The sequence below is a fragment of the Amborella trichopoda genome, chromosome 8, assembly GCF_054954075.1.
Source record: "Amborella trichopoda isolate Santa Cruz 75 chromosome 8, AtrichopodaSantaCruz75HAP2 v2.0, whole genome shotgun sequence".
NCBI lineage: Eukaryota > Viridiplantae > Streptophyta > Magnoliopsida > Amborellales > Amborellaceae > Amborella > Amborella trichopoda.
In genome coordinates, this window is record NC_142343.1 from 44,787,010 (window position 1) to 44,904,790 (window position 117,781).

Genomic DNA, 117,781 nt, shown 5'->3' on the forward strand with positions numbered 1-117,781 from the left:
ACTTTGATAATCGGTCCATCACGACCATGATGGATACTAGCTCCCCCATCTTTAACAAGCTAATTATTCAGTCCTATGCTCTCCCAAGGCCTACTTGGGACAGGTAGGGGCCCGAGTAGCCCCACTTGCTTGGCTCTCTCTACCTTGTCTTGTTGGCAAACGAGACAAGTCCTCACATATTCTTCCATGTCATCCGCCATGTATGGCCAGCAATAGTCCCTTTCTAGTAGGGCCAAAGTGCACTGCATGCCAGAGTGTCTAGCCCACTGTGTGTCATGGCACTCTTTAAGGCATTCCTTCCGTATTTCTTCGTACTTAGAAGATGAAATGACCTTCAGTGATCAAGAGGCCCTCCTTGATGCAAAACTGCCGAGTCTTTGCGTCTTACTTTTAGAAGCATTAAAATGAATGATTAAAAAACAACTTAAAAACAAAGTTTCAAATCATTTATCTTTAAATTTTGTTTTTTTTCATGTCAATGATCTTGGTGGTCAATATTATAGATCATTAAAATTTTAGATTCATGAACTTTGAAAGGGGCCATACTTGAATAGAGTATGTCGGCTGGTGTACCATAACCCGTCCATAACCATAACCTTACAAAAAAAAATCCGCACTAATTGCAACATTACGAAACCTCCTCTGCCCAAAAGGAAAGTATTTTGCAATACCTAAGTTTTATATAGCCTCTCCTCGAATCAGGTTGAAAAAAGATTAAAATAAAGTTGTGTTGGAACTCGCAAACTATTTATCTTTACATCGACGGTCATGGATCTTGAAGATAAAAGCGGACTTCTTATGTAGAGATGGTTTATTTTGTAATACTTTTTCTTTTGACCTTTCATATTAATTATTCACAAATCTACAGTATCTGCATAATATCTAGAGTTTTAAATTCCACATTTAGGAGCAAAAACCAATATGCCGACTACACAAGGTTTTCCAATAGGGAAATGGTTTGATAGGACTGCAATCCTATCAAAATAAGTAAAGCATCACCTCGTAATTCACAAAATTTACGATTCAAGTATTGGAAAACCTCTACATCGATTACTCGGCTTGAACATATTAAGCTCTAAAAATCATGTATATTTTAACAAATTATCTAGACCGTCCAGTTCCTAGATCTGCAAGATCTATACAGATTCTTTAGTTTGAAATTTAATTGTCGGTGTTGGAAATTGATTGAGATCCTTCATGGAGATTTTCGTTGCCGAAAGTATTTTCTAGACAAGAATTTGAAGTGAGGTTTTATTTTGTTTTCATAAAGCCTAGGCTTTATAGAAACTTCTATCCACGTAGGGTTTAGGGTGAAGCCTTATCTAATCTAATATGACTGCACCCGTACCAAAACCTCATCTATACAATTCAATTTCAAATGATTCACACTGTAGAAAGGTCTACAAGTGCTGCATTTATTGTTTCATTGGGCCCTAAGGCTCCATAACATTTACTTTATGTGATGCCTTTATGGTGAAAAGGCATTGGGTCTGCACTTTTCCTTGCAAGAAGGGTACCAAGACTAGAAAATTTGCAGTTTCATTAATCCGATTTCAATATTTCAGCTGAATCCAAATTGCACCCAATTTGGTTTAAAATATGGTTTTTTGTACTTCTTTTTTTTTATAGAAAACCTAAAGAATGTGGGAAAAAGTTTTGCAAGCTAAGTGGATTAGAGCAATATATGGGATTGTATATAATGAGACTATTTATTTTTGATACATAGAGGTCGCAATCATTCGTAGTCATTATATATGATATTTAATGGATTGAAGTGTATCACAACATTTGAGAAATTTTATTTTAGACATTGTATCCAATTACTAACACATTCTCAACCACCCGAATTCGCATCTAACTGTCAATAATAGTCGTGATCTCATTGTACCAAAAGTAAATGGTCTCATTATATACGTTTCCACAATATATAGTTGGAGGATAAGCTTAGAAATAACAATTTTTTTAAATCAATAGTTTAAAATATGGAACCAGGTTTTGGATCATCCGCTTATTTTACAAATATGGATCATCCTAATCCAAATCACGAATAATGAAAATCACCTAGAACTTGGTAAAAAAGTTGATAACATAATAGTATGTTTGATTCTAATTCAGGCTATGTTATGTCTTCTCAATTACAGGGTTTAGCTGGCATAAATATTCAATTAAATGTTGAAGCATTGAATAAAAGTATAGATCCACCATCCACCAAATGGAAGGTTTGTGTCCCCCCGAAGTAGATGGCTCATGTTTCCATCTCTTTATGTAAATTCCCTTTTATTTGTAGCATAAGAAACATTATGAAGACGATAAGCAAATCTGACACTTACTACTGCCATGTAACATTTTATTTTGAACAAGGGAATTTATCAAAATAAACTTAAGTTATTTGCACTAAATATTTTACTGCTTTTCAACTATTCCAACTCATGAACATGTGTATGAGATGGGCTTATCATAATTAAATAAACAAATGTATCATGCTAAATAGTTCATTGCGCATTTAGAAAAAATTTAAAAGAAAAAATTACATGTCAAGAAAATAAGAATATTACGTTATTGGAAAAAAGTAGTATTTTCAAGTAAAAATTGATAAATAGTTAACATATAAACAAAACAAAACAAAAAAAACCTGATAAGTATTTGACCAAAAAAAACTTTGACCACCATCTTAAAAAAAGAAAGATGAAATATCCTCAACGTATCCGTCACGGAGAGAAAATAATACACAAGGGACCAACGTCTAATTCATTTTTGAATCATTTATTAATGAATTGAATTAAAAAAAGGGGTTCTTACAAAGTCTACCTCCTACGCCACCCAAATCGAAAGAGGATCGGCCGAAAGACAACAACCACCAAGGTTGGTTGGTTTGGAAGAGCGCGGAGCCCAAATGAGTTTTGCAGTTCAACAATCAAATCAATTTAGTAGTTGATCAGATGGAACAATTGGAGAGAGACTGTTATGCGCGTTGGACATTGAGCACATGATGCATTTTAAAACTATGGTGTGAAAGGAGCCATTGTTGGTGGGTAGGTGTAGTGTGAATCCAGGAAGGAATATTACTGCCAAAACTGGCCAAAATCTTTTTGTTTTGCTCTATTATGAAGATTCTAGAATAATGGATTTCATAGTTCATGCCATTGTAGGAAAATTTGGTGAAATTTAGTGACACTTACTACAAGTAAACAATTTTAGATGAATATAGGATGGATTTGGGGTCTCCCAAAAGGCTAGTTTCCAAGAATAAATATTTTAGATGAATATAGGATGGATTTGAGGTGGCCAATTTCTAAGAAGAAATGCTGAGCCCCCTTTTATGCCTCTCTTGTAGTTAGTAAGTGGCCTAGAGGTAATAAATTTGTGGAAAACAAAATCTGATCAATTCGATTTTGGGTCAGGAAAACTGTGTGGTAAAAGGAGCAAAACATTATGGAATGTCGAAAAATTAAGAAAAATACTGGAGTAACTTGGATTTGTCTAAAAAACATACTTAAAATAAAAATGGGTATATATGAATTGGTATAGAGTCATTAGTAAAATAATGAATTACAATTAAAACAATGAAATGTAAGACAGAGGTTGGGTCGTGGTGGTTACACCCCCATATCTAGTTATCATGTTGTAGTTTCAATCTTGTGGACAACCCTCACTCAAAAAAAGCTAACTCCTTAATCTATCTGAAAAAACGGGTAGAAGCCCGTATTCCACACTGAATTACCCACAAAAAAAAAACAATGAACCATAGGTTTATAATCTAAGTAATCAAATACTATAACATCATCAAATTATTAAGATCCTATCATTTTTTAACAAGTAAAATTCATCTCACAAACTGAAACTGAACGAGGACAATCAGATGAGAAGCATGATATTCGGGTTGTGGAAGATGAAGGACAAGAGTAGAGAAAAATGGTGAGAGATGAATAGGAATTTGGTCTGATGGGCCAAGAGAGAAACAAATAAAGAACTTTAATTTGATTTATAATAACAGTTTTAGAGATCATCTGAATAATAATTTAATATTTATATATTTCATCTTCTTGTTTAAAAGAAAAAAAAAACATTTTTTTAAGGTATTTTAAGAAGGGGTGTGGTTTGTATTAAGCTGAGGCCCTAAACAATCAAAGTAAAGTGCACGTTCAAATAGTGCCGAAAGATGTTGTTTCATTACTGAAAATCTCTATGATGCTATGAATTTTTTTTTCATATCTAATTATAAAATTTAAAGCTTAAAATATAGTTCAGATCGAGCATACTTATGAACAGTTAAAAATCTTGAAAATTGACCATCCAAAAAATGAATTACAAGATGACTTATTTCTAAGACCTGAAATCCATTTTTTCTCATATATATATACATATGGAAGTCGAGATTATCAATTTGAAGATTTTTTAATATCAAAATAACCTCTTCTAGTGAAATTATGGCCTATACCGATTGTTTAGGGCCTCACCCCTATATAAACCATTTCCTTTGAGAATGGGCACACTTTTAAAATGTTTCTTAAATAGTACTTCAAATAAGTCGTATTTAAAGTAAACCACGGGATTAAACCAAAACCATCCCAAAGCTTCATAATTTTTTTAAAAAATTAGCCATATTTCTCCAAAACCTAAAACTACTTCATGTGATGCATCACCTACTATATTTTATTTCAATTACAATATTTTTAATGGTTACTTTGTTTAACGAAATAATTGCATTGCATGGCATGGAAATCTATGCTATATCTAATTATAAAATTTAACGTTAAAAAAAACAGGGTAGATCGAACATATTTATGAATACTTGAAAATATTGAAAATTGACAACCCATATAATGCATTATAGGATGCATTGACAGTCTAGATAATATATTACAAGATGGTCGAATGGAAATCTATTTTTTCTCATATCCATATATTTAGAGGTTGAGATAATGAAATTGAAGATTTTTCAAGATCGAAATAGCCTTTCTAGTGAATTTTTACGGTAGGCCTTAATTTGATTGTTTAGGGCCTCACCTTTATTATATAAGCTTTTTCTTTGTTTAAAGCTCCAACCTCATGTAAACTTCTCAAACTTAGGGATTTAGCGAAAGAAAATTGTTTCGAGTGGATTGTATTTCTACAATATGAGGTCCAGAGGTATAAAGCATGCATCTTTGTAAATAGGTGGTCTATCCAAAAACAAGTGTAACTAACACTTCAAATGTTTTATTAATATAGTTATTATATTTATTTTTTATTTTTTATTTTTTTCATATTCATGACCTCCTTATACATTCTTTAAAGATGAAGATTAAATTATATTTTTTTTTAAAAAATATTGTCAAGCGTATATTTCTACAATACGCGGGCTGGCCACATAGAACCCTTGTCTTTTAGGGAAACTTTTGAGGGTTTTTTAAGACATTTTCAGTAAAGATGAAGGGCAATTTTGGGAACAGCCACAAAAAATCCTGTAATGTATTTGACTGAAACTGTCGAAAGTGGAACAATTAGCTCATCACTGTCTGTTACACACTGTCGATACTATTGCTTTATTAATAGCTATACATATGGTACTACCCCCTCTCTCTCTCTCTAAACTTTAGCCAATGCATACTACCCTCTCTCTCTCTCTCTCTCTCTCTCTCTAAACTTTAGCCATTGCATACAAGCCTCTCTCTCTCTCTCTAAACGTTAGCCATTGCATACTAGCCTCTCTCTCTCTCTAAACTTTAGCCATTGCATACTAGCCTCTCTCTCTAGACTTTAACCAATGCAAATGAGCCTCTCACTCTCTAAACTTTAGCCATTACATATTAGCCTCTCTCTCTAAACTTTAGCCAATGCATATTAGCCTCTCTCTAAACTTTTGCTAATGCATATTAGCCTCTCTCTCTCTAGACTAGCCAATGCATATTAGCCCTTCTCTCTCTCTAAGCTTTAGCAAATGCATATTAGCCTCTCTCTCTCTCAAAACTTTAGCAAATGCATATTAGCCTCTCTCTCTCTAAACTTTAGCAAATGCATATTAGCGCCTCTTTCTAAACTTTAGCCATTGCATATTGCCCTCTTTCTCTCTCTACACTTTAGCCAATGCATATTGGTCTCTCTCTATCTAGACTTTAGCGAAAGCATATTAGCCTCTCTCTCTAAACTTTAGCCAATGCATATTAGCCTCTCTCTCTAAACTTTAGCCAATGCATATTAGCCTTTCTCTAAACTTTAGCCATTGCATATTAGCCTCTCTCTCTAGACTTTAGCCAACGCATATTATTAGCCTCTCTCTCTATACTTTAGCCAATGCATATTAGCCTCTCTCTCTACACTTTAGCTAATGCATATTAGCCTCTCTCTCTAAACTTTAGCAAATGCATATTGGCCTCTCTCTCTCTAAACTTTAGCCATTGCATATTAGCCTCGTTCTCTCTCTAGACTTTAGCCAATGCATATTGGCCTCTCTCTCTAGACTTTAGCTAATGCATATTAGCCTCTATCTCTCCCTCTAAACTTCAGCAAATGCATATTAGCCTCTTTCTCTCTCTAGACTTGAGGCAATGCATATTAGCCCCTCTCTCACTATAAATTAAGGGCTATATTTATGGGACTCACCCTCTCTAGATCTGTAAAACTCTCGCTGTTTGTCCAAGAAGAGCACCAGCCCCCAGATTCTCTCTTTACCCTCATCCCCTGCTTGGCTTGGATTTGGCAGATTTTTGCAGAGATTTTTGCAGTTTCTTTCTGTAAAAAAAGTGTAACCCACTTAGGGTTCTGACTCCCATGTGAAAGCGACCCCCCCTTCTGCATGGGAGCTTCATGTGCACCTCTCTCTATCTCTTTCTCTCTCTATCTATCTATCTATCTATCTATCTTCTTTCTCTCTCTCTTGCTTCCATCCATGGAAAGCTCTATCTCTCTCTGGTTTTCCTTTCTATCACATTTGTGTATCTCTTTCCTTTTCTCTTCTCTTCAATCTCTCTACTTTATCATCCCTACTCTTTATCTCTACCTCATCTGTACTCTCTCTCTAGAGTTTTACTAATCTGTTTTTCTCTCTCATCTCCAATCCCTCTCTCAATCGTTTTCTATCTTTAATCGCTTGTTTCTATTTCATATCCTTATGTTTCCTTTAGAGAGAGAAACGGAGTATTGTCTCTTATCCCTATTCTCTCTCTAAATCTTTCAGTACAGTATCTCTATACACACTCAATGTCTTTCTATTCTATTGTTAAATTTATTTTACATATATATTTTTTTTCCCATTTGTGTGTATGAGCGGTCCACTTTTTGCTGATTTATTTGGCTGCTTGCAGTGTAATACAGGATTAGGGTTTCCATTAATGGAAACCTTTAACATGGGTTTTTGTGCAATGGGTGTCCAGGTCCGGTCATGGATGCTGTTTTTCCTTGTTGGTTTTCATTTTAATGGAGGATTCAAAGTGAGTTCTCTCTCACCAGGTTTGTCTGGTTTAGGGTTTTTTAATAAAATGGTTATTTATTTTAGCTTGTTGAATTTATAGGAATATGAGAGCTCTCCAATATCTTCTTCTTGGTTCTCTCTATTTAATAAAATGTTTTTTCTTTGTTTTTGTACTGTTTGATTCTTGTAATTTGGCAATGGCCAGATTAGGGTTTTGAATGCGAAGAAGAGAGGCCAAGAAGGGAATATTTATACATATACTTTTTTTTTTTTTTTGTTTTCCTTTTCTGTTGATGGATCTTGAGCTATAGAGTTTACTTTTCTCTCCACAGCCTCCTGATTTTTTTTTTTTATAGTTTTGTGCTTTTGAAGTTTGTCTTTTGTGCTTTTGAAGATTGGCCTAAACTAGGGTTTCTAGAGTTTTCAGATTTGATTCATGGATTCAGAGAGATTAGGGATGTTTAATCTTGTAAAAGTGCAGGTTCTAGAGATTGTAGGTGTTGATATTTTTATTTTGTGTTTCTTAGAATAATGGGGTTAAGGTACAGTGAGATAAGATATGGGGACTTATGGGGTCTATGACCCTCGGATAGAGCAGAATGACATACTGGGATTTGTGTAGTTAAGAAAAAACTTTGTTGATTATGACATGATGTCTAACTGTTGCTCCTTATGATGTTAGAGAGAGAGAGAGAGAAGAGAAGAGAGAGAGGATTATCTCACAAGTGTCTTAGATGCTCCTTTTGGTTATCTTGATGAATCCTCTGTTTAATTCTTCTCCTTTGCTTCTCTTCATAGTTAAGTTTGAGCATCAATCAATCTCCTTTATGAATGCTCATTCTGACAGTAAATAGTTACCCCCTATCTTCATCTGAATCATTCTCTCTCTCTCACTTAATATATGTCTCAGTTTAAGTTTTCAATACATGATGCAAAAGATCTCTCACTGTAATTTGCCATGATCTCTCCCTCTCTCACTGCTTGTTGTGTTTAATAACTCATCCTCTATTAGTTTTCTTGTATTGCTCATTCCCTCTCTCCCTCTCTCTTTCTCTCTCTCTCTCTCTCTCTCTCTCTCTCTCTCTCTTGTATTTCTGTGCTTACAGGTTGCACCATGCATATTCATGGCTTTTCAGTTTTCTGTACTTTAATAATGTCTTCTGATATGGTCTTTTTGATTTGGTGTGCTAACTATTCATCTTAAGGTTTTCTATAGAAGTGTAGAATGGGGTGTATTTTCTCTTACTCTACAACTTTAATGGCTTTAGTATTAGTTACATGCAAAATTTTCCCAAGATTTTCTGTAGAACTGTAATATGAATTGTATTTTTTCTTTCTCACCCTAATTACATGCACACTTATTCTAATTCTTTCTGTAAATTGTAGAATGAAGTGTGTTATTTCTTTCTCAATCCAGAATTTTCATAGCTTCCATATTTGGTTACATGCAAAATTGGGACTTGCGGAGGGAGCTCTCTTTAGTCCACCTATGGTTGGTGTCTAGGGGTCGAATTATCTGCCGACTCATTCATTCAAATAATTGGTAGAAAGGCCGTGATTTTTCTCTCTACTCTTTAAATTTGTGAATGATGCGGGAGATAAATTTCACCCTTGCCTCACCATTCTTGGACTGAAGGGAGCTCCCTCTCTCTCTCTCATCTCTCACTCTCATCTCTCTCTCTCTCTCTCCTCTGTTTATGAGTTATGTTTGGGGAGCTTTTAGCTGGAGAGAGAGACATTACAATATATTCAAATGCCCAACTCAATTGATTTTGCTTTTATTGGGCTTCTAGTTCTCTATTCAAATGAACTGATTTCTCTTCATATTTGCAGTTTTTTTCAAAAAGTTTGATACGGTAAGGTCTCACTCTCTTAACTGGTAAATCCAGTTTCCCTCTCTTGGTATATCTCATTACAATATCAGAATTGAGGATTTACATTTATCTTTGGAAGTATTAACCTTACTTCTTATATGAATAACTAGTATGAAGTTCTAGAGAGAGAAACTACAGTCTTTTGTTGCTTCAGCTCCTTGGGATTATTAAGTTGAGTACGCTATTAGTTTTCCCCGTTGTAACTCTTTTGTGGTTTTCTCCCCCTCTTATTTTCTCGTGATATTGCTCTCTTAATTTCTGATGATTTTCTCTCTTAATTTCTAATGATCTCTCTCTCCCCCAAAAAAAAAAAAAAACATATCTGATACTATCTTTCTCACACAGTTGTGGTGCAGGTGCAATGAAGCCTAGATTTTCCTCTCATGTTTTGAAGTGCAATCTCTCTCTAGCGTGTAGTTCAAGTGCATTCTCTCTCTTGTGCCCCTCTCTTCGTGTAGTTCTTACTGCAAACTCATGGTGTGAAACTGGAGTTTCTCTCTCTAGGGCTCTATCTGATGCACACTCTCCCTCTACATGTGCATTCTCTCTCTAGTTCAAGTGCTTTCTGCATTCCCCCCCCCCCCCTCACACATGTTTAAGTGCAATCTCTTTCTCTCTCTTAATGTTCAGGTGCAATTTGGTTTCTCTTCAATGGCGGTTTATAAATTTGGCCTAATAATGTGTTTCCTCTCTTTCTCTCTCTAAAATCTGTCGTACAATTTTGTTACACTAAAAAGAGAGAGAGAGAGAGAGAGCGGTGCGCCTTGGAAGGATGGATGATATGATGTTTGAGCAGCTGGCGGACACCGCCCCTCATTTAATCAAATGGATTGTTGACACTCGTCACTTCGGCCTCGATGCTCGAGTGTAAGTACAGTGATCCCATTTTAATATTTTTGGAGCCTGCCGTCTTTCTCTCTCTAACATTCTCCTCTCTCTCTCCTCTCTATTTTCAATAAGCTTTTTCTTTATTGGAATGCCTGTAAACTCTCTTTCTCTCTCCTGTAATCTCCCTCTCTCTCCCTCCTGTAATCTGTAATCTCTCTCTCTCTCTGAATGCTTGTAATCTCTCTCTAGGAATTCCTGTGACCTCTCTCTCTTTTCAATAAGCTTTGTCTCTTGGAATGCCTGTAACCTCTCTCTTTTCAATAAGCTGTCTCTCTCTGGGAGCGCCTATGTAAGTACAGGGGTTCTGTTAAGAGTTATTAGAACTTGGTTTCTCTCTTTCTTTATAATAAAATGTCTCTCTCTGGGAATGCCTGTAAGTACAGGGGATTTATTTAAAAATATTACAACTTGCCGTCGTCTTTCTCTCTCTAACATGCACTCTCACTCTCTCTCTCTCTCTCTCTTCCAGAGGCTTTCTGTTAGGAAATGCCCCTGTTCTTCTCTCCTGATGAATCTGAATGTGTTCTCGTATCTCTCTGAACTTTTTTTTTTTTTTATCATTTATCTATCATTGAAGCCATCTTTCTGTCCTAACATGCACTCTCTCTCTCTCGCTTCAAGAAGCTTTCTCTCTCCTGATGAATCTGAATGTGTCTCTCTAACATGCACAATCTCTCTTGAAGAAGCTCTTTCTTTGGGAATGCCCAATCTCTCATTGATGAATCTGAATGTCTTAGTGGTTCTCCTATGTTTCTTTGAACTCTTTCTCTCTTACATGCACTCTCTCTCCTCAAGAAGCTCTATTTGGGAATGCTCCATCTCTCTCTCTACTGAATCTGAATCTATCTGAACTTTCCTCTTTCAAAAATGTCATCCCTCTAACACAGTTCTCTCTCTCTCTCTAACACAGTTCTCTCTTTCTCTCTCTAACAGCCTATCTAATCCAAAAAGTACTCCCCCTCTGTACTTGAAATGTTACAGTACCTGGGGGTGTTCCCCCACAATGTTGAATATTTATTGCCACTCTTACTCTTTTTTAATTAACTTTTATATAGGACTATTCCCTCCTTTTTGGTCCATTAAGTATTTAATAAACCAGTTTGGTCTTGTTTTTTCTCAACACATATGTTGTATATCTATATTTTTATGTTCATTTTAAACATACTTTATATATATATTTATTTACAGTTTAAGATGAATGTCATATCTATTTCGCATAGCTCAATAAAAAAAAGAACCGCATATTATATTCTGAATGCAAGCTTTGAAACTCTAGGGTTTATAGTTTTGAAGCTTTTGGGTTATGGAATTTACCAATTATGGAAGAGTGGTTTTGGCAGGCATGTGCCTTTTGTGGAAATCACACTTTGTATTTTGTTAAGGAGTTTCACTTTTTGCAGGTGGGTACTCTTTAGGGAACATGACCAACAAGTTGTAATGGGCTTGAAGAAATTCCATCACAATTAATAATATCTTGATCAATTATTAAGTATAGAAAATATTTTTTAAGTAACTAGAAATAAGACATTTATTGTAAAGTATATTGCAAAACATTTGGAATTGGTAGCATCTTAAATAATTGAAAAGTAGCAGAAGAGTAGTAAGTTCTGGTTGACATGAGCAAAACATTCAATTAAATTTGGGATAACATATGTTAGAAATGTACTTTACTTTTTATTTATGTGGACATAAGGTAAATTTGGTGATACCTTAAGCATGACACTAATAATGAAATGTTGTTTTTTAAAGTAATTATCAAGTATTAAAAAGAAGTCTTGTTTCTTGTTTTTGTTGGAATTAGATAATTATTGTAACAAAGACAAGCAGAAAGTACTAACAGTTTCTTAATTAGTGGGTAGTACAATAATGTGTTTCTCATTAATATGAAATTATAATAATATTGTAAAAAATTAACAAAATGGAATTGCTATTCTTAAATAATTGAAAAGATGAGCAAAACACTCAATTAAATTTGGGATAACATATATTAGAAATGTACTTTACTTTTTATTTATATGGACATAAGATAAATTTGGTGATACATAAAGCATGACACTAATAATGAAATGTTGTTTTTTAAAGTAATTATCAAGTATTAAAAAGGGGTCTTGTTTCTTGTTTTTGTTGGAATTAGATAATTATTGTAAAAAAAGAAAAGACGAAAGTACTAACAGTTTCTTAATTAATAGGTGGAAATATAATAATATTGTGAAAAATAAACAAAATGGAATTGCTAGCATCTTAAATAATTGAAAAGTTGCAAAAGAGTAGTAAGTTCTAGTTGACATGAGCAAAACACTCATTTAAATTTGGGATAACATATATTAGAAATGTACTTTACTTTTTATTTATGTGGACATAAGATAAATTTGGTGATACATACAGCATGACACTAATAATGAAATGTTGTTTTTTAAAGTAATTATCAAGTATTAAAAAGGGGTCTTGTTTCTTGTTTTTGTTGGAATTAGATAATTATTGTCAAAAAAGAAAAGAAGAAAGTACTAACAGTTCTTAATTAATAGGTAGTACAATAATGTGCTTCTCATTAATATGAAAATATAATAGTATTGTGAAAAATAAACAAAATGGAATTGCGAGCATCTTAAATAATTGAAAAGTTGCAAAAGAGTAGTAAGTTCTACTTGACATGAGCAAAACACTCAATTAAATTTGGGATAACATATATTAGAAATGTACTTTACTTTGTATTTATATGGACATAAGATAAATTTGGTGATACATATAGCATGACACTAATAATGAAATGTTGTTTTTTAAAGTAATTCTCGAGTATTAAAAATGGAGTCTTGTTTCTTGTTTTTGTTGGAATTAGATAATTATTGTGAAAAAGAAAAGCAGAAAGTGCTAACAATTTCTTAATTAATAAGAAGTACAATAATGTGTTTCTCATTAATATGAAAATATAATAATATTGTGAAAAATAAACAAAAATACTAATAACCATGTCTTAGTAAAAGAGTTTATACAAGATGCCAACTTTATACTCGGGAAATAAAGTGCTCATTTAAAATCCATTCGACAAGGTTGTTTAAATGCTGGAAAGCCCTAATCTGGAACTTGCGGCGATCTTTATATTTGATGGTTTATCTTCATGATTTTTATTTATTCATAAATTTATTTGGTTTAAATATTTTTGAAGTTTTGGATATTATAATATTGCATTTTATGACATCATTTGAGTGTGCGATTGTTTGAGGTTGAAACCTTATGTAAACCACACCCATATCTTAAAAAGTTAAAATAAATATGGTATATGATAGGTAGTTTAATTTTTGTATACTTGGGTAATTGGTATGTAAAAGTACTATTATTCATATTTACGTGGTTATAAGCCAAATAATGTGAAAAATAATGTAAAAGACCAATTAGGAAATAATGGCATTTTAAGTTATTTATAAGTTCTGTAGCGGATAACACTAATAATGGAATAACAATATTGTAAATAGATTATAAGAGAATTGGAAGGGTAGTGTGTTTCTTTTTTGTTTAAAAAAAAAAAATAATCATTGTTGTAAAAACGAATTCAGAACACTAACAACGAAATTGGCATTGTGTTTCTTCAGTTGAGTTGAAATGAAACCAGAATTTTAAAGTATAATATTAGAGACTAATAATGGAATATTTGAATTTTAAACAATAAATAAGTCTGTGTAGGATTGTTTCTTCCTTATTTTCATAGAAACAATGCATTTAAAATTTAGTATATTTTTATCTAAATAGAAAGAAGACAAATTATTGCAAAATGCTAGTAACCAAGGATGTCTTTTTTAAGTTGTGTTAGAACAATAATAGGTTTTCTCGCAACATAGAAATAATATATCATTTTGTGTAAAAAAAAAAAAAGAAAAGAAAGAAGTGTTAAGACACTAATAATGTTACGAGGGGTAAGCATTTTAATTTGGCTTTTACTTTTTGTAATTTGTAAATTTTGGCACTTTAGATATAGCAACTCTAAAAAATTTTGGGCTATTTGCATAAGGTTTTTTTGGAAAATTATAGATAACCTCATAATGAATCTTGTAGACATCCTCCCCTTGATATTGTTAGTATGACAATACACTAGTTTTTTTTTCTTATACTTACCACCTGTCAAAAGTAAAAAAATATTAAGATTAAAATATCGTTCTCTTCTTTCCTTCTCTTTGTTCAGCCTCATACTCTTTTTACTTGTTGTTTTTTTTTTTTTTTTCTTTTTCTCTCAATCCACTCGTCTCCCCTCTCTCTAGAGAGGGGAAAATGGGCTTGGAGAGTGGAAAATGGGCTGAGAGAGATATCGGGAGTGAGTAGAAAACAATGGGTTTAGAGATTGGGAGAGAGATTGGTTTCTTAATTTTATTTTTCTTCCATTTTTTTTCCGTTCTCTCTCGAAATCTCTCTTCCAATTTCATGCAACGTTCAATTTTGGGTTATCGATAATTTTTTATTGTAAAATGTTGGACAATTTTATTAAACCGAACGACAATTTCATGTCCTCAAACTATGATTTTCTCTATGTTTTGCTAAAAATAAGGCGTTGGTTGTTTTATACCTTTTTCCTTTCTTACAAGGTATCTTGTTTCTGGTATTTTTCTCCTTTATAATTGCTATTCATCTTTTTATAAGTTTATGTAGAGATGGATGTTTCTTTGTCTACAAATTTTAGGCATATATACTGTAATTTTTGGGTAGGTGTATCTATACTGTCCTTTCTCTATCATATTGGCGTCGGTTTGATGGTCTCTTGCAAATGGTATTAAAATTACTACATACTTATCTCTCTCTCTCTCTCTTTCTCTCTCTCTCTCTCACTGTGCAAAATGGATCTTCTCATTCCTCGCTTTCGAACTTGATGTTTAGTAGGTGAGTTCGCGTTGTTGTTTTGCATATTTTTAATTCTCTCACCTCTGTATTCTATTAGGGGAGATTCTTGCTCATAGTTCGTTCTCATACTGAGTAGCAAATTGGAGATACTTCATGGATTGAATATGGATATTTCCAGTTCTTGTTAATGCCTCGATCTCGCCTTCCCTTGACACTGCTGAAGTTGGAGCTCAACTTTTTTGTAATTTTGAATTGTGATTTGTTGCCACACTGCATCTTGAAATTTTCGGATCCGCGCTGAACTTTTTCATGTCCCCAGTTTGGTCTGTCTCTCTATACAATTTGCTTGCTTAATCTAAAGAAAGCAGTGATTTTTGGACTGAATCCAAGTCTCTCATTCTGGGTGTTCCATGAGGATGCTTCCTCTTTTTACTAAATATGTGGTTAATGTTCTTTTAATGATCAAATGCCAAATGATTATATAGTGCATTTACTCCATCTGGTAAGCCTCATATTGGAATAATTGTTGGACTTCAGCTTTTGGAGATGTGATCTCTTCGACAATTGGAAAATTGTCGCGTTAAATTTTTCTGTACTTAAAAAGAATGCATTTTGAAATTTTATTTTTATGGGCTAGAAAAGGATAGTGCTTTGAATTTGATCTTTTTATGTCGGTTGTGGTTTCCATAAGGTTGCAACCCCAAACAATCCAATTTTATCGTAACATATATTATTGATGTAAAGTATTCTTAGGATTCCCTCAAAATCTCGTTTCATATCTTACTAAAAAATTTTAAACTGCACAAATGATTAAAAGCAAGGTCTATAAATATATAAAAATCTTGAAAATAGATGGTTTAGAAAATGTGTTGTGAAGATGTATTATTTGCGGTACTCAAAATACTTCTTTTTTTTTTCCATTGTCATACATATCTATGTTGAGATGATCAATTAGAGGATATTTCAACATTAAAATTACCTTTTCCAATGGATTTTATAGGTGCATCCGTAGTGTTGCAGTTTATGGTTCCGACCTTATATAAACTATTTTGCTTTGATGTAATAGAAACGAATAATGTTTCGAAATTGAGCTTTTTATGTAATGAAAAGGAAGAATTTTCAAAATTTGTTAGATATACTCTTGTTATGGGGAGCCGAGATATTTGTATTGAATTACTTAACTCGTGATTTTTTTTTATCAAATTACTCCACTTTTGATTGTTTTTTCTCTTGTGAGAATTATCGTTGAGTCGATCTTTGTTTGTTGTTGAACTTCCACAGGTAAAATCCACTCAAGTAGAGATGGGGTGGCAATGGACCTGACCTGTCCCTGGGTTGGTTGGGTAGACCTGACCATGGGTTTGGGTATGGGTTCCAATTTTGGACCTAAATACTATTTGGCTCTGAGTCAGGCTGGACTCGACTCGAAGCTATAGTTATAGGGTATATTATGGTAATAATGTCTTGTGGCTCGCACTAGGTGTTCATATTAATATTATTGGCAAAAGAAAAGGACCCTCAACCATTGGCTATGTGATGGTAAAATAATGAAAAAAAAATATGAAAAAGATTTCAGTTATTGGGTGGCAATGGATTCGACCAGACTTGGGACCCAAGGGGATTGAGTATGGATAAAAAATTTGGATCCGAGTACTATTTGGTTCTAGGATCGGTGGGATTGGAACCATACCTGGCTCGTTGCCACCCCTAGTTTGGAGAGAGCGTCTATGTTGCTCCGATGTGTGAGTAACATACGTATTCTGTTGCTAACTTGCATGTCTTACCGCCTTTAAAATTTTGTCTAATACGTCAGTTTGTAAATATTGTGGACTAGGGTTTCTCTTGCATGTCTTTATTGTAGCTTAGAGGTACCAAATGTATGTCGTATAATCTTGTTTTGGGTTGGGATTGAAAGTCTCGTATAATATGTTATATTCGAAAATATGTCATAAAAGTAATATTTTTCTGTAGGATACAATGAGGCCATTTACTTTTTAAACAAGGTGGTTACAATTACTTTTATCCATCCAATGCGAACTCTTATAGCTCTGATGTATCACAAAGTTCGATACATTTTATTTTGAACTTTGAGTTTGGTCCTAAAGTCACCCATTTTCATATCTAATGGTCAAGGGTGGTTATATTGTTCAATAAGCCTGGCCTGAGCCTCTAGGCTGACATGTACCCCCTGGCAAAGCTTGCTCCCATGCGTTGACACTTAAGTATGTGCATGCAAGTATGAAGTATGGTGAAAAGCAATATGTTGAGTTTTGGCCATTTTCGCTTCTCAATTTGCTAATTTCGTCCCGTAGCAATGTCAATACGAGGGATGATTTGAAATTTAATGATTTTGAAATTAATCAAATTGGGGTAGAGTATTTGGAATGCAAGTTTAGTGGCAATAGGAGTAGAGTGGAGGGTGTAGTTATGATTGGCGATCAAGAGACTTTCAATATTTTTGGGTCCATAGAAATATGATGAGATTAAGGAAGATGTTGTATATGGAATTAGAGTTGACAGGCAAACAAGAGAAGTGCAACCAGAGATTTATATGATCGTCGCATATCAATAAAGTTGAAAATTAAGTTTTGTAGGACAATTGTGAGATTGGTTTTGTGAGATTGACATTTGTGAGTGGTGGGCCAAAAAGGGTAAGAGGTTGGCGGAATAGCGCATGGTTTGTAAGAGTGAGAAAAGATTTTGGTACTTATGTTCTCATTGTAGTATAAGCTTTGGTAAGAGTAAAACGACATACCAGGATGCGTGTAGGCAATTTTAAATTGTTGAAAAAAGGTTATGATGATGATGATTCTGCTAATCTTCTTGAGGCCATAAAACATTCGCAACAAAATGGGTCTTTGTTCAATATTATTCCGTAATATTTGTCACAGAAATCGCCAAAGATTATAGTGTTGTGACATAGCTTTCAAAAGTAGTATTGTAAGAAAATGACATGTATACTTTCATGTTTGTTTGTTTATGGAGGGTTTGTAGGAATTAATGCTTTCAAAACCTGGCGATTCTCAATTTGGATTGCTAATTTGGTTGATAAACGATCAAACAGAACCAATTTCGGGATGGTTTCAATACCAGCCTGCCCAACCTTCAACGCCCCTTTGTGATAGCCTTTTCCCTGTTCTTTGGAAAACTTATCTAGTGTTTTTGTATCTCCCTCCTCGTCCTGCACTTGAAATCCCGCATATAAACCCTTGTGGATTTTGATGCAGCGTGGAATATTGCTCGTGTATCGAAACAAGTGAGATAAGCTTAAAGTTTATGAGAAGAACCACGAAAGGGCAAGTTAGTCGTTGAGTCATTGATTTTTTTGTCTTTTATTTATTTGTCGAGTTTTGTTATTTATCTGAGGGCATAAGTAGTAATTTTTAGAATCTTTGATGTCTTTTTATTCGTTTAGAATCCTTCATAAGAATGGTTCATATCTAGATTTGATGGGTGGCATGTATTTTGTCTTGTTTAAGATTTTTCTATATAAAGGATGTACTCAAGCATAATGGACAATATTGTTACGAACTTAAATACAAAACCCTAGAGTAACAAGTGGTCCACCTTTTCTCTCTAGTTTTTGCATATTTCTCTTGTTTTGGATCTTGCATATCTCCTTCTTTGCTAGCCCTAGCCCAAGCTATTGGCTCTGCGCTAAGATAATATGCAAGCACAACGATTAGTACGGTAGCATGTTACTATAGCACAATACAGTAGTATCGATTTTGCTGCTTTAGATCAACAAACATGCTTCCGGAGGAAAAGCTACTGTTGTGGAAGCCTTTGATGCTAGTTCGTGAGATGGACCTCAAATATGAGGTGGGTGGTCGAAACCCTAGCTTTGCCTTTCATTGTGTGATCCTAGTCAAGAGTTCGATGCACAATGTCATTAAATTGATGATGATTTGAGCTGGTGTAACATAGTTTTTGTACTGAAAGTGCACGAACACCTCAACTCCTCTGATGTAATGCCAAATGGCAGCATATTATCTAAGGAGGCTTTTGTTGGGTTGCAGAAGCAATTATCGTTGTGCCCCGAGTTGCTTGATTTCATATCCGATGGCTTGGGATGGCTCTGTCCTTTTTACTGAGGGGCTTCTTGTATTTACCTCTAAGGAAGCATTTCTTTTGTGGAAAAAATTTACATGATTGAAGTTGTGGAAATATTAGAGACATGTATGATAATGTGCATGTCTCCAGTATGTCTCTATCTTCAATATATATATGATTGGAACTTATACAAGTGATGTTGCAGTTACATATATCATTTATTTTATTTTAATGGTGAAAATTTCGTATTATTTTAAAATATTTGTCATTTTTTTATATTATTTTAAAAAAACGTGTCAAATCTACATTGTTTAACTTGAAGTCAATAGTACAGCTCAATACAACCCTATTTCTTTGCATTATGATATAAGCCACACCCCAATATAAGGGACCCACATATATAAGGGACCCACATAGGAACAGTGTTGCATCAATCTTTGGCACATGGGGTGTCTTGGGCACCTAATGAATTTAAACTGTCACCAAGTTCAACACCAAGTGTGGTGGTCTAAGAGGCTTCATAGATGCTAAGAAATCTGAGAGTGTGCTTTTAGAGGAATTCTGGATTTTCTTCTTGTAGAGGAATCTTGTCATTCACTTGAAGACATAAGTTATATGCCTATAATGTGGCCAAGATGGCTAGTTCTTCACTAAATTGTGTCGTTTATTAGACTTGTGGAGATTCAAAGGGTGCTATAAGTTGTAGTGGTGGCCACGGGCCGGGTTTGGTCTAGGTCCAGCCAAATCCAGACCTGAACCCAAATAATGATATGGGACTAGGACTTAGACCCAACTCAAAAATTAAAATATCTATGTATTTAACAGTTTTAAATATATTCCATATATTGGGACCCAAGAGATATTATCGGATCTAGATCTGATTGGTATCCAATTGAACCTGAACCCCAACCCAAATGGTGTTTGGGTCCAGGATTAAGAACCCGGACCTGACTTGCTGGGACCAATTGTTGGACCTATACCCGGACCAGATGGGATCTATCCCTCGAGCCTGGGTCGATTGCCACCCCATTAGGTTGGAACTGTTTAATTTTTTGGCATAAGTGATAAGCCAATAATTCGGTCAATAGGATTATTTGTACATATGGGATTGGGCTTTTTAATTTTGGTATGTGGATTGAGTCATGGGGATGTGTGATTAGCTGTTTTATTTGCTCAGATTGCATTGTTGTTGGACTTTGTGCAGAGAACTGAAACAGTCTGATGATTAAAATGTTATTGGACTTTGTGCAGAAGCAAAGTATGTCCAACTGTCTGATTTCAATTTCAACGATTGGGGACGATTATGAGCTTCTTGTAGTAAATGTAGATGGTCTTATAGATAGGTGAGAAAAGGGTTGGGTGCATTCATAAACCTGACCCAATTGGGGTGTAAGTTTGGGCCTGGATGTTTGGATTTGACTAATTGAGTAGGGGAGGCAATAGGGCAGGGTCGACCCGGTATGGTTCCGGTTTTTGGAGCTGCCAGTTTGGTTATGAGACCAAATGAATTGGACCCGACCTTGGGTTGGAGTCTACTCGTCTCAAATCAATCCAGTATAAAGCATATTAAATCTAAATAAGACAATAGATTTTTTTATTTATTTCTAAACCCGAGTTTGGGTCAAATAACTTAGACCAAACCTAGGTTAAGGTCTAAACTAGGTCCAAATGACTTGCAGCTTGGGTCGGGTTCATGTCCAAATCACATTGGACCCGACCTTGGGTCTAGGTTCAACCTAGTCAGGTCGGGTCCAAGTCTCAGTAGACCAGACCTATTGCCACCCTTGTAAATGAATTTGGTCCACTTGACTTGGTCTCAACCTGGGTTGGCCCTGGATCTGGGTCAAGCCTAATAACCTGGGGTCTACCTAACACATACACACACATAAAATAAATTAGCTAATATCTTTTTATGTCTAGATCCGAAGCTCAACCTGGTAGGGTTTTGAAGGAGGCCAAGTAAGTCTGTGTCAAAATTTGTCCCAATCTAATCGGATCCAGATTAGACGGACCCGAACCTGAACCATCCCGTTATGCTCTACAATTCCTATGTTGAAGTTATAGCGTGCAGATGGGATTTCCACCCTTTGTGGTCCTTTCAAAGACCTCAAGGCCATAAGAATTTGTTAGCGAAATAATGGGCCACAAAAGATTAATTTTTTGTGTCAGATTGGATAATTTTTATTTTTTTTTGCATAAACGTATACAACGAAAATGTATGGAAAAGTAGAAAATGAGGGTATTTACCTTTGATATAAGGTGGTGACAATTAATATTGATCATTGGACGTGCAATTGAGTGGCCGCATTTATTCCATTGATCAAGTTTAAAGCTCAAAATAAATTTTCTTGAACTTTGTGACACACACAAGTTATCATATTTTACATGTGATGGGTATAAACAATTGTGACATTCTTATACCAAAAATAAACGGTTTCATTATACTCAAAATGTATGCACCTCACGAGACAATTAACGACGACTCACAAAATGGTTGATACTACTCATTTCATATTGTTTTCAATCGTCTCTTGTAATAGTAAACCAATTTAAATGGAATTAGATGGTCATGGGACTGTGGAAACCAACCAAAATGGTTACGATGTTTGGTTCCGCAACTCCATAAGGAGAGAGGGAGAGATAGAACCTTCTTGTTCGTGCACACACACAGTGCAAGAGAGAGATTTCTTGTTCCTGCATACACTGTCACACATACAAACACGCACACACACACGCGCACGTGACACATAGAGATTGAGAGAGAGAAGCCTAGTCATCTCACATACTCACTCTCACGTGGACTCTATCACATAGACAGTCACACGAGGCGAAGCAATCTCCGGTATCGTCTGCAACGACGGTCTCCAAGTTGGCGACCTGTGAAGCTCTGAGGCCTCAAACAAAAAGTGCTGCCCCATAACCACTTGACCGGAAATTATGTCGGGCTCCCGAGATTTCCCAGGATAATTCCCCTTCTTTGACACTCTAGACCTTATCAGTCCCTTAACCTCAGCTGTTTTCCTAAACTCTTCATAAGCCTCATTGCACCCAGCCAATTTTTCTGGCACTAAGAAATACAGCCGGCCCACTTCAAGCTCGCCGGAGTCTGGCATGATCGATTGATCTGAGCCATAGAGCACTAGTTTGTAGCTTTGATAGGAGGCTAGAACTTCTTTCACCGAGATCCTCTTCTTGAACTCGATCAATTTTCCATTCTCTTTCATAACCCAGATTTTGTTTTCTGAGAAATTTGTGCACATACATGTCATATAATTTCCCATATTCACGAAAAGGGCGCGTTTGGCAATGAGGATTGATTATGTTTAGAGACAAGCTTAGTGTGTCTTGTGCCTAGAAATTATCTCAGCTTAGGGATGTATTTATTTGAAAACATTAGTTATTCCAAACAAGTGGAGGTTTCTATAAGGACAAATTCGAGATCACAATCAAATTTAGCCCTTGATTTGGAGGTATCGGTAACAATCTTTATGGGAGGATCTTGAAAGATGCTTGAAATTAGGAAGAATGAAGAATTGGAATTAGAGTAGTTTGGAATTATGTGGAATTGAAGAGTTGAATTTGACTATTGTGAAGCCTAGATTAGATAGAAGTACACAAAAAGATCTAACTATTGAGAAAGAGTTGTTGAGTTGGGGCATGCTACTCCATGGGAGTGTGAATTTTGTTTCTCTCTGTATTGACTTATATTTACTTTCACTTTTTTTTAGAATCTCTCTTTGAAATGAAAGTAATTTCTAAATCTTTATTTTAGTACATCGAATAAGTTTAGAGAAATGTTTCTATACTTTTTTTAATGTATAGAAGATATATACTTCCCCCCATCCAGCTGTCCAGTTTAGATCAAGTGAGCCACTTATCATTTGATTTAGATCTGGCATCTCAGAGTATTTTATTTTTAATAGATTTTTATGAATTATATGAAAATGAAATTTGGTATGTGCCATTATCTCAATGGGGAACACCTAAAAAAAATATTGAAATAAAATATTTTCAATAAAATACAATAACTAAAATACCCCTGAAAATTTTAGGGGCATTTTAGTCATTTTATGTTTTTTTTTTTATATTTAAGTGCGAGGTTCTAAACAATCAAATTAGGGTGCACCTGAAAATTTTCAGTAGAAGAGGTTGTTTTGATGTCGAAATAGCCTCAAATTTATCATCTCGACCGCAAGATGCATGGACATAAGAAAAAAATGGATTTCAAGTTATGGAAATAGTGGATCTTTTAATGCATTTTTTGACCGTTAATTTTCAAGCTTTCAGAGATATGATCGATATACACTATTCTTCAAACTTTAAATTTTATAATTATATATGAAAATATATTTTAAGGCTATCACAAATATTTCCAATATTGAAACCATATTTCTTGATACTATCTGAAGGTGCCCCTTTATTTTGATTGTTTAGAGCCTCAACTCTATAGAATCCAAACGCATATATTTGTTTTATATTTTTCACAGGTGGCTGTTTAAGAGAGGATCAGACACCCGAAATTTGGTGTCAAAATGTTTTGGGAAAATATAATACTGTAGAGGCATCACATTGTGATTGGGACCATCTCTACCGTCCATTTAACGGTTGGATAGGGAAAATATATAAGTTTTATATTCTAGCCCGTAAGTTTGTCTCTCCCTAATTCCAACCCATTCCTAGACTCCAAGAAAAGTGGAAAGGAAACACAATTCTACGTCCATATCTCAAGTCCTTCCTAAATTTTTATCTCTCTTATTTTAAATTGGCATTGATTATTTTAAAATAAAATTTATTATAGTTTAAAACCTAAAACAGCTGTATATACTATAATAGTTTGTCTTCAACAATCATACTTCCTTGTTATTTTGTTGTTAAAATAACCATTAAACATACGAACCATCTTATAAAATCATCCGGATTTTAAAGAACATCCCTGATATTATAAAATCATCCGGATTTTAAAGAACAATTTGTACATATCTTGCATAAATTATCCCATACTATTTTTCTTACCGAAGGCAAGAGTAAATCTCATCTTTACCCTCCTAATATTAAATGGGAATATTTCACCATCTTGGTGTTACAATTTTATTGTTATTTTCTCAATTTCATCTTAGCATTATTAAACATCCCATGTAGTTTTCCTTTTTGAAAACCTAGGAGCAGCAATTGGGTCGGGTTGACGACAAGTCGACTGGACTTGGGTTCGGCTGGGTCCAACTTCTAGAACCGGCAAGTCAGGTTTGGGTCCAGAACTGTGGACCGAATAATCAAATTGAGTTAGGTTTGGCTGAGTCAAGGGCTAGGCTTTGTAATGGGCCATGCAGCTTGGTCCAGCCCGGCGCTCTCAAAAAGTAGGACGTGGGCCAGATTGGGTTAGGGTCAGGCCTGCCTCCGTTCGGCACGGCATAACCCTTTTTGCTTAAGTTTTTTTTGTTCTCTTTTTCATAAGGTTTGATTTGGCCTGGTCTGTCCTGTCCCTAACAAGGCTGGGGTTGGTCTTAGTCAGGGTAGGGGTGGGCTAGGCTAGCCCTATGGGGATTAGGGCCGGGCTAGGGCCAAAACTGATCCGACCCATTGCTAGCCCTTGACAAGGACGTAGTGAGTTGGTCTGAGCCAAAGTCGGACAAATCCTGACCCGATAAATCATATATATTTCAATATTAATAAGCCCGACCAGTTCCATGTCAGGTCCAGTTCTACCCACCCACCTTATCAATGTCGTATCCAGGCCGGGTCCGATCCTGCTCTGCCCATTTAGAAAATGATGAAAAGGGCCAGGGTAATACTCATAATTTATATTAGACTTGCTTACCGAATAAACAAACAGATAATGGGTGCGGTTTGTTTGTGACACCCACCTTGCTGCAACTCCAAATCATATCGAAAGATGTAATTTTTTTTTTTGTCAGGAAACTGGCAAAGGCTTAAAAATCCAATCTTAGTCATAGTTGTGAAATTTAATGCTTTATAATTGGTACATTTTATAGTCGGTACATATCAAGTAGATTTATAAACACTTGAAAATCTTGAAAATGGATGGAATATATGATACAATATAAGTTGCACTATTTTTATGATATGAGATCCTTTTATTCTCATATCCATATATCTCAATATCAAGATTTTCCAATATCAAAAAGATCTTTTCCCATGGTTTTTGAGTTTCGCCTTGTTTATATAGTATAAGGTTGGTGCCTTGTATAAATTGTTTCCTTAAACTTTTCCATAAATAATGAATCCGGTATCTATAAGGCCTAGGCTTCAAGTAACTTTGAGCATCATAAATCTCCATGATAGCTCTAAAATCAATTTTGAACACTGGCTATCAATTTTGAAGCTAAAAAAAAAACTGCCAATCTTGCAGATCTCAGAACAGCTATTTCTAGGGTGAAATAGAAAGTCTAATTAATGTGTTATAGTATACATTATTTTTTGGGCTTGAAATCCCCTTCTTTTTTTTTACATCCATAATAGTAAAGGGTAGCTAAGATGATCCAATTTAAAAGTCTTTCAACTCCGTAATTACATTTTTCATTAAGTTTTTAGATGAAGCTTTATTTACATCCTCTCATAATAATAAAAGGGAAAAGTTTAGACAGAGACAAGGTTCTAAACAGTCAAATTCGAGCCTACCTCAAAATTTTCATTAAAAGAGGTGGTTTTGATGCTTAAATATCCTCAAATTGATCATTTTGACGTCAAGATGCATGGACATGAGAAAAAAATGGATTTAAGTTTTGAAAATAGTGTATTTTGTAACACATTTTTGAAACGTCAATTTTATAGATTTTCAAGTTTTTATAGATCTCTCGATCTATAATATTTTTGAAGCTTTAAACTTTATAAATAAATATAAAAATATATTTTAAGGCCATTAAAAAGATTTTCAGTATTGAAAACACATTCCTCGATACAATTTGAAGGTAGGCTGTAATTAGATCGTTTAGAGCTTACGCTCTATACAAACCGCACCCATAATAAAAACAATTGTTTCATGGAGGCTATACCGCATTTCTAAAATATCCGATCCAGAGGTATAAAGTATCCATCTTAAAGATGGATGCAATTAGGTGGTCCATTTAAAAACAATTGTAACAGACGGTCCAAATGTTTTCTTGATATAATTATTATTTTGAATTTTAAAATTTTTTTTTTTTTTTATATTCATGATCTCCATGATTATATATACTCTAAAAATTAGGATTAAATTATAATTAAAAGTATATATTTCTAAGCCCGCATTTCTACATGTGCGGACTTGGCCGCAAGCTAACCGCGTTCTAATATTAACGTAAGATTTTTAATCGATCAACTCACGGCCGTGCCATGGGGGAAGCCATCGATATGAACAAATAATGACAGGGAAACAAGAGAGAGAGAGAGAGAGAGAGAGAGAGAGTTGAGTTTTAGGGGCAGAGGTGAGTTTCGGCGAGAGGAAGACGAGAGAGAGAGAGAGGAGACGTATTCCACCTTCGGTAGAATTATTCCTGCGTGAAAAGAGCTTCATTGCCCTAGAGACATCCTGGTACTCAAATTTGTTCCGCTTTTCTATGAGAATATTGATTATTTGATCGACTTTTTACTATTTTTTTGGGGTGATAATGGTTGATTTTGATGTATTCGTGACCGAATTACGAGATCTGTGGGTTTGATCGCTTGATTATGTGTTTATAGTTTGATATGAAAAATTTAGGGTTAGTGATTGTTCTTTTGTCCAATCCCTGAGTAAAGTGCTTTGCAAGTTTGTGATTGTGTTAAATCGGTATTCAAGATGGATTCTCTGTGTTCACTTTCTCGCTTACATTAACTTTTGGTAGAAATATATGAAATTTAATGTTTACTCATCTGAAGGGATAGAAGTATGGAATTTCTATTGCTTTTTATATATTGAGTTAAGCAACCAGGTAATCTGTTACTTGTTGCCACAGCGATATAATTTTTTATGTATTTGTTAACTATTGTTGAAATTAACTCAGGATTTGTTATTTTGTGATGCAACTATGGAATCTCAGTTATTTATTTATTTATATTAATTATTTGCATGAAATAATTTATATGAATTATTTGCATGAAATAATTAGGGTTTTTACGCGAAGTTTTTTTAGGGTATGAGATCGAGGCTCTGTTGTTTGATACTTATGCAATGACTAAATTTTCTCCGAATCCGGCTCGTTTTACCTTATGTAAACACCAGTTGAAGAAAATTTTTGTTTTCACACTTTGATCTTTGGGATGTTGGCCTACTTCTCGAATTCCTTTGCTTAAACCTATTCCCCACTCCTCATCCCCTCTATCTAGACTGGTAAATTGACTGTCCTCGTTCTCACTTTGATACCTGTCTCTCTCTCTCTATCTTTCTCTCTCTCTCTCTCTATCTTTCTCTCTCTCTCTCTCTCTCTATCTTTCTCTCTCTCTCTCTCTCTCTCACACACACACACACAGAGTAATATAATTAATGCATGTACATTACACTTGTAAATTAATGCATGTACATTACACTAGTAATGCATGTACATTACACTTGTAAATTAATGCATGTACATTACAATGCATAGTGATTTATATTGTATAATTTCTGTTTCAATGTGTTTGTTTGTCATTAGTCATGTTTCTATACATTGTTTAATTACTTGTGTGTACTCATGGTCACCCGTGGTTGATACATCATGATGTTTTTTTATAATCATTATGTTATTACATTTGTTGAGATCAATTCGACCCTATGTTGCATGTGGTGAACAGAAATAGGTGTCGATATAACCTCAAGTCGGGTCTTGTTTTCTATGGAAGTTGATTTCTTTAGGATTTGATGGCCACTGTTTCACCACCCATGAGCACGACTGTCTCTGCATCTAGGGGAATCCACCCTCCCAACCGACTCGGCTCATACGAACATTCATCAGGTTTAAGTGTCACTCCCAATCAATCTGAACCAGAGTCTAGCAACAATGAGGATGTGGAATTGTTATCGGTGTCTTGGAATCAGGACTATGGATGCTTTTCAGCTGGGACAAACCGAGGTTTCAGGATATATAATTGTGACCCTTTCAAGGAGACTTTTAGGAGGGATTTGAAAAATGGAGGTTTTGGCATTGTAGAGATGCTTTTCCGATGCAACATCTTGGCCCTTGTAGGAGGTGGGGAAAACCCACAGTACCCACCTAACAAAGTTATGATATGGGATGATCATCAAAGCCGGTGTATTTGTGAGCTCTCATTTAGATCAGAGGTTCGAGCTGTGAAATTGAGAAGAGACCGCATTGTTGTGGTTCTAGAGCACAAGATCTATGTGTATAACTTTGCGGATTTGAAGCTTCTTCACCAGATAGAGACTCTTGCGAATCCAAGGGGGCTGTGCAATTTATCTTATCAGTCAAATACCTTTGTATTGGCTTGTCCTGGTTTGCATCGAGGGGAGGTTCGGGTGGAACACTTTGGCTTGAAGAGAACAAAGACTATTAATGCTCATGATGCTCATATTGCATGCTTCACTTTAACATTGGACGGGCTTTTGCTTGCAACTGCTAGCACAAAGGGCACATTGATCAGAATTTTCAACACCATGGATGGAACTCGCCTACAAGAGGTATCATGTCTTTTTTTTTTTTCTTTTTTTTTTTTTTTAATTTGTTCTTTATTTGTTTATGTTGCTGATGTTCAATCTATGATTTTATAATGTATTTTTTATCATTGAGTGGTTTATATTCATGTTAGCTTAAGCCTCATACGACCGCACACGATTTTAGGTATAGCATTATTTTTTTGTTACACTGGTTAAAGAGTGACAAGTGCCAGCGTGGCACACAACTATTCATGGGGGAGCTTACCTTTTGGACCACTTGTCACCAGGCCCCTAAGGTAAATTTCATGGGCCACTTCATATTAAAAATCCCGACATTTGATTTGTACCGGCTTCACAAGCTTTTTTCTCCCTGAAACCCCTTCAAGTAATTTCCCACCATGAAGGGGCCCATGTAATTTGTGATAATAATTGAATTTAGACTGGATTTAGGCTGTAATTTTCACAATAATATGTGACAGTGATTCTGAACAGTCATTCGATTTTTAATGGTTTCACAAGGTTTTTTCTCCCTGATAAATTGCTAACTATCACAGTAACAGTAATCTCCTCAGGTCCTGATTTCCTACTAGTGAAAACCCATGATTCTATTTCTGGTTAAAAGCTTAGACTTTGAATCAATTTTCCTGCTGCAATCAATTGCTACACTCGCTCTAATTGTTTTGAATGAGAGAGGAATTTTTTGAATAAGAGAGGGTTGAAGTGATCTGGAGAGAGACAGAGAGAGACAGAGAGAGAGAGAGAAAGAGACTGTATAATTTGGGTCTGTCATGTTTATATAATTCACTTAAAGGGTATTGTTGTTATAAATTGGGTAATCCCTCTTTAGCTCTACAGAGGGGGTTCTATTTTCTTGTGTCCTATCATGAGAATAACAAGAATGTAATTTTCCTTTATTTCCCCTCAAAAAAGGAACTTCTTTAATATGATTGTGACCGCTTCTGACTGCAATTTTTCCTGAGAAGAACAAGAATGTAATTTTCCTCTATTTCCCCCCAAAAAAGGAACTTCTTTAATATGATTATGAACGCTTGTGACTATAATTTTTCTCTATATACTTAGTGTCTAAGGTGTATGGACTCCATAAAGTACAGTTCCTACACTTGTACCCACAATTTTGATCAATGAAATCTTTTTAATATTCATAAAAAAACTGACTCTAGCTTTTCAGGATTAATAAAGTAAATAGGACTATTTCTTTGATATGACTACTGACATCTGAGCAGGGCCTTATTCTTCTTTGAATTATTCTTACAGTAGTTTGAACGTGAAGCATCTAGTGAATATTTGTAGTTTGTCTGAAGTTCTGCATAATGGGTACCTTAACTACCTGTTTTGAATAATCAAGAAGGGAATTGTAGTTTGTGCTTTTGGTTAGGTTGCTATGTTATGTATGCATATACTTGTCAGTTCTCAGTCCCATCAATAACCTTCAGGAAATATTCCGGAAGTAGTTCGATGAATTCTCTTTTGTGCTTTTTTATGTTTTTGAACTGTTTTTAATTATTCGATATCAATGAAGACTTTCAGCATGTATGTGCGTTGTTGCTATTTATGCATCATGATTCTGCTTTTTTTTTGTGTGTTTTTTGGTGTTTTGTTTTGATTTGTTACCTTTCTGAGATCAGAAGGAGATGCTTTTACTTCAGTTTAGTGTGCAAACCTAATACCTCAAGCCAATTTGCCATAGAAAATTGTGAGTTCTTTAAAAATCTTGGTTCTTGTTTAATAAGGAGCTACAGTAAGCAAAGGAAATGTATACAATGAGACCGTTTACTTTTGATATAAGAAGGTTACAATTATTAGTGACTGTTGGACGTGAAATCCGGTGGTTGGGAATGTGTTATTGACTAGGCAAAAAGTCCAAAATAACATTCTCGAATGTTGGGACACCCTTCAATTCGTTAGATTTCACATCCAATGGCTAAAAATGATTGTGACTTCCTTGTACCAAAAGTAAATGGTCTCATACTATACAATATTTTTAGCAAAACTGTCAACTACTTATATTGCATACATTCCTCCTTTGTTTCTGTTTTTTTTAAGCTCAAATAACATTCCACTATCGTCATATTTTGGGAAATTCGAATGGACTTTTCATGTGCTCTTCCAATATATTTTATGCCATGCTTCGTGAGAAAAAATTTGTACTCTTTACACAGTTCTGTGGGCAATGCAATTTTTTTGGGTGTCATTCTGTGAAGTCATGTTCATCTCCCTTACTTCTGTTTTCAGATATGACGTTACCTTCATCTACAACTACCTTGAAATATACATTTTTTTTTTTCTGAAATAAACCGCAGACTAGAGAGGTGGAATTTGAAATAGTCTGATTGGCGATCTTCCTCGTAGGCAACGAAGTTAACAACAAATTCAATTGTACTTTAAGGCCCTCAGATGTCTCATATTTGTGGGAATGTGGCCCATAGGAGAACTTGGATGACTTTCTTTCCTTCAAATACTATAGAATCAGAAAAAGAAAGAAAAAAGGAATACAATTCATTTCCGTTAAATAAAGCAAGGTCTGTTCTAGGGCCAAAGGCCAACTTGTCCTTTCTGCTGAATACTTGAGGACACCTCTTTTTTCTTCGTTCTTTTTGTTTGTCATGAAAAACATTAAGTTTAGCGGCCTTTTTTTTTTCTCCCTTTGCTATTTGAGTACAGGAAGAAAAATATACTAACAGGTCCATATAAACTGTGCATATATAAAGCCACAATTGGTGCTAGGTCCGTGTCACTCTATGGGAGTTGGAGTCTTAGTATGAGAGAGAGCTTAGAATGGGTTACCAAGAGAGAGAAGGATTTCAGAGTAAGGCAGTTTGAAAGTTTAGGATTTGTCGTGATAGAGCATGATGTTACGTCTCCCTCTTCTGCAGTGAAATCTATCTCTTCCTATATATTTTCTGTTGTTAAGAAACTTAAAACCTCCTTTCAAATCAAATCTGTCTTTACCTCTATTTTCTATCTATTTGAATAAGAAAGTAAATGTCTTCCATTTGAAATCAGAAATGGAGATGGTGTAAGACAGATTTCCGAAAGAGATGCAAAATACTTAGTGATATGAACTTCTAATCAGATATGTGGACATATCTCCAAGAGAAACTTCCAAAATTTAAAGAAAATTTAGGGGATGAAAATGGATTCTAGAGAGTGAGAGAGAGTGGCCCACCTTCTGTACATGAACCTATATTTATTTTGGAAAAATATACAATGAGGCCATTTACCTTCGATACAAGGTGGTCACAATTGATTTCGACCATTGACCAAGCTCAATGTTTAAAATAAATTTTCTTGAACTTTGTGAGATATTCAAGCTTTCAAATTTTACATCGGATGGTTATAAGTAATTATGACCCCTTTGTACCAAAAGTAAATGGTCTCATTGTATGCAATCTCATTTATTTTATATTTATATTACCAAATTTCATGTAAAGCACATGCAGAACACATTAATTGTATGGTTGTGACAAGGACAATTAACATTTGGTTTGCCACCATCCATTCAATGGGTGGAGCAGCTATGTAAGGGACCCCAGTCTCACCAAGCATGTCAGTAATTTAATTCTACATCCCCACTCTCCCGCCATCACCATCCAAGTATAGAATGGATGGTGATAAACCAAATGGTTTGATTCTTTTGGGTTATAAATAAACCTAATGTACTGTTGTTATGATGACCATAGGGATCATAGTATCTTTTTTTTTCCTGATATTAATGCCAACTTTTATTTGATTCAGGTGCGCCGGGGCGTGGATAGGGCTGAAATTTATAGCATCGCTCTCTCTGCAAAAGTGCAATGGTTGGCAGTGTCTAGTGATAAAGGGACCGTCCATATATTCAGTCTCAGAGTTAGGGTGGCTGGAGAGGATTCTTCCTCAGATTCTTCAAATAATGGTCAGGGTCCAGCTTTAACTCACCAGAGCTCTTCGACTTCAGTTGATGCTCTTATTTCTCCAAACACTGGGGCGAACCAGAGTTCTTCTTTGGCCTTCATGAAAGGTAAGTCTCTGTCTCTGTCTCTCTACAGTGATATCAACTATTTGCTTGTTAAAAAATGATTTCCATTCGCACATTATGGGTTTATGATCTTAAAAAGTAATTAATATGCTCTTCTTTTCTTCATATCGGTATTTTCTTCAGTTGAACCAATATAACGAGTTTAATTTCTTTCAGCTCTCATAGAAAAGCAAATTAGAGGTTGCTAGATGGTTTTTGTTTGGGTAGGTTTTGCAAATTTTTCTTAATGGTTCTGCTAACATTGTGTGTGTGAGAGAGAGAGAGAGAGAGAGAGAGGAAAGGGGGGCGGGGGACAGGCAGACAAATTGTTAGATTGTTTGCTTTCATCTAACTGGTTTAAAAAATGCACAGGGGTTCTACCGAAATACTTCAGCTCTGAGTGGTCATTTGCTCAGTTCCATTTACCAGTTGACACCCGCTTTCTGGTGGCTTTTGGGGCCCAAAGCACAGTCTTAATTGTCGGCATGGACGGGAGGTAAAGCTTCTCTATACAATTTCTCTCTCATAATATATATTTTTTGCATTTGTTGAATAGTATTCTTAATTAATTTTTTCTCCCTTTTATTTCCAGCTTTTACAGGTGCTCATTTGATGCACTGTTGGGAGGGCAGATGACGCAACAAGAGTATTTCCGGTTCCTGAATACTGATAGTAAGGCAAAGCCTGGGGCATAATTGTGGGGATGGAAAGAGAAAGAGGAAACTTAAAGGAAGTTTTCAAATCTCCAGCTTCAGATGAATTCTCTCTCTTGGGTTGGTTTGTGACTGTAAATATCATAAATTCTCTCTGTAAATACTTCATCATTCTGTGTCTTCCTGCAGCTGTATTATTGCCTCTCTCTCTCTATTATTGCTAATTTTAGCTATTGGTTCTGTTTTAACTGTAATGAAACACTGGACTATATAAATGAAGATTTTAAGCAAAGTATATTGGTTACCGTTTGAATGTGAATGCATGTAGGACATCTTTATTGAAACCCCCATAAATTTAGAGGAACAAGATCGTCTAAAACTTTTTTTTAGTAATTTTCAGACAGTTCTGAAAATTTACTGCATTTAAATTTGGAAAAAGACCTTGTACTTTTGATACAGGGAGGTCACAACACTCTTGTCCATCATATTTCAGATTAAAAGAATTTTGTTAAGTTTGTTTCCCAATTGAAAGCACTTCGAGTGTTCGTTTGCTCCCTCCCCTCCCCCTCGTTTCTATTAATGCTACTTGAAATGGACTAGACATTAATATGGATAGGGGCTTGGTCATATTAAAACTAGTCGAACTACTGTTTGAATTGATTGGATCATATTTAAAAAAATAATAATAAGAAAAATAATACTTTAAAAATATAAAATATATTAAAAAAATTCACCAATTTGTCCACCAATTAAAACTGGCCAGTTTGATAAGTCACAATTGGTCAAATATTAATTTTATCCGATTTACGATTAAAGTCAGTTTTTGTTTTAGATTAGATAAGCCAAGACATTGGTTGATGGTGCAATAGGTCGAATAGGGTAGTTTGGTGCAGTCTCGTTTTATAAGTATCCTTCTCTAATGAACCTTGCATCACTGGAGCGTACCACTTTAGTCTCTGTATGCTGGGGCATGCCCCTTATACGCAAAGGGCACTTTAGTATGGAACTATGTATTATGGAAGGGTGTTTTTAATCGTTGGTTTTCCTTCTTTAACCGATGCGGATATAATAGTCATCAGTATAGGAACTGTATTCTTTTTAGCATAAAGAGGTCTCAAATTATTTATAGGTGACAAATGTGAGATTCAATAGTTGGGTTTGTTACGAAGTATGAAAATTTTTCTTTTGATCTTAAGTCAAATGGGATAGCTACCCAATTTATATTTGCCAGCTAAAATTGATTTCGACTTATTTGCACTAAAAAATTATTGAAATATAAAATAGGGAATACAAGGTGGTCACAAATAATCTAGACCATTGGATGTAAACTTAGGTGGCTGTATTTATTTCATTGACCAAGCTCAAAGTTCAATTTTTTTTTTTCGAACTTTGTGACGTTTAAGTTATTAGATTCCACATCAAAATTGTGACCTCTTTGTACAAAAGGTAAATGTATATTCTTTATGAAATATGAGTATGTAAATGGACATTCCCTATGGAATATGAGTACTTTGGATATTTTTGCAACGAACAATTTAGGAACCCTGTAGAGTGGCAACCGGCCGAATGGTATTTGGGCTCAGGTTTTGGACCCGGATCCGACCTCTCAGGTCCAAAAGTTGGACCCATACTTGGACCCGAGGTCGGGTCTACCTGTCGGGTCCCAGATGGTCGTGTCTATTGCCACCCTATGACTATGAGTTTTTCATTTTTTTGAAAAAAAATTATATAGAGCTGAGGCTCTAAACAATCAAATTTGAACCCACCTCAAAATTTTCACTAGAAGACGTTGTTTTGATGCTCAAATATCCTCAAATTGACCACCTCGACATCAAGATGTGTGGACAAGAGAAAAAAATGGATTTCATGTTTTGGAAATAATGCATGATGTAACGAATTTTTGGAGTGTCAATTTTCAAAATTTTCAAGTTTTTATAGATCTGCTCGATTTACACTATTTTTTAAGCTTTAAAATTTATAATTAAAGATAAAAATATATTTTAAGGCTATCACAAAAACTTCCAGTATTGAAACCACAGCTAGGCTCTAATTTGATTGTTTAGAGATCGGCTCTATACAAATCGCACTTTTTTTTACCATCATATATCACTATTATTGGTAACATTTATAATACTGTACAATATTTATGAATGCCCATGTATACCCACATTCTTTACTAGTTTACCTAGTAAGTGGAAATTCCTAAAAACACAAATGTATTGGCAATATTTTTATGAATACCCACATTATTTGGGTATGGGTCTGGGTCAAGTTTGACTAGACCTAGATCTAAACCTGAATAGTATTCAAGCCTATTTTGAACCCCAGACCCGATCTTTTGGATCCAAAATTTCAAGCCCCAAGACGAGGTGTGGCCTACCGTGGGGTCCCTTGGGATCCATTGCCACCCATAGAATATCTATTTAGTCAAAATTTTGAAATGCTGGTCGATGTTGTGCTCTTGCAAGCGTAGATTGTATATTGACTCCTTGGCTTTATCCACCGTTCATAAGTTGAATGATGGATAGTGCTTCATTTCAAAATGGGAAAACCTGGCTCTTCTAAAATTAATTTAAAAAATCAAGATGCATATCCGTACGGCTGTATTTGCTGCCTCCTTTTATTCTTATTCGTTTTTTTAGTAATTCAGTGGGGATGTTGAGCCCCCTACTTGTTTTTCGAAATCATGAAGGGTTTTTTAATGTGTTAGAGGATAATGGAAGTTAGATTTTAGTTGGGGCACAAGTGGTGCTACCACTACAACCCAACTCTATTCTCAAAAGTGGTAAGTCAATGGGGATTTGGGCTTCTACATTTTGGTAAGAATGAAGTCATAGACCTCATCATGGGACTCGATAATACTACCGTCGAGGCTTCATACTATTCTCAAAATATTTGGTAAGTTAGTGGGGATTTGAGCACCAATCATTTGGTGAGAATGGAGTAAGAGACCTCATCATGAAGCTAGGCAACACTGCTGCCAAAAGCCCCATGTCATTCTCTTTTACTGCTTCTTTTTTGCATTTCTCGTTCTGCATTTTTTAATTTTAGGACCTGAAATTTTTTGAATGTAGCATCTTCAACTCGTCAAATAACCTCAACAAAATTTTATCTAGATGACACTTTATATGCTTGAGAAAAATAATAACTTAAGATTGAATAGAGGCCGTTCAATACTTGAAGGGTAAGACCCATGTGTTACGTATCTCCAAATCCAAAATTTTTCTTTTGGAAATAGTCATCTACTAATTATTAGGTTGTTACAAACAGTCATCTACTAATTATTAGGTGGTTACCAAAATTTGAGATAAAAAAAAATCCTCCAAAGTGTTTTGCTCGAGGAATAAATGTATAGTATGCGCCCATAGGAGCGCAATTCACTAATAGAATAACACTATCCACTTGTTGATTTGATTGATTTGTATTAGATAGAGCTGAGGGAGTAGATTTACAATGTATTCCAGCGGGAGCACACCATGCACTGTCGTTTTGAATTGCAAAGCCGTTGGGTGAAAGTGCCCGTTTATAGAAGGTGCATATTGGCTTACCACTCTTCAACGTCGCCAAATGAGCTTTGTTTTCTCTCTCTCTAAAGTAGCCGCAAGGAATTACCATCTTCCTGCATTTTCTCTCTCTTCCAAAACCTCCCATTTTTTTCCCTCAGAACCAAAGAACTACTATCTTCCTGCGTTTTCTCTCTCTTCCAAAACCCACCAAATTTTTTCCACAAATTCTCTCTCTTCAACCAGTGTTCTCACAAATAATGAGAGAAGTTTCATCTCTCTTCTCCAAGCCTGTGCCAAAGGAAAGAATCTCTCTAGAGGCAAACAAATCCATTCATTAGTCTTGATCCATGGCTTCCAAAAGATCCCTTCAATTACTACTAGTCTTATTAATATGTATTCCAAGTGTGATTGCTTGAATGAAGCATGCCTCGTCTTCGATCAAACCCAAGATCGAAACGTTTTCGCGTACAATGCAATTATGGCTGGCCTCTCGGCTCATGAGTTCTTCTCAGAAACCATCGAAGCCTATGCAGAATTGTGGAAATCGGGCTTAATTCCTGACAAATTCACTTTCCCCTGCACCCTCAAGGCCTTCTCCAACTCATCCGAATTGGGTCGAGGACGAAATGTCCACGCCATTTTGATTCACTTGGGTTTGGATTCAGATGTATATATTGGTAGTTCTTTGATCAATTTCTACTTGAAATTTGATGTCTGCGACGATGCTCGTCAAGTATTCGATGGAATGACTCATAGAGATATTGTTTTGTGGAATGCCATGGTCACTGGTTATGCCCAAATTGGGAGGTTTGATGAAGCTTTGGAGGTGTTCGAGCTCATGGAGAGAGAAGGGATGGAACCCAGTAAGTTTACGCTCTCTGGGATCTTGTCAGTTTTTGCAGCAACAGGGGACTTGGATAAAGGAAAAGAGATTCACGACTGTGTTCGCAAGCTTGGTTTCGAATCCGATATGGTCGTGTGTAATGCTTTGATCGACATGTATGGAAAGTGCAAGAGCATGGATGATTCGCGAAAACTTTTCGAAGAAATGCCTGAGAGAGACTTATTTTCCTGGAATTCGATCATTTTGGGCTATGTGAATGCGGGCAAACACGAGGAAGCATTGCACATGTTTGATCGCATGAGGGCCGGCGATATAAGCCCTGACTCCATCACGTTGTCCACAGTGTTGCCCTCCTGTTCGAGCCTCGCAGCCATCATGCATGGCAAAGAGATCCATGCATACATGATAGCGACCGGATTGAAGAAAGATGATGTCTATGCTAACAATGCAGTCATGGACATGTACGCCAAGTGCGGGAGCTTGGACGAGGCTCGGAAGGTCTTCAAGACCATGGCTCACGGGGATGTGGTGTCATGGAACATCATGATCATGGGGTATGGGATGAATGGCAACGGTGAAGAGGCCCTCGATTTGTTCAGGCGTATGAGGAGCATTGGCGTGAGGCCCGACGAGGTCACCCTAGTTGGGGTCCTCTCGGCGTGTAGTCGAGCGGGGCTCATGGGGCCCGGTATGGACCACTTCTCTCAAATGAAAGTGGACTATGGGGTCAACCCGACGATAGAGCACTATTCTTGTGTAGTCGATATGTTAGGTCGAGCCGGGGACCTACACGGGGCCCACAAGCTCCTCCTAGAGATGCCATTGGAGCCAAATCCCGTTGTATGGCGTGCCCTACTCAGTGCATGTAGGGTCCACAACGACGTCACCCTGGGTCAAGAGGTGGCCCTTAAGCTCCTAGAGCTTGAGCCTAGCCATTGTGGCACCTATGTGCTATTATCAAACATGTATATGGCGCAAGGGCGCCATCAAGATGTCTCGGAGGTGCGTCGAGCCATGAGGCGTAACGGGGTGGCCAAGACGCCGGGGTGTAGCTGGATCGAGCTTCGAAGCGGGGTCCACGTGTTCTTGATGGCAGACCGGAGCCATCCGGAGTGCGATAGGATTTACGAAGAGCTCGATGTATTGGTCGGGATGATGAGAGAGAATGGATATGTGCCTAAGGTGAACCTAGAGTTGCATGATGGAGAAGGCGAGCAAATAGCTCGTCTCTTGGAGTCCAATGGTTGAGTTTTGAATGATACAGAAGAGGATCATTTAGAACTACATCGGATGACACCAAGATCGTGTAGAAAGAGAGAGAGAGGGGTTGATTAGGACCAACATTGTAACAGAGGGGCTTGTGCTCTTGTCGGGCTTAAAAATGAAGACTAATTCCTAAAATTTACAATTAATAAAACAAGTTTTCCTTGTCTATGGCCCAAATAAGTGACTTAAGAAAGTTCCTCTCAGAGAAAGAGAGAGAGGTGATAGATTATAACCATTTCGACTATTGTAAGATGGAAAAAGCTTATATAAGTGTGAGGCCCTAAACAACCAAATTAAGGCACACCTCAAAAATTCATCAGAAGAAGTTATTTTGATGTTTAAAAACCCTCAATTCAATCATCGCGACCTCAAGATGTATGAACATGAGAAAAACAGCTTTCGAGTCTTGAACATGGTGCATGTCAGAATGGTTATCTAGACTGTAAATTTTCAAGACTTCAAGTATTCATAAATCTACTCGATCTACTCTATTTTTTACTTTCAATTTTATAATTAGAGATGAAAATAAAATTTCAAGCTATTATTAAGGATTTCTATACTGAAACAACATATTTGAGCACCATTTGAATGTGCGCCACTTTGATTGTTGGGGGCCTCGGCCTTAGCCAAACCACACCGTTATAAGAAAGAGGCTTGTGCTCATGTGAGGGTTATTAGAGAAAGGATATATGTATTATATTTATTATCTTTGAAGCAATACCATATCATGGGCGTTTGGTCTAGTGGTATGATTCTCGCTTTGGGTGCGAGAGGTCGCGAGTTCGATTCTCGCAACGCCCCCTGTAAATAACTGTGTTACTCTTCAATTTTTGGAGAAATTGGACGAAACACCTTCACCCTCTTCCCATTTTTTTTTTGTAAGCTCCAACTTCAAAATAAGAGTACCTTAATATAATTTTTTTCATTAATAATTTAAAAATATGACATATATTATAAAACAATTCTCAAACTTCATTTAGTCAGTTAACTAGTAAAAAATGATGATACGACAAATCAAAACCAACTAAACATCGTTTTTGAGCTTTTAACCAACTACGACTTTTGCTTTAGACCAAATCAACAAGGCACTGGTTAATCCTACCAATCAAACCTGCAAGTTCAATCTAATTCAGAAGAGTCCCAAGTCTTCCTAGTGGGCTCGGATCAATGACCCCTGGTGAGCCCTAAGACAGAATTTGAGGACTTGCCCGTATCCTTTATATGGACCGGGTCACTCGGTCTCAGGACCCTAACAAGTCCAATCCCAAATCCATGGTTCTAATAAGTAGTTTAGGCCATGGTTAAAGATTATTACCAATAAAGAAGCACGCGCAATGCAAGTCCTAATATTTTGATTGCAGTGACAAGATGTACAAATGCTTAAAATTTGTTTTCCAAAAAGAATTTTAAATTTCAAAAATAAAATATTCAATGTCCAATAATAATTTAGCAATCTTCAAATTAAAAAGATTTATTTTTCCATAAAGACAAATTACATTTGAGATAATATTTTTAAATTTTTCTATCAATCAGGTACATCCTCAATATATATATATATTGAAAATTTCTAGGTTACCCAGATTAAGTGTTGATCCTCAATATATATATATATATTGAAAATTTCTAGGTTACCCAGATTAAGTGTTGAGAAGCGAGAACAATTAGAGGTACTTTGACCTGTGGATAAACAGGTAAACAGAAACCAACTTTGACCATTGTGAATAAACAGGTAAATAGAAGCCATTTGGAACTTTATTTATGCATACCAAGACGGAACAATATCCTCACATGAGAGAGAGAGAGAGAGAGAGAGAGAGAGAGAGAGAGAGAGTACCCATGTTCCTGAAATAATTTATAAATCTTTTATTTCTTTAAAAGATGAGGTTTTGGAGAAGTTTCAAGGAAATTCACAAATTCATGCCTCAAAACCCCACCCAAAAAGCATATTCAGTACTGGAAAAGTCAGTAAATCCATTTCGCCATAGTTGTAGAATTTGAAGCACCATAAGCATAAATTTGGTGGATTAAGGCTTGAAATAAATGGTCCAGAAAATGTGTTGTGAGATAGCACCATCTTTTCAGGCTTGAGATTTACTTGTTTCCTAGAACCTGAATTGTCAAGGTGAGGACAATCGGCTCGCAGGTTTATCAGTGTCGCAATATTGTGTTCCAATGACATTCAGTTGCCATTGTATAAACCTGCGGCTCCCCTTTTTAAGATAAATTAATGTTCTTGGTCCATCACTTTATTAAGAGAAACCATGCTGCATCCTGTGATCATCCCGACTGCCCCTTACAACATCCAAGGGTCCAAACACACGAGCTCCAGAGCACAAAATTGCATCGGAACCAACCATTATATGCACGCAGCAGGATGTGATTGTCACTTTGAAGATGGTCTCATAGGCGAGATCTTGTTTCTCTGTTATCTCCAAAAGTGATCATCACCTTCCCAATAGCTTTTCTTTCCTTTATGGCAGAGAATGCAAGATTGGCCTGTAAACCACACAGTAAATAATTGTACTTAAATTTTTAAATAAAAAAGGAATGGTGGATTTGCAAAGATGACCAAACAGAATAAGGCATTTGGGGAGTGACCAACCTCAGAGAGAGTATAGGAATGAGAAATATTGATGGTGATCAAACCCTTTGCTAGCCACGACAGAAGTTCTGCAACAGAGTCTTCAAGAACTTTCGGTTGATGTATTTTGTAGCTCCCCCAAAAGAGCCCATGGATTGTCCAATTCTGGGGATTCAACAAGTGGGGAGTGGTTAATTATAATCAAGATGTTAACAGGATGATATAACAAATTGTGCAAGATTAAATGGGTGAAACAGTAGAGAATCTCCACAAAAGTTGTTAGCCTCTATCGAATCTGGTAAGTGATCATCGAACCAACCTTAATAAATTATTCCCCCGAAAAAACAGAAGCAATTAAAGGAAACCACCTTCACAAATTATGACTTGGGGAAAAATGGACAGCTGATTATTGATAAAAAGACAAAGGGAAACCACCTTAGATTCTTCAAAAGAGAAAACCCAGGGGAGCCTAGCGTAACCAATTGTGTGTGTGTGTGTGTGTGAGAGAGAGAGAGAGAGAGAGAGAGAACCTTAACAAGTGCAATATTTGCCGGTATCACTGGGACTTCTCCACTTGCAAAACCTATGACCAAAATGTTTGCCGCCCAATTAAGCAGCTTTAGACTTTCCTTTGCAAGCTTCCCCCCTACAGGATCATAGAGAACATCCACCCCCTTGAGCTTTCTTGCCCTGAGGAACTTTTTCACACTCTCTATAATGCTGCCTTCACTTGAATCAACAACAAGATCGACGCCTAAGGATTTGAGAAAATTTACTTTTTCAGTCCCCCTGAAATCCGAAACTGTTCTCCAGTAAGATTTACATTATATCTCTCGGTCACCTATCTTGAGTCCTAAACAGGGTTCTCTCTCCTACAAACGAAAAAATAAAAGAAAGCTAGACGTTTGTATATATTAAATAAATATGGGTTTCGGGTTTTGAAATAAATTTATAGTTGTTATATAAAACATTTGCAGAAGAAACTAGTGATTATAATATACAAAACAAAGAAGGAAGAAAGATACATATATGCATTGAGATTACATGCTACATATGAAAGTTGTTCTTTGGACTGAGGAACCTACATCCAATTAGAAGAGAATACAAAGGAAGGTGGGATCATATAAGGTAGTTTCATGGTTCAGTAGGAAGAAATGCACGTGGACATTAGCAAACAAAATTCAAGAGACTTTTGAGCTTCTTAGCAATCTCACAGTGCACATTGCCCATACATGAAGAGATGCTAATGAACTTGCTAATAGACTAGCAAGCAAGGAAGTCACTACGACCTCTCATATAGTCTCTATTTTGTAAAGAAACAATGGCCAGTAACTTAAACTCCAGTTTTTTAAAGAGAAAATATTGCTGTCAATTTTGGTTATATGAATGAAGTAAAGTTATCCTTCATAAAGAGAAAATATTATATGCTAATAGGCTAAATACGAGTTCATTTGGCATTAGTCTCATAATCAATCACAAACTGCAGAAAACAATGATGAAATTCACCTTTTGCTGAGGTAAAAAAAAGGGAAATCAGGTGAAAATAATAAACAACAGTTACTAAGATTAACAGGATACCTTGCTACAGCAATGACAATGGCTCCACAAACCTTTCCTATCTGCACAGCAGAAAGACCAACACCCCCGGCTGCACCGAGAACAAGAAGCACCTGTATGATCTTAATCAGTAAAAAGAAAAATAGCCAAAAAGCTAACTTAACATAAATGAACATTTATAACAAACATGGGCTCAGACTAGTAATGAACTCTCTTTCCAAGTTTGATGTCCTTATAAAGTCTTCTGATTCTAAATTTGAGTAAAATTAATGTCAGAACATACTACAAATAAACTCTTTCCAGTTTTCAAATTTCAACTAGGAAAAACTTGTTGAGTTAGCTGCAGTCACCCACTTACCTTGTTATAAAAATGAAAAAATTGAATTGGCCCAATTTTTCCAGTGTATATTTTTTTGTGAGATATTTTGACACATAGGCTGCATTTGGTGAATTCGTAGGAGTGTAACTATGCTGCATTGAGAAATCAAGTTCAGAACTTGTTTCAAATTTTAGCGTTTTATAATGTTTGAAAATGAACCCAAGTTTTTGTGAGTTCAACCATTTGTCTAAGCAAGTCAACTCGGTTTATACTGTGAGCAACATGAGCAAGTTTTTCGGTATTTTAAACATTGATCAAAACAAACAAATTCAAGTTACAAAAGCACCCATAATCACATATATGCCCTAAGAGAGAGAAATTTACATGTATCTTTCAACAACCCTCTCAAACTAGCGCATCAATAGAATAAGTGACAGTTTTTTCACTATGGTAGATTTCTTGTCCTTGCCTCCTTGGTAAAGGCTCAGTATCTGAGACTAAATAATGCACAATTTAGATTGCATGAAGAGAAATTAGAATTCCAAGGCCATATTACCTGGGTCTGGATACTATACTTAAGTATAGTAATGGGTACTCATACCAAACATCCTCGTGGATTCTATTGCACGGACAGTGGAGATAAGCAACTGCTGCAACTTAAAACAAAGGCTACTTTAGAACTGGAAAACAACTCATTTCCCACCTGTTGACATAGATAGAATGTGGATGTTTGATCTGAGTCCCCAAAACTGCACTCACATAAAGGACAGTATATTTTCCACTTATCTCGCTAATTGTACATGAAATGATCCTATTCTTTGCCACGTCTCTAGACTTGGACCTATATCCCAATGATATACAACAAATAACAATGATTATATGTATATATGTATGTATATACGTGTGTTGTGAGTAGAGAGAGAGAGTAGGAACTAATAGCAATATGCAGATTTACATCCACTGCATGTAAATTATATTTTTGATAAATCAACACAATTTCATAGAACGGAACTAGCACTGCAGCTTTAGTAGAACGGTAAGAGAGACAAATAATAAGACAACCACACTAGGTCTTGGGATTATAGAAAAAAGTGAAGTCCTAGATAAAAAGAGATTGGAAAGTAGGTGTTTTTTTCTTTTTAATGAAGTGAATTAAGTGACGTTGTTACCCAATCTAAAAAAAGAGGCAACTTTATGTGTAGAAGATATTCATTTTCTGGGGCCTGGAACGCCATGTAAAGAGCGCACGGGTAGAGAGGGCTTCTAATACAGGTGAACCTATCAGAGACTACATTCACTACAGTCTTATATGCACAGAAAAAAAAAATTCGTTTTCACAGTACTTCTAATCATTACATGCACACAGAAGAGGGTAGCATAGGCCAGATGGTCTAGATTCAAGGAGAGGAGGCAATCTTGACAGCCAATAAGTGTGACGTATTTTTCCATACAAATTTTACATGTATCCATTATTTTATCGTATTTGAAGTGCCTAGATGAGGCACGTGTGAAATTTGGGATCTGTCGGACACCTACAGTTTTCAGGAAAAATATTTCTAACACATAACACTGGCCCACATTTCTGGATCCTTCAATCAGCGCTGTGGGGTTTATACTACTCCTAGGCTGGTGGATCTCTCTCTCTCTCACACACACAAAATAATGCCAATGGAATTTAAAGGGACAAGATATCAACAATTTCAAACAATCATCCTGGAGACAGCCAACTAAATAACATACAATTGATCATTCTATATGGTCAAATGCAACTAAAATTTGTAGAGTATATCTAGAAAAGGGTTTTTATTCAAAATAAAAAACCATGTGCATTTTCATTTCCACCACAAGTTCTCTACAAATGCAATTGACAATAAATTATAGGAGTCTCATTTCACTATCAAAAGAAAGTAAACCAATAATGCATACTTGACCGGCGCTTAATCGAGCTCTATGGACAAGCCCAACATGTGAAGTTCCATAAGCAATTGGAAGAGCACCAGCAGCAACTAGATCGCACCCATCAGGCACACAAAAACTTCGATTCCCAGCAATTAAAAAGAAACAGTAAGTATAAGCAATTATTTTTATAGCATCTAGAAAACCCATCTCCATTAATAAAGATTCTCTAGGTTATACTCGGTGTATCATAGCAAAGCAAAAGATTTTTGCAGATGTTTGAGAATACGGTATTTAATATCACATATACAAAATGTTTTTCTTTTCTGTATTTGACCCAGTATAACTTACAAATTCTTCATAAATGAAGAGGGGGCTTTCAAATGGAAATTCATTCCAGATTTTTGTGATTACAGGTGCCGAATCAGCTTAATTCAGCTTTAAAGAATCAAGATTCAAATAAAACCCCAACTTCAGTTAATCAAATTTAAATTTTCACCTTAATGAGTCCATCCGTTTCACCAAAATCCAATTTTCAGGCCCTTTCTTTTCTTGATAAATTTCAGGTCATTTTCTGTTTTATGTTTTCATTGTTGAGGCCAAAATTCAGTCCATTTTTACTTAGAAAATAGCAGCCAGTCTACCTCTAATCATCAAAACCAAATAAAATACTGCATAATTTTTTATCACATTTTTTCTATATAGTCCACAAATTTGCAAAATTCACCGCAAAAGACACAAACCCAACAACAACAACAAAAAGAAAATTTAAAGTTCTTTTTTCTCACTGCTCAGTGCTCACCAAACCAGGCAATTTTCCCTATTACTTCTTCAGAAAAAAATAGAAAAAAACCAATGAAATAATAGCCCAGTTTTTCAGATACCAGCATCGATTAACTCACAGGTCCTTTTCCTCAGCCACAATTTTTCCGGCAAATGAGCCGAGCGCCGTGAAAGAGCACACAAAATCACCAATTTTGAACTTTGTGACGCCGGTTCCGACCGCCTCGACCACGCCCGAGTAATCGGAGCCTGGAATAAAAGGGAGGGGTGGTTTTTCCTGGTATTTTCCGAGAATCTGGAGAAAATTGGCGTAGTTTAAGCTCGTGGCCTTGATCTGTACCCGTACGGACGTGGGCGAGGTGAGATTCGGGATTGGGTGGTCGTTTGATACGAAAATCGGGGACGAATCGGAGAGAGGAAGGGTTGGGTCGCCGAGTTTTTTGCAGACCAGGGCTTCCATGGCCGTTAGGAGAGAGAGAGGATATGGAAGAAAGAGGTCTTTTTAGAGAGAGGAGAACGGGGGGAAGAAAGGATGAAAATGTGTACCACTTTCTTATTTTATATCATCCGGGATACGCCCAAATGAACAAGGCTTCAAGTAGAGTATTTTATTGTTTGCAGGTGCGGGTGTGTCCTTCTACACTCGGATCTAGACCCGACCCATCGGGTCCAAATAGTGGATGGATACTTGGACCCGAAGTCGAATCTACCGAGTCTTGGGTCTAATCGGGTCCATTGACACCTTTAGTTGAATTTAAGAAACGGGATTGGCTAATACCCATTTTTAGAAAATTTGGTTTAGATCGCGCTTAATGCTCAAATGTGAGAATTGGTCCAGCAAAATTAATAATAATTTTAAAAACAAAAAAAACTTATTTTTAAAAGTGGGAGGAAACCAATTGATCAACCAGCTCTCTAACAAACTTGTACAATTCTCTAATGGGATTGTATATTACGAGACTGTTTATTTTTTGTACAAGGAGGTCACAATCAAATTAGCCATCGAATGTAAAATCCAATATATAAAAGTACCACAACATTCGAAAACTTTTGTTTTGAATATTGAGTATAAACAAGGACACATTCTCAAGGACTTGATTTCAAATCTAAGGGTCAATGATAATTGTGACCTCCTTATATAAAAATAACTAGTATCATTATATACATTTCATTCTCTAATGTAATTGACAAGCAATTATAAAGCTTAATTTCAAAACAACTTTAATCCTTCAAGATCCAAAAATAATCCAATGTTCTAACTAGGCCTTGAAGGTATGAAATTTCTCAAATGTTTGCCTTTTCTTGGCATCCAATAACTTAATTCCACATAATCCTTAAAAGCAAGGTGAGTTGCAATAATATCATAACCCTATATTGTCCATGGAGCCAGAACCAAGACATGGATTTACTTGATCCAGTTTTGGCAAGAATTTAGAACCTTGCTTTTGAATCTTTGGCCTTTCCCAATCCCCTTTTAAACCCTTTAGAAGGAGGTGAAAAGGGACTGCAAAATAACATTGCTTTGAAAAGAAAATTTACTTAATGTTGCTTGAGGCATTGGAGTCACAAAGATTGTGCCCATGGAGAAGAAGAGGATGATGATATCCATCAAATATTAATTATTCATAAAGTACTAGCTTTCACAATGTCATGCCAAAATAATGTACAAAGCTTTTTTTAGTAAAATTTGAGGCGTCCCATCTTTTTATCGGGACACACCTAAATAATTAAAAATAAAATATTGTGAAAATAAATTACCACAAAATTAAGTGGTATTTTAATAAAATTCCATCAAAGGAAATATTTTTTTTTTTTTTGTATCATGTGTGCCCTATTGGATGTATACATGCCCAATTTTCTTTGCAAAATAATTTATAAAATAAATATTAAAAATTAAACACTCTGAGCTATCGGATCAATATTAAATACTCGAGAGCAACTTGTGACATTGTGACCCAAGCCATCGCAACCATTTACTCGATCTTACAGTTGAGAGCACGGATCACATATGTAGATGGTTTCGCATGGAAAGCTTTCCCCATAAATATTATTTGTTGCATCAAATTCTTAATGTGTATTTCATGAACAAACATCTAATAACTTGAAACTTTCAAGGTTCGTCGTTGAGGTTTGAAGACTAGAACATCTTCCAAACAAATCTAAAGTAAAGGTTTGAAACAACTCTAGGATTTTGAGGTGTGGGATTTTTTATGAGAAGAATCTCTTGGATTTTGAGATATGGAACTGGACTATTTAGTATAAAAATCAAACTTTGAAGGTTCAAAGTATAGGCAATTTGGGGGGAAAATATACGAGATTTTGAAAAAAAAAATGGATACAGTACAAAACAAATTTTAGGGGGACATACGAACTTTTTGTTTAGGGATTGTTTAAAAAGATTTATGGATATTACAATCATTCTCACTCATTAGATGTCAAATTGGATGGCTTGGGGTGGGTCGTGAAATTGGATAATTTTTTTTTGAACTTTGTATCTATCCAATAACCCTCTTACAACCACCCATTTTGAAAATTAAAGGGCAATAATGATGGTGACCTCCATGTACTAAAGATAAAATGATCTTTTTGTAGACAATCCCTTTTGTTTAATATGAGCATAAATTTTTCTAAATATCAAGATGAATCCCATTTTTTTAAAGTGAATGATTAGTTGGATCAATAAGATTTAACATAGTCTTGATTAAAACTATGTTATTACGAATTTGTCGTTGAGTGAAGGATCAATGAACCCCGGAGAAGGAAAACTATGTTATTACGATTTTTTTTCTTTTTTTTTCAAAATAACATGGTTTCATCTATCCTTCCATATCTACAAAGAATCAAAGCCGTCCAAAATTATAAATTTTGATTGCTTTGATTCATTAGAATGAGTGGTTCAGAGATCATTAGTTATGGATGACATAATCTAATGAGTCAAAACTCATAGTTCTGAACTTGGTCCAAAATTATATCTCCAAACTAAGGGTGGCGATGGGCCGGGTCCGCCCAACCTAAGAAAAAATAAATGAAGAAAAAATAAAAGAACAATTAAGATACAAAGAGGCCCGCCCCAAACTAGGGCGGCATTGTCTAGCCTGGCCCCGGACCGCCATTCATGGCCTAGACCCTACATTTTTAGGGCCTGCCGCACGGCGCATTGCCAGCCCTACTCCAAAGTCCAAACTGCTTTGGTTCCTCGCAATGGCAAACTAATCGTTGCATATCACTTTTATTCCTTAAAAATAACAATTTAGGATTAATAATCCCAAATATGGTATTTTATACATAAAATATAAAATTTGCAAAAAATGTAAAATATGGAGACCATTTCTTACTAAAATAATATAGGGATGTCACAATTACTCACAACCATCCGATGTGAAATTTGATAGCTTAGGTGTATCACAAAGTTCGAAAAATTTTACTTTGAATTTTGAGCTTGATCAATAAACTAAATATAGCCACCTAATTTCACATCTAATGGTCATGATAAATTGTGACTACCTTGTTTCAAAAGTAAATGGTCTTATTATATACTTTTTCATTTTTTAAATATAATTTGATCTTAATTTTTAAAGGATATAATCTCATCATGAATATAAAAAAAAAATTTGAAAACTAAAAATCATAGTTATACTAATAAAACATTTGGACTGTTGGTTACAATTGTTTTTAGATGGATCACCTATTTACATCCATCTTTAAGTATGCTTTATACTTATTGACTGTATATTGTAAAAATGCGATCCGGCCTGCATGAAACAATTGTTCCTCACTAAATTACAGGGGCTTAAATTCCCCCCCCCCCCCCCCCCCCCACCCTTATCTTAAAGGTGCAGTTGGCATAAGAATGCCTCCTTAGGTGTAGAGGTACGGTGCCCTTCAAAATTTATCATGGTATATAATTTTGATGTAAAATATTATTAGGATTATCTCAAAATCTATTTTTATATCTAATTATAAAATTTTAAATTTAAAAAATGGTTAAAATCAAATAGATCTATAAACATATAAAAATCTTAAAAATGGACGTTGTAGATAATATGTTGTAAAATGCACTATTTTTAAGACTTAAAATCTTTTTATTTTTCATGGTCATACATCTCGATGTTCAGATGATCAATCAAAAGGTTTTTCAATATTAAAACTACATTTTCCGATAGATTTTTGAGGGGGTATCCCTAGTTCTACATTATAAAGTAGCATCCTTATATAAACTTTTTCTTTTATCTTAAAAGAAAAAGTTGATATAAGTTGCAACTTTAAAATGTAGAATTACAGATGCACCCCAAGAATCCATTGGAAAAATTTGTTTTAATGTTAAAAAACCCTCTAATTGATCATCTCGACAACTTATGGATATGAAAAGAAAAAAAATAAAATTTTGAGTCCTAAAAATAATGCAACTTACAACACGTTATGTAGGCCGTTTATTTTCAAGATTTTCATATGTTTATAGATCAACTTGATTTTAACCATTTTTTAAAATTTAAAATTTTATAATTAGATATGAAAATAGATTTTGAGATATTCTTAATAAATTTTAACATCAAAATTACATGGTATGATAAATTTCGGATGTAGTAGAAACCACACCCTATCTTAAATCTAAGGGTAATATCTGTAGAACTTTCCCCTATAAACACCCCAAATCAGGGCACTTGACATGCTCCCTCCATTTTTGCACTACCAATTGGCCTCTCTTTATCTTCCATTATGTCAGGAACCTTAAAATTGATCTCCGTAGACACATGTTTTCCGGTCATCCATCGCCGGAAAATCGCGTTTTCGACTAAATTTCCCGGTCTGTTCGGCGGTAATTCAGTGTGTTGTAAGAGGCCGGGGCTTGTTTCAGTGACATGTGGGCTCAATTCCATGGAAGAGGGGAGAAATGGAGGGGGCTTCTCTGGTGATTTCAGTGTTGTTTTGTGGGGTTTAAGGGTTTTGAACTCTCTCCATGAACGCCGGAAAACTTGCCGAAAAGCTGCTGAACTCAGTGGATCCGGTGGCGGATTTGCAGGTGAGTGGTTTTTGCTTGCTCTCTCTCTCTCTCCTTGTCTATCTAATTATGCTCGCATTTGTCTCTTTGTATGCGTATCGCCACTGTAAATTGAGCTTTTGAAATCTGATAGTGTGAGAAAGGAATCAGCGTTTCGAGGGGATCGATTTTAGGTTCAGTATGTGTCATGTTAGTGTGAACAAGGAGAGAGAAACAGTGTATTTGTTGTTCTAAGCCATTTTTTTACTGCTGTTACTACTTCTGCATCTCTCTCTAATGCATCTTGTGCTACTTCATTGCATCATTTCATCGCGATTTCTCTCTTTCTCTCTCTAAGGTTTCCTTTGCTACTTCTCTCCTTGTATCATTGTCATTTTCATCTTTCTCTCTCTATCTCTCTCTCCTCTCCCTGTAGTGCTACCTTTGCCACTCCCCTCCCTGTATCATTCTCTCTCTCTCGTCCTGGTTTAAGACTCAAACGAAGTAGGCCATATTTGTACTGTCGTGAGAGAAGTTCTGGTTTAAGACGTGTCAAACAAAGTAGGCCAGATTTCTACTTTCATGATCCTCATCCAATTTCAGCCAGGTTGGTCAAAATACTGAAAATATGGGGGGAAAATAATAGCAGGAAACTTTTTTTTTTAATCTTCTGGTGTGAAATTTTGCTTTTCAGTCCAAATGTAGCGGATACCGTAGCTGAAATTTTTGATGGTCAGTACAGTTAGTATTCAAAGCTCAATTATCTCATGACAATGGATGTGCTTCTATAGTTTCCTCCCATGATGTGTTTGATACTCTCAGAAAGAAATTCATGTCAAAGGGAAAATAAAATGTTAGATAGTTTGGGCTTTTGTTTTTCAGTGTTTTGTTTTTTAACTATAATTTTCATCATAAATGCCTAGTAGAATTACAGAAATCTCGAAATTTTACAGGGGAATATACAGATATGGAAATGAAGCCTAAGAAAAGGACAGTAGCAGGCATTGATCAAGATGAACTTCTTGACCCATCAATGTTAGCTGATCCAGACAGTTGCTTTTGCGAGTTTAAAGGGGTAAAAATACACCACAAAGTGTGTGATAACGAGGAAGTAAATAACCCCTCTCTTAGTAGCAACACTTTAACATTCGACAGCGCAAGTAGCGCAGGAAAGCCTGGGTGTCCAATGATTTTATTGCATGGTTTTGGGGCCTCTGTGTTTTCATGGGACCTGGTTATGAGGCCCCTTGCCAGAGTTGCTGGCTCAAAAGTTCTTGCATTTGATAGACCAGCTTTTGGGTTGACTTCTAGGATGGAGGTGGGTAGAAGTGGGGATGCAACTCCTTTGAATCCATATTCGATGGCTTTCTCTGTGCTTGCAACTCTGTCCTTCATAGACACTCTGAAGACTGGAAAGGCGATTCTGATGGGGTAAGCAGCTATTTTGTGTGCATAAACTGGTTTTTGTTTTGCGATAAGTGTTGAACATCTCTCTCTCTACAGATTTCAGGGCAGGGAGTTTTTTCCTGATTTGCTCTTTATTTTTTTCATCAGTACTCCTTTGAATGTCTTTTGTTAATTTTTTTTATTTTTTAAGTTGTTTAGTTTTTTAGTAATTGTGGCTTGTGTTTCTTGTCTTCTGGGACTTAATATTTATGGATCAGCCTTGCGTTTGCTACCTTGCAGAGCTAGAGACTCTAGTCATCTTTAAGTTTTTATGGAGTAGGTGAAGTACTCAATTGTCACTAGCTGAATGTGAATGAAATTTCCCTTTTTTAAAAATTTCGATCATATAGAAATACCTCTTATTTTGCCATAACGGATAGAATTCTTGTAAAAACTTATGGGGAACTCATCGAACAACTTTTACGAATATTGTGTGAGGCATGTAGAAAATTGCCCCATAAAAACAAAGCCTTTTATTAGTCGACAAACAAACAAAGCTTTTTATATTTTCCGAAAAGATCTGACCCTTTTAAGGTAGCCAACTGTGTCCAAGGCTGAAAGGATGATATCCCAGGCACTCTGCTGGTTGTCTTGTAGCAGTTAACACATACTTTGAAGCTCCTGAGCGCATTGCTGCCCTCATCCTTGTCGCCCCTGCAATTTTGGCCCCTTTGCTACCACAAAAGGTTGTGAGAAAAGATCAAGTGGGGGAAGAGATTCAAATGGTAGATGATGGCTTCCCTTCGAATAATCAAGAGAACTTATTCTCGTGGATTGGGAAGATTTTATCCAAGCTTTGTAGTTATGTTGCAAATACACTCATGCGTTTGTTACGAGGAATGATGGACATGGTCAGTGGTCTTTTCAGGAATGTTCTATGTGCAATTCTTCGATCAAGATTTGCTTTAGCGTTGGTGAGTTTTCTTTGTGGGTGAATGGTGCCATTTCTCATTGGCTAAACACTCTCTCTCTCTCTCTCATTCTCTCTCTCACTTTGTGTTTTGTGTGTGTAATGTTTGTGAATGTGAGTGTTTATTCATAGAATTCAAGCATATACACATTAATGGTTCCACAAGGTTAAACAACTTAAATGAGTGCCTCTTTTTATCGTTTAAGAGCAAACACAGTGGAATCAATTGTTTTTATTCCTATAATTTATTTGTTTAATATTTGAATTATTTGTGTGTATTTTTGATGATGGGTCTTGAAGGTAAGGATCATCATAGATAAGTTTGGGATAGCAGCTGTTCGAAATGCTTGGTACGATGTTAACAGGGTCACAGATGAAGTACTACGAGGTTACATAAAGGTAAGAAAAGCTTATCATTTTCCTATGTGGGGTTTCTATACTCAAAATGTTACCTGAAGTTATGCATGGGCACCTAGATGAGCCATTGGTCTAGCTATTCTGTCTGAACTGCATGAAACTGCCAAAAGTAACCGTTCTAGAATATGCAGAGGCTTTTATTTATGTCTTTCTGGTTTTTCGGTGCTGGAATTTGAAGGCATAGGTTGTATATCTTTAGAGATATTAAAGAAGGGGAACCTTTCTATATGCCACTAGGCATAGAGAAGTTCATTTGCCACCCCTGCCAGAGCCGTCTAATCTGATTGGACGGCTGTGATGGCCTTAATCACAAAGTCACACCTAAACACTATTTTATTTTCAATTTTTTTTCTACAAATAATATTGACACCAAATTTGGGGTGTCCCCTCTTCTCACAGGGGCACAACTAATAAAATAAAAAACAAAATATTCCTGACAAAATAAAAAGACTACACTGCCCCTAAAACTTTCAGGAGTAGTTTGGTCATTTTATTTTGTTAGGAGCATTTTCTTTTCATAATTTTTTAAGTGGGCTTATGAGAGGATGACACAGCCCAAATTTCAGGTTCATATGATTTACAGAAAAAAAAATAGAAATAAAATAATCTAAGCCGTTAGATCAAGATAAAATGGTCAAAGGCCCCTAGTCATTCAAATCCAACAGGTGGCAGAGGGTGGCACATATGATTTCCTTATACCTAGTGGCATATAGAAAGGTCCCCATTAAAGAAAACCCTTTGCTGCATGGTGGATAAATGAATTTGATTACTTTAAGAACTGAGAACCTTCTGGCCAATGTAAATGATTCTCCTACATGCAGCCACTCAGGACAAGGTCTTGGGACAGGGCTTTGCTAGAGTACATGATTTCCATGCTGATGGACTCCACATCTGGATCAAAGCCACCGCTCCAAAAACGTCTAGCAGAGATCACATGCCCAGGTAATTACTTGTATGAAAGAGTAAGCTACAGATGTACGCATGCCCCTAATTTATTTCGTTTTATTTTCTTATCCTTTTGAATTGGATGGTGCTACTTTTTTCCCCAAAATACCCCTGTTTTAGATTGCATATAAAACTAGTTGTGGTCTCGAAAACAATGATAATTTACTCATTATAGTCTACACTATGCTTGAGATTTCATGTGTTTTGGTGATTTGCGAGATTATGACTCACAAAAATTCAGAGCATTACCATGGATTAAAAAGCAGAGGTTGTCTTGTTAAGCCAATATGTTATGTACTTGTGGTACTTGCACCATCGTTCCGAAAAAAATCAGGCCATGAGTACTGGTCAGTTTAGGTGATGTTCTTGGTAATTTGGCAACTTTGGAAGTTATCAATAGCTTTTGGACCTTTTGAAAATAAGAAATATAAAAGTTGTTTCTAATACAACGAATGAGCCATTATATGTTTTTCTCCGTAGAACTGGTAAAGGTAATTCTTGTAATTCTAGCTAAGATGATTAGAATTAGAATTTCTAAATGTCTGGTGACATTTGCCAGTTTTAATGCAGTTCTGATCATCACTGGAGACTCTGACAGGCTCGTCCCTGCAAAGAATGCAAAGCGTTTGTCCATAGCCATACCTGGTTCCCAGTTTGAAGTGATCAAGAATTGTGGGCATTTGCCTCATGAAGAGAGACCTGAAGAGTTTCTCTGCATTGTTGAGAAATTCTTGCAACGAATCTTTGGTATTCCTGAGGAGCAGTTTATCCAAGCCATGGCCTAAGGATTCAACTATAAATGTTCGTAAATTTCAACTTATTCAAATTTGTTTTTTCTCAGGCATTGCAGCCTCTGCACAGGTATGACAATAGTGTCATTTTCTTCTAAATTGGTGATATTTTCTGTCTTTGCAATAGGATTCGAATCTCATACTGAACAAAAATCATGTGTAGAATTATGTATATTAGACTTTTAGCTGTTAAAGGCAAAACCTTCACTCTGTTTTGCTCTTAGGATGAATATTTGACATTCATTTGTGGCAGTCATTATCTTAATGTCTGAATTATAATTTGGGGAATAATAGATGATTTGTAGGGTTTAAGCCCCACAATTCTTTTTCTGGCACTCATGGACTTGTGTTAGTTCAAAAGCAAGGCCATCATGGACTTCTTTCTCAGTGAAGAAAAATGGCTAAAAATTAGGCTTAGATGAAAATGCATTGGGAATGTGAGCTTAGATTGCAACAAATACTAGTCTTCTTGAAACAAAAGGAGTGTTCTACAATATGTTGCTGTTTGTGAGAGTATTATGATTCTAGTTCTTCATGAGGGACATTCCTAGGAGTTTAAGAGTCCTGAAACTATGGTGTTTGAGTTTTTCAGATCTAAATTTGGTACTATATGGAATTTATTTGAGTGCAAGGAATAATGAACGCAATCTTGACATATTTAGTCAATACCTACGAGACCTCAAGTACTCTTCAATTTTTTATTATAAAGAAGCCACGAGGACTCGGAGAAAGAGACTTACTCAATGGATGAACTTTGGAGTTGTTGCTGTGCTAACCTTAGACCCTTTTCTCTATCAGCTGACTAACCTATCCTGCATGCTGAACCTTAGGAGGGTGAAAGGTATATTTGCAGTTTCATTGAGCAATATCCAATAAAAACTAGAGTACCAGATGGATGGCTAACACAAAAATCTAGAAATGGTCTAAATTTTACTGATAAAAAAGAAGCAAGAATTTAAATCTATGCAAAATGCTGCACACAAAATTCCAAATGCTGGCTTTGCATTTGATTGCGCAAGATGGATATTGTTATTGCTAGGAGTCACTTTCTGTCTGTCATATCTCATTCTCATTATTAGCGTGCAAAATATAGTCAACAGTTTAGAAACTTGTTTGAATATCCCTCATATTAGAAGAGAAACAGGAACATAAATTGAGAAAAAAGAGAATTACAAGCCAGCCCCATGTACCCCCATGATCAAAGGCATCACCTCCATTTTCCCTTACACTTAACACATCACTAGAGCATAAGGTCTGACCCCATAAACTGAATGCACATTTAGTTGATAATGCAGCCTTCAAGAACTGCAAAAGTTCACGGCCAGGAACACAGCCATGATCATGACTGTTACACCATGACCATGATCACAACCATGACCACAACCATGACAAATGATGACTGACCACCTTCTTGACCTTGACCACGGCCATGACTATGCCCATGTAGGCGTGCACCATGATCATGACCACGTTCTTGATGACAATCCCCGATCTCAGTATAAAATGAGCATATGCATCCACTTCTCATGATGACCATGACTCCATCCACCTCCTCAATGATTCCCAATTGTGGATTGCATCACATTGGAATACCAATTCTTTCTCTATTTCTCCTTTTCTTGGGAATTTCTTGTTTTTTTCAAAAATTCTCATTTTCAAATAAAATAAAGAGAACAAAAAAAAGAGTGGGAAAAAGGAATCAGATGCCCGAGATTAATAGACCAGGCCTGACATGGATACCGCTGTCTAAATCCTCATTGACCTGGTCATGTTGACATCCGACGGGCTCAAGTGGATCTTTGAGGTGACATTCTTCTTCCTTGGGTTCAACCCGCAAAAGATTGAGCATTCACACCCTGCCTGAAGGTCGTCATCCATCCCTTTAAAGCACCCTAAGGGGCCCCCACGTCCATTGTCCCTCCTCGTTGGGTTCCTCCCTATTGATGCAAAACCCGGAGGGTCATATATAGGGGGTAGCTCCATTCGCCACCTCTCGAGCTTTAACTTTAGTTCTTCTTTCCCACCGCTGCTTGCTACGCTCCAATCCTCGAGCACTGAGCTCCCAACTTCGGCAGGATAAAACTCCTCACCAATAGGTGTGAGCTCAGTCCTTGGTGTTGTCATGGGCTTGATTGGTGGGCTTGATGGATTGGATTGAGGCTTGAGCTTATTAGGCTCGCCAACACTGAGTTCTGATGGGCCAGGTGAATTGGTCCATATAGTCGACGAAGCTGGCTCCGAAGGATAGGCGCTTTTACTCCGTCGAAGTATTCTTGTCTGGCCCATGAGATCTTGGTACCCCAAAGCTGAGGTGGCTTGCACATAAAGGGGCATGGAGCGCAGAGCTGGGTCGAGGAGGGTGATTCCGAGGTTCAATATGCCTTGGGGGCGACCGCTGGGGCGCCTGACCTGGAGTGCAGTGAACCGCATTCCACTGTAGCCTGGAGCATGACTCTGTGCGCTGAGGAGATTACCAACCAATACACGTACGGTGCCTATGAGGGGGTCAGGGAATACGCAGCACGGGCGGTGTGTAAAAATTTGGATGGTGACTGCTGCAGTGTCAGAGCGTAGGAAGGTTTCGGTGACACGAAAGATGAATTTATCGTTCCATGTGGGTTCGGTGTGGCCTTGAGGGTCAGTGCGCGTTGAGAGTTTGTGGTCACGATGCACCCATGCGACTGCATAAGGATGCATTGCTTGGGTTGCGGGGTGGATATCTTGGGCCGAGATGATGTTGAGTTCGAGGAGGTGGAGAGAGGGGTCAGGGGCCCTGGGGTCAGGCGCCCTGGGGGCTGGCCTCTGTGGAGCCATGAGAGAGAGGGAGAGGGAGAGGGAGAGGATGGCTGCTAGGTTCGAGATAGAGAGAGAAGCAGCAAGGAACGGGGTGAGGAAGGGGAGGGGTTATAACATAGGAGAGAGAGAAAGAGGTGGCTTCTTTGGTGTAGAGATAGAGAGAGAAAGGGATGGAGGAAGAGGAGGCCCTATAAAAGGGGTTTTGACTGGGGCGTGGTAATTGGAGGAGGGGTGAACTGGCGGGGGTTGAGGCTACAGCTGGGTCTTGGTTGGGGGGGTTGTCATCTCAAAGATGGAAACTGTCCCACTCACTCACTCCCTCTCTAGGAAAACAAGCACTGTCATTTTTTTCCAACTTAGTTTTAGTTTGGGCAGTATAGGAATCTCTCTCTTTCTCTCTCTAACTTTCCGATTTAAATGGGCGAGTTTTGGAAAACCATCTCTCTGACTTTTCATGCGGTTGGGTACTTTTGGAAAATCAATTTCTCCCTCTAATGCTCCATTTGAATTGGTAGTATTGGATTTTTTCTAATGAGGCCCTATAGCTCTCTCTCTCCTATCTTGCCCTTTTCCATTTTTCATATTGAGGTTTGGAAACCCTTCTCACTAATTTTGCATATCGGTGGTTAATTTTAAAAGGATTATTTTTCCCTCTAATTAATTGATTTCAAATAATTGAAAAAATACTATGATGACGCTGATTTTCCGGACTAATGCTCCATATGAATGGTAGTATAGGAGTCTCCCTCTCATTGGTACTATGAAAATCTCCTTACTTGAGGTAGTACAGGAAACACCATCTCCCTCATCATCTCTTTTTTCCACTCTATTTTAGATATATTTCGGATCCAAAATCTTGGTGGTGAATCCAAAAAATTAAATGAATGTCCAGCGTTAAAAATGGTCTATTTTGTACTTTTATTTGACCTTCTATTGTAATTCTTCATTTTTAGGTCTCAATTCTCCTAATCCATATGTGATACTGGTGCAGAAATGATTTACACTCAGTGATTTGGTATGTGTTTTCGGTCCTTACACCTCTGTAAACCAGCTCGAATTCAACGATCTGACTTATAAAATATATTTATTCATATTACTTAGTTCATTTTAGATTCTAAATTTTAGGGGTTTTGACTTGTTAAGAGTGGGAATGCCGTGGGCTTATGCGTATGCCGTTAGGGACCAGTTTTCTTGGTACAATTAGGGTGTCTTATTCTCTCTCTAAATTTATACTATCTAATGCTAGTTTTGGCTATTATGGTTCTGGACCATCTCTATTTTAGGGAGACATGCAGCGTTGTGTTGACAATTTTGGTGATACCAGAAATACTTTGTATTCCCATTGACACCACCCCACTGACATCTTTAAAAAAATAAAAAATAATAACTCCTAAACTATTTGAATGCGCGGGAAGGCACCTGTCTTCTCCATTGAATTACCTAAAAAAAAACTTTATATTTAATCTATTATCTGAGCATTATAAACAAACAATTTAATGATGCAAACAGAAATAATTCTTTTAAGTTAGCAAAAAATACTAACCAAGAGATCCTAATATTTGAGATGAACGAAAATGTACCTCTTTGGTAAACAATGTATAGGAGTACAAAGTGCTTATTTTATCATATTGAATATAAGGGAGCATATTGTAAACAATGTATAGGAGAGTGCAAAGTGCTTATTTTATCATAATGAATATAAGGGAGCATATGAGGTTAGCCTGCTAGCTTATGGTTACAGTTCAGATTGAATTTGGGTTTATTTACAGTTCAGATTGAATTTGGGTTTATTTAATGGCCATAATTGCATTTTATTTTTGAATTTTAATTTTTTTTTACAAATCTAATTCATTTGAAATTTTGACCGTTTACTTTTGAAAGATAGGTGCACATTATCAAAATATTCAAAAAAATAATTCGTAAAAAATAAATTGATCAAAATACCTGTTAAAGTTATAAAGGTATTTTGGTCAATTATTTTTATGAATAGTTTTTTAAATATTTTTATTAGGTGCATTTTGATGAGAAAAGTAGACGATCCAAATTTAAAGTGATTGGATTTGTAAAACAAACATTCAAATTGAAATATGAAATATAATCATTATCAAGATCTATCCATATTCAATCTAGGCTGTTGACTTTACTTTATTTCATCAGCCAGCAGGCTAATATTATATTTTCCCTTAATATAAATACACCTTTTCTTTAGCAAAAAAGTTTATATGAGAGGTGTGGAATTTATAGTATAAAATGTATTTCAAAACCCAAGAAGGTTGTTTTGATGTTGGGGAGCCTCCAATTAATCATCTCGATCTCGAGATATATGGATATAACAATAAAAGTGATTTTGAGTTCTACAAATGGTGCATCGTGTACCATATTATCTAGATCGTCTATTTTTAAGATTTTTAAATATTTATTTCTTTTTTTAGAATATTAAATTTTATAATTTATTGTGGATTTAATTTTGAGAAAGTATATAATGAGACTATTTACTTTTGGTACAAGAGGGTCACAATTAATTTTGACCATTGAATGTGAAATTACGTGGCTGTATTTATTTCATTGACCAAACACAAAGGTCAAAATAAATTTTATCGAACTTTGTAAAATACTCAAGTTATTAGATTTCACATCGGATGTATGATCGATGGTTGTAATTGTGAGTCACTTTGTATACAATCCCTTTAATTTTTCGTTACACGGTCATAAAGTTTTTGGAAACTATATCTTATTGTAAACAATCTCTCTCTCCGGAGGGGAAAAAAAACAAAAGGGGTGAAATTTAGTCAAAGAAGGGCTCATTTTTTTCTCTCTCTAGAGCTTATATACTAGACAAGCTTAGAGAAAATAAACAGGACCAATCTCTCTCTAAGCCAAAGGGCTCAATTTCCTCTATCTGCATTTCATATACTTACAAACTAGGAGTAACAAAATAAAATTAAATTTATTAAAGGAAAAAAGGCATGTCTCATAAATCCATAAAAAAACGGTTGTTTCGATGCTAAAAAAACCTGCTAATTGATCATTTAAGCTTCGAGATATATTGATTAGACGAAAAATATTTTAAAGTTTTAAAAATGGTACATCTTGCAATATATTATTTAAATAATCTGTTTTCAGGTGTTTGTAGACCAATTTTATAATTAAATGTAATGTATTATGTCAAGTCGTCATTAAAATTTTTGACACCAAAACTATATTTTTCGAAGAGCATTTGGAGGTGCGCGTTATTTAGATGGTTTAAGGTTCACACCTTATACAAATGGCACCCTTTATAAAAATCCATCTAATTTTTCAATAATTTAATAATTTACTCTTCTTTTACAATTCCAACGCATGGCATGTGTATTTTGACAATCGGTGTTTTAAAATTAAATCAATAGATATGAGTAAAATATTAGTACTTATGTATGTTTTGATAAATCTATTAAAGATGGCTTATCTCATCTCTCTCTGGTCCTCATGTGCTTAAGGGCCTATCTCTCCAAGCCAATGTTTCAAAACCCAAATCGGTAGGGTAGATTATTCACTTTATCCATGCATGCTGGATCGTCGGATCAACGATTTGTGTTGGGTTTAGATTGGTTCGATTTGGTTATCCAAAAAATAATTTTTAAAAATAAAATAAAATAAATTTTTTGAAAGGGTTTATGTAGTGGAAAATACAAAATGGGGTTTAGGGAAATGAACGAATACGGGACCGGTTTGGTCCCAATCGATTTCCATCATGCCGAAAATCTGCCAATTTTAAAACCACTACTATATGCCAAGAGAGAAAATTAGCTATTATTTTCCTCTCTCTAGAGCTCATAACAAAGGCATAATGTTAGAGAAGGCATAATAGGGCTCATTTTTTCTAAAGGGTGTGGTTTGTATAGAGCTTAAGCATTAAATATTCAAATTAGAGCCTACCTTCAAATAGTATTGAGAAATATGGTTTCAATCTTTGAAACTTTTATAATAGCCTTAAAATGTATTTTTATTTTTATTTATAAAGTTTAAAATTTAAAAAATAGTATAGATAGACAGATTTATAAAAATTGGAAAATTTTGAAAATCCATTGTCAAAAAATGCATTACGAAATACACTATTTCCGAAACTTGAAATCCATTTTTTTCTCATGTCGATGCATCTCGATGTCGAGATGATCAATTTGAGGATATTTGGGCATCAAAACAACCTCTTCTAGTGAAATTTTTGAGGTAGGTTTTCATTTGATTGTTTAGAGCTTCGGCTTTATATAAACTTTTCTCCTTTTTAAATTCTCTCTAGAGCCCATATACTCGAGGATCTAAAAAGACAAGAATCTATAATAAGGGCCCATTAGTCTCCTTGGTGAGGTCCTATACTTGCCTGGGGTTGGCAATGGACCCGGAGCCGACCTGACACTCGAAGGGCAGACTTGACCAAGGTTGGTGTATGGGTTTAAAAATTAGACTCGACGGATCGGGTTTAAGTCCCAAATCTTGGACCCAAGCACTATTTAGATCCGGGTCCAATTAGGTCAGGTAGGGTTTGATTTTGGGCCCCACATTTATTTTTGAGTTCTAATTTTTTAAAAATAGTTAAATATATTTAAATGCATATGTATATTTCCATATTACTTTTTTGGGTCCGGGTTTAGGTTTAATCGGACCCGGACCTGTCCTTATCCTGCATAAGGTGTTATTCACTTTAATACAATAAGTTACTTTTTTATAAAAAAGGAATAGAAATTTACAATTAAATTATTATTTATTTGATATTTAAAGTAGTCTTAAATATTTCATACTTTCATAGTCTAATTTCTTATAACATAAAATGTATTTTAATTTTATTTCTTTTTTTATATATCAAGTTGAGTTTAAGTTGATATGTCTATATTACTCACCTTCATATATTTATAAATAATATAAAAATAATTTAAAATAAATAATTTTTTCAAAAAATAATATAGATTAGTTTGATAATTTTATTTATTTTCAATTAATTTTAAAATATATTTATAGATATGTAATAGTAAAAATATAAAAAAATTAAATTTAAACTTAATATGATGTATAACAAAACAGATAAAATTATATACATGTGTTTTTAAAAAAATGACTTAATTGTAAAACATAAAAGACATAATACTATTGTCTAAATATATAAAAAATAAAACAAACAGAATTTGATATATAAATTTTCTAAAAATAAATAAGGCATAATTCACAAGTATCTTTCTGGAAAATTCTCTCTCTCGCTAAGGAGAAAAAGGTATGAAAAAAAGGTTTGTAAAAGTATGAAAAAAGGTCCCGAGTCTCTCTGTAGGAAGGGTTTGTATGTCTTTCTCTCTCTAAGAAGAGCTCCTCATTAAGCCGCGAAACCCTCCCTAAACCCCCCAGCACGGTCGAACTCCCAAACCAAAAGGCCCAGACGCACGCAGTCTCTCTCTCTCTCTCTCTGCAACTTTGTAGAGAGAGAAAGGAGAACCTTAATCGAGACCAAATGTGGGTTCACCGGCCATTAATCCGCAGATTCATTGGAGGTTTCAGGCCCTTCTCTCGGACTTCATCATCAGCTGTAGCGTTGCAGGAACCAGATGAGCCTCTCTCTTACCTCGAGGGTTTACCAAGACCCGACCCCAAATACGCAGAGACGATAATGGCGATTCCCAGAGAGAAGTCGGGGAGGATCACCTCTGCAAAAGAGAGGAAGGCAGGCAGAGTTCCGAGCATTGTTTTCGAGCAAGAGAATGGCCAAGAGGGGGGGAACAAAAGGATCATCTCTGTGCAGACCAAGCAGATCAGGAAGCTTTCGGGCCAGATGGGCGTCTCCTTCTTCTTGTCCACGCTCTTCGATTTGGAGGTGAGGCCTAGCTTTGATTCAGAGGAGGTGATCGAGAAAGTTCGGGTTCTGCCTCGTAAGGTATGGATTCTCTCTCCCTATCTCTTTTCTCTCTCTCTGTCTCTCCATTTCTATCGCTCTATGTGTGTCTCTCTCTAGACGAACTGGTAGCCCTTGTTTGACGGTTTTCCATAATCCCTCTATCTCTCAATACAAACTGGTAGCGCTTATTCTTTCATTTCTCTTTCTTGAAGAACAGGTTGTCCTGATCCTCATTTTTTACTAATAAGTCTCTTGCTTCTGGCGAACAAGTTGCCCTTATTCCCATTTCTTCTCTCTCTCTCTCTCTCTCTCTCTCTCTCTGTCTAATTCTCTAGAAAATTTAGTCTTTATTCCCTTTGCTGCTTACTCTCTCTCTCTCCCTATATATTTCAAGTGAAGGAATAAGTAAAACTACTACTCTTTCTCTTTCTCTATCTCCCTCCCTCCATTTTTTGCACTTCTTTTGGTGGTTGATATTGAGCTCCGACCAAGTGTCAACACAAACTGATCGAAGAAAGCTAGTGTTTTAATTCGAAAGTACTAATCAGAAAGTTCGTGTTTTGATTAATTATTCAATATTTTTTGGGTAAGTCAGCGGGGGAGAAGGCCCCTTACCCATTTTTCATTAATAAAAATAAAGAAATACAGCTGAAATTTTGACAACCTTATTGTAGGCATTTGTGCCAAATCATGAAGTAAAGAGAGAGAAATAAAATCCGGCGGTCTAGAACTCCAAACTATAGCATTAGAGAAGGCCGAGGCTGTCTTGGCAAGTGTATGAGCCACCTTGTTAGCCTCTTGATATATGTGGGAATGGACCAGGTGCGATTTGCAAGTCTATGTCTGCTGTACCACGTACGATCTACAAGTCTATGTCTGCAATTGACTGCTATTGTGTGGAAGCGCCCATGGGGCTCTACAATGACCTTGAATAACATTGACTAGCAAAGAAGAGTCGCTTTCAATATTTGCAATGGGAACAATCGAACTTAATGGCCAGGTCAATGCCCTCTTTAAGAGCAAAAAATTCCACATGGTTGTTGGATGCAATACCAAAAGATGCGGCAAAAGCAGCAATACAGGCACCATCCCCATTTCTGATGACACTACCACTTTCTGATGACACTACCACGGGCTGCTAGCTGTAAATTGCCAATTATTGCTTTTTCCGATATATGGAAGGCCAGGCTTTGGCATTTGCTAACCCTCAACTATGAGAGGTGATCCTTGTTAGCCATTGTTCTCTACTTGATACCTTCATCTGAAAAATTCTGCAATTGCGCTCCTCCCATAAAAACCATATTGTAGTGAAAAAAGGAACATCAAGATATTTTGAGAAGACCATCTGATTTGAGCTTGAAAGCAATCCAACTTCTAAGAATGGTTGCAATGGATGTGGCCGGAAAGAATCGTTTACCATACCTCCATGCAGCCAATCTCTAGATACCCTGTGAGAAAACACAGTGAAGCAATAGATGAGAAGTGTTGTCATCATCATTTCTACAAAAAGGGTACAAATGCCAAGGTGATCCCACACTGCTGAAATGGGAGGTAGTGGGAAGTCTATTATGAAGGGCCAGCCAAGAAAACCACTTTGCTCGGGGGTGGCACTTAGAGGACCATAATGCTCTAAAAATTGGCTTAGAAGCCCTTATAAAATCCCACGCCTCCTTAACCAAAAAAATCCCATTGGAAGAATGGATCCACACTGCTGCAGCAGAATGGTAAAGGCCTCCACCTCCTTCCATATTCTGATTAATTGACCAAATGTCTGGGACGTAGCTTCCAGATCTGGGGGGAACCTTCCATATAGTATGATATCTTGGGTTTGGCAAAGACTCCAAGATCATTATGAACATTAGCACTATGAGATTCCCTAATAGATTGCCTAGAAATCCATTGTCCGACCATCTCCAATGATCCATCCAACATTATTCCTCAAATGAGACAATCCCATCTGAATACCCTTCCAAGCATATAACTCTTCTTCTCAACCCCCCATATAGATGAATTTTTGAAGTATCTGTGCTTAAAAAAGTGCCAATAAAAATGAAGGATTTTCAAGAATCCTCCATGCCAATTTCATCATACCTGCAATATTAAAATCATTCCGAATCCCAAGGTGGGGTTCTTTAAAGGGGAGGCAAACCGTTTTCCACTTTAAAATGTGAACTCCTTTCTTCTTAGTTGTGCCCGCCCATGAGAAATTGCAGTGCAACGTTTCTAACATGTTACATGTACGCTTGGGGAAGATGGAGGAGAAATCTAGAAAATAGCCGATTAGTTATTAAAATTAATTAAATAGTTTGTGTTTTCTTCAAACGAAAATCAGATAGTATGTATTCTCTCTTACTTGTCTCTAAAATGGATTGCATTGTTTAGTTTATATCTGCCAATCTATGTATCCATCTAAGTTGGTCATATTTTAGATGAGTGTAGGAGAACAGGGACTCGAGTTGGAACTAGGAAGGGTCCCGGGCTCGAGTCATGTCTGAAAGACTTGCTGAGTCTCACCAAAAAATAATAAAATAATGGTAACCGTTCGTATTCAGTGTATATGGTTCTGGGTTTGGCTGAGTGCTGAGCCTTAGTGACTTGGGCAAGTCCGAGTCTACTTGCCTGAGCAATTAAGAGCAAATAACAACTCTTTAGATAATTTTTTCATCTCCCCAAACATTAGGAAATTCAGGAGACAACTTCTTTAAAGCTATATTCCATCTCTCTCCTTCTACCCTGTTCATATGAATTATAAAAAAAGTTCATATTAATTATCGAAAATCCTTTTTATTATGAATTATCAAAAAAAAAAGAAAAGAATCATTTCATATGTATGCGTGGTCTTCTTGTAACAAATGTGTCATTTGTACAAGATGATTTGGATCTTGGTTACTAATAAATATGACTTGTCCAAACACATATTGATTTGTTTGTCATTCTAATGACTTATACGCTCTCGATTCTTTATTTATTCATTATTCCTTCTAATTTGATGGCAATATTCCATCCATTTTAGAGGAAGATCTTATTTAAGTCTAGAATTGCATAAATGCTATTGAAAACGTTTTTGGGCATTGGCCGTGTTGCATCTTTTAGTTCCATGGTATTGAACTAAGGGTTAGTTATGACTTCATCTCAGAATGATTCCACTTTTCAGAAGAAAAAAAAAAAGAAAACTTGAATTTTGGAATGCATGAATTTTGTTTAAATTTAAATTAAATGTTATAGAAAAGTTGAGGTTCTCCATCAAAACTTGTTAATGGATGATCTTGGATTTGTGATTTCATGCTTATAGTTGTCAACATTTCAAGTTTGTGGAAAATAAGAAGTGAAAAAGGGGGCTATTAATCATAATGCATCTGAGCTTAGTGGCAGACATATCGTTTTGGTTGAGGGAGGTCAATGGTTCAACCTTCATATGGTTCAAACTTCAAACCCTTGAAGTTTGTCCGAGAAGTTCAAACAAGCTAGCCTATCCTTTTGTCCTTTAATCTTCTGCTGTCCTTTAATGTTCACCTTAGTGGTAGAACATCAGTTTGGGTGAGGGATGTCAAGGGTTCCAACTTGTGAAGTTTGTCCCAGAAAAACTGAACCAGCTGTCCTAGCTGAACTAGCCTTTTTATTTTTTTAACCACAAAGTGCCTCAAATGGTGTCTTATGGTGGATGTGTGATGCTCTACCACCACTCAATTACTAGAAAGCATCATTGTCATTGCTTAGGTTGATTAGTGACAATTAATGGGGAATATGCGGGGAAACCTATGTTAGGTGTTTAAATCCAATGCTTGTCTAAGTGTCTAGTACTTCATCGAGGAAAGCCAATACTAGATATGTTTGCACAAAATAATTTCACGAAAGACTTTTAACGTATACCTAATAAGTAGTTCATATTTATTACACTTATATGTGGTTGGTGCATCCGAAAACAACATGACCCTGGAACAAGAGTTCTTAGATGTGTGCCATACATTTTTTTAGATATCACTATCTGCAAGTGTATACATGGTGTCCAAGTGACAACATGCAATACGTCAGCAAGAATGAAGGGTCTGGGTCATAGTCTCAGGAACAAGATCGACAAGAGCTCCGGGATCGGGATCGGGAGCATGGAGCGAGGTAGGCTTGAAGATCCGTGGTTGGGGGAATGAGGTCCGTGCATGGTCAGGAAAAGGGATCAAGATTGACTTTTAGGGAGCACGTTCGATATTTTCATAGAAGCCAACTCTTTACTAAATGGGATCACTTTCCTCCATGATACGGATCGAGGTTCCCGAAGTTCACTTATCAACTATATTGTAACTGGGAGCGAATTCCATTGAACAATATTGTTAACGTTTTTCAAATTCACAAACCTAATATCAATTTAACAAAATTCATGTCCTTGAAATTTTCTATAACATTTTGTTGTCATTAGAGTATGATCTTACACATAGCAATAATAGAAATCCAATATGGTGATGTGATACCTAAGTAAGAAAGAGGGAAGATATTGCCATATTAATTCCCAATAGCTCTCCTCTGTCAAATATTATTAAGGGTTCAAAAATATACATGAGAGAGACCTCACATTTACACGCATACGTGTTATTCCGTCATTCATAAAGCAATCTCATAAGTGGCTCGATTTGGTTGACAAACACTCAAGTGATAGAAGTCCTTCAGGAGGTAGACAAGACCTAGTGAATTAGCAATGAACCAGCTCCAAGGAAGTTGAGCATATTGACATTCTTCAATTGAACCATAATGCGACTGTTTTTGTATATCCTTCCATCTTCTTCCTTCCCTCCTTGCCCTCTCTTTTGTTGCCTTTCTTTAACGCTTTACATAAATCACGATTCACAAGTTGTGTAAAGTTGTGAATTGTAAAATATGTTGGAAATCATGGAGTTAAAAAAGTTTCTAGGTCATAAAAGTTTGGAGGTCCACACTCAATTGTATATGAATCAAAAAAATTTGTCGGTGAAACTGCTCCTAAATTAGAGGGCATTCGATTCCAAGTAGGTGGAATCGCGGTTCCGCGTACTCATGGAACCATGATCTTTGGCAAAGGGATCTAGATCCCATTCGATGGGATTGAGTTCCCCAATTTCCCGAATCGAGATCCCAAATATCAAGGAATCGTCCGGAATCGAGATCATCTATCTCGGAGCGTGGGATCGAGCTTCCGGAGTGAAAGTGACCCTCTCCTTAGAATATCCTGGTAACTATGGTCTGGATACATGGATTGAAACGCATGGTGATTGCTTTAGTTTGCTTAATGATTGCTGGTGTGGACCTTTGCATTCCATCCAATGGTGAACCCGAGATATTCTTTAATGCTTTATATGCTTCATGGACTCATAAGTGTTGGGCTTAATGCGATGTTATAGGTGTTTGTTGGTCCCTTGTTTTTCATGAAGACTTAATTGCTCCTAAATTTTTAATATTGACCATGTCCCCCATGAGTGAAGCTCTTGGATGACCTAGAGGGGCCTGTGAGCTGGCGACAGCCAGTTCCCCAGGAGAAAAGCTTGAAGGGGTGGATGGCTGGCCTGGCCTGCACCACGGTGACAAATAATTCGGTGCCAAACTCATGGCGCCAAGTAAGAGGAATTCCTGGCATCCACCTCTGGAGTACTAAAGAGCTTTAGCTCGTAGGGTTCTCGGAGGAGGAAGGACAGCCAGCAGATTTCATCCCAATGTTTTTTCCCCCTTAACAAATTAGAGGAATCTCATTGTTCTCTTCTGGGTAAAATGCGATGGTTTGAGACCATAATTATTGATAGGTGTCATAGTCTTATGAAGAATTAAGTTCAGTGTCCATTTGTACTTTTTGTAGACCTTGTGAATAATTTGCTAACACTGCCTTCTCATAAGTGGATGAGCCTAGGTGTTGTTCTGGTGGAATTTCATCCCTAAGAAGCAAGAACAAAGATCAATCTACTGATCATTTTTGCAAGAACATAATGCCAATTCTGTTAGCAGAAATATCACTTTTGATGGTAAACGATAATAAGGGGACACTAATTGAATTTTTTTTTATGATATTATGGTATTTTGTATATTTTATTTAAGGCAATCACTTGTGAGATTAGGCAATCACCAAGCCTATTCTCCTAAGGCAAACACCATTTGTAACATTGTTTTGATGCATAGGCTTGGAAACTGACATAGGGGTGCCTTATTCATTTAGTTTTAACATTGGGTTTTGACTATAAAATGAATTTCCTGATGTTTATTTGTTCCGAAGGAAGCATTCTATCAGTGTTCATATAATTCTGAGATTTCTTGCTATGTGTCCTCCGCATGCCAGACTCTAGATAGTTATTAATCATATGAAAATGACTCCAATCATCCCTTTTAAGAACTGTAATAATTAAAATAAACCAGTTTATCACACAACTTATCTTTGTGCACCAATTTAGTTGGGTTTTCCCCTGACAGTGCCTCTTACATTATTTCTGTAGCTGTCATACAAAAGTAGCCAAGGTAACTTAGAATTCTTTCCTGTGAGTTATTGATTGAGTAGGATCACCTGGTATCTTTGTTTGCCAACTTTTAAAACAGAATCTTCATAAAAAATCACATTTTTACCCTTTGACATTACACCCTTCCCTTCAATTTGTGAGTTGCAGAGTAGGCTGTCAAGATTCTCCTTGAAATATGTGCCTACTGAGCATGCTATGTCTTATATCTATCAAGCGGTCGTATGACTAGTGTATACACCATTATTTTGTCCCCCGCCATGTTGAATTATTCTATTTTGAACCTCAAGGCTGGTTAGGAAATATGACAAGTATATTTGGGATTCCCTAAGCAAAGTGTGCAATTTGTCAAGTATTCTCAACTTGGAATTGTTTTTGTGGAATAACTATCAAAAAATAGAAAATTTACCATTTCAACAGTGATGTTGTTGTACAAGATTTTACCCGTTTTATTTGATTTTCAACACTTTGGGTGACTTTACAAGCAACTGCATTGTGGTCTTAAGTCATTGTGGCATTCAGTCCTAGGATTTTTTATGCTATATGCATTTCCCCTTGCCCATAGCTTCATGATGATGTTGTACGAGATTGGGCCATGTTGATGAGCATATTACATCAAGAACTATAGAAAGGACATTTATCAAGAAAGAGAAAAAACGAACTCATACAAAATACCAAAGTAGCGCTTTTAATTTGAGAGGTGTTGAGTGATTCGTTGGAAAATAGCAGCAAATTGTAATGATCTAGATGGCAGTACGTGGCTCTGGAGAAAGTGCAGTTGGTTAACCATTAAGCCATTTGACAACCAAGTGATCACTTTAGTTTGCACATGACAACTGGAAGAGTCAGTTGTAGGAAGGGAATTATGATATGGACTTAATCTAAAGATCCTAGGCTGGCCTGGTTGAAAATAATACTTAGCACACGAAAAACATTGGGAAAAGATAGTGACAAAAATAAAAAGGTTGCAAACTTGCAATAATGGCAGAAAAAGTTATTAGTTGCGATGCCTTTCCAAAATATCTTGGAACAATTTCTACAGGAACAGGAACTTGAAAACCTAACACAAGCACTAATCAAAAGAGACGCCTTTTGAATATTAATGACTTGAAGCCTTTGTCCTCAGAGTCGTTCCTTGATCTTTATGTATCTCTTTTCTTTTTCTTCTTTGAACATGTCTTGAATTGTTTACCCTTTGTTGTAACTTGATATTTACTTTTGAATATTATATTTCTTTGGTTAAATACTTTTGAGTATTAATCCAAGTATTAAAAAAATTGTGTCACATGTAATGACATCCTCTCGGCTAAATTTAGGGTTTAAGAAGGTTAAAAAATGTAGTATCAGCTAATTTGGGTTTTGGAATATTTGTAAGCTCTCAGCTGCTGCAGGATTTGATGCATGAGTCAAGGCCCCCTAGGTCCTTGCCTGCTCTAGCATCATGACATATTTTAGATTGAAAAGTGGATTTCACTTGGGGTATATCAAGGACTTACGAAACTGAATGGAGCAAAAAACGACTGAATTCCTGTTCAGAACAGATATGATTGATAAATAGGACCTGCCCAACAACACAAGTGAAAAAGTGCCCTTGGGAGATATAACTAAGACACAAGTTTCAATTTAATAATTTATATTTTTTAAGTGTTTCTTCACAATTGCTGATTTGATTTGGATGCATAAAATGTCCCAGTCTTTATATCACACTTTTTAGTGTTTTGGACTTCTTGGGAAATTGTGTTTGCTATTACTTGTCAACTCTCTCTTCGTAAAGTATTGGGTCATTCACTAATTTGGTTTCTCATTTGAGTGTGACAGCTACATCTGCATTCAGGAACTGACGCTCCTATGAACGTTACTTTTTTGAGAGCCCCTTCATCAGCTATACTTAAGGTAGAAGTTCCCCTCATGTTTAGAGGAGAGGATGCAAGCCCTGGATTAAGGAAAGGTTAGCCTGCAACAGCATTTCTCTCTCTAAATCGCATCCTATCATGCATTTCTCCCTCTACTTGGAATCTATAGGGAACTGGAACCTCTTATTTAGAATTGACCTTAAGTACAAACCAGAGAAGCACGGTCACCCTGGCTAAGTATTCTTGCGGACATTCCCAGGTTTGTAAAGAAAGTCCCCGTATCCCTAACAGACGATAACATTGTCTGATGCTCTTACTTTCCTCTCCGTTCTATCTTCTGATTATAAACCGCTTTCTACCTTCTTAGCCATTGCTCTCTCTCTCTCTGCTCTTACTTTCCTTTCCGTTCTATTGGGCTTTGTTTTCTTTATTTTTCTTGGGGGGGGTGGGGGGTAAGACTGAGAATGAAGAGAGGGAATATCTATTTGGACTTTTGTGCGGGCTTATTTGCATACCACGAGAGAGCAGTCAATTTCCTCTCATCTGCACTGGATTTAATCTCCATCCCACTATCTTTTTGCACTCTGATTATAAGCCGCCTAGATTCTCAGACATTTACATTGCTCCCTCTCTCTCCGACTCCCTAGACTGACTGGGGGCCTCTTCTAACATTGTCAGGCATTCTATTGTCTATGTTATTCTACTGTCTTAGTGGACATGTTTGCATGCATATGTGTGGTTTTGAATTGTATGTCTCTGTCAATTTGTTCATCAACACTAAGTCCTTAAGTTTGAATCTAACCATTGGACTACAGAGAGAGAGAGAGAGAGAGAGAGAGAGAGAGAGAGAGAGAGAGAGAGAGAGAGAGAGAGAGAGAGAGAGAAGACTTATGATCTTTCTTTTGCAGGGGGCTATTTAAATACCATAAAGAGAGTGGTCAAGTTTCTCTGTCCAGCTGACATAATCCCTCCATACATAGATGTGGATTTGAGTGAGTTAGATGTTGGGCAGAAGCTGTTGCTCAAAGACCTCAAAGTTCACCCTGCATTGCAGCTTTATCAACAAGACCCCGAAAACCCCGTGTGCAAAATCATGGGATCTAGGGCTTCTCAAGAACAGAAGAAGAAGTGAGTGCTCCTCTATTTTTCAGGAACAGTTCCGCCTCCTTTTTTGCTTTTTTCTTTTTTGAAGTTTTGTATCTCTCAAATAGTCTTTAATTCTAGCTTCTCTGGCCTAGTAGCTGGCTAAAAAAAAAAAGTGTCATTTTCTTGGATAGTAGATCTTTAACTATTTATTAGGGATTTATGTATGTATGTAAAATAGGCTGCTGTTGGACTTCTTCTTATCAAAGAAAGAATCATGAAACTGCTTAATCCGACATGTCGATGCCTTTTATGAAAGCTAATCTTATTATTATTATTATTATTAAGGGAAAGGTTTATATGCTTCTCCTACGGTATAGAAGTTCTATCTTCCTCCTACCATCCAGCTCTTCAATTTTGATCAAGAGAGCCAGGCACCGTTTGATCTTAGATCCGAAGTTTCGAAGTATTTTATTTTTAGTTTTTTTTATACAAATTGTATGAATATAAAATTTGGTACGTACCATCTTCTCATTGGCGTGCACCTATAAAAAGTATTAAAAATAATTTTCAATAAAATATAATGACCAAAATAGCCTTTGAAACTTTTAGGGGTATTTTGGTCATTTTATTTTACTGAAAATATTGTTTTTATATTTTCTTGCTAGTGTGAGTTTAATAGGGGAATGGATGTCCAAAATTTAGTATCAAAATAGTTTATAAAAAAAAAAATAGTGTAGAGATGTGACATTGTGATTGGGGTAATCTTAGCCTTCCATTCAGAATAGACGGTCGGATGAGGAAGACGATGGAACTTTTATGCTGTAGAGGAAACATAGAAAGCTTGTCCAAATGATATAAGTAGTTTAGAAATCACGTAATACACCTTGCACAGCAAAAGAACAGAACAGAAATTGTACTCTTTACATTTTCCCTTCCAATATCAGCGACCATCTTATAAACTTGCTACATCATCAAAAACTCAGAAACTCCAGCAAAGCCAAACACATTTTAACTGGAACTCTCTCTCTCTCTCTCTCCAACTTTGCTATAAGACAACATGGATCAGAAGAAAGAATTGCCAGAAATGGTGAGACTCCCACCATGCAAATTTGTCGGAAAATTCATATCCGGCAATAGGTCATTGCTGGAAATCACTCCTCCAGCCAAAGCCCCTGCCCCAATTCCCATGCCAAAGCCGGGTCGCAGCCCTCCTTGCGTATGAGAAGGAAGGGGTATGTAATTTTCAGGCAAGCCATTTGGGTTAGGATAGTACTCTAAATTTGGTGGTGGCGGCCTTGGAGGCAAACCATTTGAGTTAGGAAAATACCCTAAATTTGGAGGTGGTGGTCTTGGATTTGTAAAGCTTTGAGGCAAGTTTGGTGGGGGATTATAGGGGAAATTGGAGGGTGGATAATTTATTGGCTGGTTTACTGGAGCTGGATAGGCTGCCATGGGTTCATCTTCACCTGCAGTAAATGAGCAAAGAGAAATTAATTATGTCGTTTCATTCTCCATTTTTTCTCTCTCTCTCTCTAACTTGGTACTACTATCATAGTTGTCAAGACTGAACTGGGCCAGCTAGTCCGACTACTAATCGGTGCTTCAAGGCTTCAGTTGGTCTCATTCAAATAAAAAACTGAGCTTAATTGAAAATCAATTAAATTAATATTTGATCAGTTTTAACTGGTTAGACATGTCAGTTTTGTCTAGTAAATACAAGGTCGGGCAAGTTTTTCAGCACATTTTATATTTTTAATTCTTAAGGTCCAACTAGTTCAATTTTTGATTGGATATGTTTTAACTAGATTAAACCCCATCATTTATGTAATTAGACTATAAAGAGTATTGTTATAGTAATATAATGCCTTTTTTTTATAGTCTCTCTCTACCTCTTGGTAGCGCTACTATTGCGAAAACTTTCATAATTGAACCCGCAAACTCACATAGAGAAGAGGTGTCATCTGTATGGGGTTGGAAAATAGGTGGTTAGGGGGGCAATATAACGTACACCCTTATTAACTTACGAGAGATTGTGAAGTGTCTTTAATAGAATAGAATAAAAAACCAAGATTAATGTAACCGACTCTAATTGATTGAAAAAAAAAACGTAAAATAATGATAATGATGAGAGATATTAATAAGAAAAAGCATTTGATCTTTACCAAAACTACACATTTTCCTATCATGAGCAAGATTCATCCATTGTCTTTCTCCATAAACAAACTAGAAAACAATGCACAAGGACAACCCTAGTTTGAGTCTTTGAGAAACTATTTAAAGTTGCAGGCTTTTGTTGGGTTCATTGTTCACAAACTCGGCCGGTCCAACTCGAAACCGGCCGGTCAAATTGGAATTGGGCACTGACCGATCGGTTTTGGCTAGTTTAGGCCATTTGGCAAAGTATTTAAAAAAAAATCGAAATAATTTATATAAAATCCAAAAAACATAGAATTCATGTGTAATGTGTTTTGGTCACGAATATTTATTTTTACACTTTTTCATATTTTTAAAATTTTAAAAATACCCTTAAGCATAGATCGAATTTTTAAAATCCATTTTTTCACTAATTTTTTATTTCATTTGGATGTGATTTATTTAATTATACTATAAATATGCTTTTCATTTTCTTTAGATTTTTTATATTTTATTTATTTATTTAATATTTTTTGGACTGCCCGAGACCTGCCCAATTAGACCGGTTGAACCGGCTGGTTTATCGGTTACTTGGAGCCGACCCTTGGCCAGTTCGGTTTTTCAAACACGGGTCAGGTTCTCACAATCTCAAACAATAGAAGACCTAGAAAACTCTTAACTTTTTTCATGAGTAATGTATTTGCAAATAAACTCAATCAAAGAAGATTACCTCTATCACCAAACCCCTGATCTTTCTCATCAGAAATCCTTATCGAAACATCGATGAAGCCCTTTGGCTTATCCGACCCTCGTTTCCGAAGCTGAAAACTCCCGACCTCGAAAACCTCGAAGCCAATATTCTCATGATCCTCATTAATTTTTGCTAAGTATTTGGCAAAGAATTCTTTGAGTGGCACACTAGCAGAACCATGCAACTTCTCAGTGAGGAAAAAAGGGTCCCTAGTGTAAACTTCAACGTTGAGCATCAAAGCATTTGGGTCGGATTCTGACGAGTCGATCAGAGCCGTAAACTTGGTGTTCCAAACCGGGTGCGTGTCGCCGATGCCATCGATCTTGGTGATGTATTTACGGTCGGAGTGGATCCATCCTACTGCAAAAGATTGGAGCTTAAACAAAGGCACAACTCGACGAAGGCCCCGGGCCGAGATGAGGGTGATTTCTAGCCAGAATTTGGTCATTTTTTCAGGTTTTCCGGTGAGAGTTCTTGATGCTTTGGTTTTTTTGGGGGGAGGGGGAGGGGGAGGGGGAGGGGGAGGGGGGGGGGGGAATAGCTTTTGGTGGTTTAGTAAAGGTGCGGGAAAGTAAAAGATGCCAAGGATACTTTTGATAGAAAGGTATATTGAGAGAAGGGTGCATTTGGCATACGGATGCATCCATAGCTCTAGAGGTGAGGTGCACCTTTAAATTTTACCATGGTATATAATTTTGATGTAAAATATTCTTAAGATTATCTCAAAATTTATTTTTATATCTAATTATAAAATTTTAAATTTTAAAAATGGTTAAAATCAAATAGATCTATAAATATATGAAACATCTTAAAAATAAACAATGTAGATAATATATTGTAAAATGCACTATTTCAGAGACTTAAAATCTTTATATTTTTCATGGTCGTACATCTGGATCAAGATGATCAATCAAAGGGTTTTTCAATATTAAAACTACCTTTTTCGATTGATTTTTTAGGTGCATTATAAGGTTGCATCCTTATATAAACTTTTTCCTTGGGGGAATGACAAAGAAAGGCTCCAACAGTACTAAATTACAAATATACCAAGAGATACGTTACCCCCATGGGAGTAAACTGTCCATTTGCTACCTCAGGTAAATCTCAAGTTATAAATAATTTTAGGCCCGGGGATATAATGTCTTGAGCGCAGCAATCAACATCAAAAAAGAATTTTTTTAGATAGCATGTTCTATGTGCTGGAAAAAAAATATCTCAAGAATGAACAAGGAATGTCCAATTTTCAGGAGGTAATACTTGGGTTTTGAAGAACTCGAAATTTATTTATTTTTGTTTGAAAATAATCATCTAGTTATTCTTAAGTTCCAAAAACATAAATTAAAAAGTTCATCCAAAATATGTCTTTTGCCCGAGGGAGTTAATATATAATGTGCTCCTATGGAAGCATGTTATACATGCGACAGATATATCCGATATTTAGCCTCTCAATTGCAGGGTGGGAAATAGGTCGGGTCGACACTGAGATAATGGACTTGACCGATTGGGTCTGGATTTGGGTCAAACTTGAACCCTATTAGGTTCAAACCCTAACCCAATATTTAAATCAATATTTAAATATGTAAGGTACATATAAATAACTATGTATTTTTAAATATAATATATTTTTTATTTCTTGACCTACATCTAACCTTAACCTAGTCAGGTATGGTTGGGGTCTTATACAATGACTAAATATACTAAAACCTAAAATTTTTATCCCCAATTTCATTTTCTGATAGCATTAAATATGTAAAATAAAGTACAACATAAAAAGCATTGCATACTATGATATATTTATCTGCGGTATAAAGAGGTAATAATCATTCTAAGCTATCAAATGTCATATCATATAGCTCAAGATGTATAACATAAACATGGTTAATGACACATCTCCTACTGCATAATTTTCAAGTGGTAATTGTAACCTCATTGTACCAAAGATTAACAGACTTCTATGTTGTAATGCTTTATATAGCAAACTATGGCAATGTAGCATGAAAAACTTGCAAATTAGTCATCTCCATCTTGACAATTACGGGTATGAAAAAAAAAATTGAAAATTTCAACTCTAAAAGTAATCTATCTTGTAAAACACTTTTTTTTTAAACCGTCCATTTGAAGAGTTCACAAATTCCCTTGAATTTGCACCTTTTTTTTCATGGATTAAAAAAATAAAATTCAAGTCTAAAAATAGTTCATTTTGTAAAACATTTTTTTGTACAGTCAATTTTAAGTGTTTATAGATTTCTACACAATTTTTAGATCTTAAAATTATGTAGTAGGAGCAAAAATAGATTTGATGGCCACTGAAAGGCTTTGTGGTGCCAAAACTGCATTTGTTCAGCTAGGTTTTAAGGAGCAGGTTCTACCAAATATCGTAAACCCACGGCTCTACAAAAACGGCACATTTTTTAAGACCTTCAAATTTACAAAATAAAATTTATAAACAAAATCAGCCCCAACTTTTAGTTAATTATAAGGGCACTTGAAAGTACATAATTAAAACCTTTTTCCAACTATTTGCTATGTATTGCTGTTTAAATACATAAAAAAAAATGAACAATAGTGAAAATGGAACACCTAAAAATATTCAAGTGGGATTTTACTTTTTCTTCAAATGGGATTATCAAATGGTAACTGATCTCTTGATCATAGTTATGAGAGGAGGGTTGATCCTTTGAGAGAGAGGCGTTTAAGCAATGGAGGAACCAAGAGGACCTTCTTTCCACCTCTTTTAACCTCACCTTCCTCTTCCTCTTCATTGCCAGTCCTGCAATAAATCATTGTTGTTGACTCCAACACATCCTTACCAAATCCACATGATTCAAAGAATAACCTGCAAATACCATACAAAAAAAAAACCATTTTCCTCTAAGCCTTGAAAAATAAATAAATAAATAAAAGAGAGAGAGAGAACAATAATGAGAAAAAGAAGACATTTTCTTCCTTCAAGTCTTTTTTCAAATAAAATAACTTTTCTTCTTTCAAGCCCTTTCAAAAAAAAAAAAAACCCATTTTTCTTCCTATGAGCCTCTTTTTTTTATGTTTTAAATAAGCATGAAATATGAACCCCATTACACCCTTGTTCTTCTCAAAAAAATCCGCATTACATCCATTATTTCTTAAAAAGGTATCAATAAAAAATTGGCATTGTCTTTACATTTATTATAAAATCAGTTACGCAGGATATTTTCCGAAGGATGCAGTTTGTATAAGGATGCAACATTATTTGTAGAAACAAGGTTAAGATAAAAAAAAAGAAGAAGAGGATAAAGAGTAGCACATTTTTTGAGATTATATCAAATATACACCATTCAACTAAAATGTAAAGTGTATCTTAAATAAGGTTGCATCTTTATATAAACTTTTTCCTCACCCAAATATTATGCTTTAAACCATTATATTTTAAATCATTATCATTACTATGTTTTCCCATTTTAAACCCCGATATATCAGCCGATGTTATATAGTTCAGGACCCAACTGCTCTAAACTCTATAATATACATATCTTTGACATTGCTCTACGCACGACCATCTCTCAATTAAACAATAGTCATAACATGCGAGATCATAAGATCATTCATTATTGGTACAAGGAGATTACAAAGGATTTGAAATTTGATAAATCAAAAGTGTATTACGACATTCGAAAATTCTATTTTAGACTGTGTTCAGTCAATTACAGATCTCCAACGAATCTTAGAAAATACGTCCTGGCAACGGAACCCGGCCATGGGCTAGGTCTGAGTAACTTGGAACCGGTTCGGGCAAGGCAACTATCCCCAACCAAGCAGGTCGCAACCGAGCTAAAAAGGGTTTAAAAAATTTAAAAACAATCTCAAAAAGTCCCAAAAATATGAATAGTACAATTAAAGTATAACTAAATAAAATATATATTAAAAAATAATGAAAAAATGGATTTCTATTTTGTGCCTGAGGGTATTTTAGAAACAATTTAAAAATTAAAAAAAATATAAAATAAGTATTTATGGCCAAATTACTTCCCAACATTTTCTAAAACATTAAAAAAACTATTACAAACAATTATTTTACTTTTTTGAATTTTTTATTTTTTAAAGTTCCTGGCATGACCAGCTTAACTTGCCAAAACACTACCACCACAACTCGTTCTGTGTAACTGGGCAGGCCAAAGTCGACCGGGCCAATTTTCTGAACATTGTATCCAACTATTTAATTTTATACGTAACGGACTGTGACCTCTTTCTACCAAAAGTAAACAGTCCTAGACATTTCCATAAAATAACACAGAGTTGTCGTTGTAAAGGTGATCCGTGTAGCTTTTGAATCATGATTCCAATTTAAACACTTAAAACACAGACAATAACGGCCGTTATTCCTATATAACAGGAAATTTCGTTATTTTAAAGGTCCGAATATTTTAGAATTAAAAAAATATTTAATATAAAGAATTTCAAAGTTTATACATAAGAATGGGGCCATGCATTTGATATCAAAGGCACCAGTGGTCTAGTGGTAGAATAGTACCCTGCCACGGTACAGACCCGGGTTCGATTCCCGGCTGGTGCATGTTGCATTGCCCTTTTTTGTTATTATTTTTTCCCATTGTTATGCTCCCAAGGGAGTATACTATCCATTTACACCCTTGGGCAAAACCGATTTTAGTAGTTTTAGGACCACAACTTTTGCTGATGTAACCTCTTCAACCATGTGGGTGAGATCTAAATGTTAGAAGGCTCAAAATGTATTTATTTTTCTATTTAAATATATTCATCTAATGATTTTTAGGTGGTTCCCAAACTTTCAAATAAGAAATCTTCCAAATTTGCTTGAGGGAATAAGTATACAGTATGCTCTCGCAAAAGCATAGTATACGTGCTTTTTTTCTTATCGATGGACTCCCATCGACGACTCATCAAATTCACTACGGAGTCATTTTCGGTTTGAAAAGAAAAAAATGAAGCAATTTAGTGATTAGGTTGATTGGGGGCAAGACTTCATACTTTTCTTTTAATCTATAATAAAACTAATTTATATATAAAAATAATAAAAAGTTAAAAATAAAACTTTTAAAATAAAAAATAAAATAATACTTTTATATAAATATTTTTTACTTTAGGCCGAAGAGCTCCGAATCTAAAGCAGCAACACCTTCGCTTTAGTCTAGGCCTAATATCCGAAGGCTTTGGCTTCTTCAGCTGAAACAAAGTAAATTTGACAACACTGCAATCCATGACTTCAATTAATTGGAGCTGGGTCTCTCTCAATAAATCTTTTTTCATTTGTCTTTTTTATCTATTTTTTTTAACTTAAATGAACTTCAATCCTTAAATTGATTTCAAACTAGGCCTTTCACTCGGAAAAAAAAAAAAGTTCTCTCTTGTCTTTTTCATTATATTTTTTAAATCATTTAAATTCATTTAAAGCTAGGCCTTTCTCTCTCTTCCAGTTAGAGCCTCCTACATGTTTTGGATGTTTAGGCCAGTAGGTTAGTGATGCTTCGGCAGATAAATTTTGGAATCACTTAAGAGTTCTTATATATATATATATATATATATATATGAAAAAGCTCCAGCTAGTCCATGGGCCCATGGAAAGCCCAATAAAATCCAATGATAGAATTGTATTTTGTAATTGAATTTTAATTTTTTTTTTACAAATTTAAATTACTTGAAATTTGTAGCATCTATTCTTCAAAAATCTTAATATTGTAACCAGGACTCAAGAATCGCATGTTAGACAGGGGGAAATGGAATCGAATTGTATTGATTCGGATTCAAATTCCGAATTTTGATACCGAAGAAGGTGGTTTTTTTTTTAACGTTAAACAGAAGAAGGTGCTTACCTCTCTTTCTCTGAGCAAAGGGTAGATATATCGTATATGTCTCTACTAGTAAGCACCCTGTTCAAATAAAAGCTTCAAAAATGTTAGAGAGAGAGAGATATTTATCTTATAAATGGGACTCATATTCATGTTCTATAATCCACATCAATTTATGAAATTTAATGTTCTTTAAGTTTATTTAGGAAAATATCATTAAAATGGTCAAATCATCTCAAAACAATCATACAGGACATTAAATCCAACAAATTTATGAATAAAGTGATTACATTTAAAACATTTAAGTATCTCCTCACATATTTTTTGGTAAAAAGTTACCAAAATGCTGTTCAAGGATGAATAATATAAATAGTCGTAATTGTTCCCAGTTAAAAACCCATAAAACATTTTCTTCAAATGGAATTTCTTATTTCAAGTTTGGAACCTAACACTCTAATAATTTCCTCATTTACAGAATTTGCCGAAGTTTTCGTGCCTTTTCATGATTCAAAATGTGAAGTAGAACTCGAAGCATTTTGGGTAATTTTTTAATAATAAGATTGAAAATGTTACTCAAATAAAACGATCTTATTAAACTAACCACTTCGTCGATAAATAAATTCGTTGATTACTCTTAATTTTTTAGGTGATTTGATCATTTTAATGGCATTTTTTGTTTATTTTATAATAGGTCGACATTTATGTTGCGATTACCGGTTCAGGCCACAGTCAACGTAGGATGAGCTTCAAAAATAAATAAATAAACAATATTTACCTTAATTTAGTTAAAGAAAAACGGAAAAAAAAAAAAAAAAATCAAAAGGCACAATCACCTGATGATTCTATTTATAATCATTCTTCCAATTCCCAACCCCTGCAGTGAAGGGAAGACCTGAAATGTACTGAACAATAACACTGTAAATATATAATACCCCACAATTCCCCCATCCAAAACAACAATATAAGAACCATCAAATTCAAAGCTCGCGCCCAAAAAAAAAAGAAAAAAAGTAATTAAACCCAAACCCAATAAAATATTACCGCAACATCGTGAATCGAGGCCGTTAATCCAACATCTGAAACTGCTCTCCCAAAGCCCACCAGCCGTCCATTCCAGCCCCAAAATGGAAACCCACCTCCAAACCAAAACCTCTCTGAAAAATTAGGGTTTTCAATTTCATCCAAAAAGTTGCTATTTTTGACAAAAACTGATACAAGAACAGAGCTGTGCTTTACAGCGAGCCCCAATTTCTTGATATCAACTGGTTTTACAGAGCCATCCTCCATGAATTGGGGAAAGAGATCGCAGGCTTGGCCTGTGGAGGTCAATAGGTCTCTCAAATGAAGAAGGTTTATGTGTGATGGGTTTGTCGATATGGACAGTGGGGGACGTTTCTTTCTCGAGAGAGAGGGGGAAAGTTGCAGAGATTTGATGGAGAGGGTGGAGAGATAAGCCATTGCAATGATTCCAGTTTTGAGTTTTGAGAGAGAGAGAGAGAGAGGATAGATATTTGTACCATTCCAATTTTTGTTTCATTGATTCATGCTGAACATAAATACTACAATGGGCGCTCTCTCTCTCTCTCCAAAGGCTCTATCTTGTGGTACATCTATCTCTCTCAAGGGTACATTTTCTAGCCCAACCTACCCCTCTCTCTCTCTCTCTCTCTCTCTCTAAGTTACATTTTCTAGTGTACCTCTCTCTAGGGCACATCTCTCTCTCTCTCTAAGGTTGATTTGTACCATTGCAATTTTTACTTCATTGATTTATATTGAGCATGAATACTACTGTACTAGCAAGTCTAGTATAGCTCTCACTCTCACTTTCTCTCTCTCTCTCTAAGTTACATTTTCTAGTGCACTTCCCTTTCTCTCTCTAGGGCACATCTCTCTCTCTCTCTCTAAGTTACATTTTCTAGGGCACTTCCCTTCCTCTCTCTAGGACACATCTCTCTCTCTCTCTAAGTTACATTTTCTAGTGCACTTCTCTTCCTCTCTCTAGGGCACATCTCTCTCTCTAGGGGAATGTTTGGTGTGTGAGTAAAAGAAGACTACCGCATTCATTAACAAAGAGCCAAAATTTGTATGGTCAAAATTTTATCGTTAGTCGTTATTGACCAAACCACTCTCTCTCTCTCTCTTTAAATAAAAGATGAAGTTTTTATGAGGCCCAGCGTTTATGAAAACAAAATAAAACCCCATCTCAGATACTCATTCACCAACGGAATCTCTATAAAACAAAGCCCCATCTCACGTCCTCATTCACCAACGGAATCGGCTCTAAAATCAATTTTCAACATAGATAATAAAATTTGAACTTTAAAAAACATATAGATCGTACGGATCTATGAATACTTATTTTGGGGTGAAATGGACAGCCTAGATAATTTGTTATAACATACATTACTTTTAGAGCTTGAAATGTTAGTTTTTTTTTTCGTAACCACAATGTTCAAGCTGAGATGATCAAAATAAAGGTTTTTCAATGCTTGAATTACAATTTTCAATCAGTTATTAAGCGAGGCTTTACTTATTTTGATAGAATTGCCGCTCTATCTAACCATTTTCCTAAATAAATTTATATATTCCAAATGAGTAATTGTCGGGACACAACTCTCTCTCTCTCTCTCAACAACAAATATGTTCAGCTCTCTGTCTCTATTTCCATGTGTTCAGCTCTTCCTCTCTTCCTCCCATATGTTCATCCCTCTCTGTCGAGCGCCCCCCCCCCCATACGTTCATCTCTCGCTCTCCCCTTATGTTCACTTCTCTCCCTTTCTTCCATATATTCAGCTGTCTCTCTCTTGCCCCATGTGTTCAGCATGGGTTTTTGTGTCCTTGCACATAATGGAAATCCAAATGCCCAAGACAAGAGTAAGGCTCAGTGAGGATATCTTTTCAAAAATGGCAACTTCTCTTTTCTTACATTTCAGACAACGTGGTTTGTATTGAATTTTAAGAATGAAGGCTCGTTACAAGAGGCCTCAAGAATGGACAAAGATATATTATATACATGACCAAAAATGGAGAAGAAAACCAGAGAGAGAGAAATAGAGTACAATGCAGAGATAGCGAGTCCATCCAAGTCACGGGCGCCAATCCACTCACAGCTGCAAATCCAAATCCGGCTGCTGGTCATCAGGCGACGAAGGAGGCCTTTGCGTCGTTGATGAGGATGAAACATGAAAGCCAGAGCCCCCCACCCTCCCAAAACCATCAATTTGCATTGATGACAACCCCCACTCTCTACCCCTCTTCTGCCCACGTCTCAACCCCTCGTTCTCTGTTGGTTGGCTCGCGCATGGCCCCACATCAGTCAACCCGAACCCCCGGCTAGAGCCCATCATAGACCCCCAGCTCGAGCTTGCCCCACCAATGGCCCGATCAGCTCCCCCTTCTCCGACCATGCACAGATCGGTGTAAGGCAGGCCTGTGGAGTATGCTTGGCCTCTGGGATTTTGGGGTGCGTTCAACGTCTCAGAGGTGTTGGTTCGAGACATGATCTCGAGAAGCTGAGATTGAGAAACTACGGAGGTTAAGGAGCTCAACGTTTCTCTGGATGCGTCGAGATAGGGAATGCTGAGCTCCCGAAATGGAGGATGGTCACGTTGGAGAGAGAGTTGGTTTGAGAGGGCCTGGGTGGACGGAAATTGGCAGGGAAGTTGATTGGAGAGGGGTTGGGTAGCTGGGAAATGACTGGAAGGTTTTTCAGTCAAGGACTGAGGGACCAGAGAAAGGCTGGAAAGTTGGTCAGAGAGGGGTTGCGTGGCCGAGCAATGGTCGGAACGTTGATCTGAAAGGGCTTGCGTGGGTAGAAAATGGCCGGGAAGTTCATTATGAAAGGGTTGAGGGGGTGCGAAATGGCTGGGAAATTGAACGCGAAGGGCTTGGGTATCTAGGGAAAGGCCAGAAATTTTACCAGTAAGGGGTTGGTTGGGATGGGGCTGAGGGGGTTCATTGGCCGGAAAATGGGCAAAAAATTGATTGGAGAGGGGCTGGTTGGCATCCAAATGGCCAGCAAATTGGTCATTGAGGGGTTGTGTGGCTGGCAAACGCTCAGAAAGTTGATTGAAGAGGGGTTGCATAGCCGGAAAGTAGCCATAGACTTGATCGTTGAGGGGCTCAGTGGCTGGAAACTGGCGAGAAATTTGACTGGGAACGGGTACAGTTGCCGGAATACCTCCGAGGCCTGCTGCATTTTGTCCTAGAGCAGCGGCTCGGTCTAGGTATTCTTTGATCTTTCTTTGGGCCACCCTTTTGGCAGTTGGCCCCAGGTCTGCAGTGAAGCGGGTCAGGCTCTCTATGTAGCTGGCCTGCGGAGGAGCACTCTGCAAATTCAAATGAATAATATTATTATTTATATAAAAATAAAAATAATATTAATTATGATGATAAGAGATCTTATACTAATGGTCATGATGTTGGCGATGATGAATTCACAACAATAATGATAAAAATTGGGATGATGCGAACAATTAAGGTTGGGTATTTAGTAGTGCTCCAGCAACTAAGCTGAAAAATAATATTTATTTTCTTATAGCAGAGTTGCAAATGAATCATCAAGATTCAACAATAGTGTGCACATATATGCGTGTTTCTGCATGTTCCATCTCATGACTGAGTTTGATATCTTGGCCTCTAAAACAAGCAATTTGTTTGAAGTGATACATTTGCACTGTGGAGTCTATTTTTTAAAAGTATATTTTATCAGAAACTTTTTGATTGTCAATAAATGCAAGAGCATCAAATTACTGTATCTCATATAAATTAAGCACTTACGGGGATGATCTGTGGAGGATTCCCACTTATGGTAGATAAGAGGGAATCATTCTGAAGGAGCTCAGGCCTGTAAGTTGATCGATGCTCCTCCGGAAAGCTTGCCCTCTTTCCATCTCTTGATCCTGTAGATAAAGTTTGATAAATGAGCAAAGTACTCGAAAACCTTGAGCCTTTAGGACTGAGTCCAGTCTTTTAAAGTGTTACAGTCATGGTTGTATGATGACCAGCCCAGACATGCATAGGCATGTCAATGCATTGTGCAATAATAATCAAGAGCGTTGCTAAAAGCAAGATAAGAGACGCATCATAATTTTCTGGATTTATCATGTAACAAGTTCTGACTAAACCAAGTCAAGATTCGTACCAGCAAGCTCTCCGACACCACCCATTCTTAAGCCAGCACTTGGTGTAGGATTAAAATCATCTGGACCTCCAGCTTCATACCCGCTGCTTTCGGCCCTCTGTTTTCTGGATCCCTTTGTAGAAGCAGCGGGTTTTCCCCTCTTAAATGGATTTCCCATTTCAAGTTCTTGAGGATCTGTCCTGAGAAGATGGAAGGTCTTCTTTGCTAACTCTTGGATGGCCCTCGCCTAGAAGACAACCATTAATTTATTTATTACTCAGAAGCAACCACCTTGTTCATATGATTAAGAACCATTTGTTCATTACACTCAAACATCATTATTATTTTATAAACTAAGAAGTGGACTATACCATAATCAAATAGAGTACGGGATATTCTTAATCTGAAGGGTCATTACATTCCAGGGCCATGGGCAGTAATGATGAGTGAGTGGGCCCACCAGAACAGGACATGCTCCAGTGGTGGGACCCACTCCACCATCCATCATTTGAATGGATGGTGATGACCCCAATGAACGGCGGTCTTCTTTTGGATTGTAGTATGCTTCCCCTTCAAAAAGTTCTGGGTAATTTACCTGCCGGTAGTAGACAGTACTTGACCCGTTGAAATGCATGGCGTTGTCGAATATCAAAAACACATCTTTCTGCAACCACCAAATTCTAGTGAATTTTAATTGCACAATCCTTTTCCAAACAACCAACAAAGATAGTGCTTATAAACAGACTTTGAATTCCATTTCATGACTCTTTATTGCACATATAGGATACTAAACTTAGAGCATAAACCTGGATTGATCACAAATATCCAATGACAGTATACTCTGTATTTACATTCCAAGAATTGGCCAAAAAGTAACACAGTCCCTATTATATTTGTTTAGATCTTTGTTCTAAAGCAGTTCAGAAGTAACCATTTGTATCTAGAGTCTTAATGGCAAATCTCTCAAAGAATCAAGAATATAGTGTGGCTTAGCCACTCACAAATTTCATTTTCTCTCAAAAAGATTAAGAGACTTCTAATCTAAATTATATAAATCATGTCAAAATGCATTTCCAGGTCCAGATGACACCATTATGAACACCTGAATGTGATATTTTCAACTGGATCAAAATACGATGACAAATTCAACTTGTATGTTAGGGAGATCCTCACTACTGGCAATACTAGTGAATCAAATAAATAGAGATGAAACCAAATATTAAAACCAAAAGAAAAAAATGAAATGATTCTAGTCTTCAACTCTCAAGCTTCGGGATATTCCTTATTAATTAGTCATTTTCCTTTATAAGACTCTATATGCAAAGATGATACAAGGATCAATTGCAAATGAAACCCAACTACAAGGATATACCACTAATCACAAAAAAGAAACTAAGATGCAAACAGTCCAAGAGAAGAAGAGTATAAGATACCACCTCAAATTGCTCCAAGGTCTCATACATTCCCTCTTGGAGCTTTGCCCTCATAGTGCCAAAATCCATGGGGTTTTCGATGATATCGTAGTACCCCTCAACCTGGAAACACATTAAAAGTCAGAATCATATGGTTTCAAACAATAGAATAAGTTAGAAAAAAGAAAAAAGGTCAAAAGAATGAGACAAAAAAAAGAAAAAATGATATTCCTATGCAGACCTCTTCACCATTGACAGGCATAGCAAATATGTCGTGGGTATCTTTCCTGGCATAGGAAACATAAAACACAAAAATGAGAGATCATGTATGGATTGCTTTTACTTCAGGATTGAGCGGTGTAATACCATGTCATGTGTAGCCCATAATAAATTCACCCTTCCCACTTAGGGAGAAAGAGACAAAACACATTGTAATTCCATGGACTATTGAAAAATCATCATCTATTGGGTCATCACGGTCAAATGAAATGATAAGACAGTGGTGAAGAAGGAGCAGAACCGACCGTTAAGGTCCTGTTCTGGCACGTCCCACTTTCTACATTACCATTAGTGATTTCATTGGATGGTGATGTCCCAATAGAAAATGTTCATACCACAGTCCAATGGAGTATAATATACTTTCCATAAAGTGAAAAGGTCACTTGAAACCCATGGTCAGAACTAGAAAGCAAAACCCATGAGCAATAAACTTACTTCTGCAGAATATCAAGGATAAGCTCGAGAACCCGTTTTTCTGGCAATGGAGTTGCATCTTCTGGTGATGCTTGGTTGCCTAACACATAATCTATGTTTAAATATTTAACAAAAAATGGAACGTCTAGTATTGCGAAAATCTGAAAATCAAACTGCGAGATTTAAATAAGATTAAAACAATTAAGGGCAATACCCATCTCATAAGAATGAAAATCCTGGTCAATGTCATGCTCCTCAATCTGCAACATATGGTAATAATCAGATTGTATACTTCAAAAAGAAACCCAAAGTTTGTTTTACCCAGAACATTTTTGAAAAAAAAAAAAGACTTTAACACATTCAACATATTTATTTACTGCAACAAACACTCCTCCGTGAAGATTAAACAGAGAAATTGCGCTGTTGTGCAAATCCAGCTGCCCTTATGAAGATAATATTTCTCATAGGATCCAAGGGAAAGCTGGAAGAAGTTAACGGCAAAGGAATAGCCTAAGAAATACCATAAAACTCTAATCAATGCTAAAGTCAGAAACTCAAGAATAGACACCCCCCCTCTTTCTCCCTTCCTCCCTCCCTCCTCTATTTGACCAATCCAACAAGCCATATGCACTTTTGCAAATAGGATAAACAGATTTTCATTATAAACAGTAAAGTCCCTTAAATATAATTGCTCATCATTTTGCTTCTTAATGGAATTAACAACGAATCATCTTTCGGAGTTCATTTTAAACATCTGATCTATTTCGTAAAACCCAACTCATACATCAGAAAATCATTTTTGATTTGTTTGGCTCAAGAAAACGAGGAAACAAAATCAAACCAAAATGACAACATACAAATAAGTTTTGATGCACATGAACAGGGTTTTCTTAAAAAGAAATTTCAAATCAATGGTTTTAAATATGCAAATGGATAAATTAGATTAATGAGACATGGGTTGCATTTGAACTGTTCCTTTAGAAATTAAACCATTTTATACCATTGTAACACTCTGCAACATGGCTTGGGCTTAACTGGTTAGCAGTTGACATTATCTCAAGTTCGATTCCTACCACTGAACTACCCAAAAAAACAACAATCTGCAACATGCAAACAAGCATCCCATTCAGTTTAATACACTGAAGATTTTATCTTTTTTCATACTTACAATACAGAGTGTGTGTGTGTGTGTACTGTATTGTAATAGGAAAGCACAAATAAACTATAGCCATTCTTACACTGAGCAGGAAACAGGGCCTCACCACTCTGAGTACAAAATGGCTATGTAAAGTGCATCATTAGCATGATCTTTCAAAAACTATGCCTCATTATCATCATCATCCAACAGAAATGCATTAAAAAATAAAAAAAATAAAAGAATGATCTACACACAAATAAGGTGTAAAAGATCAGTCATCATCATAACATAAAATCAAAAGCTATACTACAGCTACAACTACAACAACTACTACTATTACTACTACCACTACTGCTACAACTACTAATGCATCACCATAGCTATCAACTCTATCAAATCCATAGTATTGATAGTTGTAGGAAGACTGCAACTCAAATTTTTTTTGCTCTCTGCTAATGGTGTACCCAAGCTATCTACCAACAGACTTATATAGCCCAGATTTCACCAAACCTAATTAATGAGTCTTGGCGTTTAGCAATTAAAGACCCACCAATAGCAATGCAGAGTCAGCTAAAATGAAGAGAAAAGATAATCACAAAAACTAAAAAAGGGCAATGAGTGACAAATTCACAAACTAAATATGGGATAAAATAAAGTAATACTTATCGAAAAAACTAAATATATCACAATGAGTGGCACGCGGAACACACACACTGACACACTAACATGCACAATATATACACTATAAATAATGAAAAATAAGACAATATAAACAAAATAAAGCAATACTTGTCAAAAAACTAAATATAGCACAACGAGTGGCACGTGGACACACACATACACATACTAACATGCACATACACACACAGACAGACTAATTAAAAATAGGACAACAAGTGGCAAATTCACAGAAACTAAAAATAGGATGAAATAAATCAATACTTATCAAAAAAACTAAAATTAGCACAATGGTGACACATAAAGATTCTCCCAAAAAGATTTAAGTTTCACACTTATCAAAAAAACTAAAATTAGCACAATGAGTGACACACACACAGATTCCACCAGAAAGAATTAAGTGTCATACAGTTTGCACAAAAATAAAACACTAAGTGCATGAGAGAGAGCGAGAGATGTTACAAAAATCAATTTAAGTTCAATACATTTTGTACAAAACTAAAAGTACAATGAGTGGCTTGCACGTGTGCACGCACACACACACTAACTAACGAAAAATAGGACAATGAGTGGGCAAACACACGGAAACTAGAAATAGGATAAAAGGAAACAATACTTATCAAAAAATCTAAAATAGCACAATGAGTGGAATAGTTCGGGAAAACATGGGGACTTATGGCCTCACTAAGAGTATGGTCTTTAATAGAATAGAATGGCAGACCAAGATTTGTGTAGCCAACCCCAATTAATTGGGAAAAGGTTATGAAGATGATGAGAATGGCACATATTGTGGGTGCACGCACAGACACACACAGATATGATAAAAAACAATTAAGTTTTATACATTTTGCACAAAAAACAAACTAAAGATAGCACAATGAGTGGTGCACGTGTGTGTGGAAACAAACACCCAGATGTCACCCAAAATAATAATAATGATAATAATAATAATAAGTTTCATACCTTTTGAACAAAACTAAAAATGGCACAACGAGTGGTGCAGATACACACACACATGCAGGCGCGCACATACCCACAAAGATTTAAACCAAAATCAATTGATCGAGTTTCATACATTTTGCCCAGAAATAAAAAACCCAATGAAAAATTCACGGTCAAGCAAAAGAAGAGAAGAACAAAGGAAATAAACAAACTGAAAATTAAATAATTGGATTTTATAACACCCAATTAGTAAGCCTCATGACATTTTGCCAAATTAATTGAAAAGCCGACAACAATAATGCATAATCAGGTAAAGTATACAGAAAACGGAAGTGCACCAAATAAAATAGAACAATGAATAAACTAAAAATATGATAAAATAGAACAATACTTTTCAAAAAAACTGAATGAGCGGTGCTCACATGTGCTGAGTGATTTTACCAAAGACTATTATGTTTTAAACATTTTGCACAAAAACCAAACAAAGAATGCACAAAACAAAGCAAAAGAAAATAAAAAAATAAACAAACAATCAAATACAAATATTTCGATTTTGCCTCACCCAATTAGGTGACATTTGGAAGATTAATTAAAATCCTGACAATAAAAATGCAGAATTAGGAAAAAAGAAAAGGGAAGTGCACCAACTAAAAACAGAACAATGAATGAACTAGAAATAGGACAAACAGAAAAATACTTAAAAACTAAAAATATCATAATGAGTACATACACATTTACACCTGTAAAGAGAGAGAGACAGAGACCAAGAACATCAGATTAAGTTCCATACATTTTGCAAAAAATTAAAAGATTCAACCAAAAAAATACAGAGTTTCATATATTTGTACAAAGGAAAACATGTACACACACACAGCTTTTACTGAAAACAATTAATTAAGTTTCATATATTTGTACAAAAATAAAAGACCCAACAAAAAATGCAGAGTCAGGTTAAGGAAAAGAACAAAAAGGAAATCGACGAACTATTAAATAAAACAATTTGATTTTACCATGCTCAATTAATAAACTTCATGACATTTGGCAAATTAATTGAAATGCTGACAACAAAAATATATAATCAAGTAAACTTAAGTGAAAAGGGAAGTACACAAACTAAAAATTGATCAATGAGTAAACTAGAAGTAGGATACAATAGAACAATAATTATAAAAAACTAAAAATAGCACAATGAGCACACAGCACTCTCATTCATGCACCCACACCACAATGAGCGCGCACGCGCGCACACACACACACACATAAAAGTGTACACAGAGAAAAAAGCAAAAGAAAACTGAAAATAACAAATTAGGAACTAAAATAATGAGAGAGAGAGAGATTTTACCTCAACCGTTTAGATTAGTCTCACAACATTTTATGCAAAAATAAAACACTAAACGAGAAAAAGCATAATTGAGCAAAAAAATATAAAAAATAAAACAGGATATAACCTAAATTTGAGTGTGAAGCACAGAGAGAAAATTGTCACACTCCATTTATTAAGTTTTTTCCTAAAAATAGAAGATCCAACAGAAAATGCAGAACCTATCAAACTTAAAGTAAACAAAAAGTGAAGTGTAATAAAGTAACCAACCATGCAACACAATAATGAACCCGAAGCAGTAAATCAAAGTGAGAAAACAAATCAAGAGGAACGCATCACAGAGAGAATGAAGCACTAATAGATACACAAAAACAGAGAAATATATATAAATAGAGAAAGGTATCGAGGGAGAGAACAAAGAGAAAAGTGCATAGAATAAAAATGATAAAATCGCTCAGTAAAAGAAAAAATATACAATCCTTTGCGATCACTTAAACACACAAACAGTGATGACCTTCTCCAATTATTATCCACTTCTATTTAAAAAATCCAAAAAAATAAAAAAATAAATAGGACACGAGAGACAGAGACAGTATGAGAGCTGAGAATGACAGAGAAAATCTATAATCTTTTGCAAATCACCGGATGTTATAAGTAGCAAAATCACTTGAATATGCGACTGCATATTGTAAGTAAATATGCTGTCGGATATCATAAGTAGCAAAATCACTTAAATACGCGACCTTGTATTGCAAGTAAATACAGAATATTCTAAATAGCAGAATCTGCATTGCTGCTATAATCTGTTTATAAAACAGTACTTCAATCTATATATATATATATATATATATATATATAATTGGCAATCACATTGCAACTATTACCCATTTATGTTTGAAAATTAGTGATTTAAAAAGTAGAGGAGAAATTTTAGGAAAAAAAGAGATTAATTTAAATATATACCTTGCCACTGTCATAATCTTCCTCGGGATGAGAGAGAGTATTGTTAACTGAAATAACTGCCCCTTCATCAACAACTGATTTTAACGACCTCCTCTTCCTGCCCCTACCCCTGCTGCCCGAAGGCCTGCCCGAGCTGCCCGGGAGCTGGTTGCCGCCACCTTTGGGCCTGCCTCTGCCCCTGCCCGTAGCTGCCCGGGGGGACCCCACAAAATAATTCAAACTCTTTTCTCTTTGTCTAAGGCGACGACCCTCTTCTTCCATCACCACTTACCAACTATAATATTCTGTTACTGCTGTTCTAGAGAGAGAAAGAGTGTGGCTCTTTAGAGAGAAAAAGATTGAAGTAATATGAATTCTTAGAGAGAGAGAATTGGAGAAATGGTTTTTTTTTTTTTTTTTTTTGAGAAATGTGGAAATGGGGGGTCAAGATTTTGGAAAATGTGGGTAAAGGGGAAATATGGGGATCTGGATAATGAAGTGGGGAGGTGGATTTCTCTGTATTTTTTAGAGAGAGGAAGCTTTTAGAGAGAGATGAGTTTTAGAGAGAAAAAACCCCACGGTCACGTCAAGAAAGGGGTGATGTGACCGGGGGTTTGAAGGGGCTTTTCTCCCCCTCTCTCTTGTTTTATTTTCTTTTTTTCGTTTGGGTTCTCTTGAAGTTGCAGAACGAGAAAAACAAGGGAGTTTGAAAAGGGGAGGTGGGGATTTTACCCTTTTCTCCCTCTTTTTTTCTTTGTTTCTTTCGCTTTCTCTCTCTCTAAATCTTGATGTGGGGAAGGTGGGGTTTGAGCTTGGGTTTAGAGAGAGAAAGAGAGAGATGTGAGCCGGCAAAAGCGCAGGTCGATGTCTCTTGGCAGAACGGACCACGAGGGAACAGTACCACACAGTAATGGAGAATGCGTTAAACTACGGTGAAAAGCTCTCCATAGAGAGAGAGAGAGAGAGAGAGAGAGAGAGAGAGAGACTGATGGTGAAGGGGAGGGGGGTTGCCACTACTATTATTGGCTTGAGACTTGGGGCAGGGAAATGAGATTTTTATAATGGAGCTTTAGAGAGAGAAAAATGTTTTTAATGGAGTAGAGAGAGAGAGAGAGCAGGGGGGTTAATATAGACCTCTAATAGAGTGCAAGACAGAGGTACCTTTTGGGGAGGGGGAAAAGTTTTTACTTTTTTTACTGAGGGATTGTGTCCAATTTTAGAGAGAGAAAGAGACTTTCTTACCAAGGAGGGACTGTCCAATTTTAGAGAGATATAGAGAGAATATGGTGTCCAATTTTAGAGAGAGAAAGAGGCTTTTTTACCAATTGGAGAGAGATTTGGATTCTATTAGAAGTTTTTTGCAGTTTTGGACTGTCATATTTTTTTTTTTTTTTTTTTGGGTATAAAGCTTAGCATTTTATGAAAAATTAAAAGAGGCTTTAGAAATAACAATTAAATAATAAATAATAAGGAAAACATATGTGTTTATTCAAAGCTTATATCTTTCTTACCTAGGAGGGAGAGGGAGTGTCCAATTTTAGAGAGATATAGAGAGAGAGAGATTTGGATTCTATTATAAGTTTTTGTAGTTTTGGAGTGTGATATGTTTGTTTATAGATGAGCATTTTTTTGAAAAAATCAATTTAGAAATAACAATTCAATAGTAAATATTAAATAAAGCATATGTGTGCCTATCCAAGCTAATATGAGATCTTCAACATACTGTAGAATGATACCTATGTGTACTCTTTACTCAACCAAACAGAAATCATAAGGTTAATCATGTGCTCAACAATTATATATTAGTAAAAGTCATGAAGCCTAACATTTGAAATTTATTTTACAAAATAAAAAAAGGAAAAAGAAAAAACATTTGTAGTGAAATATATTAGTATTAGATTATTTTTGCCCACATGCATTTGGGTAAGTTTACAAGTGGACTTTTGGAACCAAATAAATGGTGTTTTAAAATCTTCTAGTGCCTGTTTTTCTAAATTTTTAGATGGTAGGAATAACTACCATTTCTAGCGCTTTTTCTGACTTTTAAATGTTAGAAAAAGCTACTATATTATACGTTTTCTCTTGAAGATCCAAATAGTATAACTTTATAAATTTGCAACTCATGTTCTCTTGAGAGGCTTAAGTAGAGAGTGAAGATGAAATCTTCTCATTGTTTGTAGTAACTATTTGACTTGAACTATAGAATTTGTATTTGTTTTATTTATTCTAGATACAATAAGAAAAATGTATATTTTCAACACACACACATTCTCTCTCTTTCTCTCTCTTGGTCCCTTCGTTCCCACTGATGCAGGTTAAATTTTTTTACCGTATTGTATTTATCGATTTTTAAATTTCAAAAACTACGAGGCGATAACGTCAATATCAATGCACCAGCTATATTTGTCGAAAAAGATTAATGAACTACAGACATTTTTGCAAGGCCACACTTGGAAAATGATAATTACAGCGTAATTACGATACCGTTTCAACTACTTTCAACGCGTGGCCGCTAACCTCTGTCCATCCAACTCAGGCGTGTTGAAACGATTAGGGGAATCCCCCTATTTTTCGAGTACGCCAAAACCAGCTCACTACTCTAATTTGGAGCCATTACATTAATGACACGAGCGTATTTTCTGAACAAAATGGGCACGTGACCGCCTAGTTCTGGACGATGAGTTGTACCATATCATCGATAAATTCGAGATTTCAAATGGTTTGCATACTGGTATGATATATGTATCACATTGTTCAATGTGGTACACATTGTTCAGTTGCCTGATGTTGATACTAACCAGTCCTCAGCTCAACTCCACTAGTGCACCGGAAATGGTTAGCAACTGACCTCCATTGTTTTAATGGACAATTGGTGGAACAAGTTGTACATTGAACACTATGGTACATTTAGCATGATATACTTTTCCAATTACTTAATATATCACTAATTTGAATCCTAAAAACACAATTTGTAATATTCCAAACACCCCAAATAAGCAGATCTAAAACACTTGTGGGAGGGATGACAAGCAGGTGCATATACCGCATTGTTCAAATTGTACATGTAGCATACTATTAAATTTGGTAAATGTACTGCAAGCCATTTGATGCTATTTAGTGGAAAAGAGGAAACCAGACTATGTGCATTGTTCAATTTGTATCTCATGGTACATGTACTATACTATTTAGTTTGGTACATATACCACGAGCTATCTGTCATCATCAACTATTGTTGATGCTAGTCATCAACAACCGACTCAAATGTAGACGTAACTAACAATAGCCGTTCATTGTTATAATAGACAACTGATTGAACATGTGTCAAACTGTGCAAAATGGAACATCTACCATGATATACTTTTCTAATTCTTTAATTAATTTAACACCTAATCTATACTATTGATAGTTTTTTCAACCAGCTCTGCAAGCAAGTTTGAGTATTCCATTGACCATTTTAAAATAGCCTTTCTCCAATATTGGTTTATCGTGCAAGGGAAAAATATTGTCGTAAAAAACGAAAGGATGCAACTTATATGAGAAGGAAAAAAAAAAAAAAAATATATATATATATATAGAAGTAAGATTGCAATGTTCTACATCATTCATTTTAATTGTTTGGATAGATTTGACACGTCTTTTTATGATGGTTAAATTTTGATAATGTTTTAAAAAACATGTCAAATCCGACTAAAATGGGTAGGTCATATTGTTGTTACCTTACTTCTATAGGTAGAGTTACTGTCTTATATGACATTTATCTTAAAAATAATCATCCAATCTATATAAGCTTTATCTGAAAAATAATCATCCAATCTCCACACAGCACTGGTGGACATCTTGGAATTATTGACAATGAATGAGTTTTAAATCACCGACGATGTTACATGGACACGAGTACTTGTGTTATGGACACAAATACGACCTTTCATAATATTAATCTCCAATCTTGTCTTTCAAACACAAGTATGTGCATTGTTTAAATCTTGTCTTTCAAACACAAGTATGTGCATTGTTTAAATCTTCTCTTTCAAACACAAGTATGTGCATTGTTTAAATCTTCTCTTTCAAACACAAGTATGTGCATTGTTTAATCTAGGAAGGACGTGGGATTTTGGGAAGCATTGAGTACTTTAGGAAGGGTTTTTTTTCTTTTTCTTTTCTTTTTTTCTTTTTATTTTTTGGGTGAGTCAGTAGGAAAGGCACCCTGAACTAGGTAGAAATTGAGCTTAGGACATAGAGTTGCAAATCGTCAAGCGCTAACCAGTTAAGCCCAAGCTCTTTTCCTAAGGTGCATCTTTATTTTTAAGTATTTGATATGGATGTGTGTATGTTAACACATAAGCAAAAGGGAAAAGTTTATATATAGAGCCGAGACTCTAAACAATCAAATTGGAGCCTACCATAAAACGTGCATTAGAAGAGGTTGTTTTGATGTCCAAATATTCACAAATTGATCATCTCCATCAAGATGCATAGACATGAGAAAAAAATGGATTTCAAGTTTTTGAAATAGTGCATTTTGTAACGCGTTTTGTGACCGCCTATTTTCAAGATTTTCAAATTTTCATAGATCTGTCAATCTACACTGTTTTTTAAGCTTTAAACTTTACAAATAAAGAGAGAAATATATTTTAAGTTGATAACAAAGATTTTTAGTATTGAAACCACATTTCTTGACACTATTTGAAGGTAGGCTCGAATTTGATTGTTTGGAACCTAGGCTCTATACAAACCGCACCCTATAAAAAATAACATAAACAACACAAGTCCATGTTACATAGAAAATAATTTCTAACGGTATTTTTCTTTGGAAACAACCTTTCTGCAACTTGCTACTACTTGTATAGTGTTGTTACCTTCAAACATGGGAAGGTAGAATGACATTTCAGTTTTATGATACACTAGGAACTTAAGAAATTTTCACGGTCCACGGTTAATAAAATCGTACCTAGAAATAAAGAATAGCGGCGTCAATGGACTCAGACCAGCCTCGGGATTCGAGGGGTAGACCTGATTCGGGACTAGGTATGGGTCTAAAAACTAGACCTAGTGGGTCGGGTCCAGGTCCAAATCTTGAACCCCAACACTATTCGAGTAAGAGTCTAAGTCCGGGTCCGGTAATATTTTTTGAGTCCTAATATATAAAACATATTTAAATATAGTTCAATACATAAATATTTTAAGTTTTTGGGTCTTGTTGGGGTCAAGTGCCGGACCCGTTGCCATCCTAATAAAGAACCCATGTGTCGAAAAAAAAATTGAAAGATGTCATATGTCCTAGAGCGAAACATACATTTGCTCCATCAGACAAAGCTTAGGTAGGGGTAATTTAGGACCCCAGTTTGTTAGAGCACGACTTTCTCAACCTGGTGTTCAGTCTCAGTGAAAGGGGGAACAATAATAATAATAAATCAAATAAATAAAGGAAGGAAAATAATCATAATAAATCAAATAAATAAAGGAATAAGTTTATATCAGGTTGTAACTTTATACAGTTTAAATACGATGCATTTACAAACTCATCTAAAGAGAGTGTTCCATGTTGGAGAACCTTCAATCTGATTATATAGACCTTGAGATATATGAATATGAAAAAAAAAAAAAAAAAATTTCAAGTCCTAAAACAGTGTATTTTATAACAAGTTATCTAGGTAATCTATTTTCAATATTTTCAAGTGTTTTATAGATCTGCTTGATCCATACCATTTTTTTAAAAAAATTAATTTCATAACTAGGGGTAAAAAATAGATTTCCAGATTAGCATAAGGTTTCCGACAATTAAACTACATCTTCAAATAGGTTTTAAAGGTGTGCTTCAATGTAGTGAGGCCCTTATACAAACCTCACCTATAAATAAATACGCACCCTAGATTATCCTAAAACAAATATGTTTTAGAGTTGCATAGAGAGACCGCCGACTTTATGGATGGTCAAATCCACGTATTTAAAATCCCTTTTGACAAGGGACTGCATACTATGAGACCATTTATCTTTATTACAAGGAAGTTACAATTACTCCTAGTCATTTGATGTCAAATTGGATGGCTTGGGGTGTGTCACCAAGTTCGAATTTTTTTAAAAATTTTTAGTCTAGTCAATGATACACTCACAACCACCCAATTGAAATACAATAAGCATCAATGATTGTGACTTTTTAATACTAAAAGCAAATGGTCTCTTTATATATTTTGCCTTTTGACAATATTAATCTAGTGATATCAAATTTTGAAGGTAGTGAAAAAAATTGGATATAAACCAATGTTTTCGCCACATATATATAAGAGCAAGCTTCCTATGCTTCCCTTACAACATAAAACTTATATACTTCCCCTTATCCGACTGTCCATTCTGAATGGAGGGCTAAGATTGCCCCAATCATAATGTCACATTTCTACACTATTTATTTTTAATTATTTTTTCATAAACTATCTTAACATCAATTTTTGTATGTCCAATCCTCTATTAAACTCACACTAGCGAAAAATATAAAAAAATAAAATTCAAAAAAATAAAATGATAAAAATACCCTTGAAAATTTCAAGGGGTATTTTGGTCATTATATTTTATCGAAAACTTATTTTTAATATTTTTTATAGGTGTGCCCCAATGAGAAGATGGTATGTACCAAATTTCACATTCATAAAATTTGTATAAATAAAAAATAAAAATATAATCATTTGAGACATTGGATCTAAGATCAAATGGTGAGTGGCTCTCTTGATCAAAATTGGATGGCTAGATGGTACGAGAAGTATAGATTATCTATGCTATACGGGAAGTATAGAAACCTTTCCTTATATATAATATACCTGCTAAATACTCCATGAATTTTTTTTAGAAAACTTTCCTTGATTTTAAGAGAGAAAAAAATTACTCACCACCCAAAGAGCATTTAAAAATGTTATAATATATTGTATCATCCGTTGATGGATTATGTTGTACTTTGATGAGCGCTACTCTATTTGTATCACCGTCCATCCATCGAATGGATGGTGATGACACATGAACTAAGGCTTCCACAGAACTTTAGAGCAATGATATCAAAATCGCTTCGCTTCGGCTGAAGCCTTCAAATTTTAGGCCTAGACCGAAGCGAAGCGAAGCCTAGTGCTACCGCTTTGGTCAGATTCGAGCCGCTTTAATTAAATTCGAGCGAATTCAGTTGAAGCTTCGGCCTAAGCCAACAAATATTTATATAAATATTTTTAATTTTTTTTTTTCATTATTTTTATATATTGTTGCTATCTTTTTTGTCGAATCAGGTCTGCTTCGAGTAGATTCGGCCAAGCTTCGGCCCAAGGAAATAAATATTTATTTATTTTTTGACAAAGGTTCCAAATTTTTATTAAGAAAACTAAGCAAATGATATTACATCAAAAGCAAAAGAGAGAGAGGGCAAGGAAACCCCGCCTTTAGCCAAAGAATCGGCAAGCATATTAGCCTCTCGATAGAAATGATAAAAGGAATCGAAAGGGAGGCCGAGATGTCCATAATTTTCAGCCAAATGGAGCAAAGTTTCCACGGAACCCGCCTATCCTTCTTGCACCAACCAATAACATTTAGGGAGTCCCCTTCAACAATACAACAACTGCCCAGATTACTACAGATAAAGAATTTTAACCCTTACAGCAAGGAGCCTATTTCTGAATGATTTGCGGTTGCTTGGCCTAGAGGGCCCACAAAGGAAAAGATGACATCATCCCGACTGTTGCGCAACACCCCTCCAATCCCAGCCAAACCTGGATTACCAAACGAGCAACCGTCGAAGTTCAATTTGAAAAACCCTTCCTTCGGGGGCGACCAAAAGTAACAAGGTCTCATCTTAACTTTGCCCAAGAGAAAAAGGTTGGGTAGGTTAAGGATTACATCTGGGAGAGAGAGCCCTCAACCAACCTTAGTGATCGAAAGCCAATGTCAGATGGAAAGCTTTATATTATAAAAAAGGCCACAATCATCCGAGAGTCTCACTCCTTCGAAGGTACATCGGTTTCTTTCTTTTCAAATCTCCCAAAAGACAACCCCTCTAGCTATTTGCCACACCTTAAGGCCCCCAGCAAGTAAATGATGATATTCTCAATAAGAGACATTGTTGATCACCGATCAGGGAAGGGAGGCTTGGATGCCCCAGTAAACCAAATAACCAATACCATATGTTGGAAGCAACTTTGAAATTGATAAAGAGGTGACTACATGTTTCCTCGTCAATTTTGCACATAAGACAAATGTTAAGTAAAATCTTACCTCTCTTTATCAAATTGTCGACCGTTAGAATCTTATTTGGGATGGCAAGCTAGATGAAAACTTAAACCTCATGAGGAATCAGCCGCTTCCAAACCTTCGGTGCAATAAGTAGCAACCATCATCATCTGTCATGAAAGAGAAGTCTATAACATGACTTCACCGTGAAGAGGCCATCACTTTCCAGTTCCCTCACGTGATCGTCCAAATGATCGTCGGGGGAGATGTAAACTTAGTGTAATAGGTTCAACAATAGTAACCACTGGTTATCAAACTCCCCACTAATACAATTGTATGGGAAAGTAATATGACAGTTCACATTGGTACCTGCAAATTCGAACATATCAGCAATCAAGGCATTCAGATGGAGCACCTTAGCAAAAAGTAGTGGGAAGCTCAACTTCAAAGGAACCTCCCCCAACCGCTTATGGTGCCAAAATGAAATTTGCCAATCGTTCCCCACATTCTAGCGAAAGTGACTAGCAATCATCGGTCTGCACCTAAATATGGGCTTCCACACGAAAGACGCTTCATCTGGGCGGCCTCCTGCAATCCACATACCAAATATATCCCTTCGATATTTGGAAGAAAGGACCTCCACCTAGAGATGGTTAAGACATTGGAAAATCTTCCACCACCATTTACAAAGTAATGCCTCGTTCATATATTTAAGTTTGCGGATACCTAAACCACCTTCCGTCTTGAGGGTACAAACACGATCCCATCTGAGCAAATGAAATTTCCGAACCTCCCCAATGGAACCCCACATAAAATTTCGCATCATCACTTCATTTTTTCTTAATTATTGCGACTGGCATCTGCAGGAGTGATATGAGATAAATCGGCAAGTTTGAAAGACAAGATTGTAACAAAGTCAATCTGCCACCAATGGAGCGGTACTTGAGCTTCCATAGATCTAGTTTAACTTGAATCTTTTGGATGATCTTGTCCCAAATTGAGATAGGGTGTCTAGAGAGAGAGAAGAATGCCCAAATAATAAAAACGAAAGGAGCCAACTGCACAGCCAAAGTCAGGGGCAAAGGAGATTGGCAATTGATTCCAAAAAGAAGTGTCTTATTATAGTTGGCTTTGATTCCCAAAGGTGCCTCACAACAATCCAACAAACAGGCAAGATTAGAAATTTATGCCTCTGAAGCATCGCATAAAATGAGAGCATCATCTGCATATTGTAAGTGGGAAACGAGAGAACCTAAAGCAGACACTTTAAAGCCTGTAAATCTGCCAACGTTCTGGAGCATGAGACTAAAGCACTCTGCATGGATAGAAAAAAGGAAAGGAGATAAGGGATCTCATTGGCGAAGACCCCTAGTTGCCTTAAAAAATCTAGCAGGAGAGCCTTTAACAAGGATTACAAAATGGGCATAAAAGGCACCCAAAAATCCAGCTCCTCCATTTTTCTTTAAAACCCATAATTCTAAGAATCGCCAACAAGATACTCCATTCAACTCGGTCATAAGCCTTCTCAAGATCCAGCTTAATAACCACTCCAGGAATTTGACTTCGCACTCTAAAGTGAATGCATTCTTGGGCAACCAGGATAGTATCAATAATTTAGCGATCATGGACAAAAGCAGATTGATTGGGTAAAATGAGAGAAGAAAGTACGGGTTTCAACCTTTTGGCCAAAACCTTTGCCAAAATCTTGTAGAGACTTGATAATAAGCTAATAGGTCGGATGTCAAACAACTCCGCAATAGTAGACTTTTTAGGGATCAGAGCAATAAAGGTGGCATTAACCCCTTTTAAAATTTCACCTCAACGCATAAAATCTCTGATCATTTAGAGAATGTCCAATTTTATGAGGTCCCAAAATCTTTGGAAGAACACCAAAAGGAATCCATCAGGACCCGAAGCTTTGTCACCTTGAAAGGAAAAGATTGTCCTCTTAAGTTCTTCTAAGGAAATATCACGTTCCAAAAAAGGCACTTGAGTTAGCTGAAATCTAAAAGGCACTTTGGATAAGATAGGGGTAAATTTAATTTTTCGAATAAAATACCTTCTTAAAGTGTGAAACAATAGCTTCCTTCCAAGCATTGCTATTATCAGTCTCCACACCTGAGATAGTGAGGCTGTAGATGTTGTTCTATCTTCTTCTCGCACTAGCTGTAGAGTGAAAGAATTTAGTGTTCAAATCACCCGCCCTAAGCCATTTGATCCTAGACCTCTGCTTCCAATATAATTCCTCAATTTTACGAAGGCTGAGGAATTCATTTAACTTGGATTTTATTGCCTCCCAGAGCTCGATAAACAAGGAACCAACCTGCTGAACCTGGTGATCTAAGAAGGCAATCTCCTCTAAAAGATCATCAATTTTAGCTTTATCATTTCCACCATGTTATCTATTCTATGCAGTAAGCTTATGTTTGATGCTTATGAGTTTTTTATGCAGTTGGAAGTCTATGGAGCCAACTAAAAAACGAATTCTGCCACGTGGAGGTGATTAGTTCAATGACAACACTATCTTCCAGCCAACCCAATTCCAGTCTAAATGGTTTAGGACCCCCTCTTTCCAAGGCAGTAGAAAGTAACAAAGGGGTATGATCCGAAGAAAGATGAGGGATGGCTTTGATCGAGACCAAAGGGAAGGACTCAGCCCAGTCTAGAGAGACCAAAAATCTATGAAATTTTGACATAGACAGGGAAGAGATAGAATTATTAGACCAAGTAAACTTGGTCCCAACAGTAGGTAATTCCATAAGAGACAAACTTTCAATTAAATGATTAAAAAGCCGCATAGACGAATTAATAGTCGAGCATGCAAAACATTCATCAAGTCATCTTATCAAGTTGAAATCACCACCAATACATACTGGAAGATTGAATTTGTGAATAACAGATTCCATATCATTAAGAAAGGCCTCCTTAGAAGCAAAATCAGTGGGACCATAAATATTAAGTAAACCCCATGAAAATCCACGGATAGGGCCATGAAAACCAAGAAGCAAAAACCTATCTCGAATGATAGAAACAAAATGTTGTAGGACCGTAGGGTCCCACAAGGCCCATATGCCCCCGGGGCCCCCACATCATCAAAGTTTCAATACTGGGAATCTTTGTGATAGCCTTAAAATATATTTTTATCTCTAATTATAAAATTTAAATCTTGAAAAATAATGTAGATCGAGCGTATCCATGAAAACTTGAAAGTCTTGAAATTTGATAGTCCAAAAATGTATTACGAGATGCACTATTTTCAAAACTTGAAATCCATTTTTTACTCTTGACCATGAATCTTGAGGTCGAGATGATAAATTTGAAGATATTTGGGCATCAAAACAACCTCTTCTTGTGAAATTTTTGAGGTGGGCCCTAATTTGATTGGTTAGAGCCTCGCAATTATATAAATTTTTTCCTTCATTTATTCATAGAAAATTTACGTTAATATCCCCCACTATCTCACGATTAAGAATCTACCCCATAAGTTGTGATTTACACTCATGTTCACACTTTTCATTTTTTTCCCCAAGTGTGCAACTGGATCGGATTTTTCAAATCAAACCAAAATTATTAACAAATCTATTCGAAAAATAAAATTTAAAATTGATTTTTATAAACCTATCGGCTTGAATTTTTAAAATCCCAAATTTATTTTATTTTTTAACAATTTGTTAAGACGCTCATAAAACAATTCTAAACTAGATTTTGAAAATTAGAGCCAATTTGCTAGTGGTTTGGGTTCGGATTTTGAAAGTATGAATCGACTCATTTTGAAAAAAATAGAAAAACTAAAAAACAAGGACATGAGCTTAAAATAAAACACATGACACATGGGGTATAGATTTTTAATTCAAATAAATAATAACAAATATCAGCATAAAACTTCCTTTGTTTATTTATTTTGGAAAAAGTTTATCTTGAGTCGAAGCTCTAAACAATCAAATCAGAGCCCACCTCAAAATTTTCATTAGAAGAGGTTGTTTTGAAGCCCAAATATCATCAAATTGATCATCTCGACATCAAGATGCATAGACATGAGAAAAAAATAGATTTCAAGTTTTGGAAATAGTACATCTTGTAACGTATTTTTGGACTGTCAATTTTCAAGATTTTGAAGTTTCTATTTGGACTGTCAATTTTCAAGATTTTGAAGTTTTTATTGAACGGCTCGATTTACACTAATCTTAAAGATTTAAATTTTCGAATTAAAGATAAAAATATATTTGAAGGCTATCAAAGTGATTTCCAAACATTGAAACTACACTTTTCCACACTATTTGAAAGCGCGCTTTATTTTGATGGTTTAGAACGTCGGCTCTGTATAAACCACACCCATTTATTTTTATTTTACCCACCTAAATGCCGAAAAAAGGTACTAAAAATCTTTGCGAGACCAATTTTGTTATTTCCAAACGTGAGGACTTTTTCGTTTTTTTCAACTAAAAGATGTCAGATTACCGAGGTATTTTCGTAATATTTTAAAAGGGGACATATAAAACGAGACATTCCACTTCAACTTTTCAACTGATTGAATCAAAAGGTTTCGAGGTTCTCACGTCTGGTTCTTCTTTTTTCCCTAAAAATTTCCCCTTTTTGTTAGCCTAAAAGTAACATGTTTGGGTATTTTTTTGATGTAGGGTTTCTTTTTATGGATTTTTTCTTCCATCCGTGAAGAATTTCAAGATAGCATTCTTTTATTCTTTCAATGTGGTCATCTCTTTGGGCTCAATCGGGATCCAAGCATTGAAGGAATCGAAGGTAAAAGTATGGAAATTACTGTGCTTTTTTTTTCCCCAATTAAATGTTAGGTCCAGGGTTCGATGTCTGTGATTTTTGTATTTTTGGTGATATTTGTTTTCTGTCAGTTTTGTTCATTGAAGCTTCACGCCATGGTCAATTTCTGAGATTTAATTTTGGGGTTTTATTTTGCATTTAGTTTTACTATTTTCTTGCAATTACAGTTTTATTTATTGTTTTGTATGTTTTATTTATGTGAAAATTTGCGACAGTGAATTTGCTTATTTTGTCTTGTTGGAATCAGCAATGTTTACTGATGATATGTCAACGATATCTATTCTAATTGGGGGAAGTTTTTGGCTGACAGTCATTATACTGAGTAGATTTAGGACTAGCAATCAATTTTAATCGGTAGTTTTAGGCGAACAATTAATCTTAGTAAGTTTAGATTAAAGTGTCTCAGCCTTTTTACATTCTTTTTCACGTGGCCAGTTGAATATTCAGTATTGTGCAATGTGCTTGTTGAATGCTTGTTTTCTGACATTTTTATCTTGGCTCTATTCATTAAAACATTATTCGAAGAAATTTTTTTATTTCTTTTTTTCTTCTCTTACTCTGATGGTTAACTGTTTAAATCGAAGGTCTTATGATCATGGTTTATTTGTGTGTTTTGCTTTAGTTCATTAAAGTGGCCCCCTTAGTACGAGTTTTCAAACAGAAATTCCCAGTCGATGTTACCTCCTGTGATGCGGCTGTCATTTCTCGGTGGTCATTATTTGTAACAGTGTTTAAAACAAGGACCAGTTCCCAAGCCCAAGTGAGGAAAATTGGCTTGGCCGAAGACTCATTCGAGTTCTTAAAGAAATGATATAGAATATTGGGAACTGGAAAGACTCGGCCGGTTCCCATGTTCTTGGTTCTTGACTTGGCAGCCCACTGAGTCTGAATGACTCGGGTGAGTGATTTCGAGTAGGACTCGCCGAGTTTTGGTTATTTGATTTTGATGATATGTTTGGTCTCGTTTTGGTGACCAATTTTTGGTGTTTGTAGTGATGGTTTATTGAGGTGATGGTTCATTGAGGTGTTCAGACTGTTGTTATGGGTACTGTACCGTGGTTGCACAGGCTAAAAAACAAATATAGTACAAAATTAAAGAACTGTAAAAAATTACAGGAAAGCTAACTGGCCTCTTCAATGCATTTCTGCTTGGAGCAAATATGGCATAGGAATAAGAGAAATCATTCTTCTCTACTATGTATATAATTTATATATGCTGCACTTTCTTAGCGCTGATCTTGGAACACATCATTTCTTTCAGGGTCTTATGGCTTGATTGCCTGCTTTCATACTTTCTCCATTGCTCATCAAAAAGGTATTTCACGTACTAATCTTTCAATTGCAGTTTCTGATCCTCTTTTATCTATTTCAATTGACTTTGTATTTTGTGCATTGCCATGCTTGCTACAGATTTGAATGGACACAGGGCTGCCATGGGTTCCTCAAGAATCTTCTCAGCCACGTGAGCATGGAGAAGCCAGTGCTGGTCCTGTTCACCCATCTAATCAACCAGATGGGTGCTGCCAAATATGCAGACGTGTCTTCTCATCCGATAACGAGATGGTACAGGGCTTTGAAGCACTATGTATATGCAATTCATGCAGAATCATGTTTCTTGATGATCTCAATACGACCACAAGGGACTCCCGCCGAAGAATACGCAGTAGAAATAGAGCTGGTTATATTGGAAGTTCAGAGTCTATCGATGACATCTTTTCACAAGAATTCTCACATTTAATTAACATGGCAAGGCAGACTCAGCATAACTTTATGGTTTCTGATCATGGGCTCCACCTGGATGTTGATGGTAACACCTTGCAACGAGACCCTAGTCCCTATTCTGCTCTTAGCTGGTGGCAAAGAAGGCGAAGGGCTTATTCTGATAATGAAAGTGAGGGTTTTGATAATGTGGAGTCCCTTTTTGGTGAGAGCGATACCAATGCCAGTTTCAGTGGGTATGGGGCTTTTCATGGGGAGAGTGATGGTGTATCATACAGTGCTTATGGGGCAAACTCAGATGCATCATTAGATGGGCAAAGCTTTGTTGATAGGGACATGTTTCTCCACCATGACGGTAATAGTCCGGCAGAGAGCGATACCGACATTGACCCAATGCATGCAGGCCTGGACCAGTGGGATTCTAATGTGGAAGATGAAGATGGTGAATGGGTAGAAGCAGATGGAGAGGAAGAGGCAGTTGAAACTACTGGACATGATGGTTGGGCTAGGGGTGCCTTAAGTGCTGATGAAGCTAATAATGGCTCTGGGGATTGGGAGCTTCGAATTCCTTCTCCACGAACTCGGTGGAGGATTCGCCAGAGACTAGAACTAGCAGATGGTATTAGATTGAATGTCCAACCCTATGTTCCTAACATTTCTCGATTTTTGGAGAGAAATGATATGCCAACTTATGTTGGGAATTCTGGAGATGATCTTGATTCAAGAAGCTTTGAAGAACTACTTGAGCACCTTGCTGAAACTGATAACTCTAGAAGGGGCGCACCTCCAGCCTCTGCATCTTTTGTTGGCAGTTTGCCTAAGGTAGTAATTGGTAAGGAGCATGAGAAGCACGGAAACTTGATATGTGCAGTATGTAAAGATCCTTTAACCAAAGACACTGAAGCAAATCAACTTCCCTGTTTGCACCTGTATCATCCATTGTGCATATTGCCATGGTTGAATTCAAGGAACTCATGCCCCGTTTGTCGATATGAGCTTCCCACTGATGATGTGGAATATGAAGAAGGAAAGCAATACAGTGGAATTGCAGTTCATGGGCTTCAACAACAGGGCCCGACTGAGGTTGGTCCATCCAATAGCTTGGATGAAACTGAGGGTGGAGAAAGTGGCAATCTGCAGTTGGGTTTTCTTGACGGTGCTAGAATAGAAGATGCTCTGGAAATTTCAGATGTTGGCAATTTAGCTGATAGTGATGATAGGATTGAGAGGATGTCTTTGGGTATTGGCAATGTGGACCAAGGGCCTCTAATTAACACAGTTGATTCTATTAACCCTTCAACAAGGCAACGTGGAGCAAGGGGGGGATGGTTCTTTTTAGCAACTGCTCCTATTGTTAGCATTGTTGGTATTGTTCTTGTTTTGTGGTTTGGGAATCCTCTGACTGAGGGAAGGCTACTCAGGGGTGCTAGACAACGAGACCTTAGGGAAACTTCTGGCAGCTCCTCGAGGGACGTGCATCATATGAATAGACCTAGGAGATGGTGGTCACTCTTCTGAGGAAAAAATTGATGTTCTAATTTATCGTATTGGGGTGTTGTAGTTTACCCTCTAGCAAATTTCTATGCTTCCATGTATCTCTTAGGAGAAACATGGGGATTTGCTTTTTTGCATGTGCGTGTTAATATATGTTGCAACCTGATTTTGATCAGGAAACTAGCTTTTGTATCCAGTGTACAAGAGTGAGTTGATTGTAATCAATTTTACTTGACCATAATGGAAAGTTGCTTCAAATCTGTTTGCTTTCTTAGTTAACTTTGAGGCTGATGGCTTGTATTGAATCTTTTAGAGTTGGTGAGCATGTATTATTGGTGTTGCAGACTAAAACATTATTAATGTCAGTGAGACTGAGCCTGTGAAATGGATTTTCAATGGTATTTTCAGGATATGTGAGTATGACCTCTCAACATCTTTATATAAGGTTCAGGATACCAGATCCAGCAAGGCTAAATGGATTCAAGCTTTGAAGCTTCATAGATGAACATTTAGTTCTTCTCTGCTTAAGAGCTAGGGTTTGTTGTTGATTTGATTCTTGGCCTGTGGTGGATTCCTGGAAGATTTTCTGGTGCTGAACTTTATAACTCACATTATTATTGCATTTCAGGGTTGTGAATCCTTGTGACAGGTCGATGGCTTAGCAGCTCTTGTTGAATCATTGATATCAGAAGAATCCTCAACTGCTTGGGTTCTGTACTTCTCTTTATAGCATTGTGCTGTACTTTAGTCGGGTACGTTTCTCGATAATGTCCTTAAAATTTAATATTATATTCTTTCACTAACCTATCACACTTTTACATCCTCTTCCTATGTTTCTAAGCTGTCTTAGTTGAAAATATTAGAAGTCAGTTTTCTTCAAAAAGAAGGCAATAGTCAAAACTTATTGTTAATTTTGAAACATTTATAGCAGGCATCGTATTACCAAGTGACTTGGATGGTGTCCTTTTTTGACATAAGTAAGAGAATTATAAGAATGAATAATCATGTTGTTGTGCTACTAGGTCATTGCTAGATCATGTGTTTATTACTCTGTTTGTTTTCGTTTTATCTTAATTTAGTTTTAAATATTCTCTTATTTTATTATTTGTATTCTTACATATTCTTACCCTAGGAGCTTTGCTGCATAGCATCTCCCTCTTATAGTTACCTTGTTAGTTTGTGTTTATCAATATATATTGGGTGTGGTTTGCATAAGGTTGCAACCTTAAACAATCCAATTAAGGTGCACATCTAAATTTTATTAAATGTAATTTTAATATAAAAAATTCTTAGGATGGCTTGAGAATCTATTTTTATCTCTAAGTATAAAATTTTAAACTCTCAAAACGGTTCAAATCAAGTAGATCTAAACACATGAAAATCTTGAAAATGGACAGTCCAGATAATGTGTTGCAAGATACACTATTTCACGGACTCGAAATCTTTTTTTCTTTTCATATTCATACATCTCATTGTCGAGGTGATCAATTAGAGGATTTTCCAACGTCCAAACAACCTCTTATGATAGGTTGTTGAGGTGCATCTTTAATTATACATTTTAAGGTTGCAAAATTATATAAACTTTTTCCATATATATTTGTGTCTATTTGAATACATGTAATGATTGAGCATTTTCGTCCCTAAGTTGTGGCACGTTATCTTTTAATAAAGTTAATCCCCTCTCAAAGTGACATGCCTCCCATCTTATTTCATTTCTTTCTATTTTAAAGCCTCCTTAAAATATGCTTTCTAATATTGTCGTGTGACTTCCATTTTTCTCCTCCCACATCTCATGTTTTAAACAAATTGCAAAATTCCAACATTGTATCAGAGCAAGGTTTATTTTTCTAACAAGATTTAGGGAATAAGGTTCCTAGATTCCTCCCTAAATCGTGATAGTTTATTCATAGAATGGATGACTCAGATTTATTTCTCTCACCTCGTAGATTATCTAAAATCCTATTGGTCATGAACTCATGATGAGTCAATATTTTGGATGGGCCGCTAGGGCCTATATAAGGAGGGGATCCTCTGTCATCTTCTTCACCACATTCAAGCCTCTCTCTCTCTCTCTCTCTCTCTCTCTCTCTTCTCCCTCCATGGCCCACTCTCTCTATCTGTTTCTCTCTCTCTTCTCTAGTCACCAAAAGGTGGGACGCACCATCTTAGCCTATAGGGGTAGCACGCCACCCAAAAGATTATAGAGAGTGCATGCCCAGCCCACAGTAAGACCAAGGGTGGTGCCTTTTCAATGCATGTTCTAAAGAGGTCTAAAAAGGGGTGTACAAACACCCAGTTCATTCTCTCCTACTTCCCCCTTACTTGCACCTCGCATTCCACCCTCTCTTCTCCTTTCCCCCCCTCCTTTACCCTTTAGGGGGCTGGGGGGAACTCTTCAAACACTCCCTAACGACACACCCCCTCCCACCCCTTTTTTTTCTTCCCTTTCCCCAGCACGCCCCAACATCCCTCTCTCTAATCACCCCTTCATCCCTAGATTTCTTCCCTTTCATGGTTCTCTCCATTACTTCCCCAACCACCTGGCCGGGCCTTCTGCCTTCTGCCTTCCCCGATCACTTCCTCACCTCCCCATAACACCATCCTCCTTAACCAAGACTTCTTCAACCTGCCCCCCTTAGTCGCTATCCCGGTTCCTCAACTCCTTGGTCTTGGCCCCTCTCCCACCTCGATACTTGCTACCAACCCAATGCTGACCCCACCTCCCACCCCTACCCCAAACCACTACCTCATTCACTCAATCCCCTTCTTCACTTGGCCCTGTTACTCTCCACCGATGGACACGCCCTCCTATCTCTCGTAGAGAAGCCAACTTCTCCTCTCATCTTCGCTACAACTCCTCTGACTCTCCACTCCGCCCCATCTTGGCATCCTCTTCATTGTCTTCTCCCCCGGTTGACTCTAACTTCATCACCGGCATATGTACAATGCTCAATGCGACATCCAACAAGTCCTCAAGGTGATGGTGTTCCAGTATGACGGCAATGAAGCAGACATCGACGCCTTCCTCTAAGTGGATGCTAGAACCAGATTCAAAGTAATTAGAAAAGGCAAAAGGGAGCTTTCAAACCTCACCTTCGGCATCTATCACGGCTAGACCAAACCCTCTTCCTCACCTGCCTCTCTTACAAATTCAACCACCTTGGCTCAAAAGCTCCCTAGGCGCTTCTCTAGACACAACATCCCCCCCCCGCCACCTCCCCCCCCCTCCTCCTCCTCCTCCTTTTCAATCCCTCATGAAAATACTTATGTGGGGGATTCGGGGTCTGGGTGGTCCTCATAGATGCAATTTCTCATGAGCCTTTCGCCAAAAACTTTCCCCTTTGGTTCTCACGCCCATTGAAACCAAACAACCGCTCTCATCCCTCCGCCAAATCCATTGGGTTTGGGGATCTACGCCCTGTCAATGGGCTTTGGAAGCCAATGGGGTTTCAGAAGGGATTTGAATGATCTGGCATCCAACTACCCATGACCTCTCTTTGTAACAAATGGCGTCTTTCTTGGTAACTACCGCCCTTACTGGAATTTCTGATTTGTATGCCTTGGAAATTCACGGCTGTCTACTGTTCTAATTTAGATAGTTCCAAAGGCTTGCTCTGCGAAGAATTAGATGCCAGATCCTCCCTACCCCCTCAAGGTGTTGCGTATGAGGAGACTTTAATGTCACTAGGTGGTCTTTCGAGAAACTTAAGCTCCAGAGTCTCCTGAAGTATGCTTGACCTCTCGGATTTTATTTTCAGAAACAACGGATTCAACATTCCCTTCAAAGAGCAGTATACACTTGGTCTAACAACTCCACCCCCTCCCTTTCAAAACTAGATCGCTACCTTACTAGCCCTGATTGGGATGCTTCCTTCCTAGGCTCCCATGCCCTTGCTCTTCTCAAACCCACCTCCAACCATAAGCCCATCCTTCTCAATACTCAGCGAGCCTTGAGAGGGCCTATACCCTTTCGCTTTGAATAGCCTGGCTCAAAGAGCCAAACCTTCTCTCTGTAATCCCTACTTGGTGGGAGTCTTTCCCTGATCAGGCCCAAGGATGGGCAGGTTTTTGACTCCAACACAAATTGCAGCTCCTTAAAAAATTCCCTGAAAGATCGAAATTGGCACCTCCCTGGCAACTTCCAGGTTCAAAAAGAAGCCCTGCTTGGATCTATGCACAACTGGGACCTCATTGAGGATACTCGGGCTTTAAACTCCAATGAGAGTCTGGCTAGGTCTCAGCTCAAGCTTGACTACCAACTTATCCTCCACAAGGAAGAAAATTGTTGGTTTCAACGCTCTAGGGTAAAGTGGCTGAAAGATTGGGACCTCGACACAATCTTCTTCCACAAAATAGCAAACTGTAGGAGACGCGATAACACCATTACCCAAATCAAAGTAGGCGATATCGTTTTCGACTGACCCCTGCTAGTGGAAAAAGCCATCATTGACTTCTTTAAGCAGCTGTTTAATGCTCCCTTAGGACCTAAACTGAGGATGGCTGACCTTTCTTTCCAATCCAATCCCCCTAACCAAACCGTATGGCTGGAACACCCTTTCTCTGAACAAGATATCCTCAAGGCTATTAAAGACCTTGTACATGATCGAGCCCTAGGTTGGATGGCTACCCAATAGCCCTTTTTAAAAGCTTCTGGGATTCTCTCTGTCCTGATATGCTCTCCTTCTTCAATGAATTCCACAAAAGAGTAGTCCACAAGTCCATGAATGCCACCTTCATTGCCTTGGTCCCCAAAGTGGAAGGGGCCGATGAACTCAAAGATTTAAGACCTATTAGCTTGATAGATAGCTTTTACAATATCCTCTCCAAGGTCCTTGCCTCTAGACTCAAAGAGGACTTTGTCTAGGTCATCTCCCACCATCAAGGGGCCTTCGTCAAGGATCCCAGATTTTCGACAGAGCCCAAGTTGCCCACGAATGCACATTCAAGATTTCCTTCCAAAATTCCTAGCTTGATTATTAAACTCGATTGGGAAAAGGCCTACGACCATGTCGATTGGGCTATCCTTGATGAAACCCTCCTTAGGATGGGCTTTGGGAACCGATGGAAGACTTGGATCCGCAACTATATCTCTTACGGCTCGCCCAAAGGCTACTTCCCCTCCTCCAGAGGCCTCAGACAAGGGGCCCCACTATACTCATTCCTGTTTGCCATTGTTGCCGAAGTCTTAAGCAAATCTGTTGCTAGGATGTACCGACACGGCCTCTTAGAGGGCATCAATATCAGCTGCCAATGCCCAGAAATTTCTTACCTGCAATATGCCAACGATACCCACCTCTTTTGCGGAGCAATTGACCAACATGTCGACTCCTTCCTTCTCTTCTTAAAATGCTTTGAATTGGCCACGGGCATTAGGGTGAACATGGCCAAGTCCAAAATGATAGGAGTGTCCCTTGAGGCCCAAGCTATCCAGGACTGGGTCGACAGGTGGGCTTGCAATGTCAATACTATATCATCTACCTACCTGGGCTTACCCAAGTGGAAGGGGCCTATGAACTCAAAGATTTCAGACCTATTAGCTTGATAAATAGCTCTTACAATATCCTCTCCAAGGTCCTTGCCTCTAGGCTCAGAGAGGACTTTGGTTGGGTCATCTCCCCCCATCAAGGGGACTTCGTCAAGGATCCCAGATTCATCACGAAGCCCAAGTGGCCCACGAATGCACATTCAAGATTTCTCTCCAAAATTCCTGGCTTGATTATTAAACTTGATTGGGGAAGGCCTACGACCATGTTGATTGGGCTATCCTTGATGAAACCCTCCTTAGGATGGGCTTCGGGAACCAATGGAGGACTTGGATCGTCAACTGTATCTCTTCCAGCTCGCCCCAAATGCTACTTTCCCTCTTGAGACCTTAGACAAGGGGACCCACTATACCCATTCCTGTTTTCCACTGTTGCCGAAGTCTTCAGTAAATCTGTTGCTAGGATGTACCAACACAGCCTCCTAGAGGGCTTCAATATCAGCAGCCAAGGCCCAGAAATTTCTCACCTGCAATATGCCAACGATACCTGCCTCTTTTGCGGAGCAATTGACCAACAGGCCGACTCCTTCCTTCTCTTCTTAAAATTCTTTGAATTGGCCACGGGCTTTAAGGTGAACATTGCCAAGTCCAAAATGATAGGAGTGTCCCTTGAGGCCCAAACAATCCAGGACTTTGCCAATAGGTGGGGTTGTAAAGTCAGTACTATATCATCCACCCCCTCTGCATTGGTAACCCAAACAAGACAATGGGGCCACATTATCTACAAATTCGGCCTCATGTTAGCCAGTTGGAAGGAAGATTGTTGGCGGGTAGAATTACCCTCATCAAAGCAACTCTGTTCAATGTTCCTTTTTTCAGGTGTCGCTCTTTCACATGCCTGCATCAGTGGTCTCCTAGCTCGAGCAACTTAAGAGAAACTTTTTCTGGTCAGGCAAGGGACACCAAAAAATACCATCTCATCTCTTGGGACAACCGTTTTTTTTTTAAATGTTAACTGTTATATATAGTAAAGGGTCCCAACAGGGTAAGATGGTAGAACCTAGCCACTGGAGGCTAGCAGAGGTACAAGGGGGAGAGAGGGAGAGGGGGGAGGAGAGTAGGCAGAATTAAAAGGCCATCTTTTAGATATTACATTGATGACAAGGCAACCAACAAAAAGAAACCCATCCAAAAATATAAGTAGTCCTTCACTAAGGGAGCCAATCTAAATCAAAGAACTCCTTACTGGTTGCTACTGCTTTGGCCAGGGTGTCTGCATCGTGTTTTGCTTCCCTCTAAGTGTGCTTCCAGAAGACCCGAATTTCCTTGCAAAGGAGAGATATTTTGCCTCTTGGGACAACCATTTGCAAGCGAAAACCCCTCAGTGGCCTGGGGATTTGCAATCTTTAAAGGAATAATTTGGCTCGCCTAGGTAAGCGGTGGTGGCATCTAGCCACCCAAGAATGCCACCTGTGGCAAGAAGTCCTCCGCTGCAAATATCGCGTCGACCCCTCTAGTTAGCTGCCCCCTTGCAAATGTCAACAGTTCATCCTTAGGAGCTTGGAGATCCCTGCTTCGTGCGTATATTCTTTTCAAAGGCAACATTCGT

At 36.6% G+C, this 117,781-nt stretch overlaps 9 protein-coding genes, 1 long non-coding RNA gene and 2 other non-coding genes across 27 annotated transcripts; 8 read left to right on the forward strand and 4 right to left on the reverse strand.

The window, feature by feature from the left end:
* Nucleotides 1-6,580: 6,580 nt before the first annotated feature.
* Nucleotides 6,581-15,360, forward strand: LOC110007089 (uncharacterized). Of its 2 annotated transcripts, XR_002280636.2 has the most exons (4): nt 6,831-7,409; nt 9,610-9,800; nt 9,895-10,131; nt 15,074-15,360. It is a non-coding gene; the product is annotated as an uncharacterized LOC110007089 (long non-coding RNA). The 2 variants fall into 2 exon arrangements; XR_016060893.1 differs by lacking the exon at nt 15,074-15,360 and adding an exon at nt 6,581-6,788 and having other exon boundaries at nt 7,353-7,409; nt 9,610-9,940.
* Nucleotides 15,361-26,360: 11,000 nt separating this feature from the next.
* On the forward strand, nt 26,361-33,554 carry ATG18D (autophagy 18 D-like protein). Of its 2 annotated transcripts, XM_006842531.4 has the most exons (5): nt 26,361-26,557; nt 27,775-28,618; nt 32,351-32,612; nt 32,982-33,105; nt 33,202-33,554. In XM_006842531.4, the coding sequence occupies exons 2-5, from the start codon at nt 27,842-27,844 to the stop codon at nt 33,302-33,304; spliced, it is 1,266 nt and encodes a 421-aa protein (XP_006842594.1). In that variant the 5' UTR covers nt 26,361-26,557; nt 27,775-27,841; the 3' UTR covers nt 33,305-33,554. The 2 variants fall into 2 exon arrangements, with proteins under 2 accessions (XP_006842594.1, XP_088730178.1); XM_088874052.1 differs by lacking the exon at nt 33,202-33,554 and having other exon boundaries at nt 32,982-33,109.
* Nucleotides 33,555-36,777: 3,223 nt separating this feature from the next.
* Nucleotides 36,778-39,055, forward strand: LOC18432426 (pentatricopeptide repeat-containing protein At3g14730). The gene has a single exon (XM_006842532.4). It carries the CDS (start codon nt 36,830-36,832, stop codon nt 38,858-38,860), a length of 2,031 nt encoding a protein of 676 aa, XP_006842595.3. The 5' UTR covers nt 36,778-36,829; the 3' UTR covers nt 38,861-39,055.
* A 552-nt stretch (nt 39,056-39,607) lies between these two features.
* Nucleotides 39,608-39,679, forward strand: TRNAP-UGG (transfer RNA proline (anticodon UGG)). Its single transcript has one exon. It is a non-coding gene; the product is annotated as a tRNA-Pro (tRNA).
* Nucleotides 39,680-40,717: 1,038 nt separating this feature from the next.
* On the reverse strand, nt 40,718-46,739 carry LOC18432428 (GroES-like zinc-binding alcohol dehydrogenase family protein). Of its 2 annotated transcripts, none has more exons than XR_016060894.1 (6): nt 46,134-46,734; nt 45,262-45,370; nt 43,038-43,129; nt 41,990-42,213; nt 41,481-41,624; nt 40,718-41,374 (listed from the first exon to the last, which is right to left on the reverse strand). XR_016060894.1 is itself a non-coding variant. In XM_006842533.4 (6 exons), the coding sequence occupies exons 1-6, from the start codon at nt 46,472-46,474 to the stop codon at nt 41,279-41,281; spliced, it is 1,041 nt and encodes a 346-aa protein (XP_006842596.1). In that variant the 5' UTR covers nt 46,475-46,739; the 3' UTR covers nt 40,886-41,278. The 2 variants fall into 2 exon arrangements, 1 of the variants encoding a protein (XP_006842596.1); XM_006842533.4 differs by having other exon boundaries at nt 40,886-41,374; nt 41,990-42,248; nt 46,134-46,739.
* Nucleotides 46,740-50,574: 3,835 nt separating this feature from the next.
* Nucleotides 50,575-61,238, forward strand: LOC18432429 (alpha/beta-Hydrolases superfamily protein). 6 transcript variants are annotated; one of them, XR_002280626.2, is made up of 7 exons: nt 50,898-51,034; nt 51,946-52,423; nt 53,013-53,352; nt 53,649-53,747; nt 54,587-54,707; nt 55,281-55,571; nt 59,251-61,238. XR_002280626.2 is itself a non-coding variant. In XM_020666078.2 (6 exons), exons 1-6 carry the CDS (start codon nt 50,731-50,733, stop codon nt 55,284-55,286), a joined length of 1,359 nt encoding a protein of 452 aa, XP_020521737.1. In that variant the 5' UTR covers nt 50,575-50,730; the 3' UTR covers nt 55,287-55,836. The 6 variants fall into 6 exon arrangements, 3 of the variants coding, with proteins under 3 accessions (XP_020521737.1, XP_006842597.2, XP_088730181.1); XR_016060896.1 differs by having other exon boundaries at nt 53,039-53,352; XR_016060895.1 differs by lacking the exon at nt 59,251-61,238 and having other exon boundaries at nt 50,575-51,034; nt 53,039-53,352; nt 55,270-55,836.
* Nucleotides 56,548-59,529, reverse strand: LOC18432430 (uncharacterized). Its single transcript, XM_006842535.3, has one exon. The coding sequence runs from the start codon at nt 58,313-58,315 to the stop codon at nt 57,248-57,250; it is 1,068 nt and encodes a 355-aa protein (XP_006842598.1). The 5' UTR covers nt 58,316-59,529; the 3' UTR covers nt 56,548-57,247.
* Nucleotides 61,239-63,682: 2,444 nt separating the features above from the next.
* LOC18432431 (Ribosomal protein L25/Gln-tRNA synthetase, anti-codon-binding domain-containing protein) lies at nt 63,683-73,844 on the forward strand. Its single transcript, XM_006842536.4, has 3 exons — nt 63,683-64,190; nt 72,431-72,560; nt 73,374-73,844. The coding sequence occupies exons 1-3, from the start codon at nt 63,771-63,773 to the stop codon at nt 73,595-73,597; spliced, it is 774 nt and encodes a 257-aa protein (XP_006842599.1). The 5' UTR covers nt 63,683-63,770; the 3' UTR covers nt 73,598-73,844.
* A 569-nt stretch (nt 73,845-74,413) lies between these two features.
* On the reverse strand, nt 74,414-83,812 carry LOC18432433 (uncharacterized). 4 transcript variants are annotated; one of them, XM_006842538.4, is made up of 6 exons: nt 83,278-83,812; nt 83,070-83,128; nt 82,261-82,317; nt 79,180-79,271; nt 76,415-76,795; nt 74,414-75,017 (listed from the first exon to the last, which is right to left on the reverse strand). In XM_006842538.4, the coding sequence occupies exons 1-6, from the start codon at nt 83,692-83,694 to the stop codon at nt 74,614-74,616; spliced, it is 1,410 nt and encodes a 469-aa protein (XP_006842601.2). In that variant the 5' UTR covers nt 83,695-83,812; the 3' UTR covers nt 74,414-74,613. The 4 variants fall into 4 exon arrangements, with proteins under 4 accessions (XP_006842601.2, XP_011622700.1, XP_020521820.1 ...); XM_011624398.3 differs by having other exon boundaries at nt 83,070-83,138; XM_020666161.2 differs by lacking the exon at nt 82,261-82,317.
* TRNAG-GCC (transfer RNA glycine (anticodon GCC)) lies at nt 80,914-80,984 on the forward strand. The gene has a single exon. It is a non-coding gene; the product is annotated as a tRNA-Gly (tRNA).
* Nucleotides 83,813-85,131: 1,319 nt separating the features above from the next.
* On the reverse strand, nt 85,132-95,516 carry LOC18432435 (uncharacterized). Of its 2 annotated transcripts, XM_088874053.1 has the most exons (10): nt 95,220-95,516; nt 94,509-94,806; nt 89,678-89,723; nt 89,485-89,563; nt 89,012-89,057; nt 88,795-88,893; nt 87,954-88,022; nt 87,380-87,605; nt 87,016-87,137; nt 85,132-86,564 (listed from the first exon to the last, which is right to left on the reverse strand). In XM_088874053.1, exons 2-10 carry the CDS (start codon nt 94,767-94,769, stop codon nt 85,341-85,343), a joined length of 2,172 nt encoding a protein of 723 aa, XP_088730179.1. In that variant the 5' UTR covers nt 94,770-94,806; nt 95,220-95,516; the 3' UTR covers nt 85,132-85,340. The 2 variants fall into 2 exon arrangements, with proteins under 2 accessions (XP_088730179.1, XP_088730180.1); XM_088874054.1 differs by lacking the exons at nt 94,509-94,806; nt 95,220-95,516 and adding an exon at nt 90,977-91,066.
* Nucleotides 95,517-107,205: 11,689 nt separating this feature from the next.
* Nucleotides 107,206-110,950, forward strand: LOC18432436 (RING/U-box superfamily protein). 4 transcript variants are annotated; one of them, XM_088874066.1, is made up of 4 exons: nt 107,206-107,239; nt 107,321-107,447; nt 108,739-108,792; nt 108,888-110,950. In XM_088874066.1, exon 4 carries the CDS (start codon nt 108,894-108,896, stop codon nt 110,712-110,714), a length of 1,821 nt encoding a protein of 606 aa, XP_088730192.1. In that variant the 5' UTR covers nt 107,206-107,239; nt 107,321-107,447; nt 108,739-108,792; nt 108,888-108,893; the 3' UTR covers nt 110,715-110,950. The 4 variants fall into 4 exon arrangements, with proteins under 4 accessions (XP_088730192.1, XP_088730191.1, XP_020521804.1 ...); XM_088874065.1 differs by having other exon boundaries at nt 107,321-107,441; XM_020666145.2 differs by having other exon boundaries at nt 107,206-107,447.
* Nucleotides 110,951-117,781: the final 6,831 nt, after the last annotated feature.

Excerpts from the sequence above, each read along its gene's own strand:
- LOC18432429 (XM_020666078.2), top strand. The coding sequence starts at position 50,731 with ATGTCAGGAACCTTAAAATTGATCTCCGTAGACACATGTTTTCCGGTC. Across the intron at positions 51,035-51,945 it reads ATCCGGTGGCGGATTTGCAG|GGGAATATACAGATATGGAA; the intron begins GTGAGTGGTTTT and ends GAAATTTTACAG. Across the intron at positions 52,424-53,012 it reads GGAAAGGCGATTCTGATGGG|GCACTCTGCTGGTTGTCTTG; the intron begins GTAAGCAGCTAT and ends ATGATATCCCAG.
- LOC18432433 (XM_006842538.4), bottom strand. The coding sequence starts at position 83,694 with ATGGCTTATCTCTCCACCCTCTCCATCAAATCTCTGCAACTTTCCCCC. Across the intron at positions 76,796-79,179 it reads CAATGAAGAGGAAGAGGAAG|TAGGATGGATCCACTCCGAC; the intron begins GTGAGGTTAAAA and ends AATCTTTTGCAG. Across the intron at positions 75,018-76,414 it reads TCAGGGGTTTGGTGATAGAG|GTGAAGATGAACCCATGGCA; the intron begins GTAATCTTCTTT and ends CATTTACTGCAG.
- LOC18432435 (XM_088874053.1), bottom strand. The coding sequence starts at position 94,769 with ATGGAAGAAGAGGGTCGTCGCCTTAGACAAAGAGAAAAGAGTTTGAAT. Across the intron at positions 88,023-88,794 it reads AGACCTTGGAGCAATTTGAG|AAAGATGTGTTTTTGATATT; the intron begins GTGGTATCTTAT and ends TGGTGGTTGCAG. Across the intron at positions 86,565-87,015 it reads ATCCTCCACAGATCATCCCC|AGTGCTCCTCCGCAGGCCAG; the intron begins GTAAGTGCTTAA and ends TTGAATTTGCAG.
- LOC18432426 (XM_006842532.4), top strand. The coding sequence starts at position 36,830 with ATGAGCTTTGTTTTCTCTCTCTCTAAAGTAGCCGCAAGGAATTACCAT.
- LOC18432431 (XM_006842536.4), top strand. The coding sequence starts at position 63,771 with ATGTGGGTTCACCGGCCATTAATCCGCAGATTCATTGGAGGTTTCAGG. Across the intron at positions 64,191-72,430 it reads TTCGGGTTCTGCCTCGTAAG|CTACATCTGCATTCAGGAAC; the intron begins GTATGGATTCTC and ends TGAGTGTGACAG. Across the intron at positions 72,561-73,373 it reads AAGCCCTGGATTAAGGAAAG|GGGGCTATTTAAATACCATA; the intron begins GTTAGCCTGCAA and ends TTTCTTTTGCAG.
- LOC18432430 (XM_006842535.3), bottom strand. The coding sequence starts at position 58,315 with ATGGCTCCACAGAGGCCAGCCCCCAGGGCGCCTGACCCCAGGGCCCCT.
- LOC18432436 (XM_020666145.2), top strand. The coding sequence starts at position 108,894 with ATGGACACAGGGCTGCCATGGGTTCCTCAAGAATCTTCTCAGCCACGT.
- LOC18432428 (XM_006842533.4), bottom strand. The coding sequence starts at position 46,474 with ATGGAAGCCCTGGTCTGCAAAAAACTCGGCGACCCAACCCTTCCTCTC. Across the intron at positions 42,249-43,037 it reads ATTGTCATTGCTGTAGCAAG|GGGGACTGAAAAAGTAAATT; the intron begins GTATCCTGTTAA and ends TTCGGATTTCAG. Across the intron at positions 41,375-41,480 it reads ATTCCTATACTCTCTCTGAG|GCCAATCTTGCATTCTCTGC; the intron begins GTTGGTCACTCC and ends TGTGGTTTACAG.
- ATG18D (XM_006842531.4), top strand. The coding sequence starts at position 27,842 with ATGGCCACTGTTTCACCACCCATGAGCACGACTGTCTCTGCATCTAGG. Across the intron at positions 28,619-32,350 it reads ATGGAACTCGCCTACAAGAG|GTGCGCCGGGGCGTGGATAG; the intron begins GTATCATGTCTT and ends TATTTGATTCAG. Across the intron at positions 33,106-33,201 it reads ATTGTCGGCATGGACGGGAG|CTTTTACAGGTGCTCATTTG; the intron begins GTAAAGCTTCTC and ends TTTTATTTCCAG.